Source organism: Erpetoichthys calabaricus, chromosome 9 (assembly GCF_900747795.2).
Source record: "Erpetoichthys calabaricus chromosome 9, fErpCal1.3, whole genome shotgun sequence".
Classification (NCBI taxonomy): Eukaryota; Metazoa; Chordata; class Cladistia; order Polypteriformes; family Polypteridae; genus Erpetoichthys; species Erpetoichthys calabaricus.
The window spans coordinates 49432014-49576192 of record NC_041402.2 but is presented as its reverse complement, the minus strand read 5'-3'; the positions used below and the strand labels follow the sequence as shown (position 1 = coordinate 49576192).

Genomic DNA, 144179 nt, shown 5'->3' with positions numbered 1-144179 from the left:
GTCACTTGCTCACTTCTTATTGTTTCGCTGCCTTCTCAATTGTGTAATGAATGTTTTTTTCAGCGCTCTTTGAGGCTCTTCCTTGTTTTCTACGTACTGCATTCACAGTCAGTTCACGTGATTACGTGGGCGGCGTGATGATGCGATACGCAACTCCGCCTCCCACGGCCAGCGAGCTGCAGTCCATTACAGTATATGGACAAAAAAGAGGTTCCAGTTATGACCGTTACGCTTTGAATTTCGAAATGAAACCTGCCTAACTTTTGTAAGTAAGCTGTAAGGAATGAGCCTGCCAAATTTCAGCCTTCCACCTACACGGGAAGTTGGAGAATTAGTGATGAGTCAGTCAGTCAGTCAGTGAGTCAGTGAGGGCTTTGCCTTTTATTAGTATAGATAAAGAACAAAACCCTTGGGTTATCATGGCCACTTTATATTATTCTGCCATAATGTGTGTTCCTGGCTGCAGTTAGTGCATCCCTGTAAGCACTTTGATAGTCAGTGAAAGCCTGGATGTGCACGGTGAGGCCAGACTCATGTGACATTCTCTCAAGGTGTCAGCCAGCTGCTTTCATAGACCGTAACTCTGAACTGTACCATAGAGCTGAATGCTTAAAGGAAACCTCCTTATGCTTTAAAGGAGCGGTTTTATCTAATGCTGAAAGAAGGGCTGAGTTATAGTGATCAACAAGACTATCTAGTGTTGATAGAATAGGTGAAGACAGAAAATTTTAAGGTTTCTGAAAGAAATTTGACATTTATAGGTAAGAGGAGGGAGAGGTAATCAGACAGTGAAAAGTACTGTTTTATGACCAGAGTCCCAAATCACTTCTGTAAGTGTTACAGACAGATAAGCAGATTAGGTGCAATATATGACCACCAGAGTGGGTAGGAAATCAACATGTTGCACCAAATCAAAACAGTCCAGTAAGGATAGGAATTCATTTCTCAGCTCTGAGTCAAAGGTTTTTTTTACTGACTCCTTTACTGAATCCAGTCCTAGATTTGTGTGGGCTTGAGAGCAAAATAACATTATCGATTAAATAAGGTATAATCATTTAACTTATACTGTCAAACATTTGTAAGAGGAGATGAAAAGATAATGAGATTAACCGCTTTAAAACAGTGTTCTACACAGCCCCAATAAATGAATAGAGGCTTAGCATTCTTTCTTTGATTGTAATGAGCACTTCTACAGGTTTCCATCACTCCAAGCATCTGTTTTCTAACTGGTGTATACAGTCCAGTGTTGTGGTGGGCTGCACCTCACACGCATCCACAGTTATACATATAGGTCTGTGGGGTGTGAGAGGACTACCAGAACAAATAACATCTGAAGCAAGTAGACATCAAGGCAAGATTCAAATGAAGGGGCTATTTGGCTTGTCTATACTGGCAATGACGCAAGTTACTCCACTTGTTAATACCAAAATAAAATTTATTTAGTGTTTCAATCCTTCGAAGGACAAAGCACATCTCCTTATTAAGACGTACCATATTAACAGATATGGTAATCGACGAAACCCTCAGTAAGACAAGCAAAACTGCATACTTTATTGTTAAATATGAATCAGCAAACACTAAATTTGTGTTATTTGCTTGTCTTTTGAAAGCAAACTTTTCATTAATATAACCCATAAGTAAAAGGGCATGTCATATTTGAATAGTATGTTGAAGAATGTAACAAATTTATTCAGTACAGGTATCAACAGCCCAACTAATCTTCAAATTCTGAACTTGTACACAGGCATAAGAAACAGAAAAGTCTGCTCACTTAGAGAAGAAACCATGAAAACAGCAAAACAAAGGTTGCTTTACATAAGTTCTGAAATAAAGAATTAATGTGAAACTGATGAGATTGATTTACACAGAATACAAAGAAAATTTTAAATGTTCAGACAAATGTAAAAAAGAAAAAAAAAAAAGAAGGGACAGATTTGGAAAAATTAAAGCAACATGAAATTATGACATTTGAATTTGAATTAATTTGACTAATATGTTAAATATTACTCTAACAATATTTTTTTAACCAGCTAATGATGCAAATATAAATTTTACTAATAAATATATAATATATAATATAAATGTATAGCAAATGTTACAAACCTAACCAACTGGTACACTGACAGACTTTCAAAACTGTTTTTGTAAAAACATGCTTTCAAGAGTTGGTTTAAATGGAAATACGAGGGGGGACCCAAAAATAACCGGAATTTTGTTGTTGTTAGGTTGGTACTTGTAGTACGTGGTTGGGCTGCTATGGCGATCTAGTTACACTCCTCACAATTCAGTCTGCCAAGTGCCATCAGTCTGGAAGGTTGTGCTTGTGTTCAGTGAATTTTTTTGTAAAAGTAGGTTGCGCAACAGTGTGAGAAGGAAACGCCCCGATTTGTGGGAGTCGGGCGATTGGTTCTTTCATCATGACAACGCTCCATCTCACACTGCTCTCAGCATTCGCCAATTTTTGGCAAGAAACGGTATGACAACCCTGAACCACCCACCCTATTCACCGGATTTAGCTCCGTGTGATTTCTTTTTGTTCCCTCGGATGAAAAAAGACTTGAAAGGAAGGCGTTTTGCTGACGTCGAAGAGGTAAAACAAGAAACGACCAGAGCATTAATGGGCATTACTTCAGACGAATTTAAAAAATGTTTCGAACAATGGAACAAACGGTTAGATAAGTGTATTTCCGCCAATGGAGAGTACTTTGAAGGAGACTAATTGTAGTTTGTACAGAAAATTAAATTAAACACGTTTTAAAAATATTTCCGGTTATTTTTGGGTCCCCCCTCGTATTCAGAATTATCTTGGAATTCAACAGTGCATATCATATATACTGTAATAATGTTTGAGGTTTTATTATTTAGTAAGGATTTTAAGCAGTAGTTTTCAGGTACTAGACAGAAAATATCAGAATAGATTTAGAATATGCACATGCTAAGATAAAAACCAGGTAGTTCATTAAATATCATTCTTTATAAACCCTAGGCTGAAATCCTCCCCAAGATATTAAAATACCTATTTGCTGTTATACTTTCGGAATTCCCATCTCTGCCACACCTTAAAATTCTAGACTTGCATTGTATTTTGAGATTTATGAATGGCAATGCTTGTTTACTTATATTATAATTGGTCAACTACTGGATATACCAGTATTTTAAAGCTGTTACTACGGTTAGCTTTTATTAGGGCTGGGAAAAAAAATTAACAAATTAATCACATCACTGTATGTATTTATTCGCAATTAATTGCATGTAACATTAAAACATGTAATCATAAAATAACTACTTAAATCGTGAAATAAATACACACTAAATCACAAAATTAATGTAGAATTAACACAAAGGAATTTTAAAAATATGGCACAGCTTAAACTTGAACAATGACCTTAAACCTGAACATTTAATAAAATACAACTGGAGCAAGTACAACCTGAATGCAAATGCTTTCCTAAAAGGCACAATGAAAGAAGGCAATAAGAAAACAAGGCCAATATATTATAAGCACCTACAAAATTAACAAAAAAATCTTGAGTTAATTCTCAAATTGGCATACTATATAAAACACAGAAGTGTCAAAGTAAAACTAAATGATTGAAATGACTATAAACTTTGAATACACTGCTAAACAGTGATTTAATTGAAAATAAGCATCTACTAAATGGGAATACATTAAAACTGTGTTAAAACTGCCATCATCAATTTTTACCATCATCGACAACTTGATCATTTACTCTGCAAGTGTTTTTCAACTGGTGTGATGTGGAAATAATACTGCAGTGCCCCTGGGAACTAAGAAGAGAGCAACATGCTCCTCAGGTGGTCAAGTCCTCACTGAGAATGATGGGACTACCTGGAGAAGCAAACATAAAAGCAGCTCAGCTTTGTAGACATGGCAGATAGAGTGCTCTGTACCAGCCAGGAAATGTGTCAGGGGTCCAGCTGCCAGGGTGCATGTTTGCCAGCAACTCTCACACAGTCAATGGATAGTGGGCATACAAGTGCTCACTAAGTGCCGTATCTGCAAGCACCAATCTTCAAACTGATTTTTTGTTGGCATTTCTAGTAGTCAAGAGCCTCTGGAGAGTTTAGCATGTGTATTACATTTAATGTTTTTGTAGTTTGTAGAATCATGGTGTGCCTTGGGATATTTTGTGTTACAAAAAGTGTGCCACCACAGAAAAAAAGCTGGAAAACACTGCTGTACACCTTTTCTTCTGATACACAAAAAGTTCTTTGTAGCAGCTATCTCGCCTAAAAACTAGCACCATGTATTACTTGGGTGGTTATGTTGTGTTCTTTGCATAAATTAGCAAAAAAACTGCAAACTTTAATCATGGGTGTGTCATTATATAATGGCAGTCAGCACTACAAGCTACTGGACAGACTGGTGAATTAAATACAGAGGTTCTAGAGACTTATTTTGGTTTTAGTGCCACTCAAAGATAACTTATTTTGTGCTTAGGTGGTATGATATTGATTCGATCTTCTTACAGAAACATGAAATGGAAAACAAAAAGAGCGCAATTTTTATCTTTGCAACTTTTCTTTAGTATTGCACCAGGACCTTCCCCCACCTGCCTCTCCCCTTTCCTTCCACTCCCTGCATCTGTGATGGTATGTACTGTATAAATCATGAGATTCAACACCAGTATCAGGCAATCGCCCTGTTGCCTTCCCTGGATGGGACAATATTTTTAATGCATTAAACTAGCCACATTAATCTCAAAAATTAACACATCAGCTTTGCTAGGTCTAGTATTTATATATTTTATATTACAGTGGTTCTCAGCCTTTTTTGCCCCATGCACCCCTTTCCTCACCATTCATCACAATTTTATGCCCCCAGCCCAATATTGAATCTGAAGTACTACAGACATAATATTGAAATTTTACTTTTTAATATATTAGCACTTAAACAATTACTTGGATTATTTTTGTAGACTATACATTAATAAATTAATAAAAAGCCACTGAATGGAATTCAGTTTTTGTCACGGTATTGAAAGGTATTGAGTATTGTAAAATTTTAAGAGTATTGAAAACAAAAAATCTGGTATTGCAACATCGCTACACAAAAAATATGTAAAAAGTCCCTGATGGTCGGCTGCATAACTCATTTATGACTATTATATAATGAGCACTAAAAACTCTTTTCAGCAAGTATGGATGGGATTCAAGGGGCTGGGAGTATGAACAAGGATAAGCATTCCATATAGTGCACCTACCATGGCATGAAAATCAATTATACTATTATTATATAATATTTAATTATTTGACTGATGCCTTCATCCAAAGTAACTTACAACATTTGAGATAAAAGAAATGTAAGCAATTGTGTTTTTCCAATTGGAGCACAGCAAAGTGAAGTTACTTACTCATGGTCACACAGCGTCAGTATCAGGATTTGAACCCACAACCTCAGGGTTTGCATAACTTAATAATAAGCGGGATCACTGCATGCACAGATTTGGACACAACAGCCATGCTGAGGCCACAGAAATCTGTCAGAAGTTGCATTGTGGAATTGAGTGCAAAACTCTGGAGTTTTCTTCTTTGCAATTTATCCTGCACTAGACCAAGAAGGGCCACTGTATCAACCCCGGGCAGTCTGCATTTCTCTATTAGAAGTCGATTACTGATATGCTTCAAGGGCTTAATGATATGGTCCAAGGAGGAATCATTTTTAGTGAGAGCAAAAGTAGACAAAACTTCTCCTTTTGACTGCATTTCGATTCCCTGTTGATGGGACACACACCTACGCACGCTATTCGCATTCTTTTTTGTTTTCTTGTCTTCGGGTGAATAAATGGGATGACCCAGTTGGCGTCCTAAAATCTTCTTTGCTGTCCTAAGCTGTCATTCCCACACCTGGCCACACCCTTTTGCACAAATCCATAGCCTACATTATAATTTTATATTTACCTTACAACTATATCATCTATTATTATTATTGTTGTTGTTGCTATTATTGTCATTGCTTTGTTCAAATAAGAACATTTGTGATCTGCTTAGGGGGGGGGATCTGTCTCACTGTGACAGAATTGCAGGCAGAAGTCCAAATGAAGAACAACATTAACAATAATGAGCAAGTAAATTCACTCATCAATTTCCAAACGTGATTAAGCATGACTTTAGTTACAAAAGGTTTCTGGAAACATTTGGTTTGAAGTACTTTGCGATACGAAGCTTTTGGGAAACACACTCCTGGGCAGCACACACACTTTATAACGTTGGCATTTCCCAAATTGCACATTTAACCCTATGTATATTAGGTCTTTTTATATTACTATAATAATTATTCTATATTAGTAAGAAGAAGATTTGAATTGACATGAATAATTTGTGAACTTTGTATGATTTTTTTTCTGGAATTTTCACAAAGTAGAAGCCAAAATATACTTTGTATTGTATAATATGTATTAAATCCTTATGACTAGGGATGCTCCGATTGAAATCAGACAGTTTTCACAAAAAAAAAGACTTAATCAGTGATTGGTAAAAAGGCCGATCACAAAAAAAAAAACATTTTTCAGCCCCTGCTTTTCTAAGCTTTACAGTAATTTAGATGCAGTGCTCCTTTATGTGAGGTATTACAGTAGTTGAACCAGCGTGCATCTTTCTTTTTTTTCTTTTTCAGCAAACTTCCTGCGGTGTAAACAAAGCGCAGTGAGTGGAAACTTGTTTTATCAGTGAACGAGAGGGGATTGGTACATTAAAGAAACTGAAAAAGAGAGTAATAGGAAAAGTCATCTCATGCAACTAGGCAAACAGCAAGAAAAGCTACGTTAATGAATTCAGATCTTTTTGTTTTATCCTTTAAATTAAAACAGATACCACTTGAGTTTGGATGGCAAGCTTGTTTAAAATGCACCAGCTTACACTTATAATTGCAAAAAGAAAAGATAAAGAAGAATTTGAAATTGCTGCTTAATAAACAATATACATTTTTTTAAAGATTTGTACTGTGTTTATTATTTGTTACTGTGTGTCATACAGCATAAGTTTTGGTAAGAAACAAGAACTACATAATTAAAATGGTAATCCATATTAATAATTCACCTCAAGAATTACAAATGTCTACTTGATACACTGAAGAAAATAAAACACCTCTATAATAAAGTAAATGTGTAAGTTAATAGCAAAATGCTGTAGAGCAATTAATGATTTAAAATGATTAAAACATACAAGTGCATGTATATTGACATTTAGGCAGTGTTTAATTGCCAATATCAATTAAATGATTGTGTGAGAAAATATATTTGTTGTTAAAGAAATGGTGAAAACTAGTTTTTTTTTAATTAAGCCTTGTTTCAGATTGGTACATTAGAGAAAAAAATAAGACAATATGACGGCTTGTAATTATGAGAAGCATTTTATTTTATGCCATACGTATTATGGACAAATATTTTTTTATATTTTATTAGTTAATAAAAAATGAACAGTTAACACTTTTGGTCTAAATTTTAATTATAAAAATACACTTTAATATAGGACGTAAGACTCCTATTTGTCTGCCGATGCAGTAGATTAGTGTAAAAAGTTCTTTAAAAGGATAAAGAAAAAAAAAAATCTGAATCAGCCGATCAAGTAACATGAAATTGGTGCTCGGTATTAGCCTTAAAAGATTCTGATCTGAGTATCCCTACTTATGATCTTACCAGTAGAGAGAGCTTGCACAAACAATGGATTTAAAAGATGCTATTTCTAAGTTCACAAAAAGTAGTTCCGAATTTTATTGATTTGTATTTTTATAATTGTAAAGAACTTTTATTAAAAATAATTACTATTTACTTTTTAAAACTGGTATTCAGTTTATAAAATGGAACTAGCCTCATGCAATTAACATTTATATGCTGTTACATTGATGCAGTTTTTTAAATAAAATATACTCTGTTGCAAAATGCTACATCAAATTTATATTCAACTACCTAATATCCGTAGTAAACGTCTATTTTTCTTTGCCATCATTTACCAAAACTTGTTTAATTCATTAAAACAAATACATAACTATAGTTCTCACAAAATGCATGCAGTATATGAATGTAAATATGTACATCTATTCATAATCTATTTAAAACTACCAGATTACAAGCAAAATGTTCATATAGTATTACTGTACCTGTATAAAACAGCAATAATAAAACAGAAATAGAATGGAGATACAATTTATAGCTTCACCTAGGGCAGCAAAAATGCTAGAGTTGTCCCTGGCATCATTTTTTACGCTCGGTTCTAATTAAAGTCCTGTTGCTGCTGTTGGCTTTCCTAACCCGCTGCAATATCCAAAAGAAGAAAATCTGATAAAGACGGAACACTGTTGCAAAGGGGACATGAAACAAAACATATCATTTTGATGAGGAAAGAGATATCTATGCGTCTTATTTTAAAAGTAAAACTGGTGGTAGATGTTGATATATTCGGTCCACGTTGGGTAAGTGTCACCGAAAAAATTCTAATTTTCACCAACAATGCAGTCATTCACAGCAATCAGCTATCCAGCACACACCATACAAACTTTGATCCTCACGATTATAAACCTAATCAATTAAACCTTAATTAATATTTTTTAAAAGAAAAATGAGTGGTAGGTGTTCAATAGGTCACTTTATGAAATTGTACATTTTATGTGTTACCATGCTTTAAAACAGTCCAAATGGATGGTCATTCAAAATGAGGGCCAAGTGATGCAGCGAAAGGAAACATCAAATAGAGGGCTAAAGGAAACTGCTTTGCCAAAAATTATACCTGACATTTTCAGTTTAAAAAATTTTAATGAAATAAGCCAAAATAATTATTTGAGCGAGCCAAACATATCTCAGTGGTGACTAATGAGCATGACCTTACAGAGAGACAGGAGGTTGCTATTATTATTGCTTCAAGCAGCAATCTACAGACCCATAACACCGACACACTGTAGATGAGAACAACACTGTGGAAAACAACAGGACTACTGCAGGAGATAAAAACACACCAAACACCACCAGACCCGAATGAAGGAGTCTCTCTATATGACCTTTTATTTGGTTGCAATATGCAAACCCAGAACATACCTTTTTTTTCTACTTCAATCTCTGTACCTTAATTATTATTGACATGGGTGATGTTCATAATGTGTGGGTATATGCATGTGTCAGGGGTGCTTTTGAGCTGCGAAAGCCTGGGGCTCCTGGTGGTCTTAATCTGACCTTGTATATGTGCAGGATGTAGGGCAAACAAATACAGGAACAGAGGAGCGTGTACTCATCCAATTCTCATAATTGACAAGGAATGTTTTGGATGCCACGGATGGCTCAGATTAAGGTGGCCTTTGGGTATGTAGTGAGCCATGATCACTTTTGAGGATTTTTATGATTTCATCATATAGTTCAAATACATAGTGTTAACGCATGTAATGTGTACTTTTAAATTGCCCCTGTGTGTCAAACGTGCCCACTAAAGACAACTGTCCAATCGTTTGCTGGTTCCCAAGCTGGGCTAGACTCCCCTCCTGTCACGGTTCTGATTACAGTAGACCAACTAAATTTGGCATTTCCACTTATGACAACGTCACATCATTTGTAATTGATCTTTCCATTTACAGTGTATTTGAAATGTGTTTGGGAGTGTGCTCTGAAATCCACTTGCATCCGATCCCTGGCAGAGAACCTGTGACCCTGATGTAGAGAAAACAAGTACGAAAAATGCATTACTTTGCCGTTTTTAAAATAAAGACGTCATTTTAGTCGGGGGAGGATATGACGATTTGCAGTGTTATGTGCAGGTGTTTCTTTTCTGCCATGAAAGTTGCAATACAAAATAAACAGGTACTGTACATGAGCTATGGTAGCAGGCTTCAAACCACAAAGAAGCAGGTTAAAAACTTCAAAGCATCCTGAGCCTATGATTTCACAAGCTTGTGCGCTAACCTTACGTAAACGCATCACAGGGTAACGCTTTGGGGTTTCGTCCGTCACGCACTGCATAATTCATTCATTATTATCGTAAAATTCACTTCGTTTTACACAGATAATGTAATGCACAAAAGCATACACAAAGAACAGTGCACACAGTGGACCTTTTCATAAAATGATTATATAACCGCCCACACTTTTTTGGGAAGCTCGATGCCCGAAGGAATTGTCTCTTCACACATTCCGACGCTACAAGTTTCTTTGAACTCACCACTTCAAAGACTTTCAGGATACCGAAGTTGGATTTCAGGTATTCCGTGTCGCACCTGATGCTGCCCAGTCCACGTCTTTGCAGGACCGGTTCTGTGGTCGGTTGGTAAGGGCTGGTGGCCCCAGAAATCATTGACGTGTTGGAGGCCTCGCCGTCAAATCCATCCATGTCGTCGTTATTCCGCATCGCGTTTCTAATTTGTTTTAAGGTTCCTTTTCCAGGGGTATTCTTCTGTCACAAGATGCAAATGAGAAATAGGAACCTTCTAGGCTTAAAATACAAACAGCAACCTTTGAGCCGTTCCTCAACAAGTCTGTTCACCTATGCACAATGCAAAAGAGGTGCCTGGCAGGTGTTAAAGAGCAGAGCCAAAAATGCAAAAGGAGTCCAAGTCAAAAAGACGCGCACGGGACTTCGGTGTAGTGGCAGTCAGCTAAGATGCTAGCCCCAGTGGTGGTCTTAAATTCGATGTACGGACTCGCATATGCTTTCGTCTTTGCACAGCAGCCGCAGCCCGAGGCATCCGTACCACTTGTAGAGTCGCAGCGCTTCGATGCTGGTAGCCGCATCTGACGAGCCTTCTGCTGCTTCGCCAATGCCGCACACACCCAGGCTGCGAGCGCGTCGCCTACCGTTTCATTTATCCCCTTGGTCCACGTTCTTCATGTCTGCGGTGTTTGTGGATCTTGTTATTCTCGAAAAAGAACGAACCAGTGGCTCATTTTTTTATTCCCACCGGTCAGTGGGATTTTATTGTTTCTGCTCGCAACTGCCAGTCAACGGTACCGTTATCAGAACACAATCCTTCCCTTGCGGTCAGCGAATTGCTCCAGTGCCGATGAAGCTGAAGTATTAAAGTTTTCTCCGTAGTGGTTTGTCAGCCGTTCAGTTTGTGTTCACATCTGAAAAGAAAGAAAACGCCAGACCATTCCAAGTAGCAGCGGCGCAAGTTTTCGGCTTCGTTCAGTCAATTCACCGAGACCAAAGACTCGTATTTACCGTGGGGGATGGGCGCCGCCAACCGCCGCTCGGCTTCACTCCCCCCGCCCTCCGTCCTTCCTCTCGCTCCCTCTATCGAGAGCGCGCACAACCTGAGCGTGTGACGTGCCCGACACACAGGTACGCGTGTTCATTTCTCGCTTCAGAATCCCGCAAACTTTTGGGTTAAACATATTAATAGTGCTTGGCGCTACATCAGTTTGCGTTTGGCACCTTCTGGGAGCACCGGGTAGTGTAGTTTCCACTTTACAGCTTTTTATCCGCTCTTCTTTTACGGAGGAAGAAGAATCGGCGAACGCGTCTGGAAACGTCGTCATATATAACAGTCGAAATATCTCAAGTTGAAGGCGACTGTCTGGCATCGATGAGTCGGCAGGAACTGATAACAGCAGACGAATCGAACAGCAGCAGGTAGGGAGGTCTCTAAATAAAAAAGAAAAGAAAAAACTGCGCCCATGGCTGCCTCTCGCCCTCTAAAATAATTGCCCCCTTGGGGATGCACTGTGGAATTCAGAAGCCGTTAGAAATCAGAAGCCTGTCCACAATTGAGGAGTGGCTCCAAGATTTCCCGACCTAAATTGAAGCAAGGCAGCAGAAAGGGGATATGGAGATTGGCACAAAGAAATTAATATTCTCCATTGTCAGATGTTAATATATTAAGGTCAGCTCTATGATACCCTACCGCCCCTTGCTTCTTGCCTTGCTGTGCTTGCAGCCCAAGGTAGGGCTTCATCAGCATATAATCCTGGATTGGCTTTAGCAGCTTCAGAAAATAAATGGTTGGGTATTTTAAGAATAGCCTTTATCCATCCATCCATTTTCTGAAACTGTTTTTTTTTCCATTAAGGATTGGGAGAAACTGAACCCATTCTGCCAGCATCAACCACAATGCAGGAAACCACCCTTGCAGAATGCCAAGCTTGCGGAGCGTTGAAATATGACACTACCAAATGCTCGCTGTAAGACTGGGAGACATAATAATAATATAAGGATACATTTTTAAGAGTGCACAGATTTAAAACTATCGTCTCTCAGCTTCAGGGACTTCAGCCAGTGATTGTGTGAAGTTGGAACCTTTTCCCCAGGCCTCTCTTAAAAATTAAAGGTGCCAAAGTGGTTCTTCAGAATGATGCCATAGAGGAACCCTTCTTGGTTTCCAAAAGAACTATCCACATGAAAGTTCAATAAAGAATCTTATTTTGACTGATAACAGGCTTTATAATTAACTAAGAATAGCCAATAAGAGATATATAAAATACCAAGGGCTTCATGATTTTAAAAGGACTCTTGCTGTACACAGTAACAGGCTAGGTTGCCACACCCACCACATGACAAAACAGCTCAGGATCCTAGTTGGCAATCCCCCAGGCTGGCACGTGGTCCAGTCCCACCCTCCAGAAATGACCCTTTATCTGGTGTTATGTGGGTGTCTCTATGGCCTGGTCCAGCCACTCAGGTCCTCAAGAAAGAGGATCCTGCAAGCCGGATCATCCTCGCCACATGGCCATAACTGACTCTCCCTCACAATGCTGGTAATGTGCCTCATTTGGGACTCCATGAGCAACCGCTCATTCGACACAAAGTCAAACCAATGGTACCCAAGGATTCTCTGAAGAGACATGGTTCAAAGGAGTCCAGTCTTTGTCTCAGGTCATTGGATAGCATCCATGTCTCGCAACCATATAGCAAGACAGGAAGCACCAGGACTCCAAAAACTTGGACCTTTGTCGTTTTGCATAGATATCGGGAGCACCACACACCCCTTTCCAGCGACCTCATGACCCCCCCATGCTGTTCCAATCCGTCTACTGACTTCATAGGAGGAGTCACCAGAGACATGAATGTCATTGGTGAGGTAAGTAAACATCTCAGTGAGGTTGACACTCTCTCTGCAGACAGACACACTGCTGATGGCTTTGCCCAAGAGGTCATTGAAGGCCTGGAGTACTGTTAAAGAACCATTATTTTTAAGAGTGGGGTCCCTTGAGTTTTTTTCCACGTGATAGGTTGAAGGTCACTGTAAACTGGGCATTTGTGAGAGAGTGTGTGTGTGTGTGTTGGACTGGGCAAGTATGAACTGGAAACCACCAGCATCAAAGTTAGTACTGGTTTTCGATTTGTGTGTGTTGCTAAAATTATTAGATTCACTTCACTTCATATTTGGAAAATGGGTAGAAAAAATCTAAAAGAAAATGTAATTTAATGTCACTTTATTAAAAGTGTTCTGTAAAGTCTTCTAAAATAACGGAAAATTAAATATACTGTATAAAAAATATTATTTCAGTCTGTCCATCCATTTTGAAACCTTCTTAACTGAACACATTCTGCTGGGGAGACATAGTTTGTTGCAGCAGAAGGCAGGCAACCATCCCCCCCGAACAGAATAACAATGTATCATAGAGCATAGTCATGCATGCACACCCTCATTCACATAAGAGTCTAATACAGAGTGTGTAGTTAACCTAAAAGGGTCACCATTTTAATAACGGTAGGGCAACTTAAAAGCAAAAGGTTACTTTGAAACAATTTTCAAACTGTGTAATCTGATTCAAGGTCATGTGGAGTCAGAGCCCTTCCCAGCAGCACAAAGCAGGAGCCAGCCTTGGACTGGGTGCCAGTCTGTTATCACAGACACATTCAGTCACACACCCACAATAACTCCAGTTTAGGTACTCCAGTTAGCCTTGGCCCTGGCTCACTTTAACATTTTCTGTTCCTGAAAACAGAGAAACATGTTTTTAACTACTGAATTTAGTGTTAAATAAATTTAAGTACAAATATTTTCTTGTCTCAGGATTCAGCAATAAGAAATAACGAAATATTTCAGCATCAACATTCATACATGAAATATTAAACTGAAATGCAAAGGAATACCCTTCACTCCCGTAAACTCGTAGCTCAGATGTTGGAAAAAAATATAGACAGTCTAGTAGAGGGGTATTCAGCTCCAGTCCCCGATGTCCACAGTGGCCACAGGCTTTCATTTCAACCGATTTTGTAATTAGAAGCCAGATAATGAAACTTGATATTTAATCATATGGCTAATTAGTGTTTTCATTTTTCCAAAACAAATCTTTATCACATTGTAGCTTTTTCATTTTCTGCGAACATCATCCATATGTTTTGTGGTCCAAAACAGATTTGTAATTCTTCGTCCATCCCATTTATCTCATTTATTTCAAAACATTGTATTAACACAGATACTTCATGATGCATATACACAGGATTAAATGGAAGCATTTTAGCCAGACAGCTGGTTGCTCCTTTGTCATTTGAACCTCATTATTAACTGGTAGTTGGTTGAAAAAATGAAAACAGTAAAAACTTAACACAGCAGTTTAAAACTAAAACAGGCACTTCAAAGCTTTGAATCGTAACAAACGAGTTACCTAAAATAAACCCCAAAAACATATTGCTTAAATATTCAATAAATGGGTTCTAATTAGGGCGGCACGGTGGCGCAGTGGGTAGCGCTGCTGCCTCGCAGTTGGGAGACCTAGGGACCTGGGTTCGCTTCCCGGGTCCTCCCTGCGTGGAGTTTGCATGTTCTCCCCGTGTCTGCGTGGGTTTCCTCCCACAGTCCAAAGACATGCAGGCTAGGTGGATTGACGATTCTAAATTGGCCCTAGTGTGTGCTTGGTGTGTGGGTGTGTTTGTGTGTGTCCTGCGGTGGGTTGGCACCCTGCCCAGGATTGGTTCCGGCCTTGTGCCCTGTGTTGGCTGTTATTGGCTCCAGCAGACCCCCGTGACCCTGTATTCGGATTCAGCGGGTTGGAAAATGGATGGATGGATGGGTTCTAATTAAAAATTTGGTTAAATAGTAACCTGGTATGCTAGGCGAGTGAGTACTGAGAGAGGATAAAATGCATAAAGGTTAGTATGTTCATATTCTTGTCACTGGCATCCTAAAGGCAAAGGCCCAACATTACATCAGGTTGAAGAAAGGCTGTGTTGGCTCTTTCAATAAAGATTCATGGTGGCATCACTTTTACATCTTGGAACAAAAGAACAAAGTTATTACTTAACTTTATTATGCATAATGATTTGAGTAGTTCCTAGCTGATTTATACTCTTTCCAGGATGCTAGAAGTTGAGGCTTAAGCAAATGTGGAATAGAAGCAAGAAGGTGCTGTATCGAGGTAGGGGTGAACTCATCACCTGACTTCTAATCCAAATTCTGCTTAATAAAACTGATTCATTATTCCAGGGTCTCTGGCCACTCTGCTGAAAACACTACAACTTCAAACTGAATCAAAATAATGAAAAGTTTATCATATAGCACTTAACAGAATAACCAGTTAGTTTTTAATTTTTATACTGTCTGTTAACAGGGAAGTGTGGGGCATTAAAATAGAGAACATGTGATTCACTCAAATACAGATTTAAAATCCCTGCTTCATTAAATTTCCTCAATAATCCGTTATCAAATTTTGAAGGTATTTTTAACTACACCACTAAATTATTTCTTAACTGTTTGTTTGCAGTCCTTTGTTTAACAAAATATTTTGTAACACTTGTGCCAAATTTGCATTTGTCCAGCTTTCTCCTGTGACTGAATGTAAAGTCGGTACTAGCTTCAACTTAGAATGATACATAAAATAAAGAAAAAAAGCTATCACATCCCCATTTAGTCCTGGCTTGCATACATTTATTTTCTAATCAATGTATCCTGTCTCATTTTCATTAAAAAGATAAAGATTCTTCAGGGTGTCCTTGAAGCTTGGAAGTCCTGTCATCTTGGAATATGTTTTGTAGTTTTTCTTCGCTAAAGCTTCTGTGTCTTTTCATATGGACAGCAAAGCCTCACTCAGTATTCCAGATGTCATCTCACAAGTTTAGTTATACAGCTTTACTGTGACCTCTGTTGATTTGTATTCCACACAGCACCTTATATAATGGAGTATAGGAATAGCCATGTGAATTACTTTTGGTCACTGTCTGGTACAGCTCGGCGTTGAATCCTCTAGCACTCAAAAGTGTTTTTTAGGGGTGCCCTTTTGACTTCATGGCCTTAGTCACTGTTGAATTCTAATATTTTAACATTATCCTGGTGAATCTTTTGTACCCCTACAAAACCATCAAAGTTAAGTAAGTTACAGGTCTATTGAAATTATTTTGTTTTGTAAACGTTAACCAATTTTATTGTTAATTACTCATTACTTGTCTGATACCTTTACCCAAGAAAATTCTACAATATTTACAATTTGGTTACATTTGGTATGTTTTTCCAGTTGGAGCACAGGTAGGTTAAGTGACTTGATCATCGCCACACATTGTCAGTAGCAGGTAGGCCATTATAAGGTAACACAGATACTGTATATGAAAACACCAGCTCTTCTACCTGATTATGCCTGGAAGAGTGAAAAATCATATAGTACATGTGTAAAATAAATAAAAAAACAAACCTGAAACGTAGAACCTCCTCATTGTGGCAGAAAGACACGTATTTGGTATTATTTAGCATCTAGTGCTTTTGAGCTAAACTTTAACAGTCTTGATCTATTAAGTAAATCTATTGTGAAGTGTAAGATTTAGAGATATAGAATAATTTTTTCAGCAAAGAACAGCTCATAGAACAGTAATAGTAATAATAATCTCAGTAGTTCAGCAATAATATTGAAATGTTATAGAGCATGTACATGTAACACAGTCGTATCATACAACTCAATCACTGACAGACGAAGGAAAACCAAGCAGTACACACACCCCTCTCCTCCTTCTCCTCCCGTCTCTAATGCAGTCTCGAGACTTTTGTTACTCCAGCTCAAACACAGATCTCTTCACAAATGGGTCATTTTCTCACTTCTTATTTGCCCAAGTGAAAAACTGAATAGGATCCTTTTTGTTCATCATAAAATGAGCATTCAGGTGGCATGATGACACAGTGGTAGCACTGCTGCCTCACAGCAAGGAGACCAGGGTTTGCATCCAGGGACCTCGATGCATGGAGTTTGCACTTTCTCCTGTGTCTGTGTGGGTTTCCTCCCATTGTATAAAGTCATGTAGGTTAGGTGAATTGGTGACACTACATTGTCCCTGGTGTGTGTTTGCCCAGCAATCACCTTGCACACTATGCTAGCTGGGATAGGCTCCAGCACCACTGTGACCCTGGTCTGCATTACGTGGGTTAGAAAATGAAGACATAAAATGAGCATTCAGAAAAGAGGGAACAAATTTTTTGATACAATCAAGTGTTAGTTGATGAGCAGCAAATGTAAAAATAATGTTCATTCTCAGCACACAAATATTTAATTATTGTGGTCAACACGGATAAGTGAAATTGGTGTTTTGTTGCACAGTTGTTTCTTTTAATGTAAAAATTGCATCAATATAAAATTGTGTTCTGGAGAAATCAAAGTTAAAATATGCAAGGGTCCAGTGAAAATGGCAGCGTTTAGTGAGGTCATCTTCTTTTATTTTTATTTTTTTGTCATCTAAACGTGTATAAGTAGAAAATGTAAAATTTTATTAGCAGATAGATACTTTATTAATCCCCAAGGGGAAATTCACAAGTATATTCTTAGACTATACCAGAAAATCCGGCAGAGTTTTGTAGAATTAGGTGAAAGAGAGAAATAAACAAGACACTAAGAAAAATAAAAAGTTTTTAAAAGGTTAATGTATCTGTGACAATTAAGAAAATAAAAAAAATCTTTATTTTTTCATAGTTAATTTTAATTTGAATGTTGGATGTATGACTGGTAAGGGGAGTTAGCAGATATGATGGAGAGAAGGAAGGTTGATAAATTGTGCGTGCAAAAGACAAAATGGAAGGGGAGTAAGGCCAGGTGGATCGGAGGTGGGTTCAGATTGTTTTATCATGGTGTAGATGGGAGGAGAAATGGGGTAGGAGTTATTCTGAAGGAACAGTGTGTCAAGAGTGATTTGGAAGTGAAAAGAGTGTCAGAGTAATGATTATAAAGCTGGAAAATGGGCATATGATGATACATGTTGTTAATGCATACACCCCGCAAGTTGGGTGTGTGATGGATGAGAAAGATTTTTGGAGTGAGTTGGATGAAGTAATGGACAATGTACCCAATGGACAGAGAGTGGCGATTGGATCTGATTTCAATGGACATGTTGGTGAAGGGAACAGAGGAGACGAGGAGGTGATGGGTAGCCATGGTGTCAAGAACAGGAATAAAGAAGGTCGGATGATACTGGATTTTGCAAAAAGGATGGGCATGGCTGTTGTGAATACATATTTTAAGAAGAGGGATGAGCATAGGGTGACGTACAAGAGTGGAGGAAGATGCACACAGGTAGATTACATCCTATGCAGAAGAGTCAATCTGAAGGAGATTGAAGATGGCAAAGTGGTGGCAGGGGAAAGTGTAGTTAAATATCATAGGATGGTGGTCTGTAGGATGATGTTGGAGATCAAAAAGAGAAGGAGAGTGAGGGCAGAGCCAAGGATCAAATGGTGGAAGTTGACAAAGGAAGACTGCAAGGTTGAGTTTAGGGAGGAGGTAAGACAGGCACTGGGTGGCAGTGAAGAGTTACCAGACAGCTGGGTAGTAAAGGTGACTGCAGGAAGGGTGCTTGACATCATATCTAGACAAAGGAAGGAGTAAAAGGAAGCCTGGTGGTGGAATTGGGAAATACAGGAGAGTATACAGAGGAAGAGTATGACAAAGGAGAAGTGGGATAGTCAGAGAAATGCAAAAAAGTAGACAAGAGTACAAATAGATAAGGAGCAAGGTGAAGAGAGAGGTGGCGAAGGTTAAAGAAAAGGCATATGATGAGTTAATAGAGAGGTTGGACACTATGGAGGAAGAATAGGCCTATGATGAGTTAATAGAGAGGTTGGACACTATGGAGGAAGAAAAGGACCTGTACTGACTGGCTATACAGAGGGACCGAGCTGGGAAAGATGTGCAGCAGGTTAGGGTCATAGAGGATAAAGATGGAGACATACTCATAAGCGAGCAGAGTCAGGTTAGGGTCATAGAGGATAAAGATGGAGACACTCATAAGCGAGCAGAGTGTGTTGAGAAGATGGAAAGAGTACTTTGAGAGACTGATGAAGAGAATAAGAGAGAGGAGGCTGGATGATGTGGAGATGGTGAATCAGGAAGTGCAACGGATTAGCAGGGAGGAAGTAAGGACAGCTATGAAGAGGAAGAAGAATGGAAAGGTTGTTGGTCCAGATGACATACCTGTGGAATTATGGAGGTGTTTAGGAGAGATGGCAGTGGAGTTTGTAACCAGATTGTTTAATGGAATCTTGGAAAGTGAGAGGATGCTTGAGGAGTGGAGAAGAAGTGTACTGGTACTGATTTTTAAGAATAAGGGGGATGTGCAGAGCTGTAGTAACTACAGGGAGATAAAATTGATGAGCCACAGCATGAAATTGTGGGAAAGAGTAGTGGAAGCTCAGTTAAGAAGGGAGGTGATGATTAGTGAGCATCAGTATGGTTTCATACCACAACAGAACACCATAGATGCAATGTTTGCTCTGAGGGTGTTGACGGACAAGTATAGAGAAGGCCAGAACGAGCTGCACTGGGTCTTTATGGACCTGAAGAAAGTATATGATAGGGTGCCTCAAGAGGAGTTGGGGTATTGTATGAGGAAGTCGGGAGTGGCAGAGAAGTACATAAGAGTTGTATAGGATATGTACTGATGGATGCATTCAATGTGGAGGAGGGATTACATCAGGGATCGGATCTGAACCCTTTCTTATTTGCAATGGTGATGGACAGGTTGACAGACAACATTAGACAGGAGTCCCTGTGGACTATGATGTTTGCTGATGACATTGTGATCTGTAGAGAGAGTAGGGAGCAGGTTAAGGAGACCCTGGCGAGGTGCAGATATGCTCTAGAAAGGAGAGGAATGAAGGGCAGTAGGAACAAGATAGAATACATGTGTATGAATGAGTGGAAAGTCAATGGAATGGTGAGGATGCAGGGAGTAGAGTTGGCGAAGGGGGAAGAGTTTAAATACTTTGGGATCAACTATACAGAGCAATGGGGAAAGAGAATGCAGGCAGGATGGAATGGGTGGAGAAGAGTGTCAGGAGTAATTTGTGACAGACGGGTATCAGCAAGAGTGAAAGGGAAGGTCTACAGGACAGTAGTGAGACCAGCTTTGTTATATGGGTTGGAGATGGTGGTACTGACCAGAAAGCAGGAGACAGAGCTGGAGGTGGAGGTGGAGTTAAAGATGCTAAGATTTGCATTGGGTGTGACGAGGATGGACAGGGTTAGAAATGAGTACATTAGAGGGTCAGCACAGGTTGGACAGTTGAGAGACAAAGTCAGAGAGGCGAGATTGCGTTGGTTTGGACATGTGCAGAGGAGAGATACTGGGTATATTGGGAAAAGGATGCTAAGGATAGAGTTGCCAGGCAAGAGGAAAGCCTAAGAGAAGGTTTATGGATGTGGTGAGAGAAGACATGCAGGTGATGGGTGAGACAGAGCAAGATGTAGAGTTATGGAACAAGATGATCCGCTGTGGCAACCTCTAATGGGAGTAGGCAAAAGAAGAAGAAGATGATATTTCAATAAAAAGTTTTTCTAAAAAGACAAAAAATCATAACGGTAATATACACAGTATTAGTGCGGCAGAGCACCCCAAGGTTGTGGGTTCAAATCCCACTACTACCACTGTGTGACCATAAACAAGTCACTTCACCTGCCTGTGCTCCAATTGGAAAAACAAAATGTAACCACTTGTATATCAAATGTCATAAGCTGCCTTGGTTAAAGGCATCAGTTGAGCCATAATAACAATTAACTTTTAAAACAATGCAATTCCTATATTAACTTGATCTTTGCTATTAGCATTAATAAACTCCACTCTGAAGTGTAGCTAGATTAGGAACATACTGAAGGATCCATGTTTTCTCACAGACAATTAAAGAGCTTTAAAGTAGAAAATAAAACAATGACAATATTTTATGTCTGAGTGAATAATGAATGTAGTTTACAAGAAAATGTAGTAGTTGTTCAATACATTAAATTCAACCAACAATTTCATTTTTTCATTTGGAACAGGAAAAAAAAAAAAAGATTGCAATTTACAACACTGCCTCACAACTCCAGGGCCAGCCAACATGTCCATGTATGTTTTCTGTTGCTACTTTTCATATCCTAAAGGCAGGCATACTTGGTTTAGCCTGTATGTCAAGAGTATGTCCAGCAATGGCATGGCCTCGTGGCTCTTGGCATGGAGCTGGACAGTTTAACATCTGTGGCAGAGCGAAGGGCGCTCAGCAGGCTCCTATCAATTATGGAGAATCCACTTTATCCACTAAATAGTATCATCTCCAGACAGAAGAGCAGCTTCAGCGACAGACTGCTGTCACTGTCCTGCTCCACTGACAGATTGAGGAGATCATTCCTCCCCCAAACTATGCGACTCTTTAATTCCACCCGGGGGGGTAAACGTTAATATTTAACATTATACATAGTTATTGTCTATTTTTCACCTGCATTATTATCATTCTTTAATATTATTTATTGTATCAGTATGCTGCTGCTGAAGAATGTGAATTTCCCATTGGGATTAATAAAGTATCTATCTATCTCTTGACTGGCATCTAATGCTGCTGGGATAATCATACATTTGAAAAAGCACTTTCAAAACATAATGGATGAATAAACTCACTATGTTACAATGTGTTATTTATCAGAAAAGTCTTGAGAGTATGTTGTCATGTTTATCTTCATACCATTGCTAAAGGTTTTAGACAGCTAACAAAGATTATAAATGAGGATGTGTTAATGTTTGGAAATGCACAATCTGGGAGACACCTGAAAATGTTCTTACATAATTTTAAGTAGAAAAAAGAGCAAAACATCCTTGACAATATATAAAAAAAAGGAAAAGGTGACCAGAATTGTTTCACTCATGGGCAATCAATAGCAAAATAATGTGAAAGAGTGTAGTTAAGAGTGAAAACTAGAAAAGATAAATGAAAAGTCACAAAGCTGGAAAGCAAAATTTAAAACAAATCTATCTGATGTAGCTAGCAGAAACATTATGCATACTTACAAGTGGAATACATTATATAGGTTGAATATACCAACATATTTAAAATGCTACTGAAGCATACTTCTCATAATTTTCTGTGCTTTAATAGCAAATATATTTTAACAATTTTTTTTGTAAAAAATATGAAATATTACGACTTAAAATTATTTGGTCTAAAATTGAACAATTAATCTATTCAACTGTAACTACACTAATTTTGTATTATTTATCATGTGTTTCATTGAGGAAAAACAATTAACGCACACCTTCTGTCATCACAGCTGACATGTTCTTAGGATTAGCACCCTTTAAGTCATTAACTGAAGGTGCCATGTCCAAAGTAAGAAACATTTATTTTTTATTTTTTTTTTAACAAAAGAGTAAGTACCATAAACATTAGTCATCCTGGTAGTTTAAAAATGTTATACAATGTAATGAATGTTTCTTTGTAATTACAAATAACTTCTGCATCTACTGTGTCTGAAAATTTTGAACTTCAAAGACTCAATGCTCAAGCTGTGTATTTAACTCAAGATTCATAAAAGTTATAAAAGTCTTTCAAAAGTTTGTATGTCAAAGTTTGTGAATTTCCCAGTATTGGACTTGCATTTTTTCTGGTATCAACTGTAAATGTTTTGAAACTGGAATTTCTGGAACTAATCAAAAACAATCAGTTCTTAAAACTAATTAGTACAAGTTGCCCACAACACCTCAGAAGCATCGGTCCATTAATTTTCAACTGTTCTCAAAATTTTTTACTACATACACACAGAGACAAGGACATGCATACTTAAACTAGAGCAAGTGCTTTCTCAGTATTAACATATAATTCTACATGAAAGAGTAAAAAATACATCCCAAACAGAAACCGATTGTTTGTACAGTGAACAACAGTGCTACTCATGGAGGAGACAGACAATATGATCAAGGTCATGGATGTAGTATTCATCCTAGAAATTGAAATGTGACAATCCATGAAATCTCCAGGACTGGATGAGATATTATGGAGAAGGAGATATGTAGAGCACTCTTTTAGAAATCACCCAGGAAAAGATTTGTAAAAATAGCTAGACAACTGCAAACACTAATTCCATTCAATAAGTCGTCTAAGGAAAAAAAATGTAAATAATGCATACTGTATATGTCTTGTAATATGCACAAGAGCAGAAAAACGAGATCCTGTAAGGTAGCCAGCAAGTACTATAAGGCAAATAATTTTTGAGTATACACACAAAATGTACAATTACAGAGCAAAAACATGTATGTAGTACATGGATTTTTAAAAGCATTTGGCAAGCTTCCACTTAAGAGATTAATGCGTATCGTAATCAGTGATCAGTGGGTACCTCTCATTTCTGGAAATAGTCTTAGAATATGAGTAAAGTGCAGCCTAGAAAGCAAAGTACAAAAGTGGAGTATACATACTGAAATTATCTATACCGGTGAAATCAAACAGGACTAGCTAAAATTAACAAAGCACTATAAAAATATAGAACAATTTAATAAAGTATAAAAATGGGCCGACTCCCAACAGATGGTAGGTGTGAAATGTTGAATCCCTACATGGAGAGAGACAGAATGTACGCTATAGGTACAAGTTATGAAAACAACTTATGCTAAGGCAAACCAAGATCTTCAAGACAATGGTGAAGGCAAAAGAGTAAACAAATTGATTATTACACACTATGGTAAACAATGTATTTTAAGTTCCCATAAGTTATATATGGCACTATTGAGACACTCTCTTTAATATTTTAAGAACAGCAATACAGAACATTCCACCCCTAAATGAAAGAGACTAACAGACTATTTTTTGGTCAAGCTTTTTAAATATTGAAGAATTAGTCAAAACATAATCCAACCTGCAGATAAACACTACTATTTTTTAAAGGGAGGGTTGAAGGTACTTCTTCACACACTGCTGTGACATTATGACTTCCATGAACCACCCATCTGACTGCAGCACACTTTAAAGACTTGGATCATTCTCCCATTAGTGAACAAGCAAGTAACTCTGCCCAGTCTAGATTCAAGCTTACTGAACCCAGTACTCAAGGCATATTTATTTTTCAGTACCTGATTTCACGTGACCTTTCTTACTTTTACCCATAAAATGCTTCTTATTTAATTATTTTTTTTGACACTTTTAGATCTAAATATGGTTTAATGAGATTGAAAATCTATATGAAGAGCCATACACATTGCTCCTGCAATTTTCATTTTTAGAGGCACAGACTGCATAAGGGATATTGTCTATAGTCACACTGAACAAATTATAGAAAATCAGCTTTAAAAAAATGCTTTACAAATTACCACTCAAAACAAAAGCAAGTGCAAATCTCAGTATTAGCAGCAAGAAAATTGAGTTTATTGAATGCTTATGCCAGATACAAAACCGTCTTTATTAAGCCAGACCTGTATTAGATGAAAACTGTTCTTCATATGACATTAACTGAATAAAATAATAAAACTAAAAACATTTACATTTGCTTCAGGGCTAAACAACAGTTCTACAACATAATTACATCCCTGTAAACAAACATTAATGTCCAATGTTATTACTTTAGACAAAAATTGAAGGCTGTTAAGTGTTTCTGCACTTTGGTGTCTAACTCCTGCAAATACTGGTAACCAAACGATGCAGGATTCCAAAGATGGCAACATTTTGGTAAATAATGGGCACAGACCATTGCAACAAAATGCTATATCAATGACAAACATGGGGCACATTTCCATAATATTAATAAAATAAAACAATGAAAAGCTTAAAATGTACAGAAGGGACGGCAGGCAATAGCAGCCATACATTTTCAGCAAATTTCCACCATGAAATTAATAACTGTTTTTGAAAACGGAGCAAATGCTTAAAGAAGTCTGTCTCTAAGTCACTGCCATTATCATGTGGAAATCAGAATATATTGTACATCTCAATCATTGTGTGTAAAATGCAAAGAGCTAAGCAAGCAGGTTGTTAATTACAGGACCACAATGTTTTTAAACTCCAAAATAAAACATTTATGCAAAATTGTATTATAAAGAGACTTCTTATACATTATTCCACATTTTTAAGTGCTTGCCTGGCAAACAGACATGTTTAAATGCAAATAAATGCTCCAATTTTAATCATTGTGCTTTCATTTTAAGCAACAGTCTCTGCATTTAAGTACTTTTAAACACTGGTAAAGTATTATATTTGCAAATTAATAGATCCAGACATGCCATTACAGGGGGACTGGTTTGCTTCTGATCAATAAACTGGTTCATGCAACTAAAAATAAGGAAAGACTCCACACAACTTGCCTTGTAGTCTTTCGTTTATCATAATACAATTACATAAAAAAACTGAGTGTTTAAACATTACATTTATGTGCCTTTTCACCAAGCATAAAATTTGGAATGTTGGATTAGGATGTTCACTCAATTTGATAAAACACCTGTCACAGCACTACTTCAAAGTGTTTTACAAAGCAAACTGAAATGTTGCAATCATTATTCAAGATTGATGGTGCAACATGTTTTATTCAAAGCAGAATAAGAGAATAAAAACCAAGCATCTTTGGTTGCTACCATAGTTTCGGTTTTCGGTATTTTTGTAAGTTTTCCCACTTTTTAGGGCCAGGGTGAGGATGGGAATATGTAGAACATTTTTACCTGGCATCTGAAGGCAGATATTTTGGAAGATACTGCTTCAAGAAGAAATAAATGCATTTTCTTTAAATTTACAACTTACGGGTCACTTGATGTGCCTGAAACTGAAGGGTACAGAAGGATTCTATCTGCATATCCTTATGATAAGTTCCTTTCATTGTGTTAACACTGAGATCAACAATAAAAAGAGCAAATATTCTACTCTAAAACAGCTAGGATGACACACCTCAACTGGTTAGTTTAACTTGTCTCACAATTAGAAAAGCTACAATTGCAGACAAAGTGGCAAAGTGGTTAGCACTGCTGCCTCATAGATCCCGCTTCCTAGGATCAAATCTCATAACCAGTCACCAGCTCTAAGGAGTTTGCATGTTCTCCCCGTGTCTACATGGGTTCTTCTCTGGGTACTTCCATTTTCTTCCCACGTCTTCAAAAGATGTGCATGTAAGGTTATTGGCGATTCAAAATTGGCCCCGTATGAGTGTGGGTGTGTGCATGAGTGGACCCTTAATTAAATTAGGCAGGTTAGAGAATGTTGTGTTATAAATGCAGGTAGCTGCACTGGAATAACTACTTACAGTGACTTTACCTTCTAACATGTTTCTTCTGATGACAAATAATCCAAAATATATTAAACTTAGCAAAACTAATAGTGACTTGCAAATCCTGTAATATAAACAAAAAAATTGCAGAAATTATTTCATAATGCATATATGTTTGAAAAATAAAAAGTTAAAAAGATGTTCACTTTAGTAGGCAACTATGAGTTGCCAGGATTAGGTCTTTAAAGAGTCTTATTTTAAGAGTATTATTTTACTTTTTCTTGCTGACATTTTTTAAGTTTCCTTTTTGGCAGACCATTAAAAGCTAGCTTTATTTTCATATTTATAAGCTTTCTGGTTTAACTCAAAATATTCAAACCAAGATGAAAAGTAACATGTTAGAAGTCTACTTAATGATTCTTACCAGGTGCCAATGCTGATTTTTGCTAGTGAATTTTGAAATGCTGCCACCATAACAATAACAGGCAGTATGCCCAATGATACGTTCAAAATAATTCACCTAGGCAACAGCTTTACAAAAGCATTCTTACAAATTTGCAGACTGGTGTCATAAACAAAAAATAAATAAAAAAGAAATGAATAATACATAAAAGTGACTGCTTGTACAACAGTGCATAACTGAAACAAGCACCTGGTATGACACACTGTGTCAGGCACTTGTAGCCACAGAAGAAAATTACCTCCCCCTTATTAGCTGATTGGCCTTCCAGTGACAACAATATTTCATAAACCTGAACTAAAATGCAACTGTCCATTTTCTGTTTTGTATAGGACCAATCACACCTTGTTAGTATTACATACTGCAACAATTTGATGATATTTACATAAACCACAAAATTCTACTTTCATTGACCATCCATATTTTCTTGTCCTTCTGACCATCAATTTCATACATACCATTATTCAAGCCACTATTTTCAAGTTAGTGTCATGAGGATACTGGAGACTCAAGACGAATTAATGCAGCTAATTCATTACAATGCAAAATAAAAAAAGGTCTAATTTATATATAAATACATTTTCCATAAGCCGTTTATTTCTTTACATTTACCTGGCTATCATGTTTCTTTTTTAGTTTCTTTAAAACAGTCAGGTCTTTTTTGCCATCATAATGGTTTACATTTATTCTTCCACAAGGCCCATTGCACAAACATAAAATCACCAGTTTTCTGAGTGCGGCAGATGAAGTAGAGGAAGTACGTGGGTGTTTTGCTACCTTACAGTGGCGGCATAAAATATATGCCACAAGACATGTTAAACATAATTGATGCCTTTTAAGTCAGCTCAATCCCTCAAATGTAGCCTTTGCAAAAATAAAAAATAAAATAAAAAATATATATATAACATCTGCTTTCTTGGAGGAAGTCTGTTCTTTTTTAAACTGGTGATTAAAGTTATATTTTGGTTCAGTCCTTTTTATCGTTTCCCATGGGAAGCAGACACCTTCAGGCTTCATTGTCTGCTTGGGAAGTGTTGTTGGTTGTAACCATGGAATCTGGCTTCCGGGTCATTCTGTCCAACTCTGCTTGAACATCAGTCAAAACTGGCTTCTGTCCTTCAAACAGAAAAAACAGAAAGTAAAAGAAAAAGTAATTTATGTACCCAGAACATTAGGATGAGATTTCAGAGTGTATGGAATAGCATACATAAAATTAAGGCGGCATTCTTAACTTACTCTAATACACCAGACTGTACTAAGCGTGAGGTCTGTGAATGAGAATGAAAGAAACCATCCTAGAGTAGCTATAAGGGAGAACAGCATGGCATTCTGAAACTTGTTTAATCCAGTTCAAGGTTGTGGTTGGCTACATTTACATTTATTTGCCTAGTCGACATTTTTATCCAAAGTAACTTACAAAAACAAAGTACATAATCATAATCAGGTGGAGCCTATCCTTGCTGTACAAGACAAAAGGCAGATAGCAAACCTATATGCCCATAAATTACAGGGCCCCTTTACATTCACCATACACACACCATCACTACACTAAAGAGGGCCAGTTTAAGGTTGCCAACTAACCTAATTTACATGTCTTCGGGGATGTCGGAGGAAACCCCCACACACAAGGAGAATGTTTAAATGCCACACTGACAATAATGTGCAGGCAGCATTCAAACACAGTGAACTAGATAAACCTGGTACACGAGAGAGCTGCCCTACTGTGTCACAAATGAATGAAAATGTTTAGTCACTTATGGGTTAAAATAAAGATCATTAATGATACAGATTTAATTAAAAAAAAAAAAAAAAAAGACCAAATGGTAATCTCAGCAGAAGACTTGAATGTTAATGCAACTTTTGCTGATTATGAACAGTTACATGCAATAACTCAAATTGATATTAATTAAGGCAATGTTGAAAAATGTTCCAAAAACAGACCCATTCTCAACTTTCCATAGTCTAAAGTAGTTTGTCCTAAAATCGGGTTTGGCCTGTAATATATATACACAACACACACAGTATATATACAGTACACACATCCAAAAAGGTATACTAATCTGATTTAACCTGAAAATAGAGTATAAAATTGTAAAATGTTCTAGGCTACACTAATAGTAAAATTTAAAAATACACTTGCAAATGGTAGCATGTTTATGTTTTAGTGCTATGCAGATAAATACTGTGCACCAGTTCTCCAGATGGTGTTGAACAGCTTGGTCTGCCTATAACTGCAACCATTTAAAGTCATGTGGACAAATCAGTAAGCCTGTCTACAATTTTCCTTAGGTAATTAACATTGGGTATGTAACCTGATCCTCAGAATCAGGAAATGCCTACAATGTCCAAGGCTAAGTTATATTTCACAGAGAACTGTTAAATAGCCATTTAAGGATGTATAAAGAGATCCTGCAAAAAGACTGACTGCAATCTTCAATTGTCTCTTGAAAAAGAATTACATAAACCTGCAGCTAAATAAGTGATGTTAATAAGAACAGAGCAATATGTGGATTTAGTAAAAGTAAACATATCATATCACACTCATACCTGCTTTTTTGGCAGAGCTTTGAACACCTCCAGCACTGGGACTACCAGGGGTGCCTGTTTTTTTACTCAACAGGCTGTTAAAAAAGTTTGCCAAAACACCCTCATTCGCTGCAGCTCCTGTAGTAAATAAAAAGCAAACTCAATTTTATTATTAAGTCTTCAGTTATGCCTGTATAATTACAATCACCATCTATCAAGATAATAATAATACATTTTATGTATATAGCACCCTTGTACACAAACACCACTAACAAAAGTGGAGACCCACTATTAACCTTCTCCAAAAATATGGACTTGTACAGTAATATCCATAGTACATTTACTCTGATTAAATCTTGGGTCTTGCTCCATCTTCCAAATATGTACTTACAGGTTACCAAATGTTGCTATATAGTAAGCATGCTGTTTCATGGCACAAAGAACTAAAAAGAGGTCATCATCAGAGATGGAGCCCAGCTTTGAAATGTAAAGCCTCATCCATAAACTGGATGGCACAAATAATAGCATTACTAGAGGACCCACAGCTGCTAGTAATGAAAATCTGTGGTACTGGCAGTCAATGGAACAAGCAGTGTTTGTTCAGAGGACAAGCTGTGGAAAAGCCGAGAGACAGGTAATGAAATTATTCAAAATATGATGTTATGAAGTATTAAAATATTAATTAATGGAAGCGGTTCTCAGACATTACTTAAGCTGGCTGCATGCAAAATAGTAAGAATTCCGGTTACTAGTGACAATAAGACAAAAATATCTTGTCTAATATTGTTTTCATAGAGAGAATGGTTATAAATGAAAACAGGTTCCCATAAGCACACACTATTGTCAACAGCAGTTAGAGAAGATTAGCTTGCCTAACAAGAGAAACATCAGGATGGTACAAGGTTGGTTTTACATGTTAACCCTTGATCATTTTCAGTCATCAGATGAAATGCAACCTTATTCAACAAAGAGTGAAGATTACAAAAGTTTGAGGTTTTTATTGAAGATTTTGGCTCAAAAGAATAATACTTGGGCCAGTGTCGTATAACTCATCTTTTAGTCGTGGGTCACGTTAAGACTTGCTGACTGCAGTTTCTAATCTAGTCACCAGATCATGTTGGTTTACACAACTGAAATCACTAAACATGTCTTATTTACCAACTTGTGTGCTCACAGCCAAGCATGCCAGTGCTGTACAAGGGTTAACAGTTACAGTGAGTTCAGTTGAAGTCTCAAAAGCAGGAGACGTTGGGCAGACAATCTTCGTTTCTGTTTGTGAGGTCCAAAACACATGCATTTCTTCATTCCTCGTCAAGAAATATGTATTGTACTTCCTGAAGAGCATTAATTGGTTGTCAGCTCTCTAAACACACAAGCCCACACCTACAACTAAATGCAAAATCAATTCTGTTTGATTCTGTTGGTGCAAGTCGTTGCTAGCTGGAGTAAGTCATTGGGCGTGTCACATTGCGCATCTGGCTTCGCAGGAGTGCCATACCAACTACCTTTGACTCACTAAATGAATGCTATGACTGAAAATCAATAGAAAAGTCACATAATGTGACATAGCCTTTACTTAACTAACTATTATAGGAGCATATGCTAAAGAAGTGTTCTACTCAGTGAGGGAAACATTCTCAGTAAGCCACTCCCAGTGCCTACAGTGCCATTGTTGTTCTTTTCCTAAACTGCTTTTGTAAGTGATATAAAACTAAACCATTTGGGAAGATATGAAACGTCATTTCTGGAGGGAAATTTACCATTTTGCATCTGATGCTAACATTCAGAAAATTTGTTAGCTTAACTTTAAGAGGTCAGGGATGTCAGTATTATGAACTTTTCACTGCCACGTTCCTTTCATAAAAGTAACATAATATGCCTGATGTGATTGGCATTTTATTCTGGCCTTTTGTCATCACCAATAAGTTTAGAATATGCAAGTACAGTATAGTATAGTTTTTTTCAATTGTTAAGAGGCAATACTGAATTTGTTTACTCAAATCTCCTCACAGAGTTGCCACAACGTCAGTTTATGTGGGCTAAACTCTGAATCAGTACTCACTGTTTTCATACAAAATGCAGTCGATTACGTTTTCAGAGGCCATTTTGCACATGCTTATATAATGCTATCAATACTATTAAAAAGCCATTCAAGCCTGAATGAGAACAGTTTGCTAAATCACTATCAAGGCATTTATAAAATATATTGTAAACACCACATAATATAAAATAAATGGCAGTTAAAATGAGATCAAGCACAGTAGGTCTGTGTCAACTGTGTACCTAACTTGGTGTTTTTAAGTAAATTGATCTCATTATCGTCTATATATTTGGAATGACTGCTGTTTAAAAAACAGGGACCAAGCAATACAACAATAAAAAAGAATTGTGGCAGGAAGAGGAAAGGAAGAGGCCAACAAAGGAAATGAACACCAAGGGCAGTGGCCACAGATGAAATAATGGTTATAGTTATTGACCATGTAATCAATCATAGACTCTCTCTTACATTGAGGCAGGGAAATCTGCAGAATGCTGAAGTTGCATCAACCATGAGAATATTCCACCAAACCAGCAGGTAGGATGCAAGCTTCAGCAGTGTCAGAACTGCTCATTACAGTATGTACTATACACAGTACAATTACATACATTGAGTATTGATTTTCTCCCTTAGGATCCAAAGATTATCTCACAAAACATCTGCCATTGTTGACATGGTCACTGATGACATTGCTATACGACTCCGTAAAATCCGGGACATAGTTCTAGCAAACAACAAAGAATCTGTCAACATGACAAGTGTCAGCATGACAGCAATTGCCAGAGTACTACAAATGCATAAACTGACCATGAAGGGCCTTATACACTGTCCCATTTGAGAGGAATAGTGTAGATGTGAAGGAACTCTGATACCAATATGTCCAGGTAAACTGTCTTTTCAAAATAACACTATTGTATTTTGTTCTTTAGTGATTGTGGCATTAAAGCTTAAACATTATGAATAAAGTAGTCCATGATACAAAACCAGTCCCAAGCCCAGCTACCCTGCCACTGAACAAGACCCTTGTACACCAGAGTTGCTCCAGAGGGATTATGCCTCTAATTGATCAACTCTCCACAGGTATGAGTAAGGCTGTCTTCCCTACAGGTTCCGTACAAATGTCTGAATTCCAGCATACCAAACACAGCTATCTATACAGTAATTAGATTAGATAAACTTTATTAATCTCAAGGAGAAATTCACATGCATACAGCAGCAGAAACATACAAGGATACAGACTCACACGACAAATAATACAGCCAATCAATCAATATATGCTACTGTAATGTAATATAATCCTTACAATGTGGTACCTTGTGTTTTTCCTGTTAGAGGGTCATGGAGTGAGAGGCTATGCAAACAGCTCATGTGTTCAGCTTTCTGGATGAAGCTGGGTGTAACCTGGTAAAACAATGGCAGTGAGGACAAAATATTGTAGGGCAAAGAGTAACTATACAATTTCCAGGACAGAGAGGGGCCAACAGCACAAAGTGAGCGGCAATATGCAATGATGCTGTTGTGACACACAAACGAGTCTTTGGCCCATAAAACACAGAGTGCCTCATTTTGTTCCTCAATGAACACTACAAGATACTGGTAACAGAGGATGAGAGAGGGCAGGTGAGCACCAATACATCAATATTTGTTGTGGTGTGGGATAACGTGGCATTCCACTACTCAACTGCAGACACAGAGTGGTCTGTAGCACACCCAAGGATGACATCATTGTTTCTGCCACAACACCCCCCCCCCCCTTCCTGAACCCCACTGAGGAATTCTTTTCTGCGTGGAGGTGGAAGGTTTCTGACAACCACCCACATGTTCACATGTCCTCACTGGATGCCAAGATATTATACCAGAGCAATGCCGAGGATGGATCAGGCATGCCAAAAGATACTACCCTAGATGAACTGCTACAGAGGACATCATATGTGACGCTGATGAGAACCTGTGGCCGAAACCAGAGGACAGGATGGATAACAGCATTACAGTATGACATACAGTATTGTTTTGTTACAGTTGTGGACCAACAGCAAGTGTGTGTGAGTATATTTTGTTTCTATAGTATTTACTGGACTGCTACATTTTTTTTTCTTGATTTTGTTTCCAATACAAATGACTATTCTGTAACTACAGTAGGCCACAACCAGCAATAAAGACTATGACATATACTGCTGCAACACAAACATCTGAAGTTAAAACATAGCTTATATTTTAAATAATTATTCTGTTTCCAAAAATATATTTTTGTTTCTTCCTCTTCTTCTTTGCAAGAACTATGTGATCTAGGAGAACTCTACATGAAGTCATTATAGATTTTAACAAATTAAAAAAGGCCTTTTTTTTTTTTTTTTTAATAAGAAATTCTCGTCAAACTCTGAAAAAGCTTTGGGTAAATCCTCACTGAAACAAAATATGTTTTTTTTCCTTCAAATTTCTAACTATCAGAAAAATAATAAAGATTTTTCCTAGAAAAAAATATGACTGACTCTTGATTACACAGTTCAAAATGATGATGTTGTCCCATATACAGTAGAGTATAGGTTTTGGATAATCCTGGCGGATGAATGATTTACAATTTGTAACTAAACTGCTTCATATTTTGCAGACATTAATGAACATATCTTGACTAATGATTTAATTCCATTCATTATCTCATATTTTGTTTGGGGCTTGGCAATACCTCAAATTTTTGATTCAGTTCAATTTTTAGCAAATATCACTACGCAAAAGCCAACATCGAGATGTTCAGCACTTTTAAAATTTTTTCACAACTTATTCTAAACATTAAATAAAATCCAAAAAATCTCTAGCAATCTTTCTAAGTGTGTCTATGCCCATGCAGCCTGGCAGTGCTGAGATAGTAACAAATAGAAAGAATCAGAAGAGGAAGCTGTAATAAGCTCATAAGTTTAATATGTCACTGTGCTCTGCACAAAAAACTATTTTATAAATACAATACAATACAGTTGATTTTTGTATAGCCCAAAATCACACAGGAAGTGCCGCAATGGGCTTTAACAGGCCCTGCCTCCACTCACATGTACAGCTAACACAAGGCCAGATTTAGCACATAGAGGCTCATCTTTTAGAACTGCTAGGCAAGCATTAGAAGACAAGAAAGGGACAACTACAAAAATGGACACTGCACTATTTCTGTGTGACAGAGTCAGCATGATATTGGATCTTCTTTTCCTTGTTTGGAACGGCATGATTTACTTAAGTAGGGGCCTGCACATAGAGAAAGGGTATAAAACCTTGGAACATTGCCCTGCACACATTTGAAGCCAATGGAGAGATGGGAGATAACGTCATCCAATCCTGAAAATCCTTCCAACGCAGCGACAAAAATGGCAGACTCTACACAAAGATCTTGTCATGGCTTCCCGTCTGTTATGCAGCGTAAATCGTCATTAAAGAAAGCGAAGTTATTTTCTCTTTTGTGATTTCCTACTGCCGTATCACTAAGGGAGGGATATCGCCTCTTCATAATATATCTATTTAGGTTCATGTTACTTAAGACACCGCAATTACAAAAGAACTTATTCCATGCAGGGAATTCCAATATAGCGCCCCCTATAGGAAAACAGAAGCGTTTTGAACAGGTAGGTTTAGCACTGCTGTTTGGAAATGTTTTTATTTTCTTAGGGTGACAGGTCAAGCAATACAACATCTAAAGGTAAAAAGTTACTGAATGTGAAGAGGCCATCCTAGCACATGCGGCACCTGCACCAGAACAGATTCTCAGCACTCCGCAGCGCGCCTGTGGAAACTGAGAATAAGAAAGTGCTCATAATTGGCGATTCCATAGTGCGGAATGTTAGAATTCCAAACTATGTTAAACCAGCAGTTCATGTTAAGTGCCTCACAGGGGCCAAGATTTCTGGCATAGAGGCCGCATTGGACTGTGTCGCCGACGATGAAGTATCTACCTTATTGCTGCATGTCGGCACTAATGATATTTATTCACAGCAATCTGAGGTATTAAAGAGGAACTTCATCTCTCTTTGCATCAAAGCTAAAAGAAAATGTCGGAATTTAGTTGTATCTGGCCCCATACCAAGATTATATAGAGGGGATGTGATTTATAGCAGATTGCATTCCCTTCACTGCTGGCTAGAAACCTGGTGTGCAAACAAAAGCATAGCGTTTGTGAACAATTGGGATGATTTTTGGGAAAGGCCTGGATTTTTCAGAAGAGATGGTCTTCATCCTAACTGGAGGGGATCTTATGTATTATCCCAAAATATGGAAGCAAAACTGCCTGGTTGACTGATTAGAGCACCATCCAGGCCGCAGTCATGTGATCTTAAATCACAGGCTGTTGTTTATCCCACCTGTTACTTTCCTGAAGCTGTTACCCATAATCCTTGTCTTGGGTCATCCAGTAAATTTAGTCTTGATACAAACCTTAAATTAATTGATAACCAAAAAATAAGGTGTATAATTAGACCAAGGGATACAACCAGACCCTCCACCAGGGGCATCTGTAATAGAAATTTACTACAAATTAAAACAAAAAGTATATCACCAGTTCAGAAAGAAGCATACAGTTTTAAATGCTGCTTATTGAACATTCGCTCTCTAGGCACTAAAGCTGTTTTGGTAAATGATATTATATTAAGTACAAAATCTGATCTGTGTCTTCTCACCGAAACCTGGCTTAGTAAATGTGACACTGTCCTCCTAGCTGAGGCGTCACCAGATGGCTACTCGTTCCTTCATAAGTCTAGAGATTCAGGTTGAGGAGGAGGCCTTGGAATAATTCATTGTAACAAAATGCAAATCACTTCTAAAAATTTAGGCAACTTTACATCCTTTGAAGCATTCATTTTAAATATTAAAACAGATTCCAACACAATTATAGTGCTAGTCTATAGACCACCAGGGCCGTATTCATTGTTCATGTCTGAATTTAGCAACCTTTTTTCTGACTTGGCTATAAATTATGATCACGTAGTACTGATGGGAGATTTTAATGTACACATTGATGTGGAAACTGACACTTTTAGCAAATGTTTTACTCATTTGTTAAATTCAGTAGGATTTTGTCAGAATGTCAAAGGTCCAACTCATAATCATAACCACACATTAGATTTAATTATAACTTACAAAGTTGAAATTCAAAATTTAATTATTACTCCATTAAATGAAGTTATTTCCGATCACTACTTAATTACATTTGATTTAGTCCTGCCCTTGCCAACACACTCCCAGATTAAAACAAAGACCGTGCGACATCTAGATTGTAATTCTGCTTCAAAATTTATAGATACTTTGAGTAAGTCAAGTGTAATTGTGGAAAACCATTTAGATCAGTTAATATCAAATGTAAACACGGAAAACAATTTAGATGAGCTAACATCACATTATAATGTGACCTTGAGAGATGCTCTGGACACAGTGGCTCCCCTTAAAACAAAAGTGATCAAAGCACATAGAAACTCTCCCTGGTTTAATGAAAACACTCGAGCTCTTAAATTAGAGTGTCGAAAACTGGAACGCAGATGGAGAACAACAAAGCTACATGTCTTTCAAATTGCATGGACAGAGAGTGTTAATAAATATAAAAAAGCCCTCTTTAAAGCTCGGTCAGAATATTATTCTACATTAATAGATAGCAATAATAAAAATCCTCGGGTACCGTTTAGAACAGTGGGTAAATTAACAAATGGAAATTCAGATCAACAGTGCAAAATACCAACAGACATCAGCAGTACAGACTTTATTAACTTCTTCAATGAGAAAATTAAAAATATAAGATCCCAGATCTCTGCATCACAGTACAAACCAAATACTAGCTTAGCAGACATTGCACTCAGCACTTTAGTAATTTTAATCCTGTAACTGAGCAGGAAGTCTTAAGTTTAATTTCTAAAATGAAGCCCACTACTTGTTCCCTAGATCCAGTGCCAACAAAACTAGTAAAAAGTGCAATGGATGTTCTTGCAGCGCCTATCCTAAACATTATCAATAGTTCATTATTGCATGGCACAGTACCTGATGCACTAAAAGTGTCAGTCATTAAACCATTACTTAAAAAGTCAGACCTTGACCCACATATACTAAATAATTATAGGTCTATTTCAAATTTACCGTTTCTCTCTAAAATACTAGAAAAAGTAGTCGCCAGTCAGCTTCAGACACACCTTACGCATTACAATTTATTTGAGAAATTCCAGTCTGGTTTTCGCACTGGTCATAGTACAGAAACGGCACTAACACGGGTTGTAAATGACATTCTGATATCCTCTGATGAAGGAAACTCCACTGTAATTATGTTGTTGGACTTAAGTGCAGCATTTGACACCATCAACCATTCTATTTTACTGCACAGGCTAGAAAATGACGTTGGGCTTACAGGCACCGTGCTTGCTTGGTTTAGTTCTTACTTATCAAATCGATTCCAATATGTACAGAAATGTGCTGACAGTACTCCATCATTATACACAGAAGTTCAATATGGTGTCCCGCAGGGCTCAGTACTAGGACCTTTACTGTTTTCACTGTACATGCTTCCACTGGGATCTCTCATTAGGAAACATAATGTTAATTTTCACTCGTATGCAGATGACACCCAGTTATACCTTTCATTTAAATCAAATGAAGTTTCTCCAATGTTGTCTTTAATTAGTTGTGTTAGTGAATTAAAGGAGTGGATGAATAAGAACTACTTGTCTTTAAATAAACAGAGATGTTAATTGTTGGAGGGAATGATGCTGATCACAACAATATTTTGTCATCATTTAACTCAGTGGGAATCCCAGTCAATTTTACCGAATCAGCCCGCAATCTAGGAGTTATCTTTGACTCTAGCATGTCATTTAAAGCGCATATTACAAAGTTGTCCAAAACAAGTTTCTTCCATCTTAAAAATGTTAGGAAATTAAGGCGCTTTTTAAATAAACAGGATTCTGAGAAACTAATTCATGCATTTATCTCTAGTAGGATTGACTAATGCAATGCAGTGTTCACTGGATGTTCAAACTGTTCTTTATACAGCCTCCAGTTAATCCAAAATGCGGCTGCGAGAATTATTACAAGAACAAGAAAATACGAACACATAACTCCAGTTCTTAAATCCTTACACTGGCTCCTGGTTAAGTTTAGGGCAGATTTCAAAATCCTTCTTTTAACATATAAAGCATTAAATGGTCAAGGTCCGGCTTACTTGTCTGAACTTATCATGACTTACAAACCAGAGCGCACATTAAGATCTCAAGATGCCGGTCTGCTTATGATTCCAAGGATTAATAAAATAACAGTGGGAGGTCGAGCTTTTAGTTACAGGGCCCCTAAACTGTGGAATGGCCTGCCTGCTACTATAAGAGATGCCCCTTCGGTCTCAGCTTTTAAATCCCGGCTGAAGACTCACTACTTCAGTTTAGCATATCCTGACTAGAGCTGCTGATTAACTGTACAGACTGCATCTCTGTTGTTAGTCATTAGCACTTAAACATAAGTAACATGACAGTTATAATTGTATACTAACCCTCACTTATTCTGTTTTTCTTCTCGGTACTCAAATGTGGCACTTGGTGCCATGGCCCACCTGCCAAGTTGTTTTGCCTGCCTAAGGAAAAGTCATCCCAGATGGAGGATTGCGGGAATCGTGGGAAAGAGGGGTCCTTTCATCGGATTGGCTGGCCCAGCACTGTTTCAGCCGTGGAATGACCAAATGGGGGAAGCAGCTTGAAGGATGAGGTCTCCAGGACTCTATACAAATCCAAATCTTATTATGGGATATATCATCTGCTGTTAAATTCTGCTCGGTACTTATAAAATTTATATTTTTTATTTCTTACTATATTGAGAAATTGTTCTGTTCTGTGTACTGCATTGTATTGTATTGACCCCCTTCTTTTGACACCCACTGCACACCCAACCTACCTGGAAAGGGGTCTCTCTTTGAACTGCCTTTCCCAAGGTTTCTTCCATTTTTCCCTACTAGGTTTTTTTGGGAGTTTTTCCTTGTCTTTTTAGAGAGTCAAGGCTGGGGGGCTGTCAAGAGGCAGGGCCTGTTAAAGCCCATTGCGGCACTTCCTGTGTGATTTTGGGCTATACAAAAATAAACTGTATTGTATTGTATGTGCACTTCTGCCTTCCTGGCAAAGCGGATCCCTACTAAGCAAAGTTCCATAGAATGTTTGCTGTTCTCATAAATAGAATATGAGCAGACAAGCAGAAGAGTATCAAGGTTCAACAACTGCAGTGACTACCATATTTCAAATTTAAAATTATTTGTACTTTGTCAAATAACTAGACTAGTCAGTAATTCATATCACACCAGAAGTGAGACATCAGGACATCGTGTAAGCTCTTGTCCTTTTATGTCTCACGCTTCTGTTACTGAAATTTTACAAGCTGTAATATTCTTTGCAGTGTTTTTTTTTTCTTTCTTCAAAGTTTGTGTATCAGTTATGGGGCAAACTGCATTACTTGGTGATTTTATTTTCATATTGAATATGCATTTTTGTTTAACAAGTGAACCGAGCTTCCTAATGACTGAGAAAAACGTTTTCTGAACAAGTTACGATGCAGTGTTATCAACTCAGTCTAAGTTTCTGTTTAATCCTTTCACACAGCTTGTTCCAACTCTGCTTTAAGACAGACAGAGGGTTTTTAAGTAATCAAGAGAAGTTGGGACACCTGTGCAAATTGCTCGCTTCAACTTGTAAGGCTTAAATTACTTTAATTGCCGCAGAAAACCTGTAAGTAGTAACCTATTAGCTGTTCCCTGAAGAAAACCCATTATTCTGATATTTGCTTTTTTCAGTTTTTGATAACCTAATTTTTAAATTTAAACCTCTGGCAGTTTACTGCTTACCTTTTAACCATTTTAGGTAATTCATTGCATTTCAGCAGATTAAATTTGAGGAAAAACTAAGGTATTCATATATATATGTAGACAGAGAGAGAGAGACAGACACACACACACACACACATATATATATATATGCAGAAAATTCAGTACCTTTCATATTAGGATCTGGTTTCTTCACAGTTGTCATTGGGGAGACACTGGCAACATTTGCTGGGCCAGAGCGACCTGTAGGTCGAGGAGAACCAGTAGGAGCTCTTGGTGGGGGTTCCTACAGCACAACAAGCACAGTGGCGTTCTTATATGAATTCCCAAAACATTTTTGTGCAATGAAAAATATTAAGAACAATGATTAAGATTCTGCACTGTGATCTTCTTAGGGTGGAACAAAGGAAAAATCTATTAACTTTGAAATGCATCTTCTAAATGTTGGGAGATTAATTATTTTTATATGGGAGATTACTTATTTAATACAATAAATGAAATAATTTATATAAACACATTGAATAATATAAAAGCCAATTTTTTCAGTTTATTAAATAAGACATATAAATTATACATTTTATTTTAGAATAATTTACAAAAGATATAGCCTATAATTGAATAAACTCTGTGACCAAGGCTGGAGCACCAATATTGCGCACTTAAGCTCTGTTTTTAATTATATGCATTTAAACAGTCAGTTAGTCATTTTCTAACCCCCTTAGTTCTGAGCAGTGTCGCAGGGGTTTGCAGGAGCCTATCCCAACTAGCATAGGGTGCAAAACAGGAACAAACCCTGGATAGGGCAAAATCTTTGAAGGAAAAAGTGAAGGCACATGACAGTTTAGTCACTTATAGGCAGGCAATTACTACTGACATCATGCTTTAAGACGCTGGGGGAGCAGCTGCAGGCCGACTCCCTACATGAGACAGAAAAAAATGGAACCCTGGTAAATACAGTAATCCCTCGCTATATCGCGCTTCGCCTTTCGCGGCTTCACTCCATCACGGATTTTATATGTAAGCATATTTAAATATATATCGCGGATTTTTTGCTGGTTCGCGGATTTCTGCGGACAATAGGTCTTTTAATTTCTGGTACATGCTTCCTCAGTTGGTTTGCCCAGTTTATTTCATACAAGGGACGCTATTGGCAGATGGCTGAGAAGCTACCCAACTTACTTTTCTCTGTCTCTCTTGCACTGAGTTTCTCTGATCCTGACGTAGGGGGATTGAGCAGGGGGGCTGTTCGCACACCTAGACAATACGGATGCTCGTCTAAAAATGCTGAAAGATTATCTTCACGTTGCTATCTTTTGTGCAGCTGCTTCCTGAAACGACAAGCTGCACGGTGCTTCGCATACTTAAAAGCTCGAAGGGCACGTATTGATTTTTGATTGAAAAACAAACTCTGTCTCTCTCTATCTCTCTCTTTGTCTGCTCCTGACGGAGGGGGTGTGAGCTGCCGCCTTCAACAGCTTTGTGCCGCTGTGCTTCGCATACTTAAGCCAAACAGCCCTATTGATTTGTTTGCTTTTCTCTATCTCTGTGACTTTATATGCTCCTGACGGGCACTCCTTTGAAGAGGAAGATATGTTTGCATTCTTTTAATTGTGAGATGGAACTGTCATCTCTGTCTTGTCATGGAGCACAGTTTAAACTTTTGAAAAAGAGACAAATGTTTGTTTGCAGTGCTTGAATAACGTTCCTGTCTCTCTACAACCTCCTGTGTTTCTGCGCAAATCTGTGACCCAAGCATGGCAATATAAAAATAACCATATAAACATATGGTTTCTACTTCGCGGATTTTCTTATTTCACGGGTGGCTCTGGAACGCAACTCCCGCGATGGAGGAGGGATTACTGTATGCAATTATAAAGCAAACTTTAGAAAAAAGTGTTATTATTTATTAGAAAAATTATGTTTAAACTCAAATGAACTAACCATAATGTATGTGCTTGTAAGATGATGAGGAATAGGGGCTTTTGGGGACTTTGTTGTTTAACTTGTATCTCATAGTTAGCACAAAATAAGTTTAAGTTTACAGAAGAGCAAGACCAAGAGTAAATTCTCAGTCGTCTGATTTTTGACTAATGTCACTTAATAAAAGCAGCCATAAAGCCATTGTATAAAAGAAGGCACAGTCTTTGAGACAGACGCAAGGCAAATTAAATGCAGGAATGAAGCATAGCTTTAATGCAGCACCACCTAAAATGCACCAGGAAACTGCAAACTTTATATACAGTGCTGTGCAAAAGTTTTAGGCAGGTGTGAAAAAATGCTGTAAACAGAATGCTTTCAGAAATATAAATAATGATTGCTTATTGTTATCAATTTACAAAATGCAAAGTGAGCGAACAAAAGAAAAATCTAAATCAAATCAATATTTGGTGTTAATACCTTTTGCCTTCAAACCAGCATCAATTCTTATAGGTACACTTGCACAAAGTCAGGGATTTTGTAGGATTACAGTCAGGTGTATGATCAACCAATTATACCAAACAGGTGCTAATGATCATTAATGTCACACGTAGGTTGAAACACAGTCATTAAATGAAACAGAAACAGCTGTGCAGGAGGCTTAAAACTGGGTGAGGAACAGCCAAACTCTGCTACCAAGGTGAGGTTGTGGAGGACAATTTCATGTCATGGCAAGATTAAGCACAGCAACAAGACACAAGGTAGTTATACTGCATCAGCAAGGTCTCTCCCAGACAAAGATTTCAAAGCAGACTGGGGTTTCAAGATGTGCTGTTCAAGCTCTTTTGAAGAAGCACAAAGTAACAGGCAACGTTGAGGATGGTAGACACAGTGGTCGGCCAAGGAAACTTAGTGCAGCAAGATGAAAGATGCATCAAGCTTATTATCCTTCGAAATCGGAAGATGTCCAGCAGTGCCATCAGCTCAGAACTGGCAGAAACCAGTGGGACCCAGGTACACCCATCTACTGTCCGAAGAAGTCTGGCCAGAAGTGGTCTTCATGGAAGAGTTGCAGCCAAAAAGCCATACCTCCGACGTGGAAACAAGGCCAAGCGACTCAAGTATGCACGAAAACATAGGAACTGGGGTGCAGAAAAATGGCAGCAGGTGCTCTGGACTGATGAGTCAAAATTTGAAATATTTGGCTGTAGCAGAAGGCAGTGTGTTTGTCGAAGGGCTGGAGAGCGGTACAATAAAGAGTGTCTGCAGGCAACAGTGAAGCATGGTGGAGGTTCCTTGAACATTTGGGGCTGCATTTCTACAAATGGAGTTGGGAGATTTGGTCAGGATTAATGGTGTTCTCAATGCTGAGAAATGCAGGCAGATACTTATCCATCATACAATACCATCAGGGAGGCGTATGATTGGCCCCAAATTTATTCTGCAGCAGGACAACAACCCCAAACATACAGCCAAAGTCATTAAGAACTATCTTCAGTGTAAAGAAGAACAAGAAGTCCTGGAAGTGATGGTATGGCCCCCACAGAGCCCTGATCTCAACATCATCGAGTGTGTCTGGGAGTACATGAAGAGACAGAAGGATGTGAGGAAGCCTACATCCACAGATGATCTGTGGTTAGTTCTCCAAGATGTTTGGAACAACCTACCAGCCGAGTTCCTTCAAAAACTGTGTGCAAGTGTACCTAGAAGAATTGATGCTGTTTTGAAGGCAAAGGGTGGTCACACCAAATATTGATTTGATTTAGATTTCTCTTTTGTTCATTCACTGCATTTTGTTGATTGATGAAAATAAATGATTAACACTTCCATTTTTGAAAGCATTCTTTGTTTACAGCATTTTTTCACACCTGCCTAAAACTTTTGCACAGTACTAATATTATATCTCTATATATAACCTTCATTTGGATCTTGATCTTTGTTTGTCCACGAATGAATTAGAAGAAGCACTAGATGGCAGTAAAGAGACAGCTAAAACATAGGCATTGCATTAAGAATCTCCTCCAGGCTTATACTACTGAAGACTGTAGTACTCCAGTCACACCTCAAAACACAGACATTCAAACTAAACAAATTGTTGTGCTTTAAAATTAACTAATCTTTATATATAATCTTCATTTGGATCTTGATCTTTGTTTGTCCGCGAATTCCACGCACGCATAGACCACCTTCCAGTTTAGTACGTTGTTGTTACTCACGGATGTCAACAATGTTCCGGAATAACGAAGGGGGTGGTGGACAGTGTTACGCTGGTTAGCTCCTGAGGCCTGATTAGAGAATGAGATTGCCGAAGATAAAAGGTATGTGCCTACGTAGCATATGAATGAAAGAAACACAGTGGGTAAAATGAATGACAACGTAACAGCATATATATATATATTTTCTTTAATTTTCACTTGTTGAGAATATATAATTAGGATTTTTTTTGTATAAAGTCTATGTGTATTGTAAATAGTTCTCTTTGGAAAATTGGATTAATATTTTTTTTGTAAATAGTTTTTATATGTAATGTGTTTGTATAAATAAAAACGCGAGAAGCGCAGTGGACGCTGTAGGGGCAGAGGGGAGAAGACGTTAATGTGACACTCTGTCTATTTCTTTACTTTTCTTTTGAAAAGATTTTCGGGAACAGGAAAAATAAAAGCAAAGGGGAAAGAACGGAGGGGGGTAAGCAGGAATTCTGAGAGGGGAAGGACTGGGGCTTTTCTACGGGGCGACTATACAGCCAAAAGGGACCCGGACACGGACACCGCGCTGGGCTTTTATTATATAGATATAAAAACACCACACCTTAGCAGGATTAAGTGGAATGGACACTTTAAATTACACAAACATCTCTCTTCTAATCATACTGAAGCCAAACTTGCTTTTATGGACATTGATTTGAATAATTCTGACTGTTTTCTTCTAATTTTGATTTTTAGTATTTACAAAGAAACCGCTCATTAAATAAATATAATAATTAACATTGGAATATTTACACTGAAACATGCCTTGATTATTGATGTCACTTGCACCAGCGTGCTTGTTTGTGTGATTATTTGTTGGTATTTTTTTATGAGTATTTCTTAAATGTTTGTGTGTGAGCAGTGCTCATTCTGGCCAAATATTTAGGAATTTCCAATATTAACTTGTCCACCAATATAAAAAGAACCTTAGAGGTTAAAGTACCTTATGTGAAACATTTTAACACGACAAAAATATACTAACCTGCACTTTGTATTGCCTTACTGATGATATTAACGACTTGGCCATATTGATAAAATATTTCTGTCTTAAACAGCTTGTAGCAATGCAACAAACTACAATAATTTGTAAGTGAACTACCAGGTTTAAGTTATTGTTTAGTTCTGATAAATCTTACAAATACTTACCGTTACTCTTGTTGGAGTAGCAGGCTGCTTGGCTAATGATGACTGTTCATTGAAATAAAAGTAAGATTTAGTGAGAAAGGATAACATTAATTATACACCTATACAATTATAAATAAAACTAAATGCAGCAAATATATTATTTTATTTGCTTAACTGGGTATCAATTTTCAGTTGTGGTCTTGGGTATACCTAGATTAATTTATTTTAAACAATTTTTTTTTTTTAATTAATAAATCTTCCACCCAATTTCAGACAACCACCCACAAAACAACAATTCTACACATTTTCCTTTTTAATTAAGTACATCTTTTCAAACAAGCATGCCAGCTCATGAAAGTAGAAACAATATGAATAGTACTTGTAGCTTATACAGATGGTAAATCATTACTCTGCAAAATGTTAGAAAATAACAAACTAATGGAAATTGCAATTTACATGTATGATGAAAATAAGAAGTCTGGCTCATATCTAACAAATATCTCAATTTCATTCCAGACAAACATTTTTAATTACTAACATACAAACTGGGAGAGGCAATAATTAGTTGGTCACTACCTGTAAGCTGATTTTTTTTTTTCCTTTATCATGCAGGAAGCAGATTAGTTTATCACTGAGAGGTCTGTTGTGATTTCATTATATTAAAAATGTGAATCTAGAAGAAGTGCTTCTGTAATTTTTGCCATCTGATTAGAAGCCATGTTTCTGCCACAATTATATTTCTCAGAAAGTCAAGTATATTATTATCTATATATTGTGTAAAGAAAATGTTAACCAAGGAGTAGCCTAAATTAAAGGTTTGCTATGACCTAAAAAATATTTTGTTGTAATGAATATTTCGTTGTAATGAGATTCTGTATTTGTTACTGTAGTGCTTTCTTTAACTTGTATCCAGGCATTTGCAATCATTTCAATAGCTTCTTTCACGTTACTTTTAATCTCCTCCTGCCTACAACTTATGCTGACGAGAATTTTTCGCAGCATTTCCTTGCAATAATACACTTTCAGGGTGCGAATGATGCCCAAATTCAGTGGCTGAAGCGCTGCCATGCAATTGGGTGGGAGGTATTCAAAGCGAACATTATCTGAATGTGAAAGCATGTTGTGGGCTGCACAGTTATCAGTCAGGAGCCGAATTATTATTCCTTTTTCATATTGTGAGGTTTCTGAACACTTTTGAGATCCCCCACCCAATGGGAACGACACGCTGAAGTGCGTCCTGAAGCACGATTTCAGCATCTGTGGAAGATTGTTTGTCCGTTGCTGGGGTAGGGCAATAGGAGGCTCACATTGCTGCAGTGAAGCGCCACAGAAGCAAATCATAAATGGTCGGGGTCGCGGTATAAGTCCCTGTCTTGCACCCCAAAACACGAGGCTTAGTCTCAATACTTTAGCAAAACCAGCTTTATTCAGCTTGAAACAGGAACGGCACAGTTACAGTGCATCCGGAAAGTATTCACAGCGCATCACTTTTTCACATTTTGTTATGTTACAGCCTTATTCCAAAATGGATTAAATTCATTTTTTTCCTCAGAATTCTACACACAACACCCCATATAATGACAACGTGAAAAATGTTTACTTGAGATTTTTGCAAATGTATTAAAAATAAAAAAATTGAGAAAGCACATGTACATAAGTATTCACAGCCTTTGCCATGAAGCTCAAAATTGAGCTCAGGTGCCTCCTGTTTCCCCTGATCATCTTTGAGATGTTTCTGCAGCTTAACTGGAGTCCACCTTTGGTAAATTCAGTTGATTGGACATGATTTGGAAAGGCACACACCTGTATATACAAGGTCCCACAGTTGACAGTTCATGTCAGAGCACAAACCAAGCATGAAGTCAAAGGAATTGTCTGTAGACCTCCGAGACAGGATTGTCTCGAGGCACAAATCTGGGGAAGGTTACAGAAAAATTTGTGCTGCTTTGAAGGTCCCAATGAGCACAGTGGCCTCCATCATCCATAAGTGGAAGAAGTTCAAAACCACCAGGATTCTTCGTAGAGCTGGCCGGCCATCTAAACTGAGCGATCAGGGGAGAAGGGCCTTAGTCAGGGAGGTGACCAAGAACCCGATGGTCACTCTGTCAGAGCTCCAGAGGTCCTCTGTGGAGAAAGGAGAACCTTCCAGAAGGACAACCATCTCTACAGCAATCCACCAATCAGGCCTGTATGGTAGAGTGGCCAGACGGTAGCCACTCCTTAGTAAAAGGCACATGGCAGCCCGCCTGGAGTTTGCCAAAAGGCACCTGAAGGACTCTCAGACCATGAGAAAGAAAATTCTCTGGTCTGATGAGACAAAGATTGAACTCTTTGGTTTGAATGCCAGGCGTCACGTTTGGAGGAAACCTGGCACCATCCCTACAGTGAAGCATGGTGGTGGCAGCATCATGCTGTGGGGATGTTTTTCAGCGGCAGGGACTGGGAGACTAGTCGGGATAAAGGGAAAGATGACTGCAGCAATGTACAGAGACATCCTGGATGAAAACCTGCTCCAGAGCGCTCTTGACCTCAGACTGGAGCGACGGTTCATCTTTCAGCAGGACAACAACCCTAAGCACACAGCCAAGATATCAAAGGAGTGGCTTCAGGACAACTCTGTGAATGTCCTTGAGTGGCCCATGCCAGTGCCCAGACTTGAACATCTCTGGAGAGATCTTAAAATGGCTGTGCACCAACGCTTCCCATCCAACCTGATGGAGCTTGAGAGGTGCTGCAAAGAGGAATGGGCGAAACTGGCCAAGGATAGGTGTGCCAAGCTTGTGGCATCATATTCAAAAAGACTTGAGGCTGTAATTGCTGCCAAAGGTGCACCGATGAATACTTATGTACGTGTTTTTTTATTTTTAATAAATTTGCAAAACCCTAAAGTAAGCTTTTTTCACATTGTCATTATGGGGTGTTGTGTATAGAATTCTGAGGAAAAAAATGAATTTAATCCATTTTGGAATAAGGCTGCAACATAACAAAATGTGGAAAAAGTGATGCACTGTGAATACTTTCTGGATGCACTGTATTTATTGTAGCGTGATCTGACACTCTACTATACACAGACATAGCAGTCAGACAGGATTGTGGCCAGGTCAGTGATCAAGTAATCCTGTTACAGTATCTGCATTTACAATTTACGTGCTCCTATAACCTTGCATCACCCATCGAGATCTTTTCTGTTTACTTTGGCGGAGAAACGCAGCATATCTGTGAGCCTGCTATTACCCCATACAGACGCGGAGATCGCACTTTGGGACGCTCTTCGGCGTGCTGTCTGGTTGGGGGAGGTACCAAGAGATTTTACAAACCTCATATTTTCTTGAATGAATGCCGCATTAACAGGAATGTTTCTTGAACGAGCATCACTGAACCACATAAAAACAGCTTTTTCGACGTCTTCAAATGCAGCAATTCACATACATTTGCAACCCGAGATTTTTCTACTTTTTTTGCTCTGTCTTTCAAGAAAGTTGACAGTGTCGATGGCGAAATTCCAAATTCACTGGCAACATCTTTTTTCTTTTTGCAGCAATTGAGAATTAAAGGTTTTTTTTTCTAATATGAACTGTTATCGTTTTTCCATGTCTGCCGTTTCTATAGGAGGTTGACAATGAGTTAAATTCCAATGGATGTTTTTCAAATGTTGACAAGCAATAAGCAAAAGGTATCACTGAAAACCGCAGGAAACAAAAAAGGCAAAAAAAAAAAAAAAACAGTACAAGGAAAGTTCGAAGAAAGAAAAAAAATGACTGTTTCTGTTTGGGGATTGTTGTGCACAACTGAGCTGCGGCCACAGAACTAACTGCTCTCTGGATGATTCATTCAGGCATTTCAAGGTCTTTTGTGCACTTCATTGTAATGAAAGTATCTGCTGAATGTACTTCGTAGTAACGAGATTTCTATAGACTCGTGTCATATAGGGAAGCTGTCGGGACCATAAAAATACTTCGTTGTAATGAAAATTTCGTTGTAAAGATATTTGTTATAATGGAATTTTACCTATATTATTTATTATATATATATATATATATATATATATATATATATATATATATATATACACACACACACATACACACTGTATATAAATCATAGCTAAGTCATTATAACTGTTTACCTGCTGTTTCATAAGGAAAACTTGCTCATCCTCTGCTGCCACTTCTTTGTCGTGCACCAACTAAACAAAAATAAAGCATGATAGACGTTTACAAAAGTTTGTTGTAATTGTAAACTCAATGATAGTTACCAGTTCCATGGACATTATATTCACTAGTCACAAGTCACAGGAAATAGAACCACCAAATACCTATTTGTTAAATAATAATAACACTAATAACAATAGTACTAACAACAATAACAATATTTAACAATGATAAAAAAGTACAATCAAATTTTTGATAAAACCATAAATTTACATGATGCCTAGCCACATCCTTGATAGTCTTAAAGAGCTGGCTGATATACCTCCGAGGCAAAAAAGTGCTTCTACTACCCTACCTGATACAAATGGTGGATTCAATGTGCATGCCAGTATAATTTTTAACTCTTTTAGGGCTAATTTTGTTTTTGTTTCTTTTGTCCCAGGGCTTTTTTTTTTAAAAAAAAGAACACAAAGCAATGGTTATATCAAATCAACAAAAAATATTTATTTTTGACACGTTACTGTCTTGCATGTTGTATGAGCCTGCATACTATATGATTTCACATACTGTACATGTTACACAGCAAAGTATGATATCACTCAAAGCAGCCAATTGCATGCATTGTCACATTGCTTACAATATGTGTTGCACTCCTTTTCAATTGTCTGTTTCTGCACGCAACACAGTCAGGTTTGTATTTTTTGTCCCCATATGTTGCAGGAAAGTGGCGCTTACCCGTTTGACATTGTGCCATGCCACTGCCACCAAGATTTCCGCCCGCATGAAAACCGGATTGTCACCACTTTTCATCTTCAGCCTGTCTGGCTTCAACTGTGAAGGCCTGTGTCTCCTGTTCACCCTCACTGTGCCACAAGCTCCAATTCCCCTGATCTGTATCTCCATGAACAATTCTGGTGATGTATAAAAAATTGTCCATGTACACAACATTACCCAAATGTTCATAGCCCTGAGGCAGCTCCAGCACAACTTGACTTGTCAAGGGACAGTTCTCTCTTTGGGAAATACTTTCCTGTATATGTGATTACTTTCAGACAGAAACCAGTGTTTGCTACTGCCAGTACAAAATCCTTTATGCCATACTTTGTGGGCTTCTCTGGCATATACTGGTATTAATATAAAAGGTATTAATAAAGACTAGGTAAAGTCAGCATACTGTTGTAAAAGCAACTAATGGATGTTGGCATCATGAAGGGAATCCAAAACTAACATTTTCTGCACCAGTAAACACCATTATGATGTACAAAGTTGAGAGTTATAAAGCATGGGTGGAAAATGATCTACAATACCCAATGCATATCCCCACCACCTGCCTACGTCAAGCAGAAAGTTGGAGAACTCAGCAAAACCACAGGGAGATTATGCTAAACCTGATTAACTGTGGGGATGCCAATTTCGTGGCACAAGTTATCAAGGAGAGTCAAGAGTAAGAGGCACTGAAAAAAATAAAGATATGCAATGGAGTGGTTGTCAGAAATGTTTAAAGGCAGCAGACGGTCTTGGAGCTGAATGCTTGAGAGGTCTGTGTAACAAGATTGTGTTTGAAGGAATTTCCAGAAAAAAGTGTGCTTCACTCCATGATACAAAGGAAAGGGTGATCAATTGGAATGGAGATTTTATCAAGCAATCAGACTTTTTGGAGCATGTAATGAAGGTGGTTAAGAAAATGCTAGAGAAAAGAAACAATGATCAGATGAATGTTAATGAAATGCAGTTTCCCATGCCGGGAGAGATAACAACAGATGCAAACTTTGTTGTCAGGCAAATGCTGTATTATGCATATGTAGTTCTGGAGAAGTCATCTAACAGAGTGCTAAAATAGGTAGTGAGGTGGGCATTGAAAATAGTTAATGTATTAGCTCTTTTACGGCGGATGTCAACTTTTGTCGAGAGGAGGGGTTGAGGGTGCATGTTGACAAAAGTCAACATCCAGGGGTAGAGGGCAATAATCGGGTGTTAATGGCGACAAAACTCACTGTTACGTCACAGGCATTCCCTCTGTGCTCAGATGACTCTTAGACTCAATGACTCAGCATCTAATCCTTGCGTGAACATAAGTTACGAAATGTAAACAAAGGCAAGATGGCATTGACATCTCACGAGGGAGCAAAGCGAGTGCAGAAAAGAAAATACTCAGCAGATAATGTTTTGCACATTATCGCTGACTCGGACTCAGATTTTTCAGAATCTGCTTTTGCTGACAGTGATCAGGAGATCAAGCAAGAGAGTGAGGAACTGGCATCAGCTGATCGGACACCAGCCGATGCCACCCCAGCTGATCGGCTGCCAGCTGACCGCATTCGCGCAGCCGATGCACCTACGGCAAGGTTCGTGTGGGAGGAATACCCAGACATTGATCCATGGGAGCCAAACTGGCTACTGGACTTCACAAGACAGCATGGCTTGCTGTTGGACACGACAGATTACCAGCAGCTGGACTACTTCAGGCTGTTCTTTCCTGATGCTGCTTTTCAGCTACTGTCAGACGAGACAAACAGGTATGCAGAGTAACTTTTTGAATCGCGGACTGCGCTTGCACCGCATTCTCATTTTTCAAAGTGGAAGCCCAGAACAAAAGACGAGATGAAGGGCTTTGTGGCATTACAAATAGAGATGGGACTAGACTGGTGATATACAGTGCATCCGGAAAGTATTCACAGTGCATCACTTTTTCCACATTTTGTTATTTTACAGCCTTATTCCAAAATGGATTAAATTCAATTTTTTTCCTCAGAATTCTACACACAATACCCCATAATGACAACGTGAAAAAAGTTTACTGGCGGTTTTTGCAAATTTATTAAAAATAAAAAAACTGAGAAATCACATGTACTGTAAATCACTGTAACTTCAGGGAGCATTGGTCCAAACATGCTTTGTCCCCTGGTGGCTTTGGACAGGTTATGCCGCATGATAGGTACGTGCTCCTGCAAAGTTTTATTCACTTCTGTGATAACCAGAAGCAAATCCCAAGGGGTGAGCCAGGCTATAACCCCATGTATAAAGTACAGTCCCTGCTTGACATTGTGGAACCAACATATAAACAATTTTATCAGCCTGGCCGTGATTTGTCTATGGATGAATCTATGATAAAATACAAGGGACGCCTTTTTTTCCCGCCAATATCTGCTAGACAAACCCACAAAAGTATGGCATAAAGGATTTTGTACTGGCAGTAGCAAACACTGGTTTCTGTCTGAAAGTAATCACATATACAGGAAAGTATTTCATTCAAAGAGAGAACTGTCCCTTGACAAGTCGGGTTGTGCTGGAGCTGCCTCAGGGCTATGAACATTTGGGTCATGTTATGTACATGGACATTTTTATACATGACCAGAATTGTTCATGGAGCTACAGAGCAGGGGAATTGGAGCTTGTGGCACAGTGAAGGTGAACAGGAGACACAGGTCTTCACAGTTGAAGCCAGACAGGCTGAAGATGAAAAGTGGTGACAATACAGCTTTCATGCGGGCAGAAAACTTGGTGGCAGTGGCATGGCACGATGTCAAACAGGTGACTTGTCTCTCTACAGTACACACTAACAATATATGTGAGAAAGTGCAGCAACAGACAATTGAAAAGGAGGCACCAGTGCAACACATATTGTAAGCAGTGCAATGTGGCAATGCATGCAATTGGCTACTTTTAGCGATATCATATTTTTCAGGTCTTTGCTGTGTAACATGTATGTGATATGTATGTGAAATCATATAGTATGCAGGCTCATACAACATGCAAGACAGTAACATTTGCCAAAAATACATATTTTTTGTTGATTTGATATGTTAAACCATTGCTTTGTGTTCTTTTTTAAAAAAAGTTTTTGGAAAAATATTCAGCCCTGGGAGAAAAGAAACAAAAAAAAAAATTAGCCCTAAAAGAGTTAAGGAATGGGTAATGTCTGTGGTGACTTCAATTTATGAACAAATATGAACTAAGATGAGCAATGCAGACAGGGACAGAGAAGGTTTTGAGGTAAATGTGGGGCTGTACCAGAAATTCATTCCAAGTCAGCTGGTTTTCGAGATAGTGATAGAGGTGATAACCACAAAAGTGCATTAAGTTGAACTGAAGGAGCACATACTGAAAGCTAGTTTGGAAGAGTACTGAAAGATTCAGCAACAGCATACATATTAAATTGAGATCATAATATTTTGTATATCACTTTTATACTAACAATCTAAAGTGAAAGTAACACTGTCAATTTTTAAGCATTAATATATGCCATTGAAGGTGGTGAGGAAGGTGTTCCCTGTGATTTAGGCTATGAACTTATTATCCAATAATGAAACAATACTGTATGAAGAAAAAAATGTACAGGTTGCATAATGGATCTAGTCTGAAATTTACTGCTTTTACATATCTTACAGCTATCAATTTTCTTAAATTGAGCATTGTGTACAAAGTAAATAAGAAGAAAGATGGTCCACATTTTAATGACTAACAAAAACAACAACCTTAATTTTAGTGCAGCAAGTTTATTAGCAGAAATGGAATGGGCAAAAGCTATCAAAGACTTAACTTAATTATGTGCTTGAGTAGCAGGTCTTAAATTAATTTGAAAGAGACACTAACAATGGACCCATTAGCTGATTTAGCAGTAATGTGGTAACAAAGTAGAATGGCTCTGATATGCAATAAATATTAGGTGGACTTTGGCTGCTGGTTATTATTTGGAAGTTCCATATGTAGTGTGGCTGACGACCAGGGACCTTGCCCCGCCCCAGGGACACCTGGAGCAAAGAAGTACCGGGAAAGGGGCAATATCTCCCCAGGGCGCAAGAGGGCAGCCCCCTTGGATTTCATCAGGGGCCACGGATACAGAGCTGGAGAGCTCAACCATATGGAGACCCATGGCCACCACCAGGGGGCACCCGGATGGTCCTGGAGCCCTGGAGGACAGCACTTCCACAATCATGGAAGTGCTGCCAGAACACCATCACCGAGCACCTGGAGCACATCCAGGGCAGGATAAAAGGGGCCACCTCACTCCATTTGAGAGGCCAGAGTCGGGTGTAAAAGGTCAGAGCTTGCGAGAGAGGAGTGGAGGCGGCTGAAGGAATAAGGACCGAGTACATTGTGGTTTGTGCATGCTATTGTGTGTTGTTGTGTCACACAATAAACGGTGTGTGTATTTTGGGACATCGTGAGCCTCCGTGTCTGTCTGTTGCCAGGCTATCTTTCACATGGCATCCCAGATGGGACTCTCCGCCTGTTAAAAGGCAGGGACCCTTCAAAAAATAATTTGTGGAACAGCCTGGCACAGCAGCGCAAGGCGCGCACCATCTCAGTGGCGCATATTATGCGCGCTCCCGTGACACACACACACGCAGCACAAGAGGCTCTGCCTTTTAATAGCCGAAGACCCAAAAAGCCTGCTCTCCCCAATGGGAAGAAAGATGCCAGGCGCGGCCTGAAGACGGCAGGCAAATCGGAGGTGCCCGTCATAGATGAAAGGACCAGCAAACCTGAAGAAGTGGCCAGGCCATAGAAGCTAACTCTGGAAGAAGGGTTTCCAGAGGTAGGTACTGGACCCAGGGAGGGATTGCCCTTGGGCATTGTTCCGGGTACCTATCTCATAGTGGGAGACCATCCAGAGGTGTTTGGCTGGCTGAAGGATGCCGATCCCAGAGCCGACAGCAGGACGAGGAGGACGAGTGTCTGCTGTTGCGGAGGGAGCCGTAGTTCGCGAAGGAGAGCCTGGAGTCCTATCCCACAGGGAGTGGCCTGACAAAGCAGGTGGCAGGGAAGGACCAAGATTTGCTCGGTGACGCAGGTAAGGGGGTGGAGGAGGTATACTGGCCTCCTGCGAGCAGGCGCGTGCAAGCAGGGGCGGTGAATCTTCAACCCCCTCCCAAGAGGAACCCGACTGAGTCTGCACAGTCTGTGGCTTACAGCTGGCAGGTGAATACAGGCGAAGCGCGAATCCACCGCTGGCTGCCTTTAACAAATGGCTGCTGACTGTACGTAAGCTGGAGGGGATCCTTCAGCCTGTGCAGGCTATCTTGCAGGCCATACGAGCATTACAGGAGGGGATGGAGAAGCTGGAGGAGAAGGCGGATGCGCCTCTGAAGGCCCTGAAGGAATGGTTGAGGCGGCACGACGTGGGATCCTCCAGCCAAACCGATGCCGCGGTATAGGCGAGTGTTGCCAGTACCAAAAGTAATAAAGGAAACCCTAGCAAAAGGAGCCAGGATGATTCTGAACGGACTCAAGTAGTAGGGGCTCCGACAGTGGATGCGGCAGTGATGACGAGTCGTGCCGAGGAGGCGGAAGCAGCAGAGGTGAGTGCAAGGAGCCGGCTAGTGAGTGCTGGCTGCCACAGCACAGCGCTCCACATGCCGACGGCAATCTCGCTGAAGTCCACAGGGGAGCAGACTGTACGGGGTCTCCTTTTTCCCCATAAGGTGACCTAGACTATCATTGTGCCCCAGAATAAAAAGAGGAGGACCCGGAAGCGGAGGACCAGGTCTCCCAGGGTGAGCCGGTGTGCACACCTGCATTAAAGGGCCACACTTCGTGGGTGTGGAGAGAAGCTCCAAACCTGCCTGGGGACAAGGCGGAGTGGAGATACCCCACTTGTTTCAATGCCTCGAGGGCACGGACACGAAGAGGGAGCCGGTGCTACGAGTGCCATGGGATTGGGCATACATGGACCCTGTTTTTGGTCTTTTTCAGATCGTGACCGTGGACTGAAGTATACCGGCCCCCTACTGTGGAGTAAACCAGCCCTTGTGGGACAAGCCGCTTCGCCCTACAGGCTTCAGCTGGGGGAGGGGCAGTGTGGCAGACGACCAGGAACTGTTGCTGAACCAGGAACTGTGTATGCCCGGAGTGCTCCTGGGTGCAAAGGCAGCACTAGGAAGTGCTGCCAAAAGACCATCACCGAGCACCTGGAGCATATCCGGGGAGGGATAAAAGGGACCGCCTCACTCCATTCGAGAGGCTGGAGTTAGATGGAAGATGACAGAGCTTGCGAGAGAAGTGTGGAGGCAGCTGAAGGAATAAGGACCGAGTACATTGTGGTTTGTGCACGCTATTGTGTGTTGTTGTGTCACAAAATAAACGATGCGTGTATGTTGGGAAATCATGAGCCTCCGTGTCTGTCTGTTGCCTGGCTATCTTTCACAGTAGCCAAAATTATAGTTATAATTTTATATGCTTTTTTAGTTAACCATTTCAGTGAATGCTACCCCCGAATTTACCAATCTGTTTATGCTTCAAATAAATGTTAATTATTGCTATCCTACTCTAACATTGGCATATTGAACATGATGTTTGAAGATTATTTCTGAACAAAATGCTTTATGGGCTGTCAATACTTGTCTGCCCTTCACTTTTTTCTCTTAATTTTTTCTAGTTATTTTATTGAAACAGAAACTATGATGAACACACAGGGATACTATTGAGATCAAATAAGTATGTGAGCTGGTTGGTTCGTCTGTTAATAGCATCTTGTTGTTGACTAACAAATAGTTAAGAAAACAAAGAAGCAATTATAAAAGACTTTAAATGTAGCTGTAAAAATGTAAGTAAAATTTTCAAATTCTAACAATTAAATTGGGTAAAATATACCAAAAAAGCATATTCCATTAGAAGCATTGCTTACTAAGCAAGAAGTTAACAGGAACCAAAAAATGCTGCCACTCAGGACATCCATGTAAACAGCTCAACATTCTTGGTGGATTAGAATAAGAAGTTATAAAAATATATAGATGGACTAACAAAATAGTGAATGAATGACAGTATGCAACATGCCAATTAAATGTCTTGGTATACTAGAAAATTGCCATTATATGTAAACAGGAAAAGATCTGGAAAAGCATTTTAGGGTATGATTGTGCAATTATAATTAAGAATTATTACAGCTGCATCAAAATTTTACTTTATGTATTAAATGGAGCAGAGTTTTTTTTACCTTTCTAATAGGTGGTTTTATGATGACATCTTCAAAAGCATCATCTGGTTTAACTGTTGTGAAATTTTCATGCAAAATAGCTATTTTTTTCTCATTGTCCCATCCAGAAGGTCTATTACAGAAAGAAACATTATGCAGAGTTACTTGTATGTATAGCTATTGTCACAAGTCCTAATTCAACATTGCCAGAGTTCAGAGGTTACTTTGACTTGACCAGGAAACACTAAATAGTATCTATGATAGTAATGGTAAAAAGAGGTAAATACAGCATTTTATTAAAGTGGGAAAAGCTATGGACTGGCATTTTCCAAGACATCTTACATTTGATCAACAGAATTTATTTGTGTATTCTTGAAAGTTGGGATTTCAGTTCTTCCACCAGCTTAATACTAGACTAGTGATGTCACCGGTCCACTCTTTTTGGGCAATTTATGTGAGAACAGCTGCATTGTGCCCATTCATGATTTTTGTGTACAAGTTCCCCTTTAATGGCAAATTTAAGTTTCTGAGAATGTTCAAAAAATATAATGTACTAAAGAATGACAAGGCTTTATCTTTACTGTAGTAGCTATTCATCCATCCATCCATTATCCAACCTGCTATATCCTAACTACAGGGTCACAGGGGTCTGCTGGAGCCAATCCCAGGCAACACAGGGCGCAAGGCAGGAAACAAACCCCGGGCAGGGCACGCACAAACATACACACACACCAAGCACACACTAGGGACCATTTAGAATCGCCAATGTAACCTAACCTGCATGTCTTTGGACTGTGGGAGACACGCAGACACAGGGAGAACCTACAAACTCCACGCATCTCCCAATTTACACTTACCAGATGTTGATTCCTCTGTCTCAGTTACATTATTTGGATTGAAACTGAAATGAATAGACTTTGAAACTGTATCAATATTCACCACCACTCCCTTTATCATTCTCACTTACGGTTAATAACACTGGCAGTGTCTAAACCACTGCCCAGCCCAGCTAGGTGGTCCAAAAACAAAAACTTTAACTAAAGGCAGAAGTGTTTAAGTCATTGCTTGCAAAAAATTTTATTCAATGAAATTGACTCCTGTGTATTATTTAGTGCTGTGGTGTTTGTTACACATATATTCGTTACACTCCTGTTAAGTTTTAAAAATAACTATTTAGTTGTTACTACTGACTTTATTTTAGCAATGAAGGGTGCTGTCACTGCTCAAACTCTAAACAAATTAAAACACCAAAAAAAGACTTATTCAGATTTTCCACAAGTAAAATGGGGTGTGTCCCTTTGGAGGAACAATTTTAGGGAAAAACATTTGTATACAGTCTTTGAAATTTTAACTTGGAATTGGAAGAAAAAGAAAAACAAACAAAAAGACCTTCCTCCTTCAAATATTAAATCAAACAAGCTCAGCATTAAATAATACATACAAATCACAAAATATAACAAACTTAACACAACTTGAGTTACATGCTGTTTGTACACATTTCACATAAGTTACTCTTTTAAGAGCTTAATTAATAAAGATTTTTAATGACCACAATTTAAAAAATAAAAAAACAACAAAGATACAAAGATTAAAAAATGTTGGTGTATTAGTGTTATATTAGTAAAAGTTATTATTTAGCATAATAAACACAACTTACATGAAAACTGCATCTTTTTCTACCACTAAGGCAGGATTGGTAAATTGGAAGCCATACATTTTATGTACAATGTATTTATAAAGAAGATCCAAATTCTTTTCTTCTTTAACTGAAGTATAAATCAAGGCCGCTCCATCTAAAGAATTGATGTAAGGATTTTTTTTTTTTTTTTAAGTTGCTCAAGCATATAATATATATTTTGTAATATTTTCAACAAGTAAACCATTACAAAAAGAAAACATTTCATAATCTATCTACAAAACTGTGTTTCCTTCCATTTCATTTCCAGATCTTAACCACAGAATACTAAAAGCCTAACTCTGAGCTCATATTACTTCTTCCACATTTGCTGGACTGCACTCTTTGTATTTATTAATTTCACCATAAAATCTGCTTACTCTATAAAGAATGTAAAAAAGATACAGTGTAAGCAGAATCTTCGGATATGAGACTGGATAAAATCAAAATGCTCTTCTTTATAGTCATGTTCCTTCTCTAAGACACTCACTGCGTCACACTATAAACAAAAGGAAAAAAAAAAACCGAATTTTGAAACACCTACAACATCAGTGTAAATAAGTACTATACTGTACATTTAACATTTTAATTAAAAGGTACAATGAATAAGCACAAGAGGTTAAACTTCTTTCTTGATATTCCTAATTTTAAAACATTATGCAAATAAGGATGAGGAAATACTGGGAAGGTGTTTTTTTTTTTTTATTAAATAGGGGATTTTTTCAAAGAACACAGCAAAAATGAAAACCAAAACAAAAAATGTCATTAAAAATCTCCATCTTAACTACTTGTTTTTAATAACCTTAGCCCCATTTAACCACTTTATACATTATAAAAATCCTTTTCTGCTTCTTTGATACTACCATAAACTACCTGAAATAGAAAATAATGTAATGTAAAGTGTATTGAGGATGTTTAAACGAATATGTAACCTACTGATAAAAAAAATAATTTACTGAAATTACAAATCCAATCATACCTTAAATTATTAAATGTCCTTATGAGAGACATGTTCCTCATGCATGTTCTTTTGTTTTTGTTTTTTTTTTTTTAAATCCCCACACTTTCAAACATAAAGCATATTATTAAAATAAAAACTCTAAATGTATAATCACAATTGGTCAAAGAAAAACAGATTTGTCTAGAAATTTCTTCTCTTACATGAGAGACTAGACAGCATCTAAAAAAATAAATGTGTTTTAAACAGACGTTGCCAAGGAGCACAAATTCACCCAACAGATGGTTCTTCGGAAAATTTTAAGAAACATCAGAACAGAAGTCTGCAATTGAAAGTCAAGAAGATGAGCTCTGAAAGAAAATTTTAAGGTGATTCAGTTGCTTATATTAGAAATCCAAATTAAGAGGAGTTCTGGGGGGGAAAAGTTAGTGCATTGGAACCAGGAGGTTCAGATTTTATGATGGCAATGTGTTCCCTAGTTTCTCTGTCCCTTAAGAGTATAAAACCCACCTACTGAGATTATAAACTGCCTTTTCTTTGATTGTAGTGCATTTGGGTAAACTAAGATAAGGAACAACAAACATCAAGAAAGTGCAGCCAACAAATTGTGGTGTAAGAAAAAGGGTGCAAAATGGTAAACCAGTGGCATTTTCTAAGTAGGAAAGTGGACAATTCATTCTTTCAGCTGTACAATTAGGTCTACTGGAACAGCAGAATAAACTGAACTCTTTAATTTGTTTGATATTCTTAGTTACTTAATATCCAATTATTGAACATCCTTTTTCTGCTTAACCTTTACTTTAATTTAACCTAATCTATCAATATAGTCAGTAGTAATTGACCACTCTATTCCAAATGTAGCTCTTAGTGAAACACACATAAAGATGGTAGCACTGCAAAGTCAATAATTTGATCAACAACATGCCTTACAGAAACTATCACTTCAAAAGGAGGACACAATGATTTACCATGTGACAATTATTCAGAACTTTTACATGCTTACTTTGGTGCAAACTATTAGCACTGGAATGCCCAAATTGTGCGTGAGTACATTTTCACCAAGAGGAAGGACAACGCTGTCATCTTCTGACCCTGACAATGTAGGTGCTCGTCTTTGCGGAGATCCCTGAGTTGTATCTTCAGGCTCCACGTATTCCTGAAATTCCTTCACCACTGCAGAGATCAAGAAAAAAGCTGTAACAGTTTACGTCTACATATATGCTCTTACCGATTACATTTTGCATGGGAGGAAATCAATTCAGTTTTGTCAAAGTATTCCACAATGATTACCAGCCTCAGAGCATAAAAGCAGTATCACTGAGGCACATAAAACTAGTATTTGTAAATTAAACTTAATATAAACCTCAACCTGGCTGGGACGCCACAATACTTTCGAATTTTTCTGCTTTCATATTCTGTACCTTTGTCTGCATGTGTATTGTGCCATCGTTTGTTTGAGCCTTTCGTATTCCACTGCTTTCATAATCTCTTACCTGCCTTTTTGTCTCTATTTTCCGTATTGTCCTTATACGCTTTATATGTGCTGGGAGCACATGATCTGTGTGTACTACGTGCTTTTACACGACTGAGTGTTTTTTGATGGGTGTGCTCATATATGATATCTTTTGTAAGTAGGGCGTGTCTTGCAAGAATCTCATGTTTCACGTCCTTGCGAGACCTCCCTGGGACAATCTCTTGGCACCAATTCTCATGTTTACGGTCCCCACGAGTCGCTCCATGGCAAGTCTCTTTTGTCTCGCGGGTCTTTTAAATGTCTTCCGAGAACTTCCGAGAAGATCACGTATTGTCGCCTTGCTTTTGCTTTCCAGGATTTTTTTTATAATAGAGAGATATAAAAGTGCCACCAACCTCCAGGTTTTACCTTTTTTTTCCCTGTAAGATGGAGGACCTGCTTGCAGGGCTGGATGCAGATTAACGTCATACCCAGAATGAAGCAATTGGAGGTTAAGTGCCTTGCTCAAGGGCCCAGCAGAGTACAGTCACTTCTGCTGTTTGCAGGATTCAATCCCTAGCCTTAGAGCCACTATTCCACACTAAGTTAGTTAAATGTTATTTCAGCAAACTGAGTTAGGAACTGGGTGCTCAAACAAAATGCCTATGCTTTACTTTAGTTAAATTGTTTAAAAAGACTGCCAACTCTTTTTTTGCTTGTTTTAGTATTAATCTCATTCACTATTTTTTAACTGTTTTTTGTTTTTCCTAATGATAATGAGGATTCATAAATTACAAAACTTTTTTTTTTTTTTTTATTACAATGTATCAAAGATTTATGCATGTCATTTGGGGTGAATATTTTTACCTTGGTTTTTAAGATTTTCATTACCATCATTTGTATTCATTCCACTTTTCCTGTTTGTTCTAGTTATTTAGGCTGTTGTTTAATAAAGGATAAGTATGGAATTTTTTTTTCAGTCAAAGTTATTTCTTCACAAATATAGTAATACAGTGGAACCTCGGTTTGCGAGTAACTTGGTTTACGAGTGTTTTGCAAGACGAGCAAAAATTTTTAATAAATTTTGACTTGATAAACGAGTGAGGTCTTGCAGCATGAGTAGTATGTATACTCTTAGTCTGCTGAGCGTCATGTGATCACAACTGAGCTGATAGTTCTTCTCTCTCTCGCTGCGGGATTGTGGGCAATCGTCTCCTATTCTCTGTCTGAGTCGGCGTGCCTCACTCATAGTAAACATTCGTACGAGCGTATACTGTTTACTACAGCATTAGCATTGTGACTGTGTGCGCACGCTTGTGTGTGTGTGTGTTGTGACGTGCGAGTCCCGTCTTGCACACTAAAACACAAAGCTGAGTCTCAGTACTTTAGCAACAGCAGCTTTATTCAGCTTGAAACAGACACAGCAGTCAGGCAGGGCCCTGCACATTTATAATGTTCCTTGTATCACCCATCGACGGCAGGCGCTTATAGCATGTCCGCGATCTTTTCGGATTCACTTTTACAGCGAACTGCTACAGCACTGGGAGACTGCGATTGCTTTGGGACGCTCTTCCGCGTGTCGTCCCATTGGGTGGAATCCCACAAGAGTTTAGAAACTCACTCATCACTCACACCAGCCATGATTCTTTTCAAAGGTAAAGTGCAGGTTAATTTGTTTTATGTATTTTTACTTTATATTTTGTATTAATCTTTTTTATATGAATAGTTTTGGGTTGTGGAACAAATCATCTGAGTTTCCATTATTTCTTATTGGGAAATTCACTTTATTATACGAATGCTTTGGACTACGAGCACGTTTCCGGAACGAATTATGCTCGCAAACCAAGGTTCCACTGTATATGCAATTGCCACTCGAAACTGTGTTCCATGTTTCAGTGTTTTTTTGTATAAATTTAAAAAAAATATTTTGCCCACACTGGCACTTTACAATGGACGCAATGGGGCACGAAGCACCACTGGAAAATAAAAGCCAAAAACTTACAGAATATGTCCTCTTTGAATTTCAATAAAAGAAAGTATGCCTTCAAAGTTTCTGACAAGAAGGATCTGGAAATAATGACTTTATCGCATATTCTAGGTACTGTTTTTATACAAGGTAAGGTATCTTTTCAGTTTGCTTGTGTTAGTTCTTTCATAAGTACAGAAGTTAAATCAAAACAAAACAAAAAATGTGGCACGAAAAATTTCCTGTGGTCGGTGAAAAGCTTTTGCAGAAGACTACAAGTGCTGAGGTAGCTCGCATATCCGGTTGTCTTTTAAAATGGTTGAATCTCATATTGGCAATTTCTTGTTCAAAAATGACATGTATAAGCTGTTTTACAATGTGTGCGTAATTGCAAGACATGGATTAATACTCAACAACAGTCTTGACTTGAAAAATGGGCATCTGTTTTTTGGCTTTACCCATGCCCTGTTAATTTCAATGTAAAACACCACTGATATATTTTATTCAATTTATAGAAAATGCAAGACTTGTATATGTACCTTGCTTGTGAAGAAATAACTTAAGACCTGGAAAATACCAAACTTATCCTTAAATGGACACACTAGACAAGAGCAGCTGTAGTCTTTAAGAATGACTTGTGCTGGTGCCTCCTTTGCTTGTCATTAATTATTTTTAGATTGCTGCCTTAATTGCAGACTCCAATAAGGATGTCACAATAACCGATACTTTGGTACCAAGTCAATACCAAAATCTCAAAAAAGTAACCTTTTTTATGGTATTAATAGTACAGAGTGAATGTCAGTATTGCACTCATGCAAGAGAGCAAGTGGACAAAATTATTTCAAATGGCATAATAAGCAGTGAGAAAAACATGGGTAAAAATTACATATGAAAATGGCTCAAATTTGTAAAAAAATAAAGTAATGCATTAATACAGGTTGAAAAGAGAAACAGCAAAGGTCATGACTAGAAACGCTTTGTGTTTGAGGCAGGAGAATTTCAGCTTGTGATGGAAGGAATTCTACTTATTTAAAATCAAAAAAACACACACACTTAGGCTCTCACTAATTGCCCTTTTTATCCGATTCTGGAATTAGTATAGAAACAGATTTGTACATGCTTTAAGAATGACATAATTAGAATGATTCGATGAGGTGTAATCATTTAACTTGTAGTGTCATGCATTTGTAAGAGGTCATGAAAAAAAATGGCTAGATTAACTGCTTTTTATTAGTGTCCTACATAGTACCAGTAAAAGAATGGTGACTTCACATTCATTCTCTAAATATAATGAGCACGTCTACTGAAAATCCATTTGTACAAGCAGGACTATAGCATGTGAGAGGACTGGACGATGATGAAATTAGTTTCTCCATTCTCCATTTAGTTGCTCCATTTCTCCAAAACAAACTTTATTCAGTACTTCAAAAAACAAGGTATCTCCATATTAATATGACATGTATAGAAGCACAGCAAATGCTGGAACGTGCAGAAACCAATATAGGCAAAACAACACACTTCAAAATTAACTAATTCATTAGTTCAGATATAATGATGTTTGAATTTTTATCTTTAGCATTGATTTTAAGAAGTATCTTTCACGGAAAATATCATATAACTTTAAAATGTGCACATACTATGATGAATCGGGTAGTCTTTGATTATATTCTTTACAAACCCCATTTATTGCTACAGTAGGGAGACTCCTCATCTGTGACACATATTAATGTTTAAGCTGTGCATTGTATTTTAATATTGATGAATTCCAATTACCAGTCTCCTTAAATGACAGTTGGTGAACTACATTATGGAAATGCCACTATTTTAAGGATGTTGTTTCTATTAGCATTTATATATTTTATATTGTACTAGCTGTCCACTGCTGCTCCAGCCATCCTCACTGGACAGGTCTCAACTACCCGAGGAGCATGTCACTCTCAGGTCTGGACCCAGAGGCACTACACTGTTATTTCTATGGTGCATCAGTTGAAAAACACTTGTGGAGTATAATCAAGTCATTGATGGTGATGAGCAATTGAGGATAGCATTTGCAGAGTTTTAACGTAAGATTTCAAGTATGCCCATTTAAGAGATGCATATTCTTTCAATTAAATCAGTCTTTAGCAGAGCATTCAAATTCAACAGTCACTTCGATCGGTTTTTCACTTTGACACAACTGTGTCTCACATGCTATGCCAATTTGAGAATGAATACATTGGCTTAATTTTATTATTGCTTTCTTTTCAACTTGCTTTTTAGGAAGGCACTCAAAATCAGGTTGTACTTGCAGATCAATGTCATTATTCATGTTTAACCATGCCATTAATTTTTGTTTAAATTCCTTTGTGTTAATTCTATATTAATTTAATGATTAAGTGTGTATTTATGTTTTGCTATATGTATTAATTTTATAATTACGTTTTAATGTTAGATGTGATTAATCACTATTAATTACATACATTTAATTGACACACAGACTGTATATATTTATATATTCACACACACACATATATATACACACATCTTTTATTCAAGACTATAAAAGAAAAGGCTTACTGGGGGAAGAGGGGGGAAACACACTACAAATACGATCATGTAGCCGCGGGGTGGGATAAGAACATTCTCCAATAGGAAAGACACAAGTCTAGTTCTGCCAGCATTATTATTGAAATAAAATACACCATGCTGTGAAGGAAAAAGTAGCTACTAGTGAAGAATAATCTTGCATTAAATTCAAACGTGTGAGGGACACTTTGGTGTCATAATTGATAAAGTAGTAGCATAGTTCACAGAAAAGTGACTGTTTATGACTGCCATAAAATAGATACACTAAACGGAATTACGACATTGAATCTAAATAGTCAACCTAGACTTTCCTTTAATTAATTTTAACGTATTTTCACAGTACTTTTGCTAAATCCTGATGATATATGGTAAACAGTCTGGTTTAACAGACTATCAGACGACCACTAAAAACCCAGAATCATGTAATCTGTTTTAGCACCTTGAATGAAATTATTTTATCATCACTTTTGAACTGTAACCTGAGAATGTCACTTTATATTAATATAGTGTATAAAGCACATTTTGCAAAATCTAACGTATCTATTTAACAGTCGTGACACTAAAATGCTATTCTATCTATTAGATTAAAAGTTATACTTGGTGATATCCCATAAAAAAAAAGCTGCATATACATAGACTATGACCCTTCTATAACAATGTGACGATAATTGCTCAATAAAGACACAAAATAAAAATGGAAGCCAACCTTTTGATGCACATCCAAAATTTTCATATGTATTGAGAAAAAAATACACAAAATTAGAGAGTGAAAAATAACTATTGAGATTCTTACAACTTTCTACTGTTGGCTATGCTGATTTGAAGCCTAGATGAGCTTTGCTTAAGAATTGAAATGACAATTATCCAGATGTGATACAAGGAATAAAAATGTTTTTAGATAAATATAAAAAAAAACTAATTTTACTTTGCACTATTTCTGATCCTTGAGCATGTAATTCCTAGAACTAGTATCACTAGGGGGCTCCGCCCCCTGCTCGCTTCGCTCGCCAACCCCTGGTGTTGGGAATGACAAAGAGCGTGATGTATGAATGAGATATAGAATAGTGTGACGGTGTAGATCAGGCATGCGCAACCTTTCCGCTATTGACGGCCGCACTACAGACTTTTTACTTTAATAACGGCCGCACTACAGACTTTTTACTTTAATAACGGCCGCCAGTAAGTCCAAGTAAACTTAATAATGTTTTATGATTTATGTAAAAATTTACAGATTACACATTAAAACAGAGTATGATATATCTGACAATATTCAATTTACTGGTCTACATATGTAAAAAAATGTCTACGAAACGTCATATAGGACAAAAAACCTTTACAGCAATTGTTTCAGGAAGTTTGGAAAACATCGCCATTAATGGCTTCCTTGCTCTTGCATGTTTGCAGACAGACTTGCAAAGTCAGGGGACTCGCTGGAGACCATTAGCCGTATTCCAGACTCTAGATTGCTGTCTACCAATCGGGTTCGGTACTTGTTTTTCAGATATTTCATTCTGGAAAACGCTGCTTCGCACATATGATGACCGTTTGCTAATGGCGATAGGCAGTGTATGGACTTAGCCACAAGGCCGTACAGGCGTACACTCCCATTTCCTTCTCAGTTCCATATTGGCTAGCCGCTAGTCACGTGACTTCACATGTACTCCTGGGTGTCAGCCCATTTCAACCGAACTTAATATTCAAGTAAGCAAATCGGCTTTCGGCGTCACCATACCGACCCGGCCGACAAAGATTCCGCGGCGTTGAGACCCCTTACTCGCTGGAGTCCAGAGACCCTCCACCTGCACGGCCGCCATTACGTACACTTTAATATACACGTCCACGGCCGCCAAAGTCCTTGCCCACGGCCGCATGCGGCCGTACGGCCGCAGGTTGCGCACAGCTGGTGTAGATGATGCAAATAGAAAGCAAACAATAAAGTGTGTGGCACAGTGTAAAGGTTTATTTGAAAATTTCTTTGTACACGCCGTTTAAGTGTAAAAGGTAATTCCAGCTCAGAACTTGTAAGGTCAATTAAGATGGTTATTGTTGTGATCAGAGTCAAGTTTGTCAGAGCTTAGAAAGAGTTGTGTCTCTCCAGGAAGTAATGGAATGACTTGGGTATTTATGTTTTCCATATTAATATTTTTTGGACATAATATAGTGCGTTGTGTTAAAAGCGGCATTTGGTCTAATGAGATTGCTGTTCGAAATGTCTCTGTAACTAAGTTGTCGCAGATAAAGGCTTGAGGAATTGTAATAATATGTGCCTGAAGTCCAGCTGTATTGGTGAGTGTACCATCTCTCAGTTGTAATAAGCAATTGTTATGATCTGGTTCTGGACATCGTATCTTTTTTACTAACTGTATCTTTTGAAAGCAATGCCAATTGTCTGCGTATTTTAAGGTGCACTGAACAATAGCTGAGTGCATGGCATCTGGAAGAATAGCTAATCACTGTCTAAAATATCCTCCTCATAAAAGTACCTTTCCTTCAAATCGAATATTATTATTCATAAACGTTTGTAGAAGTTTATGAATGGTGTTGAGTAAGTGACTTCATGCCATTGAACATTCATCAATAAACAACATTTTTTCAAGACGGATGTCACGTGCAGTGCCACCGTTAATGTTCATAGTGGATACCGATTTGTAGGATCTAATGTATTTGATAAAGATTTCACTTTCAGGTACATCGTCAGTTATAATCCTCTGTAGATATTCAGTATATGAATGTAAAGAAGGCAGTCTAATTTGACCCTTTTGACAACAACGTGTAAATGTATAACTTGTATTTCCAGTTGTTTCTTCAGGGAAGTGAACTGAATGACAATGATTGCAAATGACATTCATTAATCCGAATGAATTTTCCTGGTGTATGTTTTTCTTGTGCCGCTTGAGAGGCGCGTTGTTGCATGTGTAGTATTTGGGACGTGGTGTTTTGGAGCTGTAATCGATTTGCCTGTGCTGTGTGAGAAGCCCGTTGTAGCCTTCGCTGCCATTAACGTATGTCTGAGACGGGAGGTGTTTCGTTTTGAATCCGTGCCTGTTGCGATGCAGCACTTTGATTGATAGTTTGCGTCATGTGGATCTAGGATGTAGATTTGTGCATATTTGCGTTGTTGATTTGTTTCAGGGTGCACTGTTCCAATGCGATGCAGTATTTGTGCACATATGCGAAAGTAGTATGGGCCATTGCCTTTTGGTGGCCTGATATTTACTCCGGTATATGCAAAAGCAAATGAACCATTGTAGGATCTAATGCAGTTCATAAAGTTTTTACTTTTAGGTACATCGTTAGTTAGAAGCTTTAGTTGAGCTTTGCGTTTTTGGAGTCGAGACATTTTTTCTTTTAGAAATATGGATAAGTAATAAGGAGAATTGCACTCACTGTTAATATGGAGCCTTTTCTGCGGTTGAACGGTTAATAGTGCCTTATTGTAATGAGATCCACCTATGCTGCATAGCCGTCTATTTTGTTGTTTCTTTCGTTTTCGTGTGTTTGTTCCTGTTATCCTTTCCTTTTCGTTTTGTACCCGTGACCGTGTATTCATGACTTGTTTCTTTCTCATCATGCGAAATATGGATAAGTAATAAGAAGGATCGCAGTCACTGTTAATATGTTTCTTTTTCTGCAGTTGAACGGTTAATAGTGCTTTATTGTAAGGAGATCCACCAATGCTGACACCTATGCTGTCTAGTGTGAAGGTGTTGATGTTCACTTTAGAATATGTGGCTTTGGGTGTCACTTCTTATGGATGTGTGTGTGGGGGGGGGGTTGAGGATTGTTTTCGCGCGAGCGTCTTCTTTCTTTTTGTGTTCCTGTGTCTTGTTGAATCCCCCTCTTTGTGTGTGTCCCGTCCCTTGCTTGTAGGGTCTGTGGGGTGGTTTTGTGTTCTTTTTTTTGTGTTCCATGGGCTTGTTGAATCCCCCTCTTGGTGTGTGTCCCGTCCGGTGCCTGTAGGGGGGGGGGGGTGCCTTGCTGTTGTGCGCGAGCCTCTTTTTTTTTTTTTTTTTGGGTCTAGTTTCGTGTGCAATGTGTTTCGTGCTTTGCTTGCGTTTGAATACTTTTTTATGTGCCGTTTCCTTTTTTCGGTGCTCTTTGCGCCTCATTTCTCAATTTTTCCTGTGCTCACTCCTTTTTTCTGTGGTCTTGTCCGCCTCTCGCGGCCCCTCATCCGCCTCTCTCGCCCTCTTCTATCTGCCTTTCTCGGCTCCTCAGCCGACCCTCGCGGACTCTTTTTGCGCCTGCGCAGTACGTCTTTTTGCAGCTACGGCCCATTGCCGGATGTGCCTGCGTCCATCATCCGGTTTAGCATTCTCGGTTAGTAATATGGATAAAAGATTACAAGAGAATCTGCACACTGTACAAATTAAAGATGACTTAACCTTTGTACCTCTGTATTAATCATCATACAGCAAGCATTCTTTCAATTTCAGTTCTCCATTTGATATGCTCATTCATAGCCATACAATGATAAGCTCTTACATGTGTAAATGTTACACCTTTCCGCAATCTATAATGCCACTATCTAAAGTGGTAAAACAGTTTACTTTACTTGGGTCGTATCAGATTGTGCAGATATTTGACAACTATACTGCTTCCTTCTTGTTTAACATTTCAGTTCTACAGAGTCCATCTTATTATTTTTCTCTGTATGTATTACTATTAGGAGAGATCAAATACAGGAAAAAGCTTGTGTTGCATTTTCTATGCTGAAGTAATTTAGATCCTTAAAAAAATCTAAAAAGAATCCTCTCTATTAGTGTATCATTAAGTTACCACCTTCAATTAGGATAAAGCAGTAAATGGGTTGAAGTTGGTAAACTCTGAAAAACAGAAGCTCTATAAAGGATTTTTTTTTTTTCTACAGAGCCATGCCAGTCACTCACGCACTGCCAGATTTTGTTTTTATCTTGGGTCAAGATGACATTCACCATCGCCATTGCAGGTTCTAAGGCTACCCTAGCAGGAGCAGGTGGAGGAGAGACATTTCTGAGAAGAGAACATAAGAGTACAGAGACAAGGATATTTCTTTTATTCCTAGCAATATACAAAGTTTCCAGTTTGTCATTTAGTGATTTGAGTTTACACAGATATATGAAACATTTAAAATATTTTTTCCTTTGTAATATCCATAAATTTTCTGATTTAACTTTTTTGTTCTACGCTTCTCTAATTTTAAAGGTCACTTACCAGGGACCCCTCTTCTCACTATACTGCTCTCTTCTGGTCTGTTGTGCACAATCTCTCTACAGAAAGAAAATGTGCATATGCTAAAGAATTAAAGACATGTTACTGGATAAAATTGCTGATCCACTGCTGGTGCATTCACCTTTTAACACCACACACTCTACAGCTTATACAAGTTATTTAGCATACAATATCCTTTGCTTTTAATACTTAAAACGGAAAACCTGGTCATTAAAGACACCAAACCAAAGGCTCAAACTAAAGTTTTACTAAAACTTGTCTTTAATCATTGTCTTTAAATTATATTAAAACAATGTATTAACACTGACTAGCTATAAAAGGATTTAATTTTCCATATTCTTGACGGAAAAAAATAACTCGCAGAACTAAGGATGTGTCTTAACTGTTGTGATACATGAATACAAAACAGACCCGACTATATAATACATATCAGGTATTTAAACCAGTTATGTTCCATCTATAGTTAGACTAAAATGCAGCAGCAAAACCCATGACTCAGAGCTTGAATTTAGTTTTGTACAAGAGGCAGATTCCATAATCCCTCCCAGGCAAGGATTAAAAAATGCAGATTTTTTTTTATAGAATTTAGAAGGGAATTAAATTATTTCTGACTATCATAAACAGCTTAATATTAACATATGTATATACTTAACTTAATCTGACATTTTCTTTACAGTAATTCAAACTGAGAAAACATTTAAAATAATTAAAATCACTCCAACAAACCACATAAACTAGAAAAAAGAAAATTTATCAAACCACTTTCATTTATTTTTATTTCTCATCTACAACAATATATTAAAGCTACTTTGGCCATCAATATTATCAACAAGTCACTTTGTAGCTATGGTGGCATGCAAACATTTGGGGACCGTTGACTAAAATAAGTTACTGTAAATAGTTGAGTGAACAGAAGATGAACTGATCAGAAAAAGGCATAACGTTAAAGATGACATATTTCTTTTCAGCATTTTACAACTGTACAGTGAAAAAAGGAAAGGAGCACCATGTAAATGTTTGGGCACCCCAAGATATTTGATGTCTCAGATAACTTTTACCAAGTTTCCTGACCTTACTTAGCTTGTTTGGGCTACGGCTTGTTCAAATTCATCATTAGGAAACCCCAGGTGATGTAAATTGCAAAGCTGTATAAATTGTCTAATTCCTCAAACCTTTCCCCAACAGTCAACAGCCATGGACTCCTCTAAGCAGCTGCCTAGCACTCTAAAAAATAAAATAATTGATAATCACAAAGCAGGACAAGACTTTATTTCAGGTAGCCTTTTCCATAGTTCATAATGTTTTAAGAAATGACAGTAACAGGAATGGGCGGCATGGTGGCGCAGTGGGTAGTGCTGCTGCCTCGCAGTTGGGAGACCTGGGGACCTGGGTTCACTTCCCAGGTCCTCCCTGTGTGGAGTTTGCATGTTCTCCCCGTGTCTGCGTGGGTTTCCTCCGGGCACTCCGGTTTCCTCCCACAGTCCAAAGACATGCTAGTTAGGTGGATTGGAGATTCTAAATTGGCCCTAGTGTGTGCTTGGTGTGTGGGTGTGTTTGTGTGTGTCCTGTGGTGGGTTGGCACCCTGCCCGGGATTGGTTCCTGCCTTGTGCCCTGTGTTGGCTGGGACTGGCTCCAGCAGACCCCTGTGACCCTGTGTTCGGATTCAGCGGGTTGGAAAATGGATGGATGGTAACAGGAATGGTGGAGGTCAAGTTGAGGTCTGGAAGACCAAGAAAACTTTCTGAAAGAACCGCTTGTTGAATTGCTAGAAAGGCAAATATAAACCCCAGTTTGACTGCAAAAGACCTTCAGGAAGATTTAGTAGACTCATAAGCATGGCAATGAATCAATCATGCTTGGGGCTTATGTTGCACCCAGTGGCACAGGGAACAGGTTACTGGTAGAGGAAAGAATGGACTCAAATTAATATCAGCAAATTGTGGAAGCAACATCACACTGTCTGTAAAAAAAAAAAAAAAAAAAAAGTTGAAGTTAAAAGGAGGATGGAACCTACAACAAGATAATAATCTGAAACACCTCAGAATCTACAATGGAACACCTCAAGAGGAACAAGCAGACAGCTTTGCAATGGCCCTCACAGTCCCTCCACCTAAACACTATAGGATAAACAACCTAAACGTTATAATGGATAGATCTCAAAAGAGCAATGCACGCAAGACAGGCCAAGAATCTTGCAGGTTTAGAAGCTTTTTGCAAGGACAAATAGGTGAACATACCCCAAGTAAGAATTGAAAGACTACAAAAATCATTTACTGATACCTGGCAAAGGGGGTGTTTCTAAGTACTGACCATGTCAAGGCCTAAAATGTTCCTTCAGGCCCTTTTCACTTTTTTTTTGTATTTTGTACCAGTGACTGATGGAAATAAAAATGTAATCTTATTTAAAATATTAAAGAAGTGTGTCATTTGTAACTTTATGCCTTTTGGTGATCAGTTCATCTTCTGATCACTTAACTATTCATAGTAACAAACATTTTAAGCAAGGGTGCCCAAACGTTTGCAAGCTACTTTATAAGATATTTATTGTTAAGTGATTTATTCTAGCATTTTTACATTCAGTAAAGTGTACCTGATCACTTACAAACTTTTGTGAAAGAGGATCTATTCCTTTCTACCCATTAATTTAGCACTAACAAAAACACTCTTTTATTTCAGTTCCTATGCATGATCACACTTTTGGACTAATCCAAAATTAACCCTATAACAGGAATGGCCCTAATTGCAGTAATTATGACGTATGCTTGCAACCATCATCATCATCATATTTAGGTTGCTGTATGCATGGGCACCCAGTTTTCCCTAAAGCCCAATGTGTTTCAAAAAAAAAAAAAAAATGACATGATCTAGTTAAAATTTAGCAATGAAACAGATTTTTAGCAGCCTCACTAAATGCCATTTGAAAACAGTATCATGGGTATCTGTCAAGTGTAAATGTTTTAAAATGCTGCCTTAATTTTTTTTTTTACTTTTGTACTGAAAATGGCCTACAGAACAACACTTACACATCACTGCAAACTGGTTGAGTGGGGGTTTCGTGGTTACAAAGAGAGCCATCTAGTTTAAAATTGGTCTGAATTTTTATTTTCATACATTCATAAAATAAATTAGAACTTCTTCCTTATTGTGGCTATGCATCCATTTTTAAATATTTATCAGTTCTCTCATACAGCCTAACATGTCAACTTTCCTAACCTCAAGACACAATCTACTCACAAATGATTTACTGTTCATATTAGTGTGCTTTGAAAGTTGCCAAAACTGAAGTTTTTATATTTCTGCACTTGTACTGTAACTAAATAAAACTCTGCAGAATGGTACCCTTTACTTCCAATTACATTTATTTATTTGGCTGACACTTTCATCCAAAGTGACTTACACACCTGAGATTCAAGACTTGGTTTAATTTCTTTTGTTTTTTGACGCATTTCATGATATATCCTGTTTAGCTTAAAAATCTGAAATATGACAGAATGGTACATCTAGGGCAGAAAGTATCCACTAAGAAAAGATGTTTTGATGTATCAGTATTAAATCAATATCAATTGATAATGGACTGTCCGTCAGGCAGACCACAGTTTGTGAGATCAATGACCGTGTTTCTGATACAGATGTGAGTGACACTGGAGCACCACAAGGAAAGTCCTGTCTCCTTTTCTCTTCACTCTGGACACCTCAGACTATAAATATTACACAAGGTCATGTCACTTGCAGAAATTTTCAGATGATTCTGCACTTATGGGGTGTAATGATAAAGAGGATGAGACAGAGTATAGGAGGTCAGGTGGAGAACTTTGTTTCTTGTCTGCATCTTAACATCAGCAAAACCAACGAAATGGTTATTAACTTTTGCCACACCAAAGAGCCTCTATGTCCAGTGACTATTCAAGGACTGGATGTAGAGGTGGTCCACTCCTACAACTACTTGGGGGTCTACATTAATGACAGGTTGGACTGGTGTCAGAGCACAGAGGAGCTATACAAGAAAGGGTAGAGCTGGGTCTTTTTCCTTAGGAGACAGATTTCCTTTAATGTGGGAAGTGACATCCTTCACATCTTCTATAACTCTGCGAGGGCCAGTGTAATTTTTTACATTGTGGTGTGCTGGGCTGGTAGCATCCCTTCAAGAGAGGCCCAATGAATCAACAAGCTAATTAAACTGGCAAGCTCAGTTATAGGACACACTCTGGACCCCAGGAAGTAACACCAAAGGAGAGAATTAAAAGAAAACTGAGTGCCATTATGAACAATGCTGCAAATCCTCTCTCTCTGAAATACTAACATTGAGGACTTCCAGCCAATGAATTATTCAGCAGAAGTGGTCAAGAAACACGACTATACAACAACAGAAATATGCCAGTACAAATGCCTGTGACTGTAACTGCTAAGTCAGAAGTTTTTTTTTTTCTTTTAAATATTCTTCTTTGTTCAAACCAAAGTGTGAGTGTAAATTTATTTAACTTATCTACCTATGTATATATTTATTTATTTAAAGTGCTTCTGTAAAAAGCCAAATTTCCTTATGTATTTGTCTTATTTTAAGATATGTGACTCATTTTGTCACTTTGTGGATCTCTAGCTACAACCATGCAAACTGTATCACAGACCTTTGCTTCCATATTATTATTTTTTTTTTTTTTTGTTCTTTATTTCGCCTTATACAATTTCTTGTATTAGGAATTTGGTAGTTTTCGCATACCCCTTGGGGTCAGAGCGCAGGGTCAGCCATTGTACAGCGCCCCTGGAGCAATTACAGGTTAAGGGCCTTGCTCAAGGGCCCAGCAGAGCAGTGGCCTTTTTGGCAGTGACGGGGATTCGAACCGGCAACCTTCGGGATACCAGCGCAGCTCCTTAGCCTCAGAGCCACCACTCCGCCCTTATATAATATATATATATATATATATATATATATATATATATATATATATATATATATATATATATATATATATATATATATATATATACACACACACACACACACACACTTTATATAGATCTTTTATATATAATACGCTACCGTGGCTGTTCCTTTGTCTGTCCAGAATTTTAAATCACCTGTAGCTCACAAACTGTTTGACCTATTGACCTGCAATTTGGTACACATATACTAAGTGACCTCTACTGTACACTTTCGGGGTGATGATTTTTATTACTCTTTTTATTTTAATTTCATTTTATTGTAGAATAAACTCTCGGCAGCAGGGCGGCCATGAGGCGCATGCGTACAGGTGCCGTTCTCATCCCTACCACCTTCACCACCATTTTCTCTATCTCTTCATATCTTAAATCATTCTTGAGGCAGACTGAAGACTTAGTATGTTTTGCTTAAGCTGGCACTTAAGTAACTGTAACACAAAAACTGACTTAATCAGTTTTAACGTGAAAAGATGCCGGCAAAAGAGGAGAAGAAGCGGGCCACTAGAGTGGAGAAAACGAAAATGTTACCATGCAGTGTGCCGTTTCTGGTGTGTGTATATTATATATATTATATACACACTACCCGACACCCACCGTAGCATACGGCGGTATAAGAATAGGAACGGAAAACGGTGAGAAAGGAATTCAGAAATCAAGAAGAAATAAATACTTCTTGAAAGACGCAGCGTGCATGTAGAATTTCCGGCCAAGCAGGATTACATGTGAAAGTGATAAATAAATCAGGCTTTCCGAATTTACGTACTATGGCCATGGCATCTTGATAGTTTTGTTGCATGTATCTTGGACTTCCTGGAAATGTGGATGGTAATATGATCATTTTGCCTACACGTACGTTATTTTCAGCGTTTGCTTACAGTGCGTCTGAAAGTCCTTTGTATTGTTCCACGCGCAGATCTTGTTGATGTAATCTGTGATAGTTGAGACGCACTCCCTCTGTTTTAACATACGCATCTACGACATACTGTTGGAATAGTTTGCCACTGGAGTGCAAAATACTAAATGTATTCCTCATTGCTAATCTGTACGCGTAAAATTGGCATTGAGTAAGCCTTATTTGCTTGGCGGTTCTTTTATCGGGAACATGTAAATCTTTGTGCCAGCCAATGTCTTCATAAGGGAATAAAAGTGGGTAAACCATAGGATTGAAATTCATATTGAGCGTGGAAATCTGTTTACAGGAGTAATCTGTGCACCCATGGAAGCAAATGCTAGAGAAGAGTTGTATTCTCGAATGTGTTCATGATAATTTTTACCTTCTGATGTTTGCTGTGTAAGAAGCTGTTGTAAAGACACAGGTGGCTCCCGCAAAGGTGGTAAAGCTACTTTACCGTTGTGGCAGCACCTCGAGTACTTGTTGGATGTATTACGCTCTGCAGGCCAGTACTGTGCATGACATGGAAGAGGACGAATAGGAATTGAGAAATGCCGTGTCAGCTGCATGTGGGCAGGACCAGTTTTGAAGTGGAAGCAGGACAAACCAGAAGAGAAATATATATAAGAGATATTATATACACACACACACACTAGGGGGCTTTGCTCCCTGCTCAGTATGCTCGCCAACCCCCATACCGGCGCTAAGCGCTTGCCACTAGACGGTATTAACAGCTGTAGATATTCTTCGAGATATTGTATGTTGATGTTTTCATCTTCCACACGATCACCACCCACTGTTTCAGCATAGTCTATTGATACGCATTTAATCAATTTGCTGTGTAACCGATCAACAATTTTGGGGTTAATTCATTTGACTTCATCGTTTCTCGTGCTAGGATTGCCCATGTATTCATTTCTTCGGTTGATAACCCTTTGGGATGAAATTCTTCAGTAAGATCTGGACATAATAAATCTTCTTTATTTGGGATCTTAAAGTGAGGAAAACGTAAAAATTTATAAGAGCTGAGAGAGCAGGAACTGTGCCTGTCAAAAGCATTCACACGAATGAGAGATGACAGGACCATGTGTGTGGTTGAATGTGATTGAGAGGAGGACAGGACTTGAAAAAAATCTCATAGCAAAAGTCTCTTCTCACGGGACTTGAAAAAATCTGTTGAAAATAGTATTAAAAAAAAAATAAATAAAAAAAAAACAACAATCTCTTGAAAAATTCCTTTTATATTACACATACACACAGGAATTGATGAGCTATATTTTATTTATTGAATACAATGAAACGACTTACACACTATTTTTCTATAAAGTGTCCTGCCACTGCAATACACTTGTTCCAGTGCTCAGGAAGCTTCTTAATCCCCAAAGAGTAGAAGACTTTTGACTGCATGTTGACCCATTCTTTCACAGCGTCAATAACCTCCTCATTCGGCTTGAATTTCTTCCCTCCTAAAAATTCCTTAAGTGGACCGAAGAGATGATAGTCCCTCTCTGAATGACGTGCACCAATCATACACTCTAGACTGAGAGAGAGACACTCATCCCCAAAATGTTTAAGTCTCGAATAAATCTTAGATGGAATGACTCCTTCTTTTGTCAAAAAATGAATAATAATGCGCTGCGCAACACTACTGTGTACCTCCTGCTCTGACATGTTGATTACAACTGACAGGAAGTGGGGAAAGTGCAGCTAGTACGAACGACAAGTTCATATATGCATGTGTTTGTACAATGAGTCATGTCTACCTTGCACTATTTATAAGAAAAGAGCATGAAAATTTCTGTTTATAATTGAACACCCCTCATATATATCTTAAATATATGCACACACATTCACACAAATATTTCAATACAAAAAAATACATAGTTACATACAGTATCTCACAAAAGTGAGTACACACCTCACATTTTTGTAAATATTTTATTATATCTTTTCATGGGACAACACTGAAGATATGACACTTTGATACAATGTAAAGTAGTCAGTGTACAGCTTGTATAACAGTGTAAATTTGCTGTCCCCTCAAAATAACTCAACACACGGGCATTAATGTCTAAACCGCTGGCAACAAAAGTGAAGTGAAAAATGTCCAAATTGTGCCCAAAGTGTCAATATTTTGAGTGGCCACCATTATTTTCTAGCACTGCCATAACTCTCTTGGGCATGGAATTCACTAGAGCTTCACAAGCTGCCACTGGAATTCTCTTCCACTCCTCCATGACGACATCACAGAGCTGGTGGATGTTAGAGACCTTACGCTCCTCCACCTTCCGTTTGAGGATGCCCCACATATGCTCAATAAGGTTTAGGTCTGGAGACATGCTTGGCCAGTCCAGCACCTTTACCCTCAGTTTCTTTAGCAAGGCAGTGGTCGTCTTGGAGGTGTGTTTGGGGTCGTTATCATGTTGGAATACTGCCCTGTGGCCCAGTTTCCAAAGGGAGGGGATCATGCTCTGCTTCAGTATGTCACAGTATATGTTGTCATTCATGGTTCCCTCAATGAACCGTAGCTCCCTGTGCCAGCAGCACTCATGCAGCCCCAAACCATGACACTACCACCACCATGCTTGACTGTAGGCAAGACACACTTGTCTTTGTACTCCTCACCTGGTTGCCGCCACACACACTTGACACCATCTGAACCAAATAAGTTTATCTTGGTCTCATCAGACCACAGGACATGGTTCCAGTAATCCATGTCCTTAGTCTGCTTGTCTTCAAGTGGACTTTCTTGTGCATCATCTTTAGAAGAGGCTTCCTTCTGGGACGACAGCCATGCAGACCAATTTGATGCAGTGTGCGGCATATGGTCTGAGCACTGACAGGCTGATCCCCCACCCCTTCAACCTCTGCAGCAATGCTGGCAGCACTCATACATCTATTTTCAAAAGACAACCTCTGGATATGACGCTGAGCACGTGCATTCAATTTCTTTGGTCAACCATGTCGAGGCCTGTTCTGAGTGGAACCTGTCCTGTTAAACCGCTGTATGGTTTTGGTCACCGTGCTGCAGCTCAGTTTCAGGGTGTTGGCAATCTTCTTATAGCCAAGGCCACCTTTATGTAGAGCAACAATTCTTTTTTTCAGATCCTCAGAGAGTTCTTTGCCATGAGGTGCCATGTTGAACTTCCAGTGACCAGGATGAGAAAGTGTGAGAGCAATAACACCAAATTTAACGCACCTGCTCCCCATTCACACCCGAGACCTTGTAACACTAACGAGTCACATGACATTGGGAAGGGAAAATGTCTAATTGGGCACAATTTGGACATTTTTCACTTAGGGGTGTACTCAATTTTGTTGCCAGCGGTTTAGACATTAATGGCTGTGTGTTGAGTTATTTTGTGGGGACAGCAAATTTACACTGTTATGCAAGCTGTACACTGACTACTTTACATTGTATCAAAGTGTCATATCTTCAGTGTTGTCCCATGAAAAGATATAATAAAATATTGACAAAAATGTGAGAGGTGAGTTCATTTTTGTGAGATACTGTAGTACTTCTGATACATCTGATAAACCAATGGCTCTGGTTAGCATGGGAAAAAAAAACTATGCCCCTAAAAACTGAAAACTTTCATACTACAGTACGGGGGATATGTTCCTAGAGCACCCGCGAACTGTGAAAAACCGGGAATTATGGATGTGGTTAATAAAATGCCTATTTTTATAGTTTAAACCCTAAATATGCCCCAAAACACTTTAATTTCAACCTCAGCTTAATACATTACCTAAAAAAAAGAATGTAAAGGTAAACCCATATACTGTACAGTACTGTACTGGTATGTCACCCACAGTGCTAGAATGTAAAATACCGATGTTGCCGCTATATGTACTATAATTCATGCAAGCGCGTTTTCCTTGCCAGAAGCCTTAGAAGGTGCAGGGCGTTTCGATGGCATTTTGGGGCTTTAACCCTTAAACTGCCACATACTTGGGGGTTAATGCATCTCTGGACGCCAAATACTTTGTTGCTGCACTTTAAGTAAACACAATTCACAAAGAAAAAGTGAAATTTTAATGGAACACTTTTTTTCATGCAAGGAGCATCACAATTACTGCAACACTTATCATTTTACACACTGCCAATGAACGGTAAAAACTAATGTCAATGTCAATTTATTTATATAGCACATTTAAACAAACATAGTAATGCTGTGGCCAAAGTGCTTTACAAAAATAGAACAAATTAACATAAAACATAAGTAGAAATAAAACATATGAACATAAAATAAAATACATAATAAATAGAAGTAATGTTATATACATAAAAAATAGAAGTAATGTAATATAATCACAAAAAGGAAGCCATCAGTATTACTGAAGGTAACTGAATGCAAGTGAGTAGAAATGAGTCTTTAATCTTGTTTTGAACAGTTCAATTGTAGACGACTCCTTTATATGATGAGGTAAAGAGTTCCACAGGCGAGGTGCGACAGCTGCAAAAGCCCTGTCCCCATTGGTTTTACACTTGGTACGAGGGACAACCAGAGACAGCTGACCAGAAGATCTAAGCACTCTAGATGGCTGATGTAAAACACACAGTTGAGATAAATAGGCAGGAGCAAGCCCATGTAAAGATTTAAAAACTAGCAGCAGGATTTTAAAATCAATTCGAAAAATGACAGGCAGCCAGTGTAAAGAAGCTAAAATAGGAGAGACAGAGTCATGCTTTCTTGCCCCAACCAGAAAGCGAGTAGCAGAATTTTGGACCAACTGTAACCTGTGTATCAAGGATTTGTTAATCCCAGAATACAGCGAGTTGCAGTAATCGAGGCGAGAAAAAAATAAACGCATGAGTAGCTATCTCAAGATCCCTAGAAGATAAAAAAGGCTTTATCTTACCTAATAGACAAAGTTGGAAAAAGCAACTCTTGACTACAGAATTTATTTGTTTCTCAAAAGAGAGGTTACTGTCAAAGGTAACACCAAGATTGCGGACTTGAGGTTTGGAAAAGACAGAGAAAGAGCCGAGAAGACCAAGACCAATTGGAACAATATGTACAAGGCGCAACGGACGCCATTGATGAAATTCAGTAAATCACAGAGCCAACTGCACTTGAACTGGCTGCACGCAAGCACATAGAGGTAAACGCTGATTACTGCAGGCTAGTCTAGTGCAGTGGCTCAATCCTAGGGACAGTGAGGCTGCAGTGCTGCAGGGGCCGGCAGTGGTCATGAGCTGGCTGCTCAACGAATGTACGGCACTGACTGATCGGCTCCGGCGTGCTGGTAAATTGCACTGGTAACCGACAATAACCGGTTGCAGCATTCAATGAATATACGTCACCGAATATAAGTGGCTCCTATGTGCTGGCAAATGGCACTGGGAAAGGACTATAGCCTGTTGCAGCGGTTTAAGGATTAAGAAGAACAAAACGGAAAACACGAGAACACTCAGCTGGAGATGCGTCACAGGGCCACAGTCAATCAGCAGCAAGGAGAAATGAATAAAGCTGTAGCGCTCCGGTGCCACTAAGATTCACACCATTGAGAAGACGGTGATTTATTTATTTTTATGGTGGAGATTCCAGGGATGCACCAGGCCTTAACCCGACCCGCACTCACTCAGAAACCGAGACAAAAACAAAGCAAACCGGTAATCAAACAGCAAATAAAGAATGTAATGAAAACAAATGAAAACAACGATACCACCCCTGTTCCCCTTATGGCGATTATACATTAAATACAGCAAAGCACCAACAAAACAGACACAGTAAATTCCATGAAAAACACCAACAGATGAAATGTAATGATGAAGATAGATAGTCCAGAGATCCGCATGTTGAATGGGAATGTAAAGATAGTCCTACCAGTAGTTCCTGAAATGGTGAAGACGGGTGGACGGATTCAGGAGCGCTCCTTTCTTTGCAGGATGACAATGAATCCACTTACAGTCCTTATGTACACAGGCAGACGGTAGACAATCCAGACCCCAACCACAAAACGATCCAGGACAAAACGAATAAGTATAAGTAACCCAACAGAAGGCAGGCTGAGAGACAGGAACTTGAAACAAATTACAAAAACTTTTTTTTCTTTTGGTCACTGGCCTCCTTTATAAAAGCCGCACTGACATCCTTTGACCCCAACAGCCCCTGCACCCTCAGCAGAAGACCAATCAGAGCCACTGCAGGGACTGCTGGGAGTTACAGTTTCAAATTCTAATAGAGTACGCTCTCGGATTGGCTACTTTCACCATTCCAAGCCACGTTTTCCTCTACGGTTGCTTCCTGTTCTCTCTACAGTGCAGCATTGCCACGAAAAAAGCCATAAAAAATTGCGGAGGATATTTGCGGTTTCCGCTAACAATTACTAGTTAGGTTGTAAGGAAAAATCCGTGAACGACTGAGGCCGCGAACCCTGAACCGTGTCTTCGCGGGGGTCTACTGTACTTTGCTTTTCACTTAGTTTGCTCACAATCAATTCACCATCAAAGCTGCAAAGAGTCACCCCAAAGCATGATAGAGACGAAAGCTCATCATTTCCCTAGCAGCTTCTAGTAATGAAAGTCATTAAAAAAAAATGACAAAAATGAATTTGCTGCTTCAAGAACTGTGCAATCCATTTAAATAAAAAAAAGTCCATTTTCTTTTCAGATCGTACAAGGCTTAGTCTTCCATATCAGCACTAATGATTTTTGTTTTGGGGAAGGGAATACCAGTATATTTAAGATGCACTGCTGCTAGAATGCACAACAACATTCAATCATTCATTTGACCTATCTTCAAACTGTATTACATAAGGAGAGTCTGCAATGCTGTACATACCAGTCACTTAACAGAGTATTTGCTCAAAAAGCACATTTAGACTATTTTATTTGCTTAGACTAAGCAAACACTGTCTTTATGATAAGCATACTTCAAGCTATTCAAGTAGTTTTCAATTAAATCAAACAACAAATAAAATTAATTAAATAGTTTAGCTTTCCTTATGTTTCACAGATTTATCAATGATTGTACAAAAAATGTACACTTAAAGCAAAACCACTTAAATTTGTGATTGGAATTGCTGAAGGCAATAAAGAATTTAGATACAAGGCTTTTACTTAAAAGCAAAATGCAAATTAAGACCATGCAGTCTAAAGATTTACAACAAGCAGCATTACCTTGCTTATTTCTACTCCAGTTGGAGCCATCACTGTTCATGGTACAGTACTGGTAGTTGCTTATTACCATTTCATTCTCCTCTGTCTCCAAGGCACAAAGTTTGCAAAGCCAAATAGTTTCTATGCTCCAATACATGGCTTACAATATAATCTTCTCCCTTTAGTTTCCATGTTGACCAATATAGGGTACTAAAGAAGATGAATTTCCACTCATCACAAGACTGCAAGAATGTTTATATAAAAAAAAAAACAACAACAATATCTACTGAATATGTTTACCAGTTGTCGCAGTGCTTCCTGCCAGAAAATGCTGATGGGGCCTCAGTGGTTCACACACGGATACTAGAGACGAAAATCATGAGGCACTAATCTATTAAAGGGCACAGTGCTAATTTCTCTCCCTTTCTCCCTCACATACTGTAAACACTGGGAAACAACAGTTACACCTCTGTAATGTGGGAGTAACACTTGACTACTCAAAAAAAAAAAACACTGTTTTACGCATTGTACAATAAACAGCTGTTCGATAAACAATTGTAGACCTGAGCGAACATTCCAGGATCATTCATTTTTTGAAATGTGCAGTGAATATGCAAGGTCCACTTTATTTTTGACAGTTTTAATTTGTGACCTTGTGTTCTAGACAATTAGTTAACTTTGCAGATATGGTGGGTATCAAACCTGTAACAGCTAGAATTAAACTTTTTAAATCATTTAACAATTTTAAATACAACTGTCATGTCATCTTAATCTATACCTGTACTTTTTTTGGCAGTATGGAGATTCAACCTGTACACGTTTGTCTGGATGATATCTCACAAGTCCACTAAACAGTTGAGGAAAAACCTTGCTTAACTAGTACTCAACATAACTGTGCTATGTAACTTAATATCTTCTTCACATGCTTTTTTTTGCCTCAATGCACAGTCTGCACATGTAATTATTTTAATTGCTTTGTGACCGAAGCATACATGCCATTTCTCCTACAAACTTAACCAGATTTAAAATTTTTGTAAATTATCCTACACATATTAAAGTAATATTCTCAGCACTAACACCCAAGGGACCCCATTCGCCCAATTCAGTCAGAGAAACCACTTACATAAATTTTAGAAAGTTCAGGGCAGTCACAGTGTGCTCCTATGACTGCCAGTCATGCAGTTTGACATCCCTAGCAACTCAGCCAAGACCAGTTTCAGATTCACCCTCACTAAATAAAACAGGTTTGAGTTTGTCTTAAGTTATAAGAGTTGTTCCTATGTGTCCAAGAGGCGACAACCAATGGGTGCTCACAAGTATAAAAACAAGGCAGCCATGAGGAATAAGGAGAGGTGCAGGTGTTCTGGACTGTGCAAATAGAATAGAGCCTCAACCGTTTGAAGTCACTTATTTATCGTATCACAAAAGAATGGAAAAGGAAAAATAAAAGGGGCTGAGACTATGGCTGAACTCATATCTAGAAAGTCTGGCATGGTCAAGCAGCATGTTAACTGGTTGTCAACTCGGAGCAAGGTTATGATACTTTGGAAATTTAAAACTCTGCTGAAAAGCTGTCAGAGTTGTGTAATATGTCCACCCCTACGATTCCTAATTGTATTTCTAACACAAGGAAACTGAGGAGATCCAGCATCTGCTTTATTCAGGTTTGATATCCCCTCTGACTAGATGTCAAGTAATGTACAGCCAGCTTTAGCAACTACCAGAAAACTGTTTTAGGAACAAGAGCTTCAGACTCTTAAAATTGTACATTAATGTAAAAATAAAAGCTTGGCAACCAAAATCCAGAAAAGACTGACATCAGCACACCTTCTGTTCATCAGCAAGGCCAAGGTGAAGTAGCTGAATGGAGCTAAAAGTAAAGTTACCTGCAACTCTTTACAGTCATACATACAGAGGCACATCATTTTTAGTGACAAAGCTTAAATAAAAACAAACTTAATGTCACTGCTTAAGCTGTTCAGGACTAATTACTGTATACTATACACAAATTACTTTAAAGCTACCTGACCCTAATCTCATGGTGCCTGCAAAACACAGAATTTGTTTAAAGAAAACTGTGTGTACAAAACACAAATGCTGCTAGGGCCTGTGGTTTGATCACAACGAAAACACAAAGTTGGGCAGCTTTTTACAAACATAAAAACAAAATGCTGACAGATAAGATAAAGTGGATACAGTTCTTCCACCCCCCACTAACAGTAAACCATCACAAGCCATGAGGCTTGAAACAAGCACTCAAGTATTTATAAAGACAGTGGAAGCAAAGAACACAACACTTGAAAGAAAATCTATTTAAATGCTGGTCTCTTCCTTTCTCTCAAAACACTGCCTCTATTGACTGCTGATAAACACTATTTATTATCCTAACAGTTCAAACTGTAAGTGGAGCATGCTGTTACAGTGCTTAGCATTACAGCTTGACAGAGCCAGTGTCCTTGTTTTTAATCTTAGCACAATAATTACCTGTAAGGAATATGCATATTGTCCCCGTGTCTGAGTGATTCTTTCTCCGGGTACACAAGTTTTCCTTTACACTGGTGATGCTACAATGGGATCAGTATGAGTTAGAGCTGGGGTGTGCAGGAGTGTGCTTTCCATCAAGCAAAGTCCCAATTCACAGCTGGCTTCTGAACAAGGTACAGCAACGACCCAGGTACAAACCGTGTGTGCAGATCCCCCAACTATTGCTAGACAGAAATCCCTGTTCCCTTCTCCATCCATCCATCTTCCAACCCGCTGAATCCGAACACAGGGTCACGGGGGTCTGCTGGAGCCAATCCCAGCCAACACAGGGCACAAGGCAGGGAACCAATCCAGGGCAGGGTGCCAACCCACCGCAGGACACACACAAACACACCCACACACCAAACACACACTAGGGACAATTTAGAATCGCCAATCCACCTAACCTGCATGTCTTTGGACTGTGGGAGGAAACCGGAGCGCCCGGAGGAAACCCACGCAGACACGGGGAGAACATGCAAACTCCACGCAGGGAGGACCCGGGAAGCGAACCCGGGACCCCAGGTCTCCCAACTGCGAGGCAGCAGCGCTACCCACTGCGCCACCGTGCCGCCCCTGTTCCCTTCTCTCCCTATAAAATATTTAAACACCTATGCATGTTCCATTCTCTGCTTGAGCAGATGCAAAATTCATATACAGGTAAAATTCCATTACAACGAACTCACAGGGACCTAAAAATATTTCGTTGTAATAAAAATTTTGTTGTAATGAGATTCTGTATTTGTTACTATAGTGATTTCTTTAACTTGTATCCAGGCGTTTGCTTCTTTCGTGTTAATTTTAATCTCCTCCTGCCTACAAGTTATGCTGAAGAGAATTTTTCTCAGCATTTCCTTGCGATAATACACTTTCAGGGTGCGAATGATGCCCAAAACCAATGGCTGAAGCGCTGCCGTGTAATTGGGTGGGAGGAATTCAACGCGAACATTATCTAAATGTGGAAGCATATTGTGGGCTGCACAGTTATCAATCAGGAGCTGAATCATTATTTCTTCTTCATATTGTGAGGTATCTGAACTCTTTTGAGACCAAACCCCCCACTCCCCACCCAACAGGAACGACACGCTAAAGTGCGTCCTGAAGTGTGATTGCAGCGTCTGTGGAAGATTGTTTGTCCGTTGCTGGGGCAGGGCAATAGGAGGCACACAGCGCTGCAATGAAGCGCCACAGAAGCAAATCATAAAAGATCAGGGTCGCGCTATAACTCCCTGTCTAGCATTCCAAAGCACGAGGCTTAGTCTCAGTACTTTAGCAAAAACAGCTTTATTCAGTTTGAAACACGAGCGGCACAGTTATTTATTGTAGCGAGATCTGCCACTCTGCTATTCACAAACACAGCAGTCAGGCAGAGTCGTGGCCAGGTCAGTGATCAAGTAATCCTGTTACAGTATCTGCATTTACAATTTATGTGCTCCTAACCTTGCATCACCCCTCGAGATCTTTTCTGTTGTGAGCTGGGTGGCCGATCACACCCCTACAGGTTAAAAAAAGACGTTGAAAGACTACCTTCACATTGCTTCCTAGCGACTGATCTATCGCGTGATCTGCGCGGTACTTCACAGACTTAAAAGTCCAAAAGCACCTGTCAGTTGCGGATTGTTTGTTTGCCTTTATCTCTGTCCTTCCTTGCTCCTGACGCACACACCTTTGAAGAGGAAGGTATGTTTGCACTCTCTTAATTGTGAGACGGATTTGTCATAACATTCTTGTCAAGGAGCACGTTTAAACTTTTGAAAAAGAGACATGTTTGTTTGCAGTGTTTGAATAAAGTTCCTGTCTCTACAATCTTCTGTGTTTCTGTGCAAATCTGAGACCCAAGCATGACACTGTTTATTTTGGCGGAGAGACGCAGCATATCTGCTATTGCCCCGTACAGAAGCGGAGATCGCACTTCAGGACGCTCTTCGGCTTGCTGTCCAGTTGTGGGAGGTCCCAAAAGAGTTTACAAACCTCACATTTACCTTGAATGAGTGCCGCATTAATAGGAATGTTTCTTGAACAAGAATCACTGAACCACATAAAAACGGCTTTTTCGACGTCTTCAAATGCAGCCGTTCATACGTTTGCAACCCGAGATTTTTCTGCTTTTTTTGCTGTCTTTCAAGAAAGTTGACAGCGTCGATATCTATAGTGAAATTCCGAATTCACTGGCAACATCTTTTTTCTTTTTGCCACAATCGAGAGCTGCAAAAAGTTCGTTTTTTTTTTCTAATATGAACTGTTATCGTTTTTTTCCATGTCTGCCATTTCTATAGATGAGTGACAATAATTAAATTCCAATGGATGTTTTTCAAATGTTGACGAGCAATAAGCAAAAGGTATCACTGAAAACCGCAGGAAACAAAAAAGGCAAAAAAAAAAAAAAAACAGTACGAGGAAAGTTCGAAGAAAGAAAAAAAATGACAGTGTTTCTGTTTGGGGATCATTGTGCACAACTGAGCTGCAGCCACAGAACTAACTGCTCTGTGGATGATTCAATCAGGCATTTCAAAGTCTTTTGTGCACTTCGTTGTAATGAAAGTATCTGCTGAATGGACTTCATAGTAACGAGATTTCTATAGACTGGTGTCATATGGGGAAACTGTCCGTACCATAAAAATACTTCGTTGTAATGAAAATTTCGTTGTAAAGATATTCTTTGTAACAGACTTCTACCTGTAGTTGATTATCAGGTTCCATCTGTAGCTTCCAACTGTCCATTTCCTCCCAAGGCTTGATGCATTGGCCATGGCTTATAGAAATAATGCTAGCCAAAAAGACCACTAACCAAAATATTATTTTGCTTGCTAATTAAGAACATCGAAGTACAGAAAATGTAAACATGCTAATATTGTTAATAAGTGTTTTCACACCTAGTTAATTTGGAGGAGTTGCTGTGAACTCTGGAGCAATTTCCACCCGTAGGTTCATTTAGGTAGATGTAAACACAGCAATGGAACTCTGATGTGGACCAAAACAACTAGAAACCCCTTAACTCTTTTAGGGCGGATGTCGACTTTTGTCGACAGGAAGGGTTGAGGGCGCATGTCGACAAAAGTCGACATCCAGGGATAGAGGGCGACAATCAGCTGTTAATGGTGACAAAACTCACTGTTACATCACAGGCATTCCCTCTCTGCTTGGAGGAATGTTTGACTCATTGACTCAGCATCTAATCCTTGCATGTGCGTGAGTTACGAAATGTAAACAAAGGCAAGATGGCATCGACATTTCACGAGGGAGCGAAGCGAGTGCAGAAAACAAAATACTCAGCAGACGATGTTTTGCACATTATTGCTGAGTTGGACTCTGATTTTTCAGAATCTAGATTTTGTTGACAGTGATCAGGAGATCGAGCATGAGAGTGAGGAACTGGCATCAGCTGATCGGACACCAGCCGATGCCGCCCCAGATGATCGGCTGCCAGCTGAGCACATTCGTGCAGCCGATGCACCTATGGAAAAGTTTGTGTGGGAGGAATACCCAGACTTTGATCTGTGGGAGCCAAACTGGCTACCGGACTTCACAAGACAGCATGGCTTGCTGTTGGACACGACAGATTACCAGCCGCTGGACTTCTTCAGGCTGTTCTCTCTTGATGCTGCTTTTCAGCTATTGTCAGACGAGACAAACAGGTATGCAGAGCAATTCTCGTTTTTCAAAGTGGAAACCTACAACAAAAGATGGAGATGAAGGGCTTTGTGGTATTACAAATAGAGATGGGACTAGACTGGCGATATAACTTCAGGGAGCATTGGTCCAAACATGCTTTGTCCCCTGGTGGCTTTGGACAGGTTATGCCACGTGATAGGTACGTGCTCCTGCAAAGTTTTATTCACTTCTGTGATAACCAGAAGCAAATCCCAAGGGGTGAGCCAGGCTATAACCCCATGTATAAAGTTCAGCCCCTGCTTGATATTGTGGAACCAACATATAAACAATTTTATCAGCCTGGCCGTGATTTGTCTGTGGATGAATCTATGATAAAATACAAGGGACGCCAATATATCCCAGACAAGCCCACAAAGTATGGCATAAAGGATTTTGTACTGGCAGTAGCAAACACTGGTTTCTGCCTGAAAGTAATCACATTTACAGGAAAGTATTTCTTTCAAAGAGAGCTGTCCCTTGACAAGTCAGGTTGTGCTGGAGCTGCCTCAGGGCTATGAACATTTGGGTCATGTTGTGTACATGGTAGTGCTGGGCGGTATGACCAAAATTCTATATCATGGTATTTTTCAAAATTGTACCGGTTTCACGGTATTAAATGGTATTTTTTTCCCATGCATGAGTTAACCACATTTTCCACTGCAATTACTACTGAGTAATAACTAAGAATAACCTATTCCACTGTCATGAGAATTGTACATTGTACAAAAAAAACATTTTAATGTGCACATAAGTATTAATACAGGTTAGCATGGCCCCATAACGTGATAGTTTTCAAGGATGGGGGCACTAATGAAGAGAAGGAATCACATTGCATGACAGTTGCAGTCAAAATATAGAGCCTTTTAATTGAACAAATTGTGCAAACAACTTAAACTAAAAATTTGACAACATATTGTCAACCATCCAAAGAAGCATTTAGACTCAGTAAAATATCCAGAGATGCTTGTCAAAAGTTGTATTGCACTGAACATGTCTTAGAAAAGGAATAAATAGTACATATTTTTTGAAAACCAACTACACTTTCTGTTAATGTTAACAACAAGTGTCCACGGACACGTTAAAGTGACTTTTTAAACAACTTTACCATCACTAAACTGCATAATATTTAAACAAATAATAACAATAAAATAAATAATAGTGCAACTTCCACATTACACAGTGTTCACCAAAATAAAGTAAAATAAAACAAGTGCAACTTGGTGATGACATCTTTATCAACTGAACCGTCATTAAGGCAAATTGCATTAATATGGACCATGCTTCAAACAAACCATATACATAAATAATAAAACTGCAACTTGCATTTATAATACTATTTGTGGTATAGTGGGTCCACGGCTTCAAAAAAAAAAAAAAGGGTCAGTTTATAAATCCAGTTCGCTGTGTCCGTCTCCGTGGGCGCGATTGCATGACTGCGGGGATGAGGTGATTGGGGCGAGTCGCACCTGATCGTTCTCAATTGCTTGATCGGCTTATTGTGGCATGTGAATAAGGCGCTCCGCCCACGGAGACGTATATTTATGGACTGGCAGGATAGGGGGAAGGAAAAAAAGAAAAGATAGAACACAAGGAGGTTAAAGAAGGGAAAGGGCAGTCATGGGAGACGATTCAGACACCAGGAAGGTTAAGGTAGCACGAGCTGGGGCTCCGTGAGGGAGTGCAGGCTGAGGCGATCTAGGGGCTGGTTCACCCCACTGACTAAGTGTGTAGAGTGGGGCAAGCGAAATGTAAGACCTCCCAATGGATCTGAGTGAGTGCGAAGGAAGACGGGAGGTGTGCCGACCTCGGACGGTCTGGCTGCACAGTGTGGCGGCAAGCAAGACAGGGGCTAGCAGAAAGCAGTTTGTGCTGCAAAGGATCCGCCAGCAACGCCGTGAAGGGTGAGCCATGGAGACAGAAGGTGGTGTGCTGCAATCGGGCGAGGAGAGAGACTGCATTTTAACCTCTATTTTAACGGATTTATTTATTATGTGTTTTATTTCCACATTTCACTGGTTTTATGGATTTGCTATTTATTTGGGTACTGTATTTTTCTGAACACTACATAATGGACACTTTTGGTTTTACTTTGACTGTTTTTAACAAAAGCACTTGAGCACTTTCCACCATCCCCTGGCTTCAATGAGATTTCTCAGCTCATCTCGGTCATAACTATCAACGGTGTTGGTTCAACAGACTCCCATGTGGGAAGAGGGAGTCTGTAGGGAGCCGGCATCATCACACTATTACACAGTAACCAGATACATTATACAGTATTGAAAAAAAACAAATAAAACAAGTACAACTTGGCTTGCAGTATTATCCAGTAGTATAGAAACAGTATTCACACATTTGAACATAATGGTCCACATCCGACCTTTTAAAACCAAAGTACTGTATCTTCAGACAACAGACACGGCGCCTTTTTTTGTCAAAAGGTCTTCTGTGTCATCATGTTCAACTTTATCGTCTGCTACAGCTTCCGTTTAGGAATGTTCTCTGTCCATTTTCACCACTCAGTACCTCCAGTAATGCATGTTCTCCATTGCATGCCTGTTTAGCGGTGCAGCAGTGAAAAAGGTCCCCCCCTTAAACAGTTTCCCGCTACGCCACGTTCTGAATGTTGTTTAGACTATCTAAACTGGTGTTCCGGTATAAGAAAAATCCATCTCATAACAAAAATAAAAAACGGTTTTTGGTATGAACCGGTATACCGCCCAGCACTAGTACATGGACAATTTTTATACATGCCCAGAATTGTTCATGGAGCTACAGAGCAGGGGAATTGGAGCTTGTGGCACAGTGAGGGTGAACAGGAGACACAGGCCTTCACAGTTGAAGCCAGACAGGCTGAAGATGAAAAGTGGTGACAATACAGCTTTCATGCGGGTGGAAATCTTGATGGCAGTGGCATAGCACGGCACAATGTCAAATGGGTGACTTGTCTCTCCACAGTACACACTAACAATACATGTGAGAAAGTGCAGCAACAGACAATTGAAAAGGAGGCACCAGTGCAACACATATTGTAAGCAGTACAATGTGGCAATGCATGAAATTGGCTGCTTTGAGCAATATCATACTTTGCAGGACTTTGCTGTGTAACATGTATGTGATATGTCTGTGAAATCATATAGTATGCAGGCTCACACAACATGCAAGACAGTAACATTTGTCAAAAGTAAATATTTTTTGTTGATTTGATATGTTAAACCATTGCTTTGTGATCTTTTTTTTAAAAAAAAGTTAGTTTTTGGAAAAATATTCAGCCCTGGGAGAAAAGAAACAAAAAAAAAATAAGCCCTAAAAGAGTTCAAGAAGTGGTGGTCTCATGTGGTACCAAGGGAATCCTGGAATGGTTTGTGTTAGGAATGAATATAAACAAACAAGGAACTGCCCTAACAGAAAATAATTGTAAAAATTAAAACAAACATAACACAAATGGCATAAAACAGCTTGCACAAGAACTACTAAATCAGGGAAAGTTTAGTATTTGATTCAGACTCTCAGCCTCCCTATCTGTCTCACAATTGGATAGAAGTTTACCATGTTAAAAATAAGTAAAAGTAAAAAGTACAAAATAATAAAAATAACAACATACAGAGGAGGCAAGAAACGATATTACCTTTAACACAATAGTAAATGTTAATCAACATTCTAAAATTAAACTTATTATAGGTTACATGCCCAAAGACAGTAATCGTGATTTAAGATAAACTAAACAGCATTTGCTTTCATATAGCAGACTACTGGAGAGTAAATATGCAACATCATATAATGAAATGAAACCCGCTTGATACGTTTACTATCTAAATGACAGTAAAGCAGATCACTGTATGCCCTCAACAGAGATTGCCTTGTTCCGTAGAGTCGTGCACATGAAACATGTCTTTTCAGTAGCACTATACGTGGTGCTTAATTTCTATGCACTTCTACTTCTCAGATGATAGGCATTCTACTCAGAGAGTTGTGTTTGGTTAACAAACTCTGATTATTGCAAATGCAACTGTGACAAACACAGCCCTTGCCGACACTTCATAATGGTTTTTAACCACAAAATACTTATTTCTGCCCAATGAGTGAAGTCCACAACACACCTGTGAAGTGTCTGTTTCATGTGAAAGCTTGCTATCTGAAAAACAACCAAATTTACTAGAGATTTGAACAAGCCAATCTATCTCCTGCTTCAGCACAAAGCAAACAGACTAGGATTGTGAACATGCCGAAATAATTCACTACTAACAGTGGACCCCCTCCCAGTTCCATATGAGCTTCATCCATTACTACATTTAAGAGCTTGACTAAACTGAGTTTGTTAGGCCCTTTAGTTTATATTGTGCTGTGTCAAATCTTGCAGTAGGCTTGCATGTTATTGTGTGATTTTCTGTCCCCATTTGCCACAAGGCTGATGTAATTCCAAACACCACTCTGGATGCCCACTTTGTCAATTAAGCACACTGAAGGTCCCAAAGCCACTGAAATTGCCATATTACCAACTTTGAGAGGGTGGAAAAGGGGCTGCAATGCAAGCCATTGCGAATCTGAACCTGAAGTGCATTCAAAAATGAAGGCTGTAGAATTGATACCATGAAAAATGAGTATCAAAGCAATTGTAAATGTTAAAAAAGGATATTGCAATACTTTTAACAACCCAATGAGGAGCCCTGTAGGTGTCAGGCAAAAACATGCAAAAAAAATCCATTCAAACGAATTATGTGACTTGTTCAAACAGATTATTTTTTTTTTTTTTTTTTTTTTTTTACCCTTATTTCAGTAGCTATTTATTTTCCCTGTATGCAAATTAGTAAAGCGGAATCGGAGGAGTATAGCCAGCCAATATTATTCTATTCTATAATCTATTCTACTCTGTTCAGTGCCATCATTATCTAAATTTTAAACTTATCTTTTCTTCTATTAACTTTTCCACCACTGACTCTGAAATATCATGTTCTTGGAGAAAATTCCATAAATCCATTCTCATAACTTCTTCTGCATTTGAAACTCATTTTAAGACTCTTCAAAAGGATCATTTCAACTGCAGTGGTGTTCCAATTACATACCTCTTCCAGTTCACTGATTTTAACACACACTCTACGGTTCACTGGACTGTTTGCCAGTAAAACCGTAATGGGCAGTATAATAAGAAGTGGACCACAAGAGTTAAAAATAACAATAGTCTGTTCAAACGAATTACATATAGAACGGGGCTCTGTACTACTGAAATAAAGAGACAAGGAAAAAAATAATAATAATAATTCATCTGAATGGATTAATTTTTTTTTGCTCATTACCTACAGGGCTCCATAACTCTAGTTCTCATACACTTTGCAAATTTTTTTCTTCCATTTTATTTAATTTTTTTTAAAGATCTGAACAGACTATTCTAAACATTATGAAACATATTAAAAAAATAAATAACTTTTGGAGGCACGTTTTGAAAAGTTACATAGGAAACCATACGGCAGAGACCTCCTTACCCACAGTAATCCTGTGGGGTTTTTAAGTGCTGTGGGTGGCTAAGGAATAAAATTTGGTAAGTTGCATTCAAAAACAAATACATTTTCTTCTTCTCCTAGCCTCCATATATAACTGATTTACAGTGGTGCCTCGTAACTCGAACAATTCTAACTTCAAATGCTAAATTCAAAGAGAAATTTGATCAGAATTTCAAACGATGCTTCTACGTTAGTCCTGCATACACAGTGAAAAATGCAGCAACAGATGGTGCTTACGGAGAGAGCGTAAATGTCATCTGTTGTGTGCCCAAGTTGTCTCTTGCTCTCACTGTGAAAGCATCTCTTGTTTTACGCATGTGTGTTTTCAGTGTTTTTTTTTTTTCATTTTATTTTTGGTGTGGTTGGTTATATTTATATAATATATAAAAAAAGTATATGCAATTTTCATTATTACACAGAATTTATTATTGTTTTCACGTTTTAATTTATTATTTAGGGCATTTTTATGTTACATTACGTGTATTTGCCAAGTTTATTGAAATGGGTAGTGGTCCGGGAATGGATTAATCAACTTTCTGTTACTTCTAATGGAGAAAACTGATTTGGACAATTCAGAGTTCAAACAGCCTCCTGAAACGAATTAATTTGTATTTGATTTTAAACTACAGCTCAACATTTTAGGCATCACAATACTTAGACAGCAGGACCCACTTCTGTCACACCATACATTACACTTACTGTAGACTAGCATTACACTGTGGCATGAGGCAGAATACAGTATCTCTTCCTTTAAAAAGGCTCTCAAAATTGCAATTTAAAACCCCTTTAAAATAATAAATGAAAAACAGATGGGGCAGTTATTTTCCTTTATTGCAGTTTGTCTACACTGATGGATATGAAATCATTATGCTCCGCTCTCTAATGACTATAATATTATATCTTACAAAAATCATGACACTGACAAGAAAGTTAAAAAATATAAAGAGTACATGTTATTGTTCAGGATGTACAACCATAAGAAAAGGACACTGGCAGAGATATTATTTAATTTAAATACAATGGATAAGTGACTTAATACTTGTAGCACAAAGCATAATTTTTGTGCAGCAGACAGAAGCTGGCTGGGCTGAAGTTGGTACAGTGCTTAATTAGGGTGAAGAAACCTTTACAACATGGACAGATATTAAAATTAAGAAAAAGAATCATTTCCACGCAGCCCGCTACTCTGCTGAGATACAAGTTCTACAAAGGCACACACTACACTTGTACAGTATATAGTAAGAAATACTTTGGGTATATTAACTTCACCAGCTACAAAATGAATTTAAGAAGAACTTATTAAAAGATAACTTTTAATATGTAAAATACATCTTTAAAGGTTTACCCATTCATCCAAAAAATCTTTGAAGTATTTCAATGAAACCTTAATTTTTGCATATATAATAAAGATATATGAAATTTACTTACATTTCTGCTCCATTTCCCTCATCTCCTCTGGTGGAATTTTCAACTTATCAATGTGATCACGGAGAACACTAGCCCATTTTTGCAACGACTCCATAATAGACCATGGTCTTGACATGTCTGCAACAAACACAGTCAGGGTGTCTTTCAGCGACTCTGCAGAAACAGCAAACTTCAGAAGGCCTTTGTGGTACAAGTCTCCATCCAGAATCCATACATTGCATCTTGTCTGATCTGTTTAAATGATAAGGAAAAGAGCTGATAATTCAAATCTTTATATAAAAAATAGAAACATTACCAAAAAAGTATGCTTTACTTTTTCCTGTCTTGCACACCCAAGACAATCCTATAAAGCAGACAAGTCAATGACTTCTGTCAGTAGAGAACATTGAAACATAACTTGCATTATGCGATTGATATTCTCCAAAATATTTTTCAACCATTTCAAAGTGTTTTATTAAGAAAGAAAAACAACCTGTAAAACACATCAATATATAAAAAAGCAAGGTAAAACAGTAGAATAAATCTCTGGAGCCTCGGAGTGGTGATATGATGCATGCAAGTAAGCAATTTCACACATGTAAACATACAAGCCAACAGTCAAAGGGATTCTCACAGCAACTCTACTATGGATTGCAAAGTTATAAGGATACCTGCATCTTTACAGGTTTCTCTCATAGTTTATTCTGTAAAACTTGGTTATGGAGGCCCTTATATATATATATAAATAAATAAATAAATAAAAAGGCAGCCCAGCAATTTAATGGTTGTTTATCCATGTAAAACGGATAGCTGGTTATAAGACATAGACCACATCCAGTGACCAATACGACACATTTTGAGGAGTGTTCCTTATTTTTTGCTTAACTGAAGTTATATTTTTCACTGGAGTTTGTAGATTCTATGCAAACCAAGTACAGCAAGAATGGCTAGGCTTTGTTCCCAAACCAACATAAAATTAACTAAGTGATACTGAAAATATATTTATGAAAGTCAACTTCACCAACAATACTTTTTATTACCTTAAAGTGCTTTTACCCGTCTTGTCATTGTCCACTAAAAATGTCTAATATAGCTGAATCAATGGCTATATTAGGCACTTAGCAAAAACATTTTGATTTTTTTTTTTTTTTTTTTTTTTTTTTTAATTAATAGTTGAAAGAGGCAGGTTGAGTGACTAGCTAACAGTGATAGGGGAAGCTGGATCCACACCCTTGTGGTCTAATGTCCAGTTTCTCAGTCACAATACAGTACTCATGGCTTTTAAAGTTTCACAGGGGAATCTGCTCTTCGATCAAAAGTTATTAAGATTCACAAGGGTACTCCCCACCTTCCCTGGTCCACAATCAAATGCTAGTGTATTGCCATAAACACTGAATGCTAGTGTACTGATATAGCAGAGTTCCCCAGTAATTTGGTTAAACTTAAAAGCACTGTATGATTTTTTTTATTAATTAAACAGAGGTTTAGCTGTATGAGAATACAAGAGAAATAACGAGAAATGTCAGAACAGTATTTCATTTGCTAAACTTCTGGGAGCAGGGAGACCATGTGTTTGTACATAAAGTATAAGTAGTTCACCTGAGCAGAAAATGATCCACTTAGTCTAGAAAACCAAGCTTTCTCACTGCATTAAATATGCCTTTTAGGTTGAAGCACAGCTTAGTTGAATTTATGTTAATATTTCCATGTACTGATATTTATTAAATAAAAATACCTAATAAAAAGAGCAAAACGTATTACTCTCTAAAGTTTAAATAAAATAAATAAAAACTGTAAAACTATATATGTGCAGAGTTTTTTTATTTTTCCAAGTGAATCAAAGGGGAGTAATGGTGCAGAATCTGAAACAGAGGCCTCAAAAAAATCCTAAAAAGGGTTAAATCAAAAACCTAATTAAAAGAAAACATGTTCTGCAGGAGACAAACTCTGCAGGAGACAAACTCAAGACTTCTTAAGAAGTTAGTTACTGTGAAACCTGTAACAATTTTTTGCTTTAACAAAGCAAAACTGAAAAAAGCCCCCTTGAAGAACTAAAGCAACTTACCATCTCGGTCTTCATCATGTACACTTAAATACAAATACTCCAGTCCCCTCCCTTTTTTATTGTGTTCGGCTCCTTGCAACTTTGCCATAATTGTAGTTTTTCCTGAGCCATCTTCTCCTGCAAGAAAAAAAAAAGCAAAATGCATAAATAAAAATAACCTATGATGAAGCTTTGTAATGCAAGAGCTATAAAGTACAAATTGGTGTAGAAATTCAACCAATTGCTATTTTAAACAGCATTACCCATGACCTTTATAAATTCAAATAAAAAAACTGCTACCATTCTTGAGCTGCATTACATACAGTATGTGCACAGTTATACACAGATTTATAAAACAGATAACAGTATTTATATGAAACTTCAAAAATAGTCAAAATATATCAAAAATGGGGAAGTGAGTCAAATAGCATCTAAAGACAGAGAATGAGTCACACAGAAAACACTTCCTAAACACAGATTAAAGTGTAGAGTGGTGAGAAATATTCACCAAATATTAAGTATCCATTATTACTCTTATCCAATTTTTTAGGGGGTGGGGGTCGTTTATTGAAACTATTTCATTAACATCTTGTCAAGCACTTTGGGCTACACCCTGTTTAAGAAAACATGCTGTAGAAATAAATGTCATTGTTGTTCTCGGCAGCACAAGAAATAATTGTTCATGGCCAGGCAGGATTTAACATAGGAGTAAATATCACAATTTTAAGGGCGATGGTTTGGTTTAAATGCAAAAAAAAAAATGTTCACCTTGAGAAATAACAAAATTGACATTAGTTTAAAATGAAAAATTTAAATACTTTTTTATTTAAGTTTTGTACATCTGCTCAGTGTCTTTATATTCTGCTCTCAAAACACCCTTAAACATATCACTTTCGTAAAGCCACTGTTCCAATCAGAAATTATTACTGCAAAAAATACATCTTGCTTTTTTGTGTCCTTTTAATCTGCGGGTGTACAGACTATGCTACAACTTAGCTACACAGGAAATTATCAAGTTTAACCCGTCAATAAAATAACGTTTAATCATTCTGACATCAACTTGACTTACCAAAAACAAGAATATTCTTCCCGGACGGCAACTTCGACCTCGACCTGGTGGACACTTCACTCAGAATAGAGGACCTGCAACATCAATAACATCCCGTTCAGAATTCAGTATTGATTGGCACCGCTCTGTATGCTAAGCCGATGTCGTTTTAAGGCCAACTGAAAAGAACTGGGAACATTCTGAAGCGAAATATAGAAATGCCCTTAGTGAGAGTTTCAGATCGCTCCAAAGCCAGGTCCCGATTTTTCCTCCCTGGCTGGGCGAGCTGATGCCGTGTTAGCTGTCAAAACAATAACAAACTTGCCAGTTCTAAAGCAAAGGCAGTTTTGACAGCTTAAGGTGCGTTTACGCACAGCCTCCGTACATTAAAGACACGTTTAGCAGGATGACGTTTTTGTTTTAAATAATACAGAATGCTTTATTTTAATAAACAACAAAAAGAATAAGTATAACAACAGCATAAAGAAAAACTAACGCCCTTGCCTCGTTGGCAGAAGGCAGAGCCAAACGAAGAGAACAGTGCAGCCAAGCTTTCTTATAAATTTTATTAAAATATGCTAGAAACTGAAATAAAAAAAAATCTACTTCTTTTATTGCATGCATCAACAGGAACTCTGCATCGATTCTTTGCTTGATTCCGGCCGGCGTTTTTAAGATTGGTTACACATGGGAGTGACAAAGCAGATACATCCTTCATTGGCCATTCCACGTTTCGAGGTGGAGTTTGCAATTTGCTTCTAAATAAAACTGTAAACTTGCCATAGATTTTGTCCTTCTTCGTCTTCGTTGCTGTTGTCTAAGGTGTCAATAGCCCCACCGGTGCCCAGGAGCTTCTTCTCCAGCACGGGAGCCATCTTGTTCCTACTGCCACAAAGAGAAGCATCACCTGAGCGCTTCAGGACCCCGCCTGAGCTGGAGGGGACCACGCAACGGGCGTTGCCGCCCTTACAGAGCGAAAAAATAGAATACTGGCTCAAAAGCTGATAAAACAGTACTTAAAAGAGTAGAGTGCAAAACGCATGAAATTGTTCCTCGTTAAATCGGGCAGTGCCATAGACGACTATTCCACTTCACGCGGTCTCCCCTTCTGGAGTATGATGTCATCGGCTAGGGCAGCCGCCCTGGTTCTTCACAGCCTCAGGAAATGTGATCCACCCAGGGCTGGCTAGGGACCAAACAGTAAATTAGTCACAAGATCAGAATGGATGCTGAGCTTTGATCTCAAGCTTTCTATCCTGCTAATGATTTTTTCACCCGTTCATAACGACGGTGTATTTCTTTCGGTTAAACATTATGTATTCTAACATCGGGGGAGTGTAATTTCGTATATATGACTGTAAACGGATGACCCTTTCGTCACACATATACATACAATGATGGAACCAAGCCACGTCGCAGGTTTTATTTCTTAATTTGTTTTGAGTGTCACGGTCAATGGGGGCCGGGGCATTTTGCGTTTAAAACTACGCAAAAAACCAAATGAACGACGACTTGTTTAGTTGCACTAAAGATGGTTCAAAAGTGAAACATGTTTCTAGAATAATGAGTCAATTTTCAGTACTTTTCAGTTATGTTGTGGCGGAGAAAACATGTGCGGGAACTTGGTACGGAGGACCGAGCTAAACTATGGAATACCATTTATACCAAAACGAATTACGTAAAAAGGAAATTATGACATGAATAATCATGTGAAAAAGTACAGCAATTCATATAAACCAGTCATTAAATTGGGAACAATTGCATCATTATTAATAAATAATTTAGCAGAAGTGTGTCAAGAAACATCTAGAGGGGCTCCTTTATACCAACAGCAATACGTCTACATAATGCTTCACTTTGACTGGGAAGGCCAAGTCCAAAGTTTTCTTCCTCTTTAGTCATACTGGTGTGTGTTCAGACCATATATACATACAGTGCATCCGGAAAGTATTCACAGCGCATCACTTTTTCCACATTTTGTTATGTTACTGCCTTATTCCAAAATGGATTAAATTCATTTTTTCCTCAGAATTCTACACACAACACCCCAGAATGACAATGTGAAAAAAAGTTTATTTGAGATTTTTGCAAATTTATTAAAAATAAAAAAATTCACAGCCTTTGCTCAATACTTTGTCGATGCACAGCCTCACGTTGTCATTATGGGGTGTTGTGTGTAGAATTCTGAGGAAAAAAATTAATCCATTTTGGAATAAGGCTGTAACATAACAAAATGTGGAAAAAGTGATGCGCTGTGAATACTTTCCGGATGCACTGTATGTTGTGACATTGTGAATTGACACTGAATTTTAATTAATAAAGTATCTATCTATCTATCTATCTATCTATGTTGTGGCACCCGGCTGGGGTTCCTACCTGGACGGGATGCCCAGGAGGACCAGAGGAGGGCTTGTGCCTCCTCTAGAACACGAGGGGGCGTCCGCCCTGGTTGCTTTGGGGGCCACGGGTACAGAGCATGGAAGCTCAACCCTGTAAGGGCCCGTGGTCACCGCCAGGGGGCGCCCTGATGCCTTGGGAGCTCTGGACCTCAGTACTTCCGCCACACCCGGAAGTACTGGGGGGAAGAGAATTGGGACTTCCGGATATACCGGCAGAGCTTCCGCCACACAGGGGTATGGCTACAGAAACCTTCAGGAAGCACCTGGAGTGCTTCCGGGGTGTATAAAAGGGGCCGCCTCCCTCCACTCAGGGGCAAGAGTCGGGTGGAAGTGGACGAAGCTTGGTGGAGAGGAGTGGAGGCGGACCAGAGACTGAGAGAAGGCATTGTGCGTGTGGCCAAGGACTTGAGGGGTGATTGGTGCTGCGGCACTGGGTTTGTGCTCACGATAAGTGTAAATAGTAGTTGTGAATAAACGTGTGTGGTTTAAACATCATGTCTACCTGTCTGTGTCCGGGCTGTTCCCCACAATGTATTTATTTGTTGAAAAAGCTTCTGTAAAAAGCCAAATTTCCTCTTGGGAACAAATAAAATTATATTTAATGACATTTTATGGCATAATAGATATTGTATTTTGGTTCAATAATGCATTAACATTAAATTTAATTGGTGTAGATTTTACTACAAAATAACTTATTTTTAAGAAACACTTCAAGCATGCTACATCTAAGTAAGTATATCTCAGTGTTCAAACCTCCAGTCTCTCTTTTCTAGTCGATTTTAATCTTTTAATTTTGTATAGGGAGAGAGATAAGAACAGAACAGCAGATGCTCTCTCTCCTTGGTTTGATCCTGAGGAGGATCATGGTGAACCCAAATGTGTCTTGTGGAAAACCCTCTTAACTTAATATCTTTAATCGAGCAAGCTAAAGATAGTGCTCTGGTATTCTCAGAGGTCCCAGAAGGCAAAGTCTTTGATCCTTCTTTGATTTAGAGGGAAAAAGTTATTTGGTGAGCCCAAGACTCTTCTTCTTTTTTTTGGATATCTAGGTATTGTGGTGTAGTGGCTTTGAGGCTAATCATCTGTGCCGCTAATCAAAAGATTGCTGGTTTGAATCTGGTAAATGCCAGAAGTGATTCCTTGAGTAAGACCCTTAACCTGCAATTGCTCCATCCTGGGTATGAAGTTAACATGAATCCAGCCTTGCAAGCAGGTCCTCCAACTTGCAGGGAGAGCTCGAGGATTGATACTCCTGCCACTGTAAAAAAAAAAAAAAAAAAACCTCACACTGTTCCATTCCATTCAAACTACTGTAGCGCTTAAGTGTCAACAATTGCACACCTGCACTTGGTTCCAAATTTTTAATCCTGAGATGGTTTGTTGTGTGGTAATACACTGTACCAATCAATGCCCCCAACTTCTTGGCTCCACTAGGTATTTCACATATTAGAGAGCTTATCAGTGTGCCTAAAGCTAATCAAACAATTAGTTTTAGTTCACACTGTCTGCAGTAAGGCACCTCCAGTGGAACTTCTTCTGCCTATACTTCCTCCTACTTATTCTCGACTCTTGATCGTCTTCTAAACCCAGCTCACTCAATGGAATGCCTCCTAAAAACTACTAGCGAAACTTGTGAGGCTTTCACTATATTTTTTAAACACAAAATTAAAGACATAAAGAAATAATATAGTACACCCCCAAAGTTAATCCAACTGAACCCCCATATTCCATTTTAAGCAAGTTAAACTATTTCACCAGAAGACATCTAACCGAACTACATAGAACTACATTTCTCTACTGAATCTCATCATTAGATATGGGAGTCTTTCCTGATTGTCTTAAGACTGCAGCTGTCAAACCCCTGCTCAGAAAAAAATAATCTCAACTCTTCTGTTTTTAACAATTTTAGACCAATGTGTAACCTGCCTTTTTTAAGTAAAATTGAAGAAAAGGCAGTAATTATGCAGCTAAATGATTACTTGAATAAACATTCTATTCTTGACAAGATTCAGTCCGGTTTTAAAACAAATCACAGTACAGAAACTGCACTCGTTAAAGTAGTAAATGACTTGTGGGTTAATGCAGACAGAGGCCATTTATCTGTTCTTGTTCTATTACACTTTAGTTCAGCATTTGACACCACTGATCACAGTGTTATTATAAATCGCCTTAGTCGGTGGGGGGGGGGGGTCTCTCTGGCAGTGTCTTAAATTGGTTTCAGTCTTACTTAACGGGCAGAAAATGGTTTGTTAGTTGTGATGATTATACCTTGGAGACCCATGATGTTTTAAATGGTGTTCTACAAGGAACAATTTTGGGTCCACTGCCCTTTACAGTCTATATGCTTCCATTAAGTCAAATTATCTCAAAGCACAAGGTGAGCTACCAAAGCTATGCAGATGGCACTCAGCTGTATTTATGGATAACACCTGATGACCCTGATGCTTTTGATCTCTGATATGGGTATTAGAAATAACTTTGATCCCTTAGGTGTAAAAGTCAAGTCGGTGGTAAAGAATTTAGGAGTAACTATCGACTCTGACCTAAATTTTAAATCATATATTAATCAGATTACTAGGACTGCATTTTTCACTTAAGGAATAGTACTGTATAGCTAAAGCTAAACTTGTTATAACTTTACAAGAAAAATGAATTCACGCTTTTGTTTTCAATCAACTTGATTACTGTAATGCACTCCTTACTGGATTACCTAAGAAAGACATCAATCGGTTACAGTTAGTGCAGAATGCAACAGTAAGAATCGTAACTAGAAAAAGAAAATCTGAGCATGTCTCACCAGTCTTAACATGGATACATTGGTTATCCGTGCCATTTATAACTGACTTTAAAATGCTACTAATGGTTTACAAAGCCTTAAATATTCTCACCCCATTCTATATTTTGGAATGTTTGTCCCCTTGCACTCCAAGTCATAACCTCAGATCTTCAAATGAAGGTCTGCTTATAATTCAAAGAGCAACCTGAAAATAAGTGGTCAGGCGACTTTTTGCTGTTATGCACCTAAAATTTGGAATATTTCACCAATAGAAATTCACCAGGCTAATAATGTAGAACAATTTTTAAAAACTGCTAAAAAACCTTTATTTTAATATGGCTTTTTCAAAGCAACATTTTAGTTGTATGGTGAGTGTCCCAGATGTCCACATGACCACCATCATGTTCAATTTCCACCATGTGAAGCCTGAAAACCACAAGGACTTATTTAGAAATTTTTATATTAGGTAGAATGCCCAGTGGGGGCTGGGTGGTCTTTTGGCCTTGGAACCCCTGCAGATTTTGGTTTTTTTTCTCCAGCCTTTTTTTTTTGTTTTTGCTGTTCTGCTGGCCATTTGACCTTATCTTTTTCTTTGTTAAATATTGTATAACATTATTGCCTAATCTTCTTTGTTTATGTTTTATATTAACTTCCTTTTATCTCATTTTGTAAAGCACTACATTGTTTGTATGAAAATGTGCTATATAAATAAATGTTGTTGTTGTTATACATGGGAGGAATTGTCTATGGAGTTGTTACAGATCTTCCACCTTCACAAGGAACTACCACTATTTTAGTAATTGTGGTTACCCCTCTAAGTTGTTACTTTATTTCTCAAAAAAAGTCATCAACTTCAATGGAATTAGCTAATGTCTTTATTTGAGAAATTGAACACAATGATGGTGTCCCACAATCTAGCTGTTACAAACTAGGAAACCCAAAGCTTGTAGTCCCAAAAAACACAACCAAAATGTCCACTAGAGGAGGGGGATATCAGAGTCAAACCCTAGGTAGTATTAGGGCAAACAAAGAATAAAAAGATTTATTCTTCACAAACCTGCTTGTAACAAGAAGCTCCATTGGGCCAGTTGTCTGTAACACTAAAGCCAATCCAAATCAGAGAAGTTCCACTGCAGGTATTCAAAGAGTCTTCAAAATACAGAGCAGAAAAATCTAGAAATTAAATAAATCAAATAAACACAAGTAAACTCACAACTCCCAGGTATGCTTGAAATGAACCACCAGGAACTGTGGGAGACCTTCTGGATTTATAGGATGGAGGACAGTTCCTGGCACTAATCAGCAGGTGGCCCCACCTCTTGGGGGACCACCTACAAAACACATGGAACATATCACAGGTAGCTTACATATATGAACAAAATCAGAAACAAAGAATAAGGCACATAATCAAAAAAAGTAACATCAAAATAATCAATGTAAATTAAAGAATCAAAAATGAACAAAAGAGACTTAAAACATGCATTTGAACCCCAGCCAGGGGAGGAAACCAAGGCTGAGACATGACACTATTATTTCAAATAGGAGACCCCAATTTCTTTCTTGTTCTTCATGCTTTTTAGTGCTAGGTTAAGATAATAAATTGAATATATCCTCAGAGTACCATCCTGATAGTACTGGTAAACAAGGATCAAGAGACATTTATTCAGTTCACAGTGAATTATTTTCAGTCATATTTGTTAGCACTTGCCAAATCTGCAAGAAATGTTTTGTACCACTGATCTATAAAGAGGTCTCTGTTTGAATGCTGTTGTAGTTTTAAACTTCTTCTGATTAATTTGTCATGGGCAAAATCCTCAGTCCAATAGCTGAAATTGTTTTTGAGTATTTTTCTCATTTAAAGGAGATTTTGGGTCTGTTGAGGAAAATCCTGTCGATGGTGGAAACTTCTGCAAAGCAGTTCACGGACCAGAAACAATGGGCAGCCTCAGAGTATCTGGTCAGGCAGGTGTGTCTCGCAGGGTCAGACTTTCACCTCAGTGTCGCATCTTGAACACTAGACCCCCTTTTCTAGGACCCTACACTATACTTAAACATGTTGGTCCTGTCACATATAAAGTGTATCTGCCATCCCGTTTTCAGAGCCATTCTTTTATCTATCTGTTCCTATTAAAACCCATTCGTATCAGTCCTTATAGACGACATCCTTCTCCTATTCTGATTGATGTGAATGGGGAGCAAGAAGTTGAAGTCCACAAAATTCCTACCTCTTGGAGTTTTTGACTTGGTCCATTGGTGCATTAGCAGTCTGGGGGATTGTTCATGGGTGCTGTTTCAGGTTGTTCATGTTTCTAGATTAGTGTGCCACTTTCACCTTACACATCTAGCAAAGCCAGATGTTCACACCCATAGAGTTATGTTACGACTTGAATGTTTCTGTCGTCATACTTCTCTTTTTTTACCCTTTGGGCAATTTCTGTTTCATTTATTAAGTGTTATAAAATTGTACATTTATATAGATTTTTACTGCAGTTTTGTCTCCTCAGTTGTTAGCAACTGAGTTTCCTTGCTACCATGTAATCTTCAGACGTTTTGCCGTGTGATGTCATCTTCTAGAAAGTATTTAAGATAGTAGCTACTGTATCTCTGGCATCCAATTGGATTCTAAATAAAACACGTTTGCAGTTCTGACCACATGTGTGTGTCTCAGACCCACTAAATCCCAACATATCCCAGAACAACATTTCTCGGTTCAAGTACCTTCATTATTAAGAGCAATACATTTACAACAGCAAGTAATTGTGGAAGATTGTGGAAGATTGTGAGTTCGCTTCCCGGTTCCTCCCTGTGTGGATAGCGCTTTGAGTACTGAGAAAAGCGCTATATAAATGTAATGAATTATTATTATTATTATTAAAGAGTAGTGGCAGTTAAGCTCGGATAAGAAGGGAGGTGATGATTAGTGAGCAGCAGTGTGGTTTCATGCCAAGAAAGAGCACCACAGATGTGATGTTTGCTCTGAGGATGTTGATGGAGAAGTTTAGAGAAGGCCAGAAGGAGTTGCATTGCGTCTTTGTGGACTTGGAGAAAGCATATGACAGGGTGCCTCGAGAAGAGTTGTGGTATTGTATGAGGAAGTCGGGAGTGGCATAGAAGTACATAAGAGCTGTACAGGATATGTACGAGGGAAGTGTGACAGTGGTGAGGTCTGTGGTAGGAGTAACAGAGGCATTCAAGCTGGAGGTGGGATTATATCAGGGATCGGCTCTGAGCCCTTTCTTATTTGCAATGGTGATGGGCAGGTTGACAAATGAGATTAGACAGGAGTCCTCATGGACTATGATGTTTGCTGATGATATTGTGATCTGTAGGGACAGTAGGAAGCAGGTTGAGGAGACCCTGGAGAGGTGGAGATATGCTCTAGAGAGGAGAGGAATGAAGGTCAGTAGGAACAAGACAGAATATATGTGTGTAAATGAGAGGGAGGTCAGTAGAATGGTGAGGATGCAAGGAGTAGAGTTGACGAAGGTGGATGAGTTTAAATACTTGGGATCAACAGTACAGAGTATTGGGGATTGTGAAAGAGAGGTGAAAAAGAGAGTGCAGGCAGGGTGGAAAGGGTGGAGAAGAGTGTCAGGAGTGATTTGAGACAGACGGGTATCAGCAAGAGTGAAAGGGAAGGTCTACAGGAGGTAGTGAGACCAACTGTGTTATATGGGTTAGAGACGGTGGCACTGACCAGAAAGCAGGAGAGAGAGCTGGAGATGGCAGAGTTAAAGATGCTGTTTTGTCTTGGTAGAGTAATATATTGCTTTACTTTCCCCTTTTGTATTATTAATATGTAGCCTTTGTCAGAATGTCCCTAATTTCACAGACTTACTACTGTTTATAAGGTATTGTACTATATAACTTCTCCCCACCTTCCCTTTTACATCTATAACTTCAGGCAATTAGGTGTAGTAAAAGACAAGCAGACGTTAAGTTACGATTTAAACAATGTAATATTGATAATATTCATAAATAATAACAATATGCAAAGTACATTTGAATATTGGCAACCATACAACCTGATAAATGGTGATGTGTAGTTTCAGGTGGCATACAGACTTATTAGTTACTTAAAATGTCTCTAGTTAAGGCATCACTTTGTGGTCAGCTTTCTTCAGAACAGACTGCATTGCCTGTCTCAATATGGCTGCCGAGCTGTGCTCTTCATTGTGTTGTCCTTTTCAGTTCATGGTGTGAGATGGTCATTCAGCAGTTTGGTAAGAGAGAGAGGGAGAGGGAGAGAGGGAGTGAGCAGATTTATAGGTTTTCTGTCCAACACCTAGAGCCAATAGGACGTCATGGTACTTAAAGGCTTCTGATACAAGCTAGTTCCAAACAGCCATACTTCAGACCAATGGGGGAATAGAACATCTTCACACCTGCCCCCAAACCACATGTTAAGGTAAAGCTTGGCAGTTAGGCAGCCTGGCTTTCCTGTGAGGGGTTGAGAGAGAGACTTTAGCAGAGAAACAATTGCCAAACTGGTTTGAGGCACTTCCCCCAAATCCTGTTGTAAAATTCAAAGAGACTCGGTCCTGGTGGGGGGGTTGTAAACATGAATGCTTCTCAGTAATGTATCACTAATATTATATTGCTTTGCCTAAGTTACAAATAAAGACTTACAAAATATTTATCAACTTATATACAAAATCTCACATCACAACAGGTGCTAAGATTTGCATTTGGTGTGACGAGGGTGAATAGGATTAGAAATGAGTACATTAGAGGGTCAGCTCAAGTTGGATGGTTGGGAGACAAAGTCAGAGAGGCGAGATTGTGTTGGTTTGGACATGTGCAGAGGAGAGATGCTGGGTATATTGGGAGAAGGATGCTAAGAATAGAGCTGCCAAGGAAGAGTAAAAGAGGAAGGCCTAAGCGAAGGTTTATAGATGTGGTGAGAGAGGACATGCAGGTGATGGGTGTAACAGAACAAGATGTAGAGGACAGAAAGATATGGAAGAAGGCGATCCGCTGTGTCAACCCCTAAGGGGAGCAGCCAGAAGAAGAAGATGAAGATTAAACAGCAATACATTTGATACAGGCTTCTTCTTAAATCCAGCACAAACATTTCTCTTCTTTCTCCTACTCTCGTCCCAAGAAGGCTTTGTCCTCTCGTGACTTTGACTTGTCTGGATGGGGTGGATTAGCTTCTTTTATGCTGAATCTGGGAGTACTTCTGCTGCCAACAACATTGCATTCAGGAAGTACTTCCAGGTCATGCTGAACCTCCATAGAACAAAAGACTTCTCTCTTGGCAGTGACCTCTGGCAGCACCCAGGGAGACCAACAGGGCTGCCCACCAGAAGAACGACTCCCATGCGACCCTGGAGCTGTCCAAACCCAGAGGGACACTGACATCAAGTGCTTTGGGGTCTCAAGAGGTAGTTTCTATCTGTAATTCATTATCCCTGCTTCCAAAGGCACAGGACAGCAGCCACTCTGGTCATTATGCTCATCCATACTTGTTATGGCCACCCAGCAGCTTAACAGCACCATGCAACCCGGACAGTATGCCTGTCCTTTTATACCATGCATTATATTGGCAATCCACAACAGCCTCCTGGCTGGGGAAGGAAACGCCAAGCATCTTCATCAGGATGCTCCTCCATACCCTTGGATTGTTCGTTACACTGGCTTTGCAGCTGGGTAGGCACATACAGTCCATCCAGGCCAGAGCACCAGACCATCCATGACACCGTGTTAGCTAGGGTGAAAATTTTCCTAGAGAGCTGACACTTTGTATGCTTTCCGCCTACAAGTTTGGTTTGTATTTTGATTTCTTGGTTCATTTCGACCCTAACCCTAACCCCAAGTCTAGCCCTAAAATTTACTAATTGTTGACACACTTCCATTTCCAGCCTCGCTGAATAGTACCTGGTAAGATTATGACATTTATGGTTGTTCGTCCTCTTTAATAAAACAATCAGGACCTGCAATGTCTGTGAGGTTGGTGTGTTGGTTTGCTTTTGTTTTCTGCACTTAATGAAAAATGCTCAAATGAATAACTAACAATATGTAAAAATCCAAGCAACTGTTCATTCTCAAAAAGGTAGGCTTACAGTGCATAAAAAACAGAAAAACCTGTGTCACATCATGCTGAAATATTATTTTGCATACATTTTATTAGTTATCTCTTCACCTCGATGGCACCGTGGTAGCACTGCTGGCTTGCAGTAAGGAGACCAGGGTTTGCATCTCAGGTCCTCTCTGTGTGGAGTTTGCATGTTCTCTTGGTGTTTGCATGGGTTTCCTCCCACTGTCCAAAGAAATGCCAGTTAGTTGAGTTGGTGATGCTAAATGCAACCTAGTGTGTGTTTTTGCCCTGCAATGGACTGGCACCCTGTCCAGGGTCTGTTCCTGCTCCAGCAGCCCCCCAGGACCCTGGTCTGGATTAAGTGAGTTGGAAAATGACATGGCATCAGAATCCATCATGGCAGCACTGGGCATTGTGCATTGTGAGTCAGGACTCAAGCCAGAGCCTGGTATGCCAGCCTGTTGTAGGGCACTGAGATTTTATGATTTTCTAATATTGTGTAACATTTCACAGTCCAGTTTTTAATATTTTTATTTTTATTAATTTTCATTGTAATCATTCCATACAAACAGATCAATTTATAACCCAACAAATTTGTAGACAAATCAAACCCCACCCCTGAGAAGGAGAGCTTAGCTAAAGGAAAATTGCTTAAGGCAACATTAAACAAAAGAAAGGGAGAAGTAAATATCTATATAAATAAGAGATGGAGAAGGGAGTTAAATGCAATAATAGTTATTTCTCTTATTCTAAAATAATATTGATTAAATCCTGCCATGTTTTGAAAAAATTTTGTACAGATCCTCTAACTGAGAATTTGATTTTTTCCAATTTCAAATAATATAAAACATCGGTTTCCCACTGACTTATAAGAAGAGAATTAGGATTCTTCCAATTTAACAAAATAAGTCTGCGTGCCAAGAGTGTAGTGAATGCAATCACCGTTTGCTTGTCCTTCTCCAATTCAAGTCCATCTGGAAGGACACCAAACACAGCTGTTAGTGGGTTAGGAGGGATTGTGATACCAAGGCTGTCTGAGAGGCACTTAAAAATTTTTGTCCAAAATGATGTTAGTTTGGTGCAGGCCCAGAACATGTGACCCAGTGAGGCAGGAGCTTGGTTGCAGCGCTCGCAGGTTGGATCCTGACCTGGAAACATTTTGGACAGTTTTAAGCGAGACAGATGAGCTCGATATATAATTTTTAGTTGAATAATTCTATGCTTTGAGCATATAGAACTCGAGTGAATTCTCTGCTTTGCTACCTTCCACTCCTTTTCTGATATATTGATTAAGAGATCTTCTTCCCAATGTCCTCTTGGATCTTTGAAAGGTAGGGACTCTAATAAGATTTTATATATTGCGGAAATAGTGTTTGTTTCCTCGGAATTGAGCAGTATTTTTTCCAGCATTGTGGAGGGTGCAAGGTGGGGGAAATCGGGCAATTTCTGTTTAACAAAATTTCTAATTTGAAGATAGTAAAAGAAATGTGTAGCTGGGAAGTTGAATTTTGAACGTAATTGTTCAAAAGATGTAAATATGTTGTCTATATAAAGATCTCTGAGCATTTTAATCCCAAAACTTTTCCAGGTATTAAAAACTGGATATACTTGCGAAGGTTGAAAGAGGTGGTTCTCTTGCAGAGGTGCCACTGATAAAAGATTTTCCATCTTAAAATGCTTTCTAATTTGGTTCCATATTCTGAGTGAGTAAAGCACAATTGGGTTATTAGTATATTTGCGATAACTTTCATTTATTGGAGCGCTGAGCAGGGAGTATAAAGAAGTACTACAGGATTTTACTTCTATTGCAGACCAAGCCTGTGTATGTGCATTTATTTGTGTCCAGGTTTTTATGGCTTGTATGTTTGCTGCCCAGTAATAAAACTGAAAATTAGGTAAAGCCATGCCACCTTCTGCCTGAGGTCTTTGTAGGGTTGCTCTTCGGATACGTGGGTGTTTTGAGTTCCAAATGAATGAGGTTATTATTGAATCTAACTGTTTAAAAAACGATTTATTGATATATATTGAAATGTTTTGAAATAAAAAGAGAAGTTTAGGAAGGATATTCATCTTAACAATGTTAATTCTTCCGGCTAGAGTGAGATCACAGTCCAGTTTTTAAAGTCTTTTTTTTTTATTTGTGTATATTTTGCTTGCTGTGGCTCCTATATTTGATGAGTTTTCCAGTGTGCTGTACACTTTGTTCATTATTTCATGTAGTTGTTGGCAAATAATTTCTAATTCTACTTCGTTAATGGCCTAATATGTTTGTTATTTTTTAGTAAAAAAATCAAATGGAGACACACCTTATTCTGCATTTCAGGAGGCAAAACATTTCAGTGCTTAAAGCCATTTAGTGCAATCTTCTGTGATTTTTACCCTAAAGGAAATTTGCTTTCCTGGCATGCATGCTAAAATAACATTGAACTTCAGAAATGCTGCACACGGTTCCAGCATTTATTAGTTAAAATGTGGTGTGGGGCGTCCACACTGCTGCCTCCCAGCTCCAGAGTCATGGGTTCAAATCGCCATTTGCACATTTCCCTGAGTTGGCTTGGATTTTTTGTTTATATACTCAGGTTTCTCACCCAATGACGCAGGGACGTGCAGAACAGGTTTACCCGCGTCTGGATTATTAAGCCCTGTGGTAGGCTGACATGCCATCCTGAATCGATTCCTGTTTTGTAGCTGGGAAAGGCTCCATGTCCAGTGACTCTGTAATAGAGAAAAGTAGAACAGTTGTACACTCAAAAAAAAAACGTGTTACAAGTGCGCCATTGTGGTGTAATGGATAGGATCGTTGGGCTTTAAAGCAGAAGGCCCCTGCATCAATTAGTGTTTCTGTTTCTTTAAACAAGTTAGTTAAACTTCAGTTGTAATAATATAAATTTTAACAACTGGCAACCAAATCTGCTGTATAAATATTCTCAGGCCCACCTAATTCAATTCAGGATCATCTAGAGCCAGAGCCTACCCTGGCAGCTGTCATATCTCTGCCAGCCTGGGGTTCAAATGCCTCTTTTGTGTCTTTGTACTACATTTTTGATTCGTTTCTATGTGATACTATTTCTTTTGCCTATCATTTGCAGTATTCTTTATGTATCTGTGTCTAAGCCTGTGTTATGTTCCATGTGTTTTCTGGGTGGTCCCCCAAGAGGTTTGGCCACCTGCCAATTACCGCCAGGGACGGCCCTCCACCCTATAAATCTGGAGGGCCTCTCACAGTGTCAAGTGCTTCACTTCAAAAGCACTAGGGAGTTGGTGAGTTTTCTACTGTGCTTTTGTGATTTTGTCCGGATTTCTGACCATTTTTCTTTGTTATTTTGACTTCAACTTCAGATTGTGTCGTGACTTGTTCACCTTGGATTGCCCTTGCTGGCAGCTCCTTTTTACTCTGTTGGCTATATGGAGCTTTATGTACTTTGTGGCCGGGAACTACAGACTACCAGATTAAAAATCTGGGGGGCCAACCAAGTCATCCCATTTAACACAAACCAAAAAATAAACAAAAGAAATGTTTGCTTTGGCATCACTGCTGTAACAAAAAACAATTTTCTCTTCCGTAGGGGTCACTTTGATCAATAGCTCCCGTCCAGCAATTCACTCTTGCAAAAATTACACCTCCTTCCAAGAATCCAGGATTCTTATGGGCGAGGTATTAGAAGGGGCAGAGTCGGGTGCCGTCACTGGGCAGTTTCTTGGTGCTGAGAAGAAGATAATGTTAACCAGGTCTCCCAATTCAACGCATATCCAATGCTGCGAGTGGACAACCTCCAATTCTTGACCACACTTGACATGACGAAGGGGTATTGGTAAGTTATTTTAATGGACACTGCGAGGGCTAAGACTGTGTTTAGCACCCCTAATAGGCACTGACAGTTTCTTGCCCTTCCATTTGGGTAACATGGGGCACCCAAGACCTTCCAGCATCTGGTGGATAAAGCGCTCCGTCCTCATAACTCATATTGTGCTGCCTACCTGGACGACGTAGTCATCTATTCCAACACTTGGAAGGAACACCTTCAGCAGGGCCAAGATGTATTGTGGGCATTAGGGGAGGCCAGACTTTGAATTAACCCAAAGAAATGTTTCTTTGGATTTATCAAAGCCAAATATTTCGGCTACCTAGTGGGCCGGGGTACAGTACAGCCACAGTGTTCTAAAACAGATGCCATATTGAAGTGGCTCCGTCTGAAGACCAAGAAGCAAGCCAAGCCTTTCTTGGATTTGTGGGCTAATAATGCTGGTTTGTACCCCGATTATCCGAGAGAGCGGTGCCCTTGACTAACCTAACAAAGAAGAGGAGCCCAAATAACGTTGTATGGGATGCTAACACCAAAGCTGCATTTGGTGACTTGAAACAGGCCCTTACATCAGTAGCAATCTTGGAAGCTCCTAACTTTTCTTTGTCTTTCATTCTCCAGATGGACGCTTCGGACACAGGTCTTGGTGCCGTGTTGAGTCAAACTGTCGACAGTGTTGAACACTGAGTCGGAAACTGCTGGATCTGGAGACCAAGTTGGGGGCCTTGGAAATTAAATGGGTGAATACTTAGCTGAGGTATTACCTCTTGGGCCACGAGTTCACCCTGGTTACAGACCATGCACCATTACAGTGGATGGCCTTACACAAGGAGTCGAACCCATGGCTCACAACTGGTTTTTAGACCTACAGCCTTACAAGTTTTCGGTTGTTTACTGCCATGGCACCCTGCAGGCCAATGCTGATACCCTTTCTCGAGTTCACAATCTCTCGGTCAGGAACATCCGACCCAATGGGTCTTTGGGGTGGTGGGGTTGGGGGGTTTGGGCTGTGTCACACATGTGTGCGTGGGAGGCGACTAAAAGGCTCAGAAGAAAGTAATTCCATGCCAGGCCATTGGGGAAGAGTGCAATAATCCTCTCTCTTTTATCCCTGCAGAACAAACACAGGAAATTCTGCCTGGACCCAATGACGCCATGTCTGGTTCCAGGCTTGAGGATGTCACTTTTGGACCTGATGACAGTCACCTCCAGTTCCTGGCCCAATGACAGCATGTCCATTTTCCAGTCCGAGGACATCACTTCCCCCGACCGACCTTAAAATCCTGCCATCTTCCTTCTGTTAGAGCGTTCTGCTTTGGACTCGAATCTGTACACAACATTGTATCTAACTGTCTATTTTGCAGCCTTATATCAAGTATACGGGTGGCTGCCCCAGACCTTTTTCCTGTGTCAAGGCGTGTATATAGGGCAGGGTGGTGGCCCTGAAGCTAGGGATCTGTGCCGGCAATTGGTAGGATGCTGCTTTGAATCCCATAAAATGTCAGAAGTCACTCTACTCTGTTGGTCTCTTGAGCAAGGCCCTTAACCTGCAGTTGCTTTTCCTGTGTACGACGTTAATCTGCATCCAGCCCTGCAAGCAGGTCCTCTGATTTACACGGAAAACTTGGGTGTTGGTGGCACAATTGCACTCCAGCCATCGTAAAATACTTCACATTGTTCCATTGTGTTGCAGAGGTGTCACCCGCTGCACTCGGGTCCCAATCCAGGTGATCTGGCATGTGGTGGGTGCAGCAACTCTCTCTCTATACAACAACAACATTTATTTATATAGCACATTTTCATACAAAAAGTAGCTCAAAGTGCTTTACATAATGAAGAAAAGAAAAATAAAAGACAAAATAAGAAATTAAAATAAGACAACATTAGTTAACATAGAAAAAGAGTAAGGTCCGATGGCCAGGGGGGACAGAAAAAACAAAAAAAAACTCCAGAAAAAAATAAAATCTGTAGGGGTTCCAGGCCATGAGACCACCCAGTCCCCTCTGGGCATTCTACCTAACATAAATGAAATAGTCCTCTTTGTAGTTAGGGTTCTCACGGAGTCACTTGATGCTGATGGTCATACAGACTTCTGGCTCTTAATCCATCCATCATTGTTGGAACATCACGGTGCACAAGCCACCACCAAAAGGACACCGGAAAAGGAAACAGAAGAGAGAGTAGGGGTTAGTACGGTGTGATGGACGACCGGCTACAGACTCCGGTCGCCACCCCCAGGCCGCTAGGAGGAGCCCTCCGGACAGCATGATGGTGCCCCGAGTTCCAGCAGGGCCTCATGGACTTTGTAGTTTATATACACAGCCCTGCTGGATACCTTGGGGACCACCGAGAGTCGCTGTAAGGGGGCTAGTGGGCTCTTGCGTGCCCTATAACCCGGGAGTGCGTCAGCATCACATGACCGGAAGGAACGACGTGCTCCCGGGGTGAAGAAGAGGACTGTTTACCCTGACCCGGAAGGAAATGGACTTGTGGGTTTGGCCAGGAAACACTTCCGGGTCAGGGGATATAAAAGGACTATGAGAAAGCCCAGACACTGAGCTGAGCTGGGAGGTAGGAGGGCGAAGTGTCTGGGCGAGGAGGATTTGGTTTGTTTATTGAGAGAATTATTGTGTTTATGAGTGTGGTGTGGAGAGTGCTTTGTGCACGATTTAATAGTAAAATAAATACTATTTATACTTTTACCTGGTGTTCAGAGTGGTACCTGAGGGTTCAAGAGGTGGACAAAGCCTCGATCTGTTACAACGGATTTTAGAGCCACCATGAATAGTTATTATAATGAATTGGATATACAGAGTATCAGGATTTAATTTACAGTGAAGTTATGAGAAGGCCATGTTAAAGTAATGTGTTTTCAGTAGTTTTTTAAAGTGCTCCACTGTATTAGCCTGGCGAATTCCTACTGGCAGGCTATTCCAGATTTTAGGTGCATAAGAGCAGAAGGCCGCCTCACCACTTCTTTTAAGTTTTGCTCTTGGAATTCTAAGGAGACACTCAGTTGAGGATCTGAGGTTACGATTTGGAATATAAGATGTCAGACATCCCGATATATAAGATGGAGCAAGATTACTTAAGGCTTTATAAACCATAAGCAGAATTTTAAAGTCAATTCTGAATGACACAGGTAACCAGTGTAGTGACATCAAAACTGGAGAAATGTGCTTGAATTTTCTTTTCCTAGTTAGGATTCTAGCAGCTGCATTCTGCACTAGTTGCAAACGATTTATGTCTTTTTTGGGTAGACCTGAGAGGAGTGCGTTACAATAATCTAATCGACTGAAAACAAAACGTGAACTAATTTCTTAGCATCTTTCAGTGATATAAGAGGTCTAACTTTTGCTATGTTTCTTAAGTGAAAAAATGCTGTCCTAGTGATCTGATTAATATGCGATTTAAAATTCAGATTACAGTCAACAGTTACCCCTAAGCTTTTTACCTCCGTCTTGACTTTTAATCCTAATGTATCCAGTTTATTTCTAATAGCCTCATTGTATCCATGCTACAATGGCAAATATATATATATTGTGAGCTGGGGGGGCTGATTGCACCCCTACAGATTAAAAAAACGCTGAAAGACTACCTTCACATTGCTCCCTTGCTTGCTGGGCTTACTTGCAGCCGAGCGCGGTACTTCGCAGACTTAAAGTCCGAACAGCACCTGTCAATATTTGATTGATTGTTTGCTTTGCTCTCTCAAACCTTCCCTGCTCCTGACGCTCTCTCCTTTGAAGAGGAAGATATGTTTGCATTCTTTTAAATTGTGAAATGGAACTGTCATCTCTGTCTTATCAAGGAGCACGTTTGAACTTTTGAAAAAAGAGGCATATGTTTGTTTGCACTGTTTGGATAAAGTTCCTGTCTCTGCAACCTCCTGTGTTTCTGTGCAACTCTGTGACCCAAGCGTGACAATATATATATATATATATATATACTAGCAAAATACCCGCGCTTCGCAGCGGAGAAGTAGTGTGTTAAAGAGGTTATGAAAAAAAAAGGAAACATTTTAAAAATAACGTAACATGATTGTCAATGTAATAGTGTTGTCATTGTTATAACTGTTGCTGTCTTTTATATATATCTATATATATATATATATATATATATATATATATATATATATTATATATATAATATACACACACACATAAACATTTATATACATATACATATATATACATATCTACATATACACATCTACATATATATACACACATACATAAACACACACATAAGACTTACTGATTGAAACGGGCTTTCATTGACAATCATGTTACGTTATTTTTAAAATGTTTCCTTTTTTTTTCATAACCTCTTTAACACACTACTTCTCCGCTGCGAAGCGCGGGTATTTTGCTAGTATATATATATATATATATATATATATATATATATATACATATACACACATACATGCAGTTTTAATAACACAGAAATCAATATAAACATTAACATCATTATCATATGAGAATATGAAGTAATATATAAGAAGCACATTTCATATAAATATAAATTATTAAACAGTAAAATCTTCTTCTGTAATTTGCTACCGTGGCAATTTGTGTGTCTGTCCAGGATTTTAAATGACCTGTAGCTCGCAAACCGTTTCACCTATACACTTGAAATGTGGTACACAAATAGTATGTCACGTCTACTATCCGCTTTATGGGTGATATATACATATACACATCCACATATCAACATATATATATATATACACATATATACACACACACACGCTTTATGGGTGATGATTGTTTTACTCTTTTTATCTTTATTTTATTTTATTGTAGAATCAACTCCTATCTGCGCACAGCAGGGCGGCCGTGGGCGGATGCGTATGGTGTATTCACTCCATGTTATCGTGCATTGCGCTGTCACTGGTATTTTGATAAAAGAATTTGAACAACATATAAGAAGCGTATAAATTATTAAACAGTAAAACATTAACATTTAAGAAGTAAAGTTACATTAAGTACTACTGCAGTGCCTTCGGGTATACCTCATTTTTTGTTTGCCCATTACATGCTTAAATGTATACATTTTTTGGTGCACCTACCGGAGAACACGCGACATATAACCGAGCGTGGGAGAAGCATGGATTTTAAACACGCGTTGAGTTCATCTGCTGGTCTCCCTCGTGGAATAACTGGTAATGTTTGAGTAAAATGTACAGCGAGTAAAACGACATTACCTCATATTTTTTTTTTTACGATCTCTGAGATCTTGCTTTTTTCGGTTCAAGGCTTCATAAGCTCTTTTATGTTGTATGGTGTACTTATCCCAAACCATCATCTTTGAATGTTGCAAGACTTTCGCCTTGTATGTAGATCGGGGTAATTACATTCATTGCATTCCTAGTCTGAATCACAATCTGATTGTATGGGTGGTTACCTGGCACTGTAGGGTTGCCACCTGTCCTTTAAAATACGGAATCGTGCCGTGTTTGAGAATGAAATTGCTTGTCCCGTTTTGAATCAATACTGGACGGGATTTATCCCGTATTTTTTTTATCATTTTTTTTTTAAAGCAGCGTCTCATGCAAATCATCCCACACGCATTTTATGAAGATGCCTCCTTTCCTACTTTTGATTGGGTAATACTTGATGTCATCGTTAGTTTGATTGGTGTTTTGAACTGTCCAGTGAGGAGGGCGTGTCTTTTAAGTACAGTCTGCAAAGTGTTGGCACTGAGATATGGCGTCAGCGCCATAGTTGAAGCCCCTAACGTTGCGGTCAGCAAGTCGGCTAACATCCGCCATGTGCCGTCTTTCAGTTGCGAGAAGCAGATCATAGAATGGTTGAAACTGTTGCCCCTAACGTTGCGCCACGGCGTCTGGTTCGTTTATACCTCGTGTCTTCTCATTAAACTTTTATCTCGCGAATATGTTATTGCAATCCGCAGCGGGAGCGTTTCTATAAACTTAATTAAAACTTACGTTTTACACCGTGCTTTGTTTCCCTTATGAACATGCTTGTATGCTTAACTCGCTCCGTTCTCAATTGTTTCATTAATTTTTTGCTCTTCGCTGTTTGCGGCTGTTCCTCCATTTCCCCCTACTTCGTTCTTTTATCTCGCGAATATGTTATTGCAATCCTTAACGGGAGCGTTTCAATAAACTGATTGAAAATAGTTTTGCATTTACCTTTTTAGTAAAAGGCGAGCTTTTAAGCCTGAGAAATCACCCCGTAAATGCACACGTTTAATTGCACATGTGTGAATATGTATGGTTACACAGTATTAAAAGACAGTGAACAACGTCAGTTACCTTTGTTCCCGCGTTTGATAAAAGGTGAGCTTTTAAGCCTGAGAAATCACCCCGTAAATGCACACGTTTAATTGCACATGTGTTAATATGTATGCTTACACAGTATTAAAAGACAGTCAAAAATTAACGTCATTTACCTTCGTTCCCGCGTGTGACTCGTGCTGTAAATCTCTTCCTTGTTTTTAGTTCACGTGATTACGTAGGAGGCGTGATGACGCAATACGTGACTCCGCCTCCTCCATTACAGTGTATGGACAAAAAATATGTTCCAGTTATGACCATTACGCTTTGAATTTCGAAATGAAACCTGCCTAACTTTTGTAAGTAAGCTGTAAGGAATGAGCCTGCCAAATTTCAGCCTTCCACCTACACGGGAAGTTGGAGAATTAGTGATGAGTGAGTCAGTCAGTGAGTGAGTCAGTCAGTGAGGGCTTTGCCTTTTATTATTATAGATATAATCTTCATTTGGATCTTGATCTTTGTTTGTCCACGAACGAATTAGAAGAAGAAGCACTAGATGGCAGTAGAGAGACAGCTAAAACATAGGCATTGCATTAAGAATCTCCTCCAGGCTTATACTACTGAAGACTGTAGTACTCCAGTCACACCTCAAAACACAGACATTCAAACTAAACAAATTGTGCATTAAATTAACTAATCTTTATATATAATCTTCATTTGGATCTTGATCTTTGTTTGTCCGCAAATTCCACGCATGCGTAGACCACCTTCCAGTTTAGTACGTTGTTGTTACTTACGGATGTCAACAATGTTCCGGAATAACAAAAGGGGTGGTGGACAGTGTTACGCTTGTTAGCTCCTGAGGCCTGGTTAGAGAATGAGATTGCCGAAGATAAAAGGTACGTGCCTAAATTATTAATTAAATTATTATTGTTACATTGTAGCCGGTGAGTGCTGCGCGTCTCACAGTTGTACCGTGGCTTGCTCACATGTCAGTGAAGTGATCCCTATTTATGCTTTAAAGAGCCTGGATACCTATGTGTCCCCCTTTTATAACCATTGCTCCGTGTATATTGCCTTACTCTTTGGATTGCCACAAAGCAACCTGCGAGATTGGAGAAAGGTTGAGAAGAGATAGTGAGAGGAAACGACAACAACGTGAAAACGAGACAGACTGTGAATGGAGAGAAGCAGAAATGCTCCTACACCACCACATAATTACTATTCAGAACAGTGATTCCGAGTAGGCCGTTTCTATCGAATCAATGTCCAAGGGTTTTCTTTTGTAATGTTGTTTCCCTTATAAAAAGTCATAATACTGTGCGACGAAGGGCCCAGTTCACGACTGGCAGCCGCGTTTAAACAGGGAGCCCTTCACAGACAACTTTAACACGTGCAACGTAGTTGGGCGCACATGGCTAGTATATATATATATAATTGCATTCCCACTGTTCAACAATGTGGAAGCCGGTTCCTTTGTTGAAAGTCCCAGCACCGGGTGTCATTCAAATGTTTTTATTTTCCGATGTCTGTGCAGATGGTTTCCACTTTTTTCTTTGAAGAAGAACATAGAATCGCCTTGTAAACAGTAATAAACCTTTCATTGTTATTATTTCACTTGTTTTTTCTTTCTCAGGGAGGGAGAGGGCCCTTGTAATGCTTGTTTTGCAATTGTTACAGGGTACATGGCTAATTATGGCATGCAAAACAGCCACACAGCAGTGCTTGGCCTCATTATGATCAGCTAAAGTTCTGCTCAAATGAAAATGCTGAAGGATTTTTTTTATTTACTTTAAAACGCTTGCCGGGTGAAATGCTGGAGTACTGATTGGGTGGTGACATCATGCGTGTCTAAAGGCAGCTCCCCAGTGATCCTACAATGCATATGTATGAAAGTTCTGCGCATGGCTGCTACAAGCTCTGTGATGTCACACTGGCTTCGCAAAGCATCATGTGGTGCTTGGGGGAAAAATATGTTCACCTAAAGCAGCCACACAAAGTGTCAATTTGTAAGAAAATATTCAGCAAACAAGATCACAATGTAAAAACAGTATACGATCTGCAAAAAAAATATTTGACTTTCTTTTGGCCTTTCTTTTTCTGTCCTGCTTAGATCCGGTTCACCCTCTTCTCTCAAGACAGTAACAGGCACCTTTCTATGAAGTTTTTTGGCATCTATCACATGGAATAGCCTCCATTCTGCAAAAGAAGCAAAAAACTGACATGTTTCTAGAGAAAGCCGGTTCATTTTGGAACCCAGAGCTTAACTTTAGGAATGCCAGTACCTTGCAGCCCAAGTGAGCAGAATAACAGGTTTCAGTGGTGCTAATACAATTACAGAGGTTTCTCTAATAACCAATTAGCATGTAAACATGACTAATGAATAATAAGCTAAGGAAGTTTACCATTAGGACACTGAAGGAATTTCTGCTGAAAGTGGGGCTTTGCAGTTCTATGTGAATAATACTGTATATTAAAATCAGTCATTTCAAGCAGTAATGCCCATTTTACACACTAGTAATGGCTTGGCTATATTTTTAAAACAATTTAGTGGTATCCTTTTTAACACAGGCGGCCCTGATACCGTCCAATCTTAGAAATGCCCGTTTTCTATACAGTATTCAGGGCAAAAAAGAACATGAACCCCAGTTTACAAACTGTCTAACAATGCTTTATTTTGATTTCCTATTTTTTAATAACAACCATTTTTTAATTTTGTGCAATGTTCACCGAAAAGAAAAAAGCGAAACTGATGTACGAATAAGGTTTAAAGATTAAATTCCAAAGCGGTGGCGAATGCAGATGCACTGTCATTACAGGAATTAGGACGTCCAATGTCGCCACCTAGTGGTTCAGCTTCCATAAAGCAGCCGAGCCACACACCGGAGCTGAGCATCAGTTTGCTAAGTCCAGCATTGTTTGCTGTTATGACTATTCATTCACATTGTGAGATAAAGTTATGCAAACAACTCAATGAGCAGACAAATATGGCCTTCATACTCTCTGTGCTGATGATTTGGTGGCAATTGAAAGCTAGTGCTGATGACCCTGCCATTGCAGACCTGACCACCAGCAATGCTGAGGCAACTTCCATAGAAGAGATCTGACTTCTAACACAGCAGTGCCATGGAAATAACCTCTCCCTGATGTTGGAAAATCCAAGCAGCTGCTTATAGACTTAAGGAAGCAGGAGGTAGACGACATGGATGGGGGGACTGCTGTGGAGAGGATGAGCACAGCACATCTCAGCTGCCATCAGTTTTACAAACACAATCAAAGCAGCTTATTGTTCAAGCCTCACCTAAAATAAGGCAAATTTGTGCAACATGCTTAGGTGTCACTGTAAATGTTTTTGTCATGATCCTGTCACTTCATATTTACGGAGCATTTTGTGAAATAAACCTTTTTTATTTTATAAAGACTAAGGGGCTCTGCACCCTGCTCGCTTCGCTCGCCAACCCTCGGGTTTGGTGAACCAGATATAATATTTAAAGAGATTGTTATTTTCATGGGAATTGTTACAAGGTCAACAAAATTGGTCCAATGAGAGTCACGTTGTTTAATGCAGACAGACATGGCGATGGCAGTGGGTGCTTTTCACATTATATGGAAATGTACCTAAAATAAATAAAAGGTAATTCTATACAGGAAAAAAAATAAATAAAACGCATTTTTCAGTTGTCACACACGTGCGATTAGGAGGCGGCAAAAGGACCTGAATAATAGTAATAGCACACCAGACCAGGGGGTGGCGAGCTGCACTGACTTTCTCTCTCAATCTTCTGCAGACCATCCACGGGAAATCCCACTAGGTCCTGTCACTATTGATGACATCACTTTCCGGTCCCGAAGATGTCACGTCCGGTTCTGCTGCTATTGATGACGTCATTTCCTGTTCCAGTCCCAATGACGCCACTTCCTGGTCCTTGGCCGTTAAAGCCGCCGTATTTGCACTCTTAAATCAGTTCTGTTTTGGACTCCAACCTGTGAACAACTCAACCAAAAATACCAATTTGCACCCAAGGCATAATATACGGGTGGCTGCCCCGAATCTTTTTGATGTCTGTGGTCTGTTATTGTGACAAGCATCATGGAAACTTTTACCTGCCATCATCTTGTTTTCATATACATGAAAGGCCAGGTCCATCTGAAATCACGTTTAAGTGGCTTGCTCCAAACTTGGAATTTTGAAAAGCTCCTGATTATCAAAAGAAATCTGCCAAAAATGTGACTAACACTATTATGGGACAGTCCCTGTGTCTCTTCCTATTGCTCTTTTATCTCAAACTCCTCTCCCGCTCATATTCTCTATGTCCTGGACATTGTCACATTCTCTCTCACGCTGGCACAGGCCTTTCACTGGAAAGCCCCTCTTTCTTCCTCTACTGACTTTTGGCAATCTTATGTCAATGATAGGATTCCTCTGAAGGTCTCGGGAAAATCCTCTGGAAACGACATCAGGTAAAACAATCTTCAGATCCCAGTCTTGTGGGTGTCTGCTGAGATCTTAACCTCATTGTTTCCTCTTTTTCTTCATTTTGGTCATGGACGCTGCCCTCTTTGGTCTGTCACCAGGGCTCCTTGTACCTGGTCTCTGTATGGAATTGTTGGAGTGGTGGAGTGTTTTATGTCCTGTTTCATTCCTTTATTTTCGTTTTGTATAAGATATTTATTATCACAGAACACAAAAAAAAAACACACAATGGTTAAGTTAAGAAGGCAAAGCTTTAAAAATGCTTACCGATTGTTACATTTAAACTTCTCAGTTATCATCTACTTGGCTTTGGTGTCAGTCCTGACATTTTGTAACCTATGAGGTGAGTAACAGAACCCTAAGTCCCCAGACACAAGTGCACAACAACAGTCCCAGTTTCAGATGACCTTTTTACTTGAGGAAATTACCTTTTACCAGCTTTACACACCAAACATTGGGCAGTTTCTTTTCTTTTTCTGTTTTCTTCCTCCACTCCTCTCAGGCAAGTTTTGTTCTTTCTCCATCTCGGTGAGACAGAGCCGCTGCGCTTATGAGGGAGTCGGGAGTTACTTCCACTGCTAGAACATTGGACTCAGGAAGCAAGTCCAGGTCAGGCAGAACAGGCATGAAACATGCGAGTCCTCTCCAGCAGAAACCCAACAGGATTGTTCTCACGAACTACAGGTCCCATGAACTTCTGCAGGAGTCCAAACCAGAGGCACGCCAGAGAAGCATGGCCACCTCACATGCTGGTGGAATACTCGCTTCCGAGAGGCAGATTCCTTATATCCATCTATTATTCCTGCCTTGCACCTGAGGAAGGAAGCAGCACATACTCTGTCCAGTATGCTCATCCATTCCAGCTGTCCACAAATAATGGCAAGTAAGGCAAGACGTTCCATCTGGGTGGAGTAGCCAATCCCAGCCAACACAGGGCACAAGGCAGGAACCAATCCCGGGCAGGGTGCCAACCCACCGCAGGTTACTCGATTATGTTTCCCTCTTTTGTAAGTCGCTTTGGATAAAAGCATCTGCCAAGCAAATAAATGAAAATGCCATCTCATTGCAAGTGCTCATCTTTACTTGAGATCATCTTTATCAATGCACAGATCTGCACTTTTAGGACTATTACTGTTCTGGAGCTGCTCTGTGGAATACTCTAAATCCTTTACCAGTGTTCTGACCGACATTCCAGAGTGAACACTACAGTTGGGTCCATAAATATTTGGACAGAGACAACTTTTTTCTAATTTTGGTTCTGTACATTACCACAATGAATTTTAAATGAAACAACAATGCAGTTGAAGTGCAGACTTTCAGATGGATGATACAGATGGACAATGACCCAAAACATACAGCCAAAGCAACCCAGGAGTTTATTAAAGCAAAGAAGTGGAAAATTCTTGAATGGCCAAGTCAGTCACCTGATCTTAACCCAATTGAGCCTGCATTTCACTTGTTGAAGACTAAACTTCAGACAGAAAGGCCCACAAACAAACAGCACCTGAAAGCCGCTGCAGTAAAGGCCTGGCAGAGCATTAAAAAGGAGGAAACCCAGCATCTGGTGATGTCCAGGAGTTCAAGACTTCAGGCTGTCATTGCCAGCAAAGGGTTTTCAACCAAGTATTAGAAATGAACATTTGATTTCCAGTTATTTAATTTGTCCAATTACTTTTGAGCCCCTGAAATGAAGGGATTGTGTTAAAAAAATGCTTTAGTTGCCTCACATTTTTATGCAATCGTTTTGTTCACCCCACTGAATTAAAGCTGAAAGTCTGCACTTCAACTGCATCTGAGTTGTTTCATTTAAAATTCATTCTGGTAATGTACAGAACCAAAATTAGAAAAAAGTTGTCTCTGTTCAAATATTTACGGACCTAACTATTGTGAAATAGTGCGGCCCGGACACAGACAGGCGGACACATTTAAAGCCATCACCACACATTTATTTACACTATTATTATATACACAGTCTTAAGTGCACCGCCACACACAAACCCCCACAGTCTCCCAAAGTCCAGGCTTCAGTTAGCCACCTTTCTTTCTCTTTCTCACTCCAGGCCTCTCCTCTCAGACCTCGTCCACCTCCTCACCCGACTCCAGCCCTGATTGAAGGGAGGTGGCTCCTTAAATAGGCAGGCAGCTGATGACCACACCCGGCCACCTGCCACACTGTACATTCCCTGAACTCCTCACAGATATAAAGTCCTGCTTTGCTACAAAATTTGGTTCTTTGAGCGGGTTGAGTGTTTACAGTGGAAGAAGGATGTTGAAGTATCAGTTCTACAGTGGCTGCAGTCAACAATTGACCTCTTCACCAGCCAGTCTTAAAGACTTTGAGGTCCACTATCCTGGTCAAAGTTCCTTTCACGGCTGTGGTCCATACATCACACCAATCACCAGAACAGGAAATATATCAACGGCATGCCAGTAAATGCTACACCTGAATGAATTCAACCCTAAGTAACCCTACAGCCTCAGGTCCAATGGAGGAAAAAAGAGATTGCACACCACCGTAGACCAGTGGGGATGTACAAAATATGAAAACACCTTTACTTCAATCAGAAGGAGCTGACTTCTTACCACCAAGATACAAATTAGTTTTTCATAACCTTGAAATTAAGAATCAATAGTTGAGACAGGGATTAGACGATTACGGGAGGTGCAGGCAGGCATTCAAGAGCAACTACTGTACCTTCAACCCACAAGCAACTAATCCAGCTTGAAGGACCAAACTGGTCAACAAGCATTTTGCTACTGGGATTCTTTCACATGTACTTTAACAAATTTCACTTGCTGACTCCAAACCTGAAAACCGTTTTCGTCCAGCACGTCCCATTTTTTAGTTATGATGCTCCAGGTCTTGGACAACTAGGATGACTGGACAGTAAATTCGATGCATTTCAGCATTTAAGAAATAAGTTTGGTCTCGACAAAAGTGAAGCCAAAATTAAGGAAGGTGTTTTCGTTGGCCCTGAAATCTGTGAACTGATGCTTGACGATAAGTTCAAAAGGAAACTGAAGCCAACTGAATCAGCACCCTCATTCGTGCAGGTTGACCAGAATTTTCTTGACAGTCACAGAGCAGAGAATTATACTGAGCTTGTGGAGAATATGCTGAAAGTATTTTAGCTTACAGGAATGTCACTGAAGACGCATTTTTTACATTCTCATCTCAACTTTTTTGCACCAAATCTAAGCGATGTCAGCAATGAGCATGGGGAAAGATTTCATCAAGATATAAAAGTGATGGAAAACTGACATTGGGGAATATTTACTCTGAGCATGATGGGTGACTACTGTTGGTTCATGCAAAGAGAAACGGATGTGCAGTACAAGCGCAAGAGCAATTGCCTCAGACAATTTTGAGCACACTGACCTCGCTTTTATATTGAGGTAAATTGACATAAACATGTTTTAAAGTGTCTCTGGTATCATCTTTTGGTTTGTTTTCAGAATAAACACATTCAAACAATATTGGTGGCACATTGTCCAAACTCTAGATATCGTGTTGATATATTAATATTCATAAGTGTCAAAACGGCAATGATGTGCATCTCAAAAATCTGATGTGCTAGCTTAATTCCGATTCCATATATGAAATCAGTGTAAAAAACTTAATAGAGAGAGCTGTTCTGAAGTTCCCAGTAGCAAACAAAAAATATTTTTTTGTAGACCAGTGATATCGGTGAGGAGTTTGGGACACACAGTGTTCACGCCAGAGTGTCGGTCAGAGCACTGGTAAAGGATTCAGAGTATTCCACACAGCAGCTCAGAAAGAAATTACAGCTAATTTATTGGATGATATAAAGAGAAGCAGACATGTGTTAGAGTAGGTGTGTGGTCTACAACAGGGGTCGCCAAGTCCAGTTCCTGGAAGACCACCCTGGCTGCAGGTTTGCATTCTACCCCTTTTTTTTAAATGAGTGCCCTATTTGTGCTGCTAATTAACTTCTTGTGAATTCATTTTAATTGACTTGTTTTTTTAAGTTTTGTTCCCCTGAATTTTTCATTTCTTTCCTTAAATGGCACCCAAACAGAAATGAAATGTGAAATGAGGGAGCCAACAGAAGACCAACTGAATCAAGGTCTCAAACTCCAAACCAGTTCTTTAATTCCATGGCTTGTTTCTGCTCTCGTGGTGCATTACCAGACATTTCCAAAATTGTTGATTTTGTCTTTTCTGTTAAAATGTTTTGTGGACCTGAGCAGATCAACATTCCTCAGACCTTCTTCTTTCTTTATTTTGAGATATTGTATGATGGACACCAGTTGTTTTGGCTCATTTTGTATCTCATTATTGTTTGGCTGCTAATTAAGGAAAAAGAAACAATTGAGGGGTCTGAGTCTTCAAGAGTAAGTCAATTTAAATGAATTGAAAAGAAGTTCATTAGCAGCAAAAACAGGTCACTAGTTAAGAAAAGGGTGAGAATGAAAACCTGCAGCCACGGTGGTCTTCCAGGACCAGAACTGGCGACTCCTGGTCTACAATAAAGGATACAGAAAACCCATTAGTAAATTACACAAAAGTCCACTAGATGTCAGCATTACTGTCAATTTAGTGCAGTTGTCGGCAGTATGAAATTTAAAGCAATAAAGTTTAGCAACAAACAATATCAACAAACATAAAGTATTATATTAATGTAGCAACATTATTGAAATAAATATTACTGTATGTAAATAACACAGAGGCAAACATTCTTAATATGTAAATGCCTAATAGTACACTTTAAACACTGTTATATCTTAACTGTATAATAATCAGGTAATGCAAGTTAAATCCCAATGAACATACACAGTTTCTTATGGATCTGGTATAATACGGACTGTTCGTTATTACAAATTACTATTTCTCCATGCAGAAATGACTACTACATGCATCTCTTTCTATCAACGAACATCCCATAATAGTATGTGCTGCTCTCGTGCATGCTGGAACCTGCACCCTGAAATGTGAGACATGTATCCCGATTGGCGCAGTCTCTCCAACACTATGTGCACGGTTACGCAGTAGTTAGTACTGCTGGCCCACAACTCTAAGCAGCTGTGCTCAACATCCATGGCCAGCCACAGTCTCCCCTCTGTCCACTTGCTTTGACTTGATTCACAACTCTAAATTGTCCCCATATGAGTGAGGAAGCCGCGTTGTCCTGGCCAGGGTGGCTTCCCACCTTGTACCCAGAAGTTGTTAGGATATGCTCTGAAAAGGAATTTAGGTCTGGAGGATGAAATGAATCATTAACAGATGCACAACCTCATGTGTGCCAATTCAAGGCAGTCTAGAGAAGGCAGTCATTATGCAGCTAAATGACCACCTCAATAAACATGTTATTCTTGATAAGTTTCAGTCGGGTTTCAGAACAAATCACAGTACAGAAACTGCACTCGTTAAAATAGTAAATGACTTGCGGGTAAATGCAGACAGAGGCCATTTATCTGTTCTCATCCCCTTAGATCTGAGTTCCGCATTTGATACCATTGATCAAAATATTCTTAGAAATTGCCTTAGTCAATTGGTGGGCCTCTATGGCAGTGTCTTAAATTGGTTTGAGTCCTACCTGGCAGGTAGAAAATTCTTTGTAAGTTGTGGTAATTACAACTCAAAGACACATTATATTCTATATGGTGTTCCACAAGGATCTATCCTGGGTCAGCTGCTCTTTTCGATTTACATGCTTCCATTAGGTCAGATTATCTCGGGGCATAACATGAGTTACCACAGCTATGCTGATGACACACAGCTGTATTTATCAATAGCGCCTGACGACCCCGACTCTCTTGGGTCACTGACACAATGTCTTACTTGTGTTTCTGAATAGATAGATAGATAGATAGATAGATAGATAGATAGATAGATAGATAGATAGATAGATAGATAGATAGATAGATAGATAGATACTTTATTAATCCCAATGGGAAAATAATTTTCTCAAACTAAATAAAGAGAAAACAGAAATTTTAGTGATTGGCAATAATGGATATAATGAGGTTATTAGAAATAAACTAGAGGTATTAGGATTAAAAGTTAAGATGGAGGTAAAGAATTTAGGGATAACTATTGACTCTGACCTGAATTTTAAATCACACATTAATCATTTTACTAGGGAAGCATTTTTCCACTTAAGAAATATAGCAAAAGTTAGACCCCTTATAACATTGCAAGATGCTGAGAAATTAATCCACGCTTTTGTTTTCAGTCGACTAGATTACTGTAACATACTCCTCTCAGGAATACCCAAAAAAGACATCAATCGATTGCAATGAGTACAGAATGCAGCTGCTAGAATCTTAACTAGGAAAAGAAAATCCAAGCACATCTCTCCAGTTCTGATGTGACTACATTGGTTACCTGTGTTATTTAGAATTGACTTTAAAATACAGCTTATGGTTTACAAAGCCTTAAATAATCTCGTTCAATCCTATATTTCAGAATGTCTTTCACCTTACACTCCAAATCGTAACCTTAGATCAGGGCTACTCAAATATAAATTTGAAAGGTCCACTTACTAAATTTCCATTCAGTCTGAGGTCCGGAAAAGTGACGGTCAAATTCCAAATAGAGAACTCCAAAAAAAGGCAATCCCCAAACTTTAGAACTATACACAAAAAAATGACATGGTAGGCCTTTTAGTGTGAAAGGTGACACCTTCTTTGTGCCGCCAGTTGTTTGAACTTGGGCATAAAAGGTGTGAGGGCAAGGCGGAGGCACTGATGTAAATGTTCATTGGTGAGGGTGTTGCGGTATGTGTTTTTCACCATGTTCATAGTGGAAAAGGCAGATTCACAGCAGTACGTTGAAGGAAACATTGTAAGAATTTGAAGGGCCATCTTCTGCAGGAGAGGAACACCTGCCGCAGTAACCATCTTTGTCCAGAAGGTGACAAGGTCACAGTGAGATTCCTGCAGTGCTAGGTTTTCTTGTAGCTCAATTAACTCTGTTTGCAGAGAAGCAGCACTGGTCCATTGGAAGACTTTTGTGGCTTCATTTGAGAATTCTGCAATATTTTTGACAAGAAATGGATTTTCGATGCACAGCAAGACTTGTTTTCCCAAAGGGAAATCTTCAAAGCGAGTTTGGAAATTTTTAATCAGCTTGTCCAGGAATTCAGCATAATTGTGATGGTGATGTTTTCCTGCAGTCTGATCCAAAAGTCTTGGGAAGTGAAGCAGGTCACATTTGAACACCTCCAGCTTCCTCTGGAAAGCACGGACAGCTAACATGAGGTCACACACTGTGCTGTTTTTGCCTTGGAGCTTCATATTAAGGTCATTAAGATGGGAAGTAATGTCCGTTAGAAAAGAAACAATTTCCATTTTCTCGTCATTCTTCATGAAATCCACAAACGGTTTGGCTTTTGCACTCTTCTGATCCAACAGAAATGTCTCCAGCTCTTTCCGCAGTGCCCAAAAACGCTCCAGTACCTTGCCTTTACTAAGCCACCGGACATTGTTGTGAAGGAGCAAATCATCAAATGTTGCATTCACCTCTATTAGAAATGAGCGCAATAAACGATGTTGCAAAGCAGAGGATGCTCTCAGATAATTGACCAGTTTCATGACTGTTGTCATGACTTCTGAGTACCTTTCTCCAAGGCTGGCACACAAAACCATCTGGTGAATTATGCAGTGGTATGCCATGAGGTCAGGGTGGTGAGTTCTCAAGCGTGACACTAATCCCCTCTCTTTCCCAATCATACATGGTGCGCCATCAGTAGCAATGGAAACAATATGCTTCAGGTCTATCGCTCTGTCTCTAAGCATCTGTGTCACTGCTTCATAGATATCATCCCCCCTTGTGTGTCCATGGAGGTTTGTGAGACCCAAAACATCTTCATGAAATTCTCCCTTTTCTTCATCAAAAAATCTGACAAAGACCATGAGTTGATTCATCCACGGGGGGGGGGGGGGGGGGGCGGGGAGTAGTGGGAACGATACTGTTACAACTGCTGTGATTGGACATAGATGAAGCAACCAAACCGAGTAGAAACCTCAAAGATATATTGCACGGAATCACAATTGCGCACTTCATTGAGAACTCATTTGGATTATGATTACATTTGCATGTTTGTTTTGGCGTCGGTCCAGATTTAACCGTATTTGGGTCCGGATGTGGACCGGAGTCCGCCTATTGAGTACCCCGGCCTTAGATCCTCAAATGAGGGTCTGCTTAGAATTCCAAGAGCTAAACTTAAAAGAAATGGTGAGGCGGCCTTCTGCTGTTATGCACCTAAAATCTGGAATAGTTTACCAATAGAAATTCGCCAGGCTGATACAGTGGAGCACTTTAAAAAACTGCTAAAAACACATTACTTTAACATGGCTTTCTTATAGCTTCATCTTAGTTTAATCCTGATGCTCTGTATATTCAATTAATTATCATTATTATTCATGGTATTCATATTCAAAATCTGTACTAACCCCTACTTTCTCTTCTGTTCTTTTTCTGGTTTTCTGGGGTGGCAACCTGCACCACCACCACCACCTGATCAAAGCACCGTGATGTCCCTACATTGATGGATTAAATAAAGGCCAGAAGTCCACATGACCATCATCATCAAGTTCTTCCATGAGAACCCTGAATACAATGAGGACTGATCATTTATGTTTGCTAGAATGCCTAGAGGGGCCTGGAACCCCTGCAGATTTGATTTTTTTTCACCAGCCGTCTGGAGTTTTTTTTTTTTTTTCTGTCCTCCCTGGCCATCGGACCTTACTTTTATTTAATGTTAATTAGTGTACCCTTATTTTAATTCTGATGTATTGTGTCGTTTTTCTCTTTCTTCATCATGTAAAGCACTTTGAGCTGCATTATTTGTATTAAAATGTGCTATATAAATAAATGTTGTTGTTGTTGTTATACACCAGCTCATCAGTCCAACCACTCGGCCCTTATCCGGGAATTAAACTCTCCTGGCATTTGTTTCCACTGCTAGCCAAGCATCATAAGAAAGAAAGAACAGCAATGCTTATATGAACTCTGAGGGATAATTAATAAAAAGCAAAAAATTGAAAATTAAGATAAATGGAGCCAGACGCGGAAATGGTTGATGAAGGCACCAAAAACAGAGCATGTTCCCCATGACTGGAGCTCTGTATGTGGTGTTGCCCTGTGTGCTGGAGACCTAGAGTAACTTAACTTGACGGATCATTAACAGTTGTGTGAATCAGGGAGTTTACTCGTCTGCCATGTCCAGTAGAGAGCTCTGCAAAGAGACCAGGCTTAATGTTGAGAAATGCACTGAGGAAAGGTCATCTGCTTACAGTGCCACATCAAAGCCATCATGGGGACAAAACAACCACAACTGAAACAACAAAAAGCAGTTGTGACCCAAGTAATAATTCATACCTGATTGAAGAATCATTCTGCCCAGTCCGCATCAGTCAAGGCTTCCTCTGTACGCTGAGGAGTTCTTGGTCCTCCGGCTTTTACCTTCTTCAAGTACTATAAGAACATGTAGAGAGGTTTGGAGTATGGAAAGTTGTAGAAGGCCACAGTAGGACTTCAATGACCAGAAAGAGGACCACGTTGCTAAACTCCACTTGTTTTATGAAAATCATGTGGCTGGTGTGCTCTGACTGCTCCTTGTATGGCCTAACTTTGAATTGTGTAGCGCAGTTTTATGTACTCAAGAGATCCACACAGAGATGTTCGGCTGTATTATGGCTGCGCTGCACATTTCCTGCCAGCCGTCCAGATGGCCGTACCTTTTTGGTGAAGATGACATAATGTGCCAGCAACCTGTCTTGTATCTAATGAGAGCATGAGCAATGACAGGTGGGGCAAAATGGCAGCACTTGTCCTGAGCCAGCCCAGGAGTTTGTGGGGGACGCAGGACAGTCTGTCGCAAAAATGTATTGTTTTTATAATGGCAGCATCACTAACAATACTGGCAAAAGTGGTGATGGGAATGCATAATGACTTGAACCAAATGCACACCACTAGTGGCTTCCCACCTCAGCCAGATTTCATCTACAGTCGTGGACAAAAGTTTTGAGAATGACACAAGTATTGGTTTTCACAAAGTTTGCTGCTTCAGTGTTTTTAGATCTTTTTGTCAGATATTTCTGTGGTATACTGAAGCAGAATTACAAGCATTTCATAAATTTCAAAAGCTTTTATTGATAATTACATTAAGTTTATGCAAAGAGTCAATATTTGCAGTGTTGGCCCTTCTTTTTCAAGACTTCTGCAATTCGCCCTGGCAGGCAGTCAGTCAGTCAACTTCTGAGCCAAATCCTGACTGATGGCAGCCCATTCTTGCTTAATCAATGCTTGGAGTTTGTCAGAATTTGTGGGTTTTTGTTTGTCCACCCGCCTCTTGACGATTGACCACATGTTCTCAATGGGATCAAGGTCTGGGGAGTTTCCAGGTCATGGACCCAAAATTTCGACGCCACTTAGTTATCACTTTTTCCTTATGGCACGGTGCTCCATCATGCTGGAAAAGGCATTGTTCGTCACCAAACAGTTCTTGGATGGTTGAGAGAAGTTGCTCTCAGATGATGTTTTGGTACCATTTTTTATTCATAGCTGTGTTCTTAGGTAAAACTGTGAGTGAGCCCACTCCCTTGGCTGAGAAGCAACCCCACACATGAATGGTCTCAGGATGCTTTACTGTTGGCATGACACAGGACTGGTGGTAGCGCTCACCTTTTCTTCTCTGGACAATCTTTTTTCCGGATGCCCCAAATAATCGGAAAGGGGATTCTTCAGAGAAAATTACTTCATCCCAGTCCTCAGCAGTCCAATCCCTGCACCTTTTGCAGAATATCAGTCTGTCCCTGATGTTTTTCTTGCAAAGAAATAGCTTCTTTACTGCCCTTCTTGACACCAAGCCATCCTCCAAGTCTTCACCTCACTCTGTGTGCAGATGCACTCACACCTGCCTGCTGCCATTCAGGAGCAAGCTCTGCACTGGTGGTGCCTGCAACTGAATCAACTTTAGGAGACGCTTGGTGGACTTTCTTGGGCGCCCTGAAGTCTTCTTCACAACAGCAGTGGGAATGGGTTTTTTGGGATTAAGTTCATTTTCATGGTAAAATGGGACTTTGTAGTTAATTGCAATTCATCTGATCACTCTTCATAACATTGTATATGCAAATTGCCATCATAAAAACTGAGGCAGCAAACTTTGTGAAAATGAATACTTGTGTCATTCTCAAACGTTTTGGCCACGACTGCATTCAACAGTGCCTGCCTGAGCGGTCCTTATAAAGAGAAATGACTTACTGAGGCAAATGATGTACAAAGAAAGGCAAATTCTTGTCTGGATGGGAGCTTAGGTGAATTTTGTGAATTTATGACTTTGCAATTGTAAAAACTTGGAGGTGGATTCTGTAAAAATGAGCGAGTTAAAATAAGACGTTATTTACTATATTTGTTTTATATGGATGTTGAAAGGATAGTTTGATGCATTTGGTTTTCATTGTTACAAAACACAAGCTAATAACACAGGTCTGGAAATGCATGTCGATAATGCTGTTAGTAAAGGTGTTGTTAAATGGCTAATATGTTATAAGGGTGAGGCTGTTAGTACAGTTCTGTCCCAGGCTGACACGTATAATGGTTCCCGTCAGCGAGTGTTTTAATAAGTAGTGGTGACCTAAAAATGTTGTGATAGTCTGCCACCATTTATGCCTTTAGTTTTTAAGCTTTCTTGATAAATGGTTTTTATTTTGCTATGCAATTATTCGTTTATTATTTACAAATCACACAAATGTTTTCACTTATTATGAAATAAAGTGATCGACTGGTGCAGAGGTAACTCTGGGAAAAGTCCACGGAAGAGCCACTAGGCCGATTCCAGGACTACAGGGGATGAGTTATGAGGAAAGATTAAAAGTTTAAACAAAAAAGATTTAGAAGAGACATGGTTGAAGTGTTTAAAATTATGAAGGGAATTAGTCCAGTGGACTGAGACTGTTATTTTAAAATGAGTTCATCAAGAACAACGGGACGCAGCTGGAAACTTGTTAAGGGTACACTTTGTACAAACATTAGGATTTTTTTTTTTTCACAGATAGAACCACAGACAAATGAAATAAAGTAGTGTGATAGACAGTAGGACTTTCAAAATTAGACTTGGATGTTTTGTTTAGAAGAATTACATGGATGGGACTGGCGAGCTTTGTTGGACTGAAAGGCCTGTTCTCTAATACTATCTACACTGCTTTGTACACAATTTTCACTTTATTATACAATGTCTTATAGATAGACTAATCTCTCTATTATAAAAAAAAAAATCTTGCGACGAGACGAGACTTTTTTCGTGTGACGAAACATGATCTTTTGAAGAGAGACAGAAAGATACTTTCATGCGAGATGGTCAAATCACGTCACACTTACAACCTTTGGAAGCAAGTCCCTTGATACACATGCAGAGCAGGTTAGAGATAATGGAACTAGGAAAATTCAAAAGTCTCAAAAAAAAAATGACAGTAAAGATCGCATTATCGCAAACAAACAGAAATAACGGTGAAATAACGGAACAGTGAAAAGAGATTAAATAGTGTTTGAGGATGTCTGGGGGACAAGAGAGACAAGGCAGTGAGACAAAAGGACAGCTGCTGTGCAGGCTTTTAAATGTTCGAAGCACCGCACAAGATGAAGATCACGCAGCACAGTAGCAGCAGGCAAGCAGGTGATCGAGCAAAGAGGAGGTTAAAAAAAACAACTGTTATTTGTTTCCCATCATATCACCGTTTAAAAGGGGTTTCGGAGGATTGGCAGCATCTCCTTGGGGTGCGTTCAGCCCCCCTCTTCACAATGGTGTGTATGGAGGGCTACCGAGTGAAGAGGGCTGGGGGCAAAGCCCTCTAATTCTTTTAAAAATAAGAAAAGGCCTAATAAGGGCAACTAAGCTAACAAACTCAAGCAGCCAGCGAAACCAAGCTCTGCCTGCTTGGTGACAGAAAGTGCACCGTGCAGAACGGATGCAGGTGAAATGTAGGTGTGACCGGTTATCTAAGAAGTTAACCAGACTTTGAGAATTTCATGGTCACCAAACAGAAATGCCCTCGCCATACTTTTGCATCCTAGAGCCATCATCATGAATCTTAGGCACAGACCTCATATGATTAACAAGTGATCCCAGCAACTTTGCCGGTGTTGTACTTTCACAGGCTGCTCGACTTGCTGCCAGAGATGTCACCTGGGATTTTTAACTTTCTTATGCACATTAAATAAATAGCCCAAGTCACTGCAATCTTAAAACTCCACCACACACACACAGAACTGAAATAATATAAACTGGTTCCTAGGAGAAAATGCTGAAAAAAAGGAAGTTTCGTTCACTACTGTCTCACAGCACTTAACAATCAAACACAGACACAGAATGTTTTGCACATTTAAGTGTATTTTAATAAAAAATAATTCTGTCAAAATACAACAGAGTACAATATTTTTTCTTTACTATATTTCCAGTACATAGGTATTTGATAATTTTTTTTAAAGATTTCAAATTTTCATGCTAAGTAGAGATTAATGTTTTTCACAAATACTAAACTAAATCTGGGGGGAAAAAAAAACAAAAAAAGAACATGGTGCACAGATTTGTTATGTTCCATAAATAACTTCTCAGTCTTCAGCTTACTGAAGAAATTGGTGTAATTTTCTGCTCCTGTAGAGTAAGTGCAAAATTATTTGCGCCAATAGTCAAAATGATCCCAAGTCCTCAGCGGATACTGGTGTTTATACAAATCAGCGGAAATTGACCAGTTCATAGAATAATGACTTTTAGAGCTGCCAAGCTTAGGATCACACTGGGTAGCTGGCATTAACTTATTTCCTTTAAACTTAAACTATTATGGTTTAAAGTGGGTGAATAATTAAAGAAAGATAAAACTAAATGAACATGTTTTGCTGGAATATGTTAAAATATTTTTATATCTGAAATAAATTAAAAAAATATATCAGAAATATGTGCCAGGTGTGTGCAAAGTGGCCACTCACTGACCAGTCTAAGAGTCCGTTTTAGCCATCTTAGTGATTTACTTGCTAAAACTTGCCTGTGTTGTTGACCGAGACCTAGCCAACGGATTCTCCAGTTTGCAAAGAGACGATAAATTGCATTCAGCCTGTCATTTGTGCTGGATGTGTGAGGATCAAGAAGCAGCTTAGTCTGAAGGGGGGAAGGAGACGAGAACACAACAGCTAAATCACTATGAGAGAGCTAGATGGTATTTTTTGGTAAAAAGATTCAACTTTGGCTCAGGATATACTGTATGGTCATAGGTCAGCCACTGCATATTTTTTCATACTCTTCCAAAGTTTGTGATTTTCTGTACTGAGTAATGCAAAACTACTTGACTTTTCCCCATAGTACCAGCAAAAGTAACACTCGCCATCAGAAATTATTGAACTGGTCAAAAAATAAATAAATAAAACTAAAGCGGGTGAAAAAAAATATTCAACATGATTGGTATAAAAAGCATAAAATATATAAAAAAAAAGCATAAATAAATAAAAAAAATGATTGGGTCAAGCTGAGATACTGCTCTCTGGAAACTTCTCTGTGAAATCTCACAATCACATAAGAGACATACTGACACTTGCAGAGACACTATTTCAAATACTTTGAAGCTATATTTAACACACTGTATGTTTTCTGGCAGTTTAACTATTTCCAGGTTATCTGAAATTTTGTTTTAAGAGTCAGAACTCAGCAAGTCATAATTTGTTCATAAATTAAAAGCATATCACCACCACTGGAGCACCCCAGAGGGAGCCTGATAAATATTGAAGCGCTGGAAGCAAATGTAAAGAAAAAAAAAACAAACATTGTGCTAGTTTGGCAGGAAGAAGAAATAGGAAATACAGTTGTTTTACTCAATCCATTATTTCCAGCTGGTATAGAATCTTGGATAGGGTGTAGCCTTGGAGGTTTACGTAAAGTCAGTTGTGATCACCCAAACACAAAACCGGAGCTCCATTCAAATTGTTACAATGGAAAAAGGCGTTCAGTCAAAAGAGATGTTCTGAAAGTTGGGGACAAGTACAATTCAAACTGGAACACGGGTGCTGGAAGTGTAGGAGAGCTCTGGAAATGTGTTATTCCTAATTAATGGCACAGGTGTCAGGAAGTAGCCTGTCAAAGCGGGTGAGAGTATTTGACTATTCCATTTTCATTTTAATGTTAAAACTTCAAAGAAGTGATGCAAAGACATTTCTGTTGGATTTATTCAGTCCTTGTAGATGTCAGCATTCTGTATTAGAATGTAGGGTTGTTACCTTCTAGTTCAAAGAATAGCTAATTTAGTCTTCCATATGAATATCCTAATAATGGCCTATTGTCTCACATTTATGTGCCATCTTTCTGTCTGTGAATGTTTGGAGGGAAGGAACAAAACTGTGTGCAGCTGAGTACTTCTACACCAAGTGTTTAATATTCACCACTCCCAGTATTGTGCTTTCTTCAAAGCAAAGTATCATGAAATGTGAGTGATCAAAACAATAAAATGAATATTGCAGTTATGATTCAGAGAAAACACAGCATTACTTCTCTGACAGCAGTTTACTGCTGAACCAAACAGATGTATGGACTGGATTGCTTTATTGCACTATGACCAACACATCAGTAGTCATTATAAAGAAATACTGAAAACTAATGTCTTGTGACTGACAGCTTAAAAACAGTTGTCCCATGGAAAAAAGACATCACTGTTAGTGGCAATAAAATACTAAAAATAATGATGCAGTTAATTGCAGCTTTTGGCATACAACTGTCACCGAGAGATCAATGTCATTGCATGATCAGAGTAATGGCTTACATGCCTGCCATTTAACTGAAGGTGATTCTGTGTATCTTAAAAGCAAAGATGCGATGAGATTCAAAGTTTACCATATCTCCACACTATCCACATTTTAAAGGTTAGAAAACATTTAAAACATTTGAAACATGAAGTTCTGTAGCAGGTAAACATTTTTTTCTCCACAATCCATGCCAAAGTAAGATGTATCATATACCTGAGTTATGAGCCACAAAGTTTTGTCTGTGTTTAATTACAATGTATACTTTGTAATGTATACAGAAGTTTTAAAATATTTGAGAGGGTTTTACTGTCACCCTTGAAAATAAAAACAGAAGGGAAAAAAAACAATTTCAGAGATATACATAACAAAAATACATAAAATAAAAACTAAAAATAACTAGCTAAACATAATAATTTTTAAATAGTGTCACACAATTGTATTAGATAATGCTAAATTAAAAAGACGCCTTCTTTACTCATTGTCTGTCGTATTTGTTTTCCTCCAAATGCTTCACACACACTGGAAAAACAGCACGCAAAACCAAACCCTCAGCCGTGTGGAACTCTGGTGTGTCCTTGCTGCCAAGTCCACGCATTGGCTGTCTGCTAAAATGCCTGTTGTGAAAAAAGACATAAATTAAAAGTCAGGATAAAGATAAGAGCATTAGCTCAAAAGGTGGGTGTACAGGACCCCGTTATTGAACAAAATAGTGCATCACCGTCCTCAACCAAATAACAATGTAACATATTTTTGGGTCAGCCCTGCTATCAGAACTCAGGGTTGCAAGCCATCCATCCATCTATTTTCCAACCCGCTGAATCCAAACACAGGGTCACGGGGGTCTGCTGGCGCCAATCCCAGCTAACACAGGACACAAGGCAGGAACCAATCCTGGGCAGGGTGCCAACCCACCGCAGGACACACACAAACATACCCACACACCAAGCACACGCTAGGGCCAATTTAGAATTGCCAAACCACCTAACCTGCGTGTCTTTGGACTGTGGGAGGAAACCAGAGCGCCCGGAGGAAACCCACGCAGACACGGGGAGAACATGCAAACTCCACGCAGGGAGGACCCAGGAAGCGAACCCGGGTCTCCTAACTGCGAGGCAGCAGCACTACCACTGCGCCACCAGGTTGCAAGCCATGTAAAGTAAAAATAAATCTCATTGTGAGTGAGTTCATACAGAAGTTGATCAACATGACAAAAAGTTCTTTTAAAGACAATTTCATAAACTACAAATTATTTAGTACATTGCTTTGGCAATGCTCCCAAGTATAAATCAGCTGTCTACAAAGTTGACACTCAGTTACAGACTAAATTACACTTTACACATAGACAACAAAAATATCTGAGCAGTACAGCATAATGTACATTTTAGTTTGTAAGGTTCCAGTCTATATACATATTCATATAAAAATTAAACAGACTTGACAACTATGTGATGTGTAGTGCAAATGTTAATTCTATAGTTTCACTTACAGTGTCTATAAAAGTATTCACCTCCTTTGGAAGTTCCCCCATTTTATTGATGCACAACACTCAATCTCAGTGGATTTAATTTGCCTTTTTCACTGATTAACAGAGAAAGAATCTTTAATGTCAAAGTGAAAACAGATCTCTGCGAAGTGCTCTAAACGAATTACCAATATAAAACATGGCGCATCTGGATTTCAATTTAATCACAACACCATTTCACTTATCACCATCTAGGTCTGTGATGATACTATTATACAAGTGTCAGATTTGCACTCTGATTCCACTATGTAACAAATTTTTATTTTTATTTTGTTCCTGGGTACAAAGTGTGTTTTCCTAATCCGTTATGCCTAAAAAAAATAAAAAATAGCTGTTCTTCCACAAAAACTTTGCTTTTGTGATCAGGACAATGATATTTTGAAATTTGTCTGTTTTCGAGAAAATTCTCGATTCGCATTCAATACTGAGTAGTCTTCTAGAATATTCTTGAACTGTTAGAATTGTCCAGAAGTTTCTAGAATTTTCCAGAATTATCTAGAACTTTCAAGAAACTTTTAGAACTTTCTAGAATGTTCTCGGACTGTCCAATAGCAGTCATACAAGTATAGAAGCACAGGTGACTCGAACCAGCAATTCGGTTTATGTTATTTTTTTGATTTGATTTAGATGGCATCAAGAGGTTGCTTGCACCCAGCAGATGCATTTTGCTACGTCTGTGGACAATTTATAAAGACAAGAGCGAGAAAGTATTCTGTGAAAG

At 38.9% G+C, this 144179-nt stretch overlaps 3 protein-coding genes across 5 annotated transcripts in view; all 3 read right to left on the bottom strand.

The window, feature by feature from the left end:
• Positions 1-11348, bottom strand: part of cmtm4 (CKLF-like MARVEL transmembrane domain containing 4) — a 127762-nt gene extending 116414 nt beyond the window's left edge. The window contains exon 1 of the mRNA XM_028809628.2: positions 10162-11348. Coding sequence (XP_028665461.1) covers positions 10162-10347 — 186 coding nt within the window. The 5' untranslated portion in view covers positions 10348-11348. The remainder of the gene's footprint in view (positions 1-10161) is intronic.
• A 13141-nt stretch (positions 11349-24489) lies between these two features.
• Positions 24490-101371, bottom strand: dync1li2 (dynein, cytoplasmic 1, light intermediate chain 2). 3 transcript variants are annotated; one of them, XM_051932155.1, is made up of 13 exons: positions 101230-101371; positions 100471-100544; positions 99423-99539; positions 97379-97609; positions 61154-61323; positions 59598-59691; positions 59175-59310; positions 57539-57650; positions 49578-49637; positions 45473-45514; positions 40332-40449; positions 29335-29457; positions 24490-27904 (listed from the first exon to the last, which is right to left on the bottom strand). In XM_051932155.1, the coding sequence occupies exons 1-13, from the start codon at positions 101322-101324 to the stop codon at positions 27888-27890; spliced, it is 1389 nt and encodes a 462-aa protein (XP_051788115.1). In that variant the 5' UTR covers positions 101325-101371; the 3' UTR covers positions 24490-27887. The 3 variants fall into 3 exon arrangements, with proteins under 3 accessions (XP_051788115.1, XP_028665459.1, XP_028665460.1); XM_028809626.2 differs by having other exon boundaries at positions 24490-27909; positions 29341-29457; XM_028809627.2 differs by having other exon boundaries at positions 29341-29457.
• A 38719-nt stretch (positions 101372-140090) lies between these two features.
• Positions 140091-144179, bottom strand: part of ranbp10 (RAN binding protein 10) — a 133987-nt gene continuing 129898 nt past the window's right edge. Inside the window, exon 15 of the mRNA XM_028809625.2 lies at positions 140091-142550. The gene's annotated coding sequence lies outside the window, so the exon portion shown is untranslated. The remainder of the gene's footprint in view (positions 142551-144179) is intronic.

What these genes read in the sequence shown, in the direction of transcription:
- dync1li2 (XM_028809626.2), bottom strand. Translation starts at nt 101,324, where the DNA reads ATGGCTCCCGTGCTGGAGAAGAAGCTCCTGGGCACCGGTGGGGCTATT. An exon ending in GAAGAATATTCTTGTTTTTG is followed by an intron (nt 99,540 to 100,470) that starts GTAAGTCAAGTT and finishes TTTTTCTTGCAG; the next exon opens with GAGAAGATGGCTCAGGAAAA. An exon ending in ACCAGATCCTAATATGAAAG is followed by an intron (nt 29,458 to 40,331) that starts GTACTGAATTTT and finishes TATTTACTACAG; the next exon opens with GAGCTGCAGCGAATGAGGGT.